At 40.0% G+C, this 103,792-nt stretch overlaps 4 protein-coding genes across 6 annotated transcripts; 3 read left to right on the forward strand and 1 right to left on the reverse strand.

Annotated features, from left to right (window-relative positions):
- The first annotated feature begins 3,934 nt into the window (after positions 1-3,934).
- tnfrsf11a (tumor necrosis factor receptor superfamily, member 11a, NFKB activator) lies at positions 3,935-18,242 on the forward strand. The gene is made up of 10 exons (XM_079575813.1): positions 3,935-4,216; positions 9,296-9,371; positions 9,920-10,045; positions 10,120-10,248; positions 10,325-10,415; positions 11,997-12,073; positions 12,261-12,368; positions 12,454-12,503; positions 13,849-14,674; positions 17,489-18,242. Exons 1-10 carry the CDS (start codon positions 4,142-4,144, stop codon positions 17,779-17,781), a joined length of 1,851 nt encoding a protein of 616 aa, XP_079431939.1. The 5' UTR covers positions 3,935-4,141; the 3' UTR covers positions 17,782-18,242.
- Positions 18,243-19,803: 1,561 nt separating this feature from the next.
- LOC306977911 (uncharacterized protein) lies at positions 19,804-32,863 on the forward strand. The gene is made up of 14 exons (XM_079576350.1): positions 19,804-19,878; positions 20,455-20,570; positions 20,645-20,800; positions 20,877-20,981; positions 21,602-21,811; positions 22,112-22,304; positions 24,506-24,597; positions 25,860-25,920; positions 26,551-26,672; positions 29,379-29,534; positions 29,612-29,716; positions 31,073-31,282; positions 31,441-31,633; positions 31,959-32,863. Exons 1-14 carry the CDS (start codon positions 19,847-19,849, stop codon positions 32,059-32,061), a joined length of 1,854 nt encoding a protein of 617 aa, XP_079432476.1. The 5' UTR covers positions 19,804-19,846; the 3' UTR covers positions 32,062-32,863.
- Positions 32,864-33,081: 218 nt separating this feature from the next.
- sec61g (SEC61 translocon subunit gamma) lies at positions 33,082-34,719 on the forward strand (the record flags this gene model as incomplete). Of its 2 annotated transcripts, none has more annotated exons than XM_079575842.1 (3): positions 33,082-33,197; positions 33,578-33,683; positions 33,794-33,900. In XM_079575842.1, exons 2-3 carry the CDS (start codon positions 33,590-33,592, stop codon positions 33,898-33,900), a joined length of 201 nt encoding a protein of 66 aa, XP_079431968.1. In that variant the 5' UTR covers positions 33,082-33,197; positions 33,578-33,589. The 2 variants fall into 2 exon arrangements, 1 of the variants encoding a protein (XP_079431968.1); XR_013793840.1 differs by lacking the exon at positions 33,082-33,197 and adding an exon at positions 34,625-34,719 and having other exon boundaries at positions 33,645-33,683; positions 33,794-33,896.
- A 215-nt stretch (positions 34,720-34,934) lies between these two features.
- Positions 34,935-102,745, reverse strand: tpk1 (thiamin pyrophosphokinase 1). 2 transcript variants are annotated; one of them, XM_079575833.1, is made up of 9 exons: positions 102,686-102,745; positions 100,652-100,719; positions 96,006-96,080; positions 86,048-86,117; positions 72,556-72,628; positions 68,705-68,800; positions 62,176-62,322; positions 56,813-56,921; positions 34,935-35,097 (listed from the first exon to the last, which is right to left on the reverse strand). In XM_079575833.1, exons 2-9 carry the CDS (start codon positions 100,692-100,694, stop codon positions 34,952-34,954), a joined length of 759 nt encoding a protein of 252 aa, XP_079431959.1. In that variant the 5' UTR covers positions 100,695-100,719; positions 102,686-102,745; the 3' UTR covers positions 34,935-34,951. The 2 variants fall into 2 exon arrangements, with proteins under 2 accessions (XP_079431959.1, XP_079431960.1); XM_079575834.1 differs by lacking the exon at positions 102,686-102,745 and adding an exon at positions 102,433-102,489.
- Between the last annotated feature and the right edge of the window lie 1,047 nt (positions 102,746-103,792).

The following is a 103,792-nucleotide window of genomic DNA, read 5'->3' on the forward strand; positions in this document are numbered from 1 at the left end:
GCAGATAATAAAAGTGAACACCCTTTTGACAATGACTAAAAATTTGCATAAGCGGCTAATCTATAACCACGGACTGCGATAACTTTGCGGGTGGGTAAATAATGATTGATATGTCCCATAGTGAGAAGTATGGTGTGACTGTTACAGAGGTGGGTAGACCAGTTTTACATTAATAATGCACCTCATTGACTGTTTGAGGATAGGGGCGACCTACATGGATGTATTATGAGGGTCTACCACTTGTATGCAGGTTATTAAAATGCTTCAGTGTGGCTACCTGCATGCATCCCAACTGAAAGCCTAAAGTCCTGTGTGTGGGAAGCAAAGGCAATTCAAACACCAGCAGCTCCTTATTCACAGCAGAGTGACCTGGGTGACTCAGAGATCACATCTGTTTCCAAAGCAAGGAGAAGCAACACAGATCCAGTCGCCCCAAAACCACCGGAACACGGTGGCTGCGCTATAACCTTTTTATTCCACTGTGTGTGAGTGACAGAGAGGCCATGTGCATGTTTTTACAGTGTTTAGGGGAAATAGTTTCTAACTGCTTAAAGGCTTCCTCCAAACACGGCACCAAAAGCATGTCTGCGGCTGGGCTTATAGGGAAATATGTGTTGGATTAAGGGTCGTGCAAAACAAAATTACGCCGTCAGTAAGGGGTCAAAGTAAAAAAAAAAACACTACAGCATATAGCCTATAATATGAAGTGATTATGAGTAATTTTGCAAGTGAATAACTTCTATTAGTGCTGCTGCAGGTTTCCTTTCCCTTTAACTCTTTTTTTTTTTTTTATCCATAATGTCTTTCCTGTCCTACCCAGGAATCAAACTGACAATCCAATAGTTTGTGGAAGAAGGTGAAGAAAAGGGACTCGAGCAGACGCTATGAAGTTTTCTACATTATAAAGGCCATTGGGACCATTTGGGCCTGACATATTTTGGGGTTAAAGGGATATTTCAGGATTTTTGACCAGGGGCCTAATTTCCTAGTTATCTAGAGTGTTGATTTCTTTTGTTTTTTTTAATTCATGCAGTTCTTATATTTGAAGAGTTTGGTGATGCTAGGCTAGGGGTAGGCTAGTGCTAGGATAGTGCTAGGCTAGCGCATGTCTATGGTAACTAGATCCAGTAACCTAGCAGAAGACACCGCTGCTGCGTAGCTTACAACCAGGAAGCTGATGCTGCTCAAATATAAGTTCTTTTAAATGCAAAATGGTCATATTTCAAAAAATATTCAGTCAACACAGACATTTATATTGATAGTCTGGTGTAATAAGTGATTTGCCTCAGGTGCACTGTGCTTGGGTCAGATTGTTTTTTAATGCAGGCTACTAGTTACCATAGACATGCGCTAGCCTAGCACTAGCCTAGCACCACTAAACTCATCAAATATAAGGACTGCATGAATTTAAAAAATATATATATATATATCTCCAGAAATCAACAACACTAACTAGAAAATGAGGCCCTATGTCAAAAATCCTGAAATATCCCTTTAAAGGGACTATACAGAGTTTAAAAATGGTAAAATGATGTTTTTCCTCCCCCTACATGTTCCAACAATGTCCCAATGTGTAGAATGAGCCCAAATCTGTTCACCACAACTGCCTCTAAAATCCTGCACCGTCACTCAAAACGATGTTACTTCGGGTCTGAATTGCTGTCATGCACAAGCTTAATATAGAAGGTGCAGTTACATGTATGACCTGAGGTGGCAGTAGTGAGTGCAAAATGGCTAACTTACATCTAGCCCCTTTAAAGTTAAAAACAGAACACATCACTAGGTTTAATCACTTGAATAAAACCATCTAGTTTCTTCTCCTTTTCATTAGTAGAGTGTTCATTCAAATATGGGTGTTTGTTTTGTTTTTTTCCTCATTTTCGAGCCATGAGCAGGCTGACTCTGGACTAGGCCTCCTGTATGAACTTTGACTTGTCACGCTTAGCAACGCAGCCCACTTACTAGTCACTACAAAGCACAAGTCAAACTTAGGTCAGCTCAAGTGTGGCTGTCGTAAAGCAGCGTGGTGTCTGAAGTCTGCAGCCCCATCGACATTTCGACTACATTGTAACTCTGTTGTTTGAAGTTTAGCCCCTTTAGCTACTTGTCTCTGTTTTAGGTGAGTTTGTTTGACCTCCATGAGCGCTTTTTTTTTTTAACGGCCCGATTGAGTCAAGCCACAGCTGCACTTAAAATCCTCCAAACTGGCGCTTAATTGCTACTGTGAAAATTTCGAGGCCCCAGCCGCAAAACAGCTTCCCTCAGCACGTTTTTATGGGAACAAGTGGAAAGATGACGGATAGAATTCAACGTTGCAGTTAATAAACATACAATCCAAGTTTTTCACTGACACAGCCTTAAAAAGCATTAGACCTCTATTAAACTGTGCTGTACAATAGGCCCTGAACTAAATAAATATCAGCCTATGGGGTCTGATCAGGACTTAAGGAAAGTTAAAGCCTAAATTTCATACAAACTAGGACTTCAACAGCCCCCTTTAAGCCCTAACAATCTTAAATATTGCCAATGTAACCACTGAGTACACATTCATTTGTTTACTTGTCATAAAAGTCCTTTTTTTTTTTTACTCTTCTACAATCTTGTTTACAAAGCTTGCTCCTAACCCTCCATTTTGCATGTTTTCCCAGCACCATTCTCGAGCTCTTGTTCAAAACGTTCCCCTACGTTTTCACCTGAGCCGTATATTTGCATAACTGTCATTTTGAAAAGAAAACTATTCTTCTTGCTTTTTTTTTTTTTCCTCGTAGCTTTCCCTCATATGGAGCTCCAGAGTGGGTGTGCCATGCAAATTCAGTGGCAAATCCGCCCCTCTTGGCAGTTTCTTATTGGGAACAACTATTTCCTGGAGGCATTTTGTGAAAGTTGTATTTGATTGAAAAAAAATAATATTGTAAATAATCATTGGCCAACACCAGGAAAGGAAATGTTGCCCATATAGTTCCATGATAAAACTGCCGAGCTAAAAATGCCTCTATCTCGGAAAATCATCAACAACTTTGCCTTTTATGAAGTCACAGAACTAGATAACCTCTGCCAAGGCACTGCTTCTGTCGACTAATGTTAAATATACACTAGCCATGTTTAAAAAGCATGCTTTAAATTTTTTCAACAAAAGAAGTTCAGAAAAAAGTTGGATGTGTGTTTTATTTTATTTTTATTAAAGGTCCTGTACCCCATTTTTTCCGCTTTCAAACCATGATAGATTGAAAGAGATTGTTTACCTGTTACCCCCCTGCCTGAACCGAACTTGTTTTTGTTGGGTTTTTGTTGATTTTTCATAGCTTTTTTTTGTCGTATTTTCACCACTTTTTTGTCACTTCCATATCATGTTTTTGCAACGTTTTTGTCACTTTTTTTTATCATGCTCTTGTCACTGTTTGTTGTATTTTCACCATGTTTTTGTCACTTTTTTGTCTTGTTTTCGTCACATTGTTTTGGGTCACTTTTTGTTGCTTTTCTTGCACGTTTTTTGATGCTTTTTTGTCACTTTTTGTCATGTTATTGTCTCTGTTTTTGGGTCACTTTTTTGCTGCATTTTCACCCTTGTTTTTCGGTGCTATTTTAATGCCTTTTTTGGGGTGGAAATATTGTGGGGGTAAGAGGTTAAGTATGACCCTAACTCTATGTCTTGCCCTCCTAAATCACTATGAACCTGCCATTTCTACATGATATTCTACAATCTACATTTCCTATTCAGAGGGAATAGCTGGCCTACTAAAAGTGGCCTTTACGTTGAACATTTCTAAATGAATGCACTATTTTAGTATTTTCACATGTGTCCAAATCCTACCTGGTGCTCCATATCAGATTACACATTGATTGAAAGTGAGTGGAGCATGCAGCCAAGGGGAGGGCTCAACTGTTCCGTGCCTTGACACAGTGGGAGGAGTCCGGCCCTTCCTCTTCGCTCCTCTGTCGGATTTTACAAGCTGCTACACGCTGCTCCTTCTCACACGCGTAGGTGAGAGCAGAGGGGACATGGTCGCTGTGCCGAGGTGGGACGTCCCGCGGCAGAGGAGCCTGTAACCAAGTGTCCACAATGAATTAGTCCTTTTGATCAATACGTGAGAGAAAGTCACAGGCTTATCTAGTGTAATATCGGTGCGTGTAAGTTGCAAAGATGAAGCTGAAGTTGTTCTCGAGTTGGATTTTCAGAGGATGGATACTGTGCCTCCTTCTTCTGCTGAATGTCAAGGTAAGGGAATGCTTTTGCAAATCAAACACATATTTCACATATTTGGCTTTTTGCTGTGCGATGGATATAGACAGATTTGTACATTGTGTTTCATGTCAGATGCTTTTCCTGATAAATTGCTCTCTATTTAACCAAAGACATGGCACTGGCCCAAACAGTACACTGGATTTTTATTATACAGGTCTCCAGATTAGGCCAATTTCAGTGCTTTAATGTGTGTTGTTTGGTCGGACCATGGAGTTTCTGCAGCTAAATCACATTGACTGGTCTATAATGCATGTCATTTGACTTGCCTGCAGTGAGGAAAATGAGTGAGGGGACTGTCATAACTCTTTTTCTTAACCATGGCTCTATTTGTTTGGGTTTAGTCTACCTTTCCAAGTCTTACCACACTAACATTGTATCCACTTCCAACGGGGGGTCCAGCGCTGACCAAATGTCTCATCCTGCACCTCAGGCACAGTCACCAAAAGCCACTGTGGAAACCAGAAATACAACACACAGCTGAAGTTACCGCTGTAGCATGTCCCGGCGCACATTAGTTATAGTTTGTATAATCTGTGGAGTTGATTTTATTTGAAAGGTAAAAGTGAATGGTCCGTGACGTGTTGTTGTCCGTAATGTTGTTTATTCCCAGGAGCTAACTCTGCCCAGGTGGAGACGTTTACAAGTTGTGGTTGTGGTGGTGGGACTGCTGGGCACCAGGCATCCATCACTCCCTGTTTGCTTTGCCTTGTTACTGTAAGGCACTTCAGTTATGGCTTAAGATTGCACAAGTGAAAACCTTTTATATATAAACAACTACTATAAACCAGGACAAGGGCAAGACTAAACTTGTCTTAACTAGGATTTACCCCAAAATAGTCAGGACTAAATCAGAACTGAACAACACAAGATCAAAACCAAATATAACTGAACTGGCCTAATAGACTTCACATGAACTGAATTTGTCAAACTTCTTTCAAAATAAACCACAACCAATGCAAGTCAGGTTTAAGCCAGGTCTACATCACAGGAGGAATAACCAAGATCTCACCCAAAGCCAAAGGCAGGACTAAACTTTATCCAAACTAAAATGCACTTTTGTTTGTGCAAGATGTGTGTTCTGTTGTAACAAAAGGATTTCATCTGCACTGGGTGGTTTTGAATCAAAGAATATCCTTGGACGGGATGCCTTCAGTTCAATATAATCAAGCCTGACAACTTTCTGAAAACTTCTGCAGGGAAAGAAGAAAGGGCTTGACAATAAGCTTTGGAACACACTTAATGTGCACATAGGGACTGAAACCACTGGCTTCTTCTGAAAGTGTACGCTTCATTGTGATTGGTTAAATACCCCAGAGAACGATAACACTAACCAATAGGTGGGAAAAGTGCCTCTTAGCGCCAATACACACATCACTAGATTTGGTCAGTAGACTGTGATCTGTCGTATGTTATCATCATTCAATTTTAATTTGTAAACAAGTGAATTAGTCCCAAGGGATTAAGTGTTTTATTTCCAGATGACGCTGCAAAGTTCGCTCTTTGCTCTCGCTCTTTTGCGGTGGTCTTGCCATTTCTGACTCACAACATCCCCGAAAGAATTCCCCTTCATATTTTCAAGCAACCACCACGCTCCAGTTCGCTCCAAACTTATTTCAAACTGTCTGCGCGACATTAGGCAACAGCAGATTACTTCAAGATGTCCAGAGCTGTAAAAGTCAGCGAGTTGTGAATGAATTAAGGACTGTTCAATTTACAAACTTGTCTGTCTCGAGTGCTTCCTGTGTTTGGTTTGGACCGCATCCCCAGTGCTTTATGTTGCTTGTATTCACAGCCATTCTGCCAATGCCGCCTTTATACATCGATTCATCTCCACGTTGTGCATATAAGCAAGCAATCTGAAAGAGGGTATGCTTTTCACTACAATCCAAAAGACCGGGCATGAATATTTTAACTTTTCATGAGATTAAATATCATTATGCATGTTTTATTTTCTATATGTCGGCTGCTCCATTTTATCATAGGGTTTTTCTCACCAGATGCCCTCTCTGTGTCTGGAATGAGCCACAGGAGTAAAGTAAATCATATCCAAGGACACAATGCTAGGGCAAGTGGTTCCCAACCTTTTTCCCTTGAAGCCCACCCTGCTTATAATGGAGGTGTCCAGTCAAAAACAATGACCCTCATCAATGCAAAAAGCAAAAAAAAACAACAACATATATTTCTAACAAGAATTCATTTCAGAGTTACAGCAATTGGAGTGTCTTTTATGCCTAAACCAACTTTCCAATCTTGTGTGCAGGATTTGTATTATTCAATTTGCACACCTGAAAGGGCATAGCAGTTTTGTGGTTTAATGCAAACGCTCAGACTCAGACTTCTTTGAAAGAATCTTTGGTGATCTCTGCTTTGTTATTAACTACTTCCTGTTCACAAATACAGTTGCTCCTATTCAACCACTAATGACATTAAAGAAAAAGTTGTGCAATAGTCTTTTTAAGGGACCTTATTACCCCCCGAAATCCCTGAAGGGTTCGAAGTCACAGTGCGCTGCTCTTCTTGACTCGGTGCCAGTGGCTGTGGCAGTTATGCAAATCAGGTTGTACCCTGACACAGAGGAATGTATTCAGCATCAGATTCCTCTTTGATAGGATCAGTCGAGCTGCACACAAACAAAAAAAGGATGCATAAAAGCATAAGCACAAATGAAAGAGCACAACTTCTATAACTGGATTAGGCCAGCGTCACACAAAGACATGATACACAATAAGGCATTTATGTGCAATCACGAAGGCAATGTGTATATGTGGCCAAATTAGATCAAAGGAAGTGTTTAAATAACCATAGATGCAATAAAAGTATTCTTAATTATGTTCATTTATGTAAACAGTCTGTTTTTGTGTAATTAAATAAGACTACAAACGTCATAGGATTTGTGGCTATGGGCAAAGCTCTAGCTATCGCCTACTGTGGTTGTGTCCTTGGGCATGACACTTTGCTCATCTTGCCTGTGCATGAGTGTGATATGTAACTGAATGAATGTGACAGAAATACAACAAAAACGGGACAAAAAGCAATGAAAAAGTGGCAAAAAACATGAAAAATGTGACTAAAAGTGACAAAAACGCCATTAAAGAGCAACAGAAAAGTGGCAAAAAAGTGACAAAGAAAGCAACAAATGAATAACAGTAAAGTGAACAGTAAAGTAAAGTCACGAAAAAGTGGCAAAAACTGGACGAAAAATGTGACAAACGTGATTAAAAGTGACAAAAACGCCACAAAAGAGCAACAGAAAAGTGGCAACAAAGTGACTAAAACATAAAAGAAAAAGATCAGTTTAAATGAGTTTTGCAGGTGTTACACCGGCCTATAGTCTGTAAGCCTTTAGATTTGGGTAAAGCTGAACTGGAGAAAAAGCACTTGGTTAAGGCGGGGGTTAAGAGGTTAAGCTCGACAGGTTTGGAAAGGGGAATGAACAATGCATGTAATTGTGAATTGACTATGAGCGTCTCCAAAAGCAACGTCTAAAACAAATGTTTATTGCAATGGCCATTTACAGGCATACACTGTAATCACGCTGCTTTATCACATTCATTCATAGAGGTAATTTCACCATGTCCAACAAGATGATGTCAAGTTAGCATTACAAGTTGAATTAGACATATTATAGTTATAGGTTGTTTATTCTTTCTCCCTGTCTCCCATAATAACACCCATATGAAGTGGATGCAGTCGGCTCCGAGGTTAGATGCTCTATCTTAGACATGGCTTAACCTATAATCATATAGGGTGGATCGCCTCTCTTCCTCTGCCTTATATATTTAGTGAAGAAAAATATACTGCCGTGCATAACTGGGACCGAGTGTTTAGATCTGGCGGTCAAGGACTACAATTCCCAGCATTCCTTTGGCTTCCTGCGAACTCCACTTGTCCACTTACACAGTCGACCGCCTCCGCCTGAGAGCCATTCGCACATGTCTGTTTAAAGATGTCATTGTTGTGTAGATTTGTCGTTTGGGTCCGAACAAACACATGCTTCTCATTATTTCTGTGGCCAGAGCTGTGAGAGCTGCATCATTATCCCTCAGCTTTTATTGTGAGAGCGGTTTGCTGTAAAACTAAATGAGGCTAATTAAAAGCCAGGGCTGCAGATGTGATGTTGTGAGAAAATAGTCCAAATATAGTGAGAGCAATCAGGATAAATGACTAGAGGAGTCATTTAAAATTAAAATTATGCATATTGCTTTTATTTAATACTATGAACAAACAATCCAATGACCCTCTTTTTTCTGCGCAAGCTACAACGCTGCCAACGCTTACACTTAACCCCTAACTCCCCGCCTAAACCATTTTCTCCAGTTCAGCTTTACCCAAAATCTAAAAGCCACTAGACTGGAGCCTATAGGCCAGTGTCACACCTCATTTTGAAAGCTAAGACCTACAAAACTTATCTAAACAGATATTTTTCCTCATTGTAGCCATCTTTTTCAAGTTTTTTTGGTCACATTTTTGTCACTTTTTCTACATATTTTCCACATTATTCTGTTACTTTTTTGACGCATTTTTATAATTTTTTCGTAGCATTTTTGTCAATTTTTTGTTGCACTTTTTCTTTCGCGATATCATTTGAGTCTTCTTCTAGATTCGGGTAAAGCCAAACTGGAGAAAATGTGCTAAGTTCAGGTGGGGGTTAAAAGGCCCCATGATGATTCATATTATCACATGACTAGCTTGGGTTTGATAAAAGAGGATAATTTGCAGTCCTATAAAAAAGGAAATTAAGACAATTCATGTGAAACTTGGAGAGAGAAGCATGAGAAAAAGGAGCAGGTCAGTATTTTCTTAATGTATATATAGCCTCTGTGGTTTTGGCTAAGTTTTATCACAACATTAGCGTTGGCTACCTCAGCACATGCGGCGAAGAGCTTTTCTACCAGTTCAGACACTACCTTTATCTAAAGTCACACAGCTCACCTTGTAGCACCTTTCGTTATTTGTTTGAAATTTTAACCATTATTTTCCATATTTAACAACTATTGAAGTTTCAACAGCTGTTAGCTGCAGTCTCATGGATATTTTTCTTTTTCTATGTAGATGGGCGACTCCAAACCAACATGTAAGAATGACCAGTATCTAACAGACTCCAGATGCTGCAGCAAGTGCAGACCAGGTAAAAGTTCAAAATGTACTACATGAATGTGACGCACATGCATTAACTCCCCCATAAAGACGACCCCCCTTGTATCCTTATGACGTGTTTTGACACCTCTGCTATATCACTGAAGACGTTATTTGACGACCATTAGAACAGGTTCCGTTTTTTCGCTAGTAACAGAGGGGACAGTAGGTGGGGGCCACCACAACCCATACTATATTGACCAATAGGATTCAAGGATTTATTTTCACCGATTTTTTTTTATGCAATTATGTTCTATGGGTTGTTCCTGGTAGGCGTCCAAAGGGGAAAGACTTAACATGTGGATTACACACAAACTAAAAATAGGATGATGATGATCCCAAAAGATAAAAGAGGAAGGAAGTCAGAAAGTGCAACATTATTGCTAAACATAGACTGTTGACATTTTTAGTCCTATAGTGACCAATACTACATTCCCTTATATGGAAATGCTGGTCTCTTTTTGCTACATTCACGTAATTATATACGTACACAATGACAAAAAGGAAACAAGTTGAACCATGTGTATCGTTTTCCACTAGGTACTCACCTGTTTGAGGAGTGCAATGACAAAGCAGACACCATCTGTGTCCCCTGCAACGCTGACGAATACCAGCCCGGGTGGACCACAAAGACGAGCTGTACACCACAGAAATACTGTGACCCAGGTCAGCACAGCGTCTACAGAAAAGATATCAAAACAGCAAAAATCCAATATTTACCAGTTGAATTTTACATCCAGGTAAAGGATTTGTGCCAAGGCCTCAAAACTTGGTGGCCGAAGAGCCGTGTCCCTGTCGTCCCAACTTTAAATGTTCTCCCATTAACTGTGAGTACTGTGAGAAGATCCCCACCTGCGGATACGGACTGGGTATGACCTCTACACCACGGACTTTTTTAAGTGTGTAAAACAAACCCATTTCAATATTATTGCTTTGCCTCACCAGAAATAATAGAGGGAAAGAACACCTGCCGTCCCTGTAAGAAAGGATTTTTCTCCAATGAAGACAGTGCGGATCAGTGCAAGCCCTGGACTAAGTAAGTTCACCCCTGCAGCACATCATAAATAAACCTCTCTTTTCAAAGGCATTCCAACTTGCTGATGGGGCAAATGAGTAGATCATAACACCTCGGGCCATTTTTGCATACTTGGGGCAAATCCAGCGAGCCTTTTGCGTCAGTGCCTGGGCTCTGTTGTGACTAGGGCTGGGTACCGTTAAACGGTACCTACTTGGTACCGACCGAAAAGCTCCGGTAGGGGGCGGTATCGAAAAACTATTTTTTTTCGGTGCTAATTTTCGGTACTTTTTCTCTCCAAACGTCAATAAATTATCCGCAGTGAGTCTAAAAAAGCCTGAACTCATGAGCAGCTTCAGCGCAAATGCAGAAGCAAAGCTGTAACTTACTCACACTTCAGTCATTATCAGAGATGGCAGAGCCGCGTCTGAGCCGGCCGGGACTAAACAGGGACTAAACCAGGACTTACAGTAAACTGGTTAAAAACCAGGACTAAACCAGGACTGAATCAGAATCTAGAGCTCTCAGACAAATAGAAAAGCAGTGACAACACGTTAGTGACAACACGCTATGACAACGAGAAACACATTGGCTTTACCTTTAGCGAAAGCCCCGCAGAAGTTACGCACTGTTGTTTACAACTCCATGCTGCACCAAATGGCTGCACCGGAGCATTTGGGATCAAAGATTGTTTTTTGGAAAAGGTGAGCGCTCACTCTGCATTAGCCATTTTTGGAACAGTTATGGTGCATTTTCAGTGACAGAGTGAGCGCTCCCACTATGTAACAGATCTTTGACGTGTGAGGAGCTTTCACTTTGTCGAACAGCGCAGTGTGTTTAGAAAAGTTTAGCTGAAAGAAAACGGTGCCTGATGTGGATCTGTCCCTGCACCGCAGAAGGTAATAACGTCCTTTCTCTCTTTTTATCACTGCTTTAGTGGGAATTCTGCTCAAAAAATGAAGTTACAGGTGACGCTGCTGCGGCCTGTTTTCTGATGTGACGTGTTTGTGCCGGTGTGCTGTTTGTTCTCCTGAATGATACTTTTTATATACATTATTTTAACTCAATTAAAATAACAAAGGTATCGAAAAAAGTACCGTTAAGGCACCGGTACCGAAAAGCAGGTATCGTTAAAGTAGTGGTATCGAAAAAAAACGAACGGTACCCAGCCCTAGTTGTGACTAACGTCCACACCACTTCCCCTGGAACGCCGGTCCGGCCTCAGACTCCGGATCTGTGGCTGCGATCAGTGACAGACAGCAACACTCTTCCCACATCTGGGCCTGTTTTCTGTTGTTGTGTTTACAGACGAGGAGGGAACAAAGGCGACATAAACACCTCAACTGTCACTAGTGTATTTCTCCACAAATTTTTTCTGTCAGTGCGTAATTAGAGGCGCCGTGACCTCCCATATCGGGACCAGGTTCAATTGACAGGAATATGCAGACTATGAGATAATATAAATGGATCGTTAAAAACCTCAATATTTATTTCAACAGATTTACGATTGAATAAATATGAGCTTAAGGCATTAATCCATACATGTTAGTCGTGAGTTGTGTCCCAAAACTGCTTACCTACAGTGCTGTTTCCATTTTGCAGTTGTAAAGCCCAAGGCAGGACGGAGATCCAAGCTGGCAGCGCTAAAGACGATGCAGTGTGCGGACCACCTGTCTCTGGTAAGGCTGTGGGGAAAAAACAAAGCCGTAAACAATAAATAAAACTCAAATGCACCAGACATTAATCATAAACGCGCCTGACATCTAAGACTTTCGCAGAGACCGTTAAAAAGCGTTTGAAATGCATTGCTTACATGTTTTGTTGTGGGGTTTTTTGGTTGTGAGTGAAAATGTAAATGTGCGACAGGTGCGGCTCCTTCCTGGGTCATCGTGTCCGTGCTGTGCGTCATCACTGTGCTCTGCCTCCTCATCCTCCTGCTCTTCTGCTACAAAGACAAGATCAAGCTACTTTCAGGTATGGGTCTGAAACAAGTTCATGCACTGTATTTTGCCCTTTTTCAACTGTTCAATAAAGTTTAGGTCTGCTTTCTTGTGTCCAGTAAACTTGCGTTCCTGTGTCCAGAATTTGAAGAGGACGAGGATACAACAAGTAAGAGATCCATTTTCCGAATGTTATCTCCAAATTTGTAAATAACAGTAAACTATGATCATTTATGGGAGCCAATGTGCGGTCTGCTTTAACCTTTTATCCCACACTTAACCGAGAACATTTTGTCCAGCTTATCCCAAATCTAAAAGCTTCTCGACAAGGGAATGGGACGATAATGAAATTTGGGGTCATAATTAGACAAAATAATTGCAATAAACTATATTATCGCGATTTTTGCCTATGGTTTAAAAAAAAATCACTGAAACTGCAGAAATGATGGGGATTGGGCAATTATTAAATATTCCTTTTCATTGTCTGCTGTAAATGTCATACAAGTGAGACATAAAGTACGTATTTAAAGGCACACTGTGTAACATTTTGGACTCTACTGTTGTCATCAATACAAAACATGCAGCTTATGAGGAGCTCAACACAGAAAATGCTATTTCTGCAGTGGGTAACAAAGAATGGATTTGGATGAGGAACTAACCTCATCCAAATCCTGGATGACATCTTAAATACTGCTGACTTTAGTCACATCTCCATGGAGACGTACCCACTCCTAGTAAAGTTACCGGCACTGGTTGTCTGATGGATTATCTTCTAGCACGATAATCACGTTAATTAAAAAATTTGATTAATTGCAGCATTTTTTATCGCAATTAATTATATTATTGTTTATCATCCCATCCCTATTCTCACCTGGAGCTCACAGCCTATTAGGTCAGTGTGATAATGCCTCATTTGAAAGCTAAGACCTACAAAACTCATCTTCAAGCTTGTTTTTGTTGTCACGTTTTAGTCATTTTTGTTTCACTTTTATCATATTTTCATTGCTTTTTTGTTGCATTTTTGTCAATTTTTTTGTTGTGTTTCTGTTGCTTTTTCTGGAGTTTTTTTCCATTGCTTTTTTGTCTTGGTTTTGCCACATTCTCGTCACCATTTTGTCATGTTTCCACAGCTTTTTAGTAGCGTTTTGGTTCATTTTTCGTTTTTCTGTGTGATGTCACTGTGATCAAGCCCCAAAGATGTGACCAAAACATGTCAAACGTGATAAAAAAACACACACAAAAAGGATGAGACCGTGATTACACAAACAAGGAAGAAGCTTAGATGAGTTTTGTAGGTCTTAGCTTTCAAATGAGGTGTTACACTGTGATCCTCAACTGGAGAAAAAGCACTCGGTTCAGGCGGGGGTTAAGAGGTTAACTGACCCTCCTTGCTAAAGATCTAGAGAAGGGTCCTCAGTGGCTGCACTAGACCAGACCAGTTGCACTTGTTAAAACATGGCATAATTTTGAGACTCAGTAAAACAAAACAAAGTGTTATTTCTCTGCTATTTCAGGAGACATTGGCCCCTCTCTACCACAGCGGAGGACTTCCAGGAGCTCCCAAGAGCACGCCATGCGAAACCACTAAGCTTGTCTGTCAAGTCCCCAACACCCCCACCGATGAGCCGCTGTGCCCTTACCCCACTGCCCTCCCTGTGAAAGACCCTCTGCCCCGCACAGTGGAAGGGATGGAGAAGGAGAAGGAAGCGTCTCAGGAGAAGACTCACTCTTTAGACCTGAGCGAGGGGTCTGGAGAGCCCGAGGAAGTGTCCGACGATGAAGGGGAGATGGTGAGCACGCCCACGGCCTTGTGCGGGTGTGTGCCCTCAGTGCAGGAGCCGCTGGAGGTGGGGGAGAACGAAGACTGTAGCCAGGCGGTGGACCCTGGATCTTTGGGCACGTGCTGCTGCGGAGGTTCAGACGGAGAGGAGAGGAAGAGAGACAGCGGCAAACAACTGAGGACAGATTTTGTGACTGGAGTTGTATCGCTAGTATCTCTACCGTCCTCCGGGGTTTGCCCGTCTAACACCGAACTCTGTCTGCCCTTGTCCAAAGCGGACACCAAACTTGTATCTGATACGGTTGATTTAAAACTGGAGGAGCCTTACAAACTGAAATGCTTAAACTCGCCTTCCATAGACAACAGTAGAACATCAGCAGGGAGCTCAGTCGGGCCCCTGATGACCTCCTCTTTTGCGGGGGACCTCTATCAAGACCAATCCAGTCTGGACCAGTCCGACGAGGAGAAGGGGACGAGTAAGCTCTCATCAGGGGACTGTGAGCTGGAGTGTCCACCGGAAAGTCTCCACAGTCAGCTGATAGAGCCAACTAATACCTCAGGTGGGTTTTGTACCTCATTGACCACAAAGCATTTTATGTCAAGGAACCATTAACCATCACCTTGATACGGCCATTTATTCATCCAACAGTGTACAGACTTTAGGAGGGTTTATTAGAACATAGGTGTTAATCTCTACGGTCATCCCACTTCTACTGCGACTGAGTTTGACGACGGACAGGATCAGAACAAGTTTAGAAAAGGGAGATGGATTAAATACGCGAGATTACTGTAAAATGTGCAACCGAACCAATGTTTTAACATGTGTAAAAGATTATAGAAGCTTTGTCTTGCCCAAGGCCTGATGGAAGAGGGAATTGAAACACCGGCCTTTGCTTAAAGAATGGGATCAACTGAGCTACATAATTTATTCACTTGTGATGATAATGTGCTTGTCCATATAGGGTATTTAACAAACAACTGACACACAACGGGACGATTTAATCCACACGGGGCAGATCCTCCATCACTCATTGCAGATGTATGGCGGTGGTGGGCGTGAGCAAAGGAAAATGCACAACAGCGTGGGAAAGACATTTAGACTCCACACAAAGAGATCAAACTCACAGCCTAGTATTTGAAAAATCAAGTGCGCCGACCACTGTGCACACACTTCCATAACAGAACGGAAGCAAACGAAAAAAAGGAAAAGTCCAATTACCGTGCAGCACTAACTGTTTATGAATCAGAAAGTTACACAATGCATTTAAATTTGTCATTTTATGTCAGTGTCAAATATTTACGTAGGCGCTGACCACTTCGGCAGCCGCATATGCATCATTTCAACTGCATCACAGTCGTATCCCCTTTCCACAAAGTAGGTGGTTCTTTTCGCCAAGAATAACACAAGGAAATTTCTTATGGTTTAGATGGAAAGTTTTACTGTTACACACATGAGCTTGAATTGTTCCCACTGTAGCCTTTATCCTCTGCCAAAGGGGGGGGTAAAAATACATGTCTGGGAAGCATTTATGTATTGCTGCTTGTACAATCAGAATTATCACTTGATACTGGGGCATGGCAATAAGTTCCTATTGCGTTTCCAAGAATAATGCCACTGACGGTCTGACCCGAAGTTACAGGAGACCACACAAGAGCACGAGATGTTTTCTTTTTTACTGTTATATTGTCTGAAGCCGTAGCAAGTCTTCATACGACCCTTTCCTTGTTTGTCAAAGTGTGTGAGTCTAGCTATTTACTTAAGGCTTCAGAGGGTTGTGCAAACTGACCACAACTTAAATTGAAGCAAGATGTGCCCTGCTTGAGTAATACGTTTTAAAGGCCTTGCCCTCCCAACACAAACACGCAAACTTGTGAGGATCTTTTTTAAACCTACTGATGACTGGTGGCTCTAATTACAAGTAGACTGAGAATGGGCAGCGTTTCCCATCACACTGTGTTTGGAAATAAAGGCTTCCCGCTAATCGGGCTACTGTCACCTGTGCACAGAGGAGGAAAATATAAAACGGCTTATTGCAAAACACCATCACTAAAGTGGAAGGGGTCAGCAACATCCCACTTTAAAACGACTAAATTAAACTGATTCAAATACAACCACTGTAAAATCAAGTCATAATTGTACCCATTAAGTGACTAAAATCGTTTAGTAAAGGTAAAATGGTCTCAGCAGATATGTTTAAAGTAAATGATTGGAGTATCTACTTACTCTCTATCCCCTTTTGTCTGAATATCTAAAAAAAATATCTATAAATAGAACGCGCAACTAAACAACCTCAGGGTGAAAACGGCTTAAGAATAACAAGAGGAGGGATTTGAATTGACTAAAAAAAACGCAAACCGAGTTTTATAAAGGGAATTGCAGAGGAGAAAGCTTCCACAGTTTTCAACAATGGTCAGTCTTGCTATTGTTACGCACTCAGAAAATCAACTTGGCATTAACAAAGAATAAACAGCAAGATTCCAAGAAGATCTGTTTTCAAAACTGTGGTGAACGCCATTTTGTTTGCTTCATGTAGCCCCCGGTCGACTGGTATTCCAGGAAAACACTCTCTTTGGACAGAGAACACAGACAGGCTCTGGAGTAAAAGTGTGAGTTTATTTGCCTTTATGACTTTATAGGTCTAGTCTTTGAGCGGCTGTTTACCTTCACAGCGCCTCCAAGCGCACGTGTATATGAGTGTGTTCAGGCCAGCAGACAGACGTGTGCTCTTAGTCACCGGGTCGGCTTGCTTTTTTCTCCGATTTTCAGACGGGAAGTGGGCAAATTAGGAGCCCGACAGGGTCAAGTAGGGATTTACTCATTCATATTCAATGCCAGCACTGGCCTTTCATTGGTAGTGGCAAAAGTTACCACTAATATTTTATACTGCTTTGTTTTTCAGGCATCAACATTTTTCCCCCATTATTCAGTCTATAAATCTTATGACCTTGGCTAAAGTTTTGTTTTTGAAGCGCTCACTTTTCTCACGCTTTATGTGCAAGTTACTAAAACAAAAAAGGGAAAATGGAATATCATATTGTGGTGTATTCTGGCCTTTCTGTGGTGATCCTGGTCATTCCGCCCACAGACAATGGTCATATGGGGGAAGACCTACTTCAGTGCCTACAACTCACTGGGTCAACTTTAATGTAGAAAAGTGGTTCTCAAACTATGATGCATATTACTGGTGACATTTGGGCTTCTCCCGGTAGTACTTGAGAACCACCAATCTATTGTGTGACATGAAATCTAATGATAGAAAGTGAAGAATTTCACTTAGCTGAAGTAATAGTATTATGCTGAGAGTAATTTGTTGACAACATAGTACTCAGTGAAAACGATACTGAATTGCTTGTTACCTCTGTATCTGCTGCAGGTCAAGTGTCTGGAAACCACAACACCACCTTCATCTCCAGCGGTCAGGTCATGAACTTCAGTGGAGATGTCATCGTGGTGTATGTCGGTCAAACGTCTCTCGGTAACGAGGAGATGGGACCAGAGGACGCATTCGGGAGCCCTGTACAGGAACAGGCCCAAGAGACAGCCATGTTTTTCCAAAGCAGCTCAACAGAGGACTCGATTACCCATAGCACTTTGCAGGAGCAGACTCTGCCAATCCAGGAAATGATGGATGAACGAGCGCCAGAAAAAAGGAAAGGGACAAAATAATGTTGGCCTTCCATTATCTCTCTAAAGTTCCTGTCAAACCATATCAATGTCACAATTGAATACTGGTGCATTATTATTGATTTTTTCTTGTTATGGAAAGCCCCCTTTCCAATGGGGATTTTAACTGGAGAAGCAAATGTGGGAAATTATTGCAGGTCTTAATACAAAGTGAAGTTTTTTGTACCTGGCTTTAGACCATGCAGCTATCAGGTTTTAAATCAGATCCACTGTGTGGAAATAAGGTGTGTCTTTCGCACTTGAAAAACTTTTTTTTTTTTTACTTTTAAACCAAAGAGGTGTGGTAGAGGGAAAGTGTGTTTGTTGTGTTTCAGGGTCAATAACAGTTAAAGAAATGTTCATGGTTTGATACTATGCATTCTCTGTTTTTAGATCAGTTTTCTCATTGTACTAAAAGTACAGTTTGTGTGTCCAAAATGCTATGCATTTAATAAGCCATTTACTACTGGTTCTGTTTGTTAAAATTATGTTTTATGTGTTAAACTTTTATAAAGAAAATGTTTAAAATGTGGATTTTTAAATAATTTTATCTGAGACAATTTAATGTATAATGATAGCTGTATATACTGATCTTCCACAGACATATTATGTTTTTGTGGGACAATAATGATATAACAAGTGCATTGTACAGTACAGGTGTTTTGATAATTTTCTTAAATTGAGAGGATACTTTAAATACATCCAGCCGCAAATCTTGTACATATCATTCTTTCTGCAGTAAATGACTGAAAAAAGTTTGATTGAAATGTATTGTTTTGTGTCTATTTCTTTTCTGATGGCTGCCAGTCTGTTTCCTGTCAACTTTCCTATTTTGAGACTGACAAATGATAATGACAGAGTCATTTATTGCCGCACGAGGATCTATAATTTAGTGAAGCCGTGCTAATTGCACATGTGGCAGGCTGCTCTGTCTTTGGCCCTGTACTGACAGACAGCAGGCCTTTCATCACTCTGTGGATGGAGCGCAGCTGTGAGGGCAGGCTAATCTAGCACTGAGCTCACAGCGTCACAGAGCCACCACATGAGAGGCCTGGCACTGCCTCAGCCTGCTGTGGGTCTGCTGTGTTTAGAACTGCCTGTGTGTGTCTCCGCTTATTTCATGGATGTTTGTGAAAACAGGAAGTTATGACTGGCTTTCACATGGTTTACATGAGACCTGCCCCACACAGAACAAGGCTGAGGAGATTTATAATTATGATAGCCTTTAGAAAATTGCTAAGTAATGTTGTACAGCAGAACACAGTTATAGTGCACCCTCTAGTGGCAACCTTGGATTTTACTTCTATGCAATAAAAGCTGAGCATTACAAGAAGAGGTGAAAAGATGATTTAACTTTGTTCACACAAATTGAAGTGTAATCAGTATAAAGACAGCTAAATAAACAGGGGACTTGGTGTTTCCTCTGGAAAGCACCAAAAAGTCACATTAGAGGAGATACCATTACACTCCCTCACCTGTGGTCACGGAGCTTGAGTTTCAGCCTCAGCACATCTGCAGGATCTTTACCTGTGGGAGGGATTTTCATACACATGAACATCCTTGTATGGATGGTACACTATTACAAAGAGTATATTGTAGGACTCAAAAGGTCTTATTAGACAATATCACCATTCAGTAAAGACACAAGCTAACAAGTGTGGTAAATGGATGATTCTAATTTTAGTCCCTTCATCCTGGAGGAACGTTGTATAAACTTCACCTTTTTAGTCCAATCCTTGTGTCCTAAAAAGTTCTCAGTCACATGTCTGTCTGACAGCAGTATGCACGTATGCATACAAATTCAAATGTCTTTACTTCTCAGGATGAGTAAAAAGCTTCCTTTTAGATATTACAAGGAACACTGTCAACAAACTGCAGAAATTAATTTGTCACATTCACATGGTTCAAACAGAGACGAGTTTGTACCAAATGTTTCCTGCTAATTGCAGTGGGTTTCTTACAGTTTTAGGTCAATATAGTCTCTGTCCTCCTCAGTGCTTTTTCCCCAGAAGGAGCTCTCACCATCAGTCTTGAGACAGAAGCGCAGAAGCAAGGATACCACAGCTTTATGTCACCAACAAGAGAGATGGAAGCTGTCAGGTAAGTGCAGTTGTAACTTCTACCCTCTTTGCATGCCTATAATAAGACCTTACCTTAACACCACTCCTTTCATACTGAATCCTCCAATTTGACAAAACATGGCTGTGTACAAAATCAAATACACTGGTCTACAACAAATTTGGTTTTGTAAACTGACTATTTCAATGTGCTTAATCCAAAAATCACATTGGTTTAGCTCAAACATCTAAATTTTGCAGATGAGTAAAATCTGTCTTAACATCTTGTCTTATAAAGTTTTCTGTCCTGGTGCCTGTCTGTCCACAATTAGGCGGAGACTGGGGTTGGTTTTCACATAATTTGCATTTGTGCATAATGCATATATAATGAAAACTACAAACAAAAAATGTAGAGGAAAAAGTTTTTTTTTTATGAACTTGCCACAAAAGCCTGACCTGATACAGCAAAAAGGATGTCATTTTCAGATTAGTAATTAGTAATAATCACACAAAAAAAAAGTTGTAACCCAGTGTAATTCTTCATGTATTATTCGGACGTAACATTGTATTATGCATCAACAAACCATTATAATTTGTCACGTCTTGGCCACTTTTCTAGGGCTTTGTTTGGCCCTAAATGGTCTTCAGATGTGCGTCTCGATGGAAAAACAGCCATAGTGACCGGAGCCAACACGGGCATAGGCAAAGAGACAGCCACAGACCTCGCCGGCAGAGGCAAGCCAAAATAGATATAGTAGACTAAAGTCAAAGCATTACCACAGCAATATTAAAGTAATCGATGTGTGTAGGAGCCAAGGTGATTATGGCGTGCAGAGACATGGCCAAAGGAGAACAAGCCGCCCGTGACATTCTGAGAGCTGTGAAAGGAGCCAAGGTAGTCGCCAGGCAACTCGATCTGGCTGACACCAAATCCATTTGCCAGTTTGCCGAAAATATCTATGACAGTAGGTGGATGACGCACACTCCCATCATAGACTAACAACAATCGCAGGTACGGTGACATGCACCTTTTCTCCTCAGCTGAAAAAACTCTCCACTACCTGGTCAACAACGCAGGAGTTGCTATTTGCCCATATTCGACGACAGCGGATGGATATGAGATGCAATTTGGAGTCAATCACCTCGGTAAAAATGAACAAAGCGGAAACTGTATTTGCATTGTAATCCTATGGTAGGATATCCAAAGATTATGCATATTCACTCTGCTTTTCAATTATTCTCTTTATTTTAAAACACTTTAAATTTCAGTGGTCAAATTTAACTTTATTTACATCATTCCGCTCTGTACCAAAAAATGTTACATGAAATTGGGGCTGAATTACTTTGCCACACGTATACATTAATTTACATTAATTAATAAGATGTAAAGTACCAGAAGTAGTAAGAATCCTGGGGGAAAAAATAATAATATTGGACAGGGAACCCAAAGTGGGGCCCGCGGGTGATCTCAAGGGCTTAATTTGGTTGACAAGATGGTACTTACTATATGCTTGTAAGGAGAATTTACTTTAATTAATGTGTGCACTGAATCGAAAAGTTTCAGTGAAAATATGTCCATCTAAACTGTACAATAATTTCCCTTATTTAATCATAGATCTGTTCACATTAAACCCTTTTCTACATGCAAAACATGATCGCATTTAGCCCTTTGGTTTTCCAAGGAAGAAAAGTTGGGGCACACCTGATATAGTTGAGGGGTCTCTGGTCTGGTTCCATGTTAAACTTGTGTACTTTTTTCTATTCAGGTCATTTCTTCCTGACATTCCTCTTACTGGATTTGCTGAAGCACTCAGCCCCGTCCCGGGTCATCAATGTGTCCTCTGCAGCTCACGCCATGGGCAAGATCCAGTTTGATGACCTGGGTGGTGAAAAAGACTATCATCCTGTCAGAGCCTATGCACAGAGCAAACTGGCCAACGTGCTTTTCAGCAGGGAGTTGGCCAAGAGGATGGAGGGTGAGAAAAGAGTCGTGACATTCTCTGCTTGCCTTCTTCCTCTGTCTGTAGAGCTCTGTGTGTGCGACTGTGCATGCATAGAAAAATGGATTTGAATGCGTTGCCAATGTGAGAGTCTCATGGCCTAACCACAAACGCCGTGAGCAGAATATCAGTTTATACAAGCTGTTAAAACAAATGGTTGGCTGTGTATCGCTTTCGAACTTTATACATTGCTTGAGTGCGATTGGTGTAGTACTTAATCGTTGAGAAAGATTCCAATTCATATGTGAGTAATGATCAAATATGTACTTCCCATAGCGTTTGGCGTGACAGTTTACTCAGTGGACCCGGGGGCGGTCAATACTGAAATCATAAGACACATACGGCGCCCCTTTGTGGACGTAATCAAGACATTCAGTTTCCTGATCAAAACTCCAGCAGATGGCGCCCTCACTATTATCTACTGTGTTGTGAACCCTGAGAGTCAGATGGTCAACGGTGGATATTACAAGTAAGTGTATTCAACAAAACCTATACCTAACAGATCACACTATATGACACTAATCAGCATACTGAAGGAAAAAGTCAGTAGTGAACTTTATCGATTTAGAATATCACACCTACACACTTACAATTAGGCTACCATTAAAGGTGCATTATGGAACTTTTTATGTGAAAAAAAAATTCCTCTTAAATTTGACCTTTTAATGACTCTGTAGTGAGTGGTTGCCATGGCGCCTTTACTTTCCATTACAGTGGCCTCTATGATGCTCCAGGATCCATTGTTTTTGGAGTTTCTGGCAGGTTTTCACTGTTGACCAACCGTCTCACTTGTAAACCTACAAAACAATTGATCCTGGAGTGTTGAAGAGACCACTGATTGAAAGTTAAGGAGCCGTGCTGACCACCCATCGAGCCGCTGGGTCACAAAAAGGTCAATTAGGCACTAATGAAAAAGTTCCATAATGCACCTTTAAAAGGAATAGGCCACCGTTTTTACATACTGAGATATGTTCTTACCTTAGCTTTGACGAGTTCTTTAGGACCTGTCTGGTCTTCCCCCGTGCCTTCTATCACGTAAACACAGTGCAGACGGCGTTAGCATTTAGCCTCTCCCTCTCACGTTTTCCCTATTTAAATATGGTTACGTGAAGTGTTACACTACAAAGTATAATTACACAAAATTAAACAATGTGGATTTTCTAAGCGGATAAAAGGGGGAACTATATTGTAAGGCGTAATAATACCAGGAGTAGTTCGAAATCCGCGCAGTAATCTTCACTTTACTGCGCAGTAATCTTCACTTTACAGTGCGGATGCCAAACTACTCCTGGTATTATTACGCCTTACATTGTAGTTCCCCCTTTTATCCGCTTAGAAAATCCACATTGTTTAATTTTGTGTAATTATACTTTGTAGTGTAACACTTCACGTAACCATATTTAAAGAGGGAAAACGTGGAAGAGCTTGGTAGCTTCTATCTTGACCTGTTTTGGAGCTATAGTGGAGAGGGGGAGAGGCTAAATGCTAACGCCGTCTGCACTGTGTTTACGTGATTGAAGGCACGGGGGAAGATCAGACAGGTCCTAAAGAACTCGTCAAAGCTAAGGTAAGAACATATCTCAGTATGTAAAAACGGTGGCCTATTCCTTTAAGGCCATTAGGCTGAAGCTGTGAGTGTAATGCACTATGAGTAAGAACTAAATTATATAAACTGTAAAATACCATAATGACAAATACGATTAATCAGAGCTTACTTTGTAAATCAGTGGTTACGGGAAGGCTTTGATGTGGATTAGTAATACGCCAAAACAGTTACCGTAGCACTCCCCTCTAACACTATTCATACACTATGGCACTTGTATGGCAGATCCATCATGGCAACAGCATAACAACCAAGCAAAATGAGTGGCAAGTCTTTGATATTCCACTCAATTTGGAATGACCAAGGTTCAATTCAGAATGAAAAGAACATGTGAGTCTATGGACAAACTTTTTACCAAGTGCCACATTGGGTTTTTGAACTCGCCATGTGGGCCTGGGAAGAATACTTCTCAAATAGACCTCCATTGCATAAACGCATACAAAATAGCCGGAGGTTACAGTACATCACCTTTGTTTTGTGCCAGGGAAGACAGTGGTGTTGTAAGGAAGCACATTTGTGCATTGGTTATTGTCTGCCGGCCGGATGGAGGGGCTACATGAGTCACAATAGCTTGCCCGCCTCCACCCTGTATTTAATCATGAAGTGCTGCCACAATGCAACTGTACCAAGTACCTACTCTTACTGCAATCACTGACGCTAGTGATAAATAAAGAGAAGTGTAAAGGTGCTTTGAGGACAAGATTTGACTAAACATGATCCACAATTAAGAGGGCTGCCAAGAAATACATAGAACTTGGTGTTTCAGAAAGTGTCTCTGTGTCCCCCCTAAAAATGACAACATTTTTCACATTTCAAAATTGTTCCAGTCTCACAGATTTTTGTGTGTGAAGAGGGAGGCAGAGACGTCTGGTGCTAGTGGTGTAAAGGAGGGGGCTGAGTGGTGCAGTTTGTGTGTGAAATACTGTTATTTGAGAAAACATTTTAATAGTAAGTGTAGGAGTAAGCTGCACGGATGGAAGTCAAATGTATAAAGTTTGGAGCACTACTCACGGTTTTTATCTTATTTTTTTTCACCCCCTCATAATAATTCTCTGGTCCTCCTCCAGGGACTGTGCCAGTGCGGAGAGCTGCAGGGCCGGTCAGGACGACTCTACTGCGCTGAAGCTGTGGGCTGTGAGCTGCCACCTGCTGGGCATTCGCTGGAGATAAACTACTCCTTATGCATGCACTGAAACAAAATACAAAGCATGACTGTAATAGTAATAATAAAATAACTGAATTTACATATGTGGTGATCGAATGGAAGCTGTGTCTGTTTTGACGTGAACAAGGAGAGCAAGGACGTTTATTTTGTCGGGAGGCAAAGGAAAGTGAACAGCTATTTTGGATGAGAAGATTAACCTTGTTGATTTAAAACCGCATGCAAATATGTATCTAACCAATATTCATATTTATTTGTAGGCTATTTAAAGCAGTACTAAGTAACTCGTTCCCCTAGAGGCCATAAGCGCCACTGCAGGTGTCGTAGCATGTTGCGTTTTTTTTTATTCATGAATTGTCCGTGAGAGTAAATACTACGCTGACAGAAAAGACAAAGGGAGAGAGGGATATTGTACATCCAATTACACAATGAAGATACATTTTTTTCACTCAAACTTAGCTGTAAGTTAAAGCGGCGCTAGCCCACAGTTAGCTTTGCCTGTTAGCCTGTTACCTTCTTCTTCGTGATTCTATTGTGTATTTATGTGTGTACACTAATGTGTGTTGCACCTCCGACCCGGAGGCAGGAAAGTTGCAATTGTGGTTTTCTGGCCAGAGACACCAGGGGAGATGAAAGACCCCCCAATCATCCCATCAACACTTGTATTACCCTCAGAGGAAAGTAAAAACAACAGATTTATTAAGGTAAACAAGTTACTTAGTACTGCTTTAGTTCAATTCCAAAGTGCTAATTCCAAACAACAAATCGTATAAGGAAGTTATCAATGTCTGTCAATAAAACATCTTTAAGCACCCGTTTGGGCTGTTGTGGTGTTGTTGTTGTTGTTTTTTAACCGTTGATTTTGCGTGTGTCCTCCTATAGCCTACCTCACGTCTCTGGAGAAGGGGAGCAGGTGGAGGGTGCGCTACAAAAATGTATATACAAAAAAGCAACGACTATGCAGTATATACAAAAAATTGAAAACGAAAAATCTAGGTTTCCTTTCATTGGAGTCAATAATGTACTATGTATGTGACGGTCTGGCGCCACATTGTTGAGCGCAGAGACAAATAAGCGTGGCCAATTTTGTCCCTCTCCCGGAAACATGTGGAGCAATTACGCGCAAAGTCGACTCTGATTGGTCCGTGCGTAAAACTGCGATGACAAGGAGGCGGGGGGAATATGATAGCCCCGAAAAACCCCATAATGAACTGTTGTGAAGGGACTGGAAAAAGGCTAGTGTCTATTCCCGTCTCAAGTGGACCACTGTTCCCCCAAGAGGTGGCTTTTTCTTTCTCCTGGCGCAACAATGCACTGCAGGTAAGGGATAGACTTCTACACACACAGAAAGAAAACAATGGATAGGCGCCAGACATTGTATTTACTTGGAATGCTGGAATTTTAAGGAGCTTTGGTTTGCCCGAGTAGGAAAACTGCCTCTGCACTACTATCTTTCAAGGAAAATTTCACATTTAGACTTCTTTTTCTCCTGTATTTGGATGTAAATTTGATTAAAATAGGCTGTTATAGAGTGATTTGCATTCAAAGCTTGTTCAAAATCAGATTGTATGAAATACTTTTATATCATTGTAATGTGTCATGGTATTTTCTGTTTTTTGTTGTTGTTGTTTTTTTTACTGTAGAGAAGGGTTGCACAATTACCACAAATAATATTTTTAATGGTCACAATTGGCAAATCATGAAGTTATTTAGGAAATTCAATCTCCTCTGAAAACATAAAAATATGTACCTGTAAAAGCTGGTAGCTGTGGTTCAGATTAAAACATGTTGATGTTGATGTTGACAACATATGATTGTTGTGTTTGATCATATTTCTATCTCAAAGTTATTTAAATCTTTACTTTTAAACATGAATCAGTTATTGTTCTTTTTTATATATAAATAGCTGGATATTTTATATACTATGATGTAAATTCCCTTGTGTGTTAGTTACAGAGGCATGTGCTGCAATCGCTGGTCCTCCGAAGAGAGGCTGGAGGGAAAGACTGTGATCATCACAGGTGCCAACACTGGGATCGGCAAAGAAACTGCCAGAGACTTGGCGAGGAGAGGTGCGGCTCGTCACTCTACAGAGAGTCTATTTCTAGCTCGCAGTTACAGATATTGACTTTTGCACCCTGGTTTCCTTTTTCTATGTTCACCCACACAGGCAAATCCCCACTCTTTAGTTAGAGACTAGTCTCATTTGAATGCTTGGGTGGCTCGAAAGCTACACAGCATGACCTGACCTCTGCTTTCGGACCTCCGACGTAGCAGACTCCAGGCTTGTGTCAGTAATCCCTTATTTCAAAAGCCCAGCATGTTTCAGTATTTGCCACTTATAACTTGCATTCACATACAGTCACTGCAAGTCAGATGGGTGCAACTTACTCCATTTATCCAAGCAGCAAACAGGTATGTGATTGTATTTGCCTTGATAAAGTGGGTGCATTCATAACTAATATAAACATTTTTTTAAGGTTTAGGCTGTAATGTTTAAAAATGATTTGCCTAATTTCTTTGACTAAACCATGTGGGACTTTAGCAAATAATCAATGACCAAGAGAGTTGTACAACTAATGATTTAGTCTCACAATTGCACTTGAACGTTTTGACCTGTCTCTGTAAATTCCTTTGCCCATTCGTAAAACTGTAGACAGGAAGCTGGCTGAATAAAATGACCACACTCATTAGATGCCAGTTATGGTCGTGGTAGACAGACGGAGCATCAGGGAAGATAGACAGAGAAGCCATTGTGCAGTATGCTCCCCTCCCCAGCCACAGGAGCAACAAAGGCAGTCCCAGCACAGTGCACATGGACACATACACACACATACATACACACATACACACACACACACACACACACACACACACATACACACACACACACACGCACACACAAGCCAGCGTGTGTAACATAAAAACTGTTGCAATTCAGTGTGTGCATTGGTGTGAAAAGCACAGCACGGCACCCCAAAAGCCTCCTACGCAAAATCTGACTTTCGATGTGAGCAAGTATTAAGGTGCTTATGCTGCGCCATATTCTTCCCAAATCTAATAAGCAAATATGAATCCTGGACACAGTGAACGATTGTCACTAGAAGGGAAATAATACCAGTGCTGTCTCTGTATTGGCACATATTGCATCACATTTTGGTAATGGGCTCTCGCAATAACATTATGACAGGCTAATTAGGTTTGCGAGGATTCATCACGCAACTCCATCGCTCAGGGTGAGGAAGCTTACCCAGGGAAATCAAATGCAATCGACGCAATCATTTGTCTTGTAAAAAAACATGACTTTGTTTATTTTGTCGGGGCCAATCAACGTCAAAAAAGCAAACTTACGGGGCACGCCTTACAGCATAGAGTGAACAGGCATTGGAAACTATAGAAATGGCACTTTACATGTTGTATATCGTTATGTGCATTGGTATTAGGGTTATTATTATTCAAGTTATTGCATAATTATCCTCATCACAAAAGCCTAGTAACGTATAAAAGTGCAAAGGCTCAAATTGCCATTTTAAGAGTTGTATAGTTGTTGTTTATCTCCACATGTAAAGAGGCAAATCACAGAAAGACACAGCGATGAGATTACAGACCCTTCATTCCAGCTGATAAATGGCTCAGCGCTTTCATAATTGCAGGGTGCAGCAGCTATTTTGTTGTTAGGGACTTTGGGGCATTGTGTAGAGAAAGTTGGTGTCCTCCACAACCCGCTCTAACCGGGCTCATTAGGATATAATTTGCGTGGGATTTCAGGGGTTCTCATGTTCAGGGGGCGCTTGACTGATTGCGTAACCGCATTTGTCCGTGCGCTGGAAAAAGAGGATTTTTGTATATTATTTTTATTAAGTTGATTAAAGACTAGGTGTGGGTAAAATAGACAAGAAGGGAAAAATTATGCTGAATGATGCATTTGGGGACTTGAAGAGCGATAGATTTAAAGCCATCCAAAATGTGTGTATAAACAACTATCAAATGGGCTGCTCACGAATAGAATGGCTTTACAAAAAACGACATAACTATAAATCTTTTTCTATCCTTCATCTGGTAGACATTATATCACCCCATATATCGATTGTCTAATGTGGCTGTTGTAAAAAACCTTCAATAAATTAGTCAGAAATATGGATAGTCCCAGATGCCCTTTCTTTGTTAGCCAGCCTCATACTGTGACTGACTAATGTGGGTGAAAAGCTTTGCCCCGGGTACACATTGACAATATGTATCAGGTCTGATGGGAATTGATCCATTAACCCCATTGTGTGTGAAAAACCCACTCAGCTTTGTATGCTGTCATCACTTCATTACTATGTGGGTCGCTATGGTAAATGGTCTCAACTTATATAGCGCTTAACCACCCACATTAGGCACGCAAAGCGCTTTCCAGCAGACAACCAGTCACCCTATCCCCCCTTAAATACAGTTAAAGGGTGTTACAAGCCATTTCCGACTCAGTATTGGTGGATACTTGAAGATCGCCGAATCAAAAGGGGTTATAATTGTTATTAATCAAATTTGTTGACCGGACTGGGCTCATTGAGTGGAGGACGTTTCGTGTCTGAAGAAAGACATTTCTGAAAATAAAGGCGTAACATCATGCATGGTACTGGTTAAGCTAATTCCATTGGAAGTTCCCGAAGTCAAAGGGAACAATATGAAAGCCTGAATGAATGAATAATAATAATTGAAAACTAAAAAGATTTAATGTGGACACACAGTTTATGGAAAATTCATGATCTCTTACTTCTCTGATATGTTTCTTCCAGGCGCTCGCATCGTGATGGCGTGCAGAGACCTGGAAAGGGCAGAGGAGGCCAAGCAGGACATTTTTGAAGACACGGGGAATGAGAATATGGTCATTAGAAAACTGGACCTCTCTGACACCAAGTCCATCAGAGCATTTGCTGAACTTATTAACAAAGGTGTTAAGAGTAGAAGAAGAAGTAAATGTTGATTGATTGATTCTTTGATTGATTGAATAATAATGTGTGTCTCTTAGAGGAAAAACAAGTCAATATTCTCATAAATAACGCTGGCATCATGATGTGTCCCTACTCCAAGACTGCAGATGGCTTCGAAATGCAACTCGGAGTCAATCATTTGGGTAAGTTTTGTGCATTTTTGTCTTTGCGTGCTATATAGAAATGGAAACACTGTGAAGTATATGGGATTCATTTCTTTAGTTGTTATTTATCATACATGACATCAGTTGTTTGTTGCCCAAACATTAACGCATGCGAGGTGTTGGTTGAAACAGAAAGTTTCCAAAAACATGAGCCAGTGCCATTCCCTTCAAGCTGTCAGAGAATTTCCAGGAGATTGTGTCGACTGCAGAGGTATTTTTGTCTGAGTGCAATACAATGCGAGAACAGCTTGTGCTTCACCATCCACACAGGCTGAATATTTAAATTCATCATTGTCATTTATATCTTTGTGTGGGCTTCAAATACAAGACCAAACCAAAATGCTGTGATGTTCATGCAGTTATACAGTAATATGACTTTTTTCATCCTGTGTTTTTGCTAAGAACATAACAGGAACTTAAGAACAATAGAGAGATGTCTATAACCTTAAAGTTTCCTGTCTGCTCTGACCCCTGGCCCTTTTTATGTACATCCTGCCATACAGCAAAGGATGTCCCTCAGTTTGTAGCAGAATGTTAATATGATTACACTTTTCTTTAACAATAATTTGGAATTTTTCAAACATGACACACACACAAAAAAGCCAGCTTTTTTTTTTTAAGTGTGTTTCTTTTAAAGAAAAGAAAAAGAACCAAGGCTCTTTTCACCAGAGAGGGGTATCCAAAAACTTTACTCCAGTAAGAGAGATGTCACTTTAAAATAAGAAGTAAAAAGCAGTGACCCAAATAATGAGTCAAGTAAAAGTAAAAATTACTTTGAGACTTCTTGAGTTCTGTGAGTATTAACCGTAATAATAATAATAATAATAATAATAATAATAATAATAATAATACCGGTACTGCAGAAAGGAAGTACTTGAGTAAATGTGACTGGGTACTACCTGCCTCTGCTCATCACTCTAAATGTTCTTTTTACATTCTTTTCGAAAAGCCTTTATTTTAAATTGTTAGGTGTTAATCATTCTTTTACTCACGCATAGCAGCAAACATTATCAAAGAAGAAAGTCTTGTAGTTTTGTTGTAGTTCATATGGAAATTATTATGAATGCCAATACACCTTAGAAATCCTTAGTTTATAAGAGACATTAGTCAAACCATTTGACATGAAATGTTAAGGAAAGAATGTTTGGTCTAGTGCCTCACAGGCAGAATCTGAAGCTCAGTGGGACTTTCGGGTTAAATCAAAGTGATTCAAATATAGGCAGCTGCTTTATGAGGTGATGAGTCCTACATTAGTCCTACAGCATAAAATGTGTATCCTGACAGATACAATAATTCAAACATTTTGTGCTAAATAATCATAATGTCTTTCCTCAGGCCACTTCCTGCTAACATATCTACTTCTGGACCTTATCAAGCGCTCTGCTCCATCTCGGATTGTTGTTGTGGCCTCTGTCGCTCACACTTGGACTGGACTTCGACTTGATGACATTAACAGTGAGAGGAGTTACGACACCATGAAAGCCTATGGACAGAGCAAGTTGGCTAATGTCCTCTTTGCACGATCACTAGCCAAACGATTACATGGTAGGTAAGACGGTAGCTCATGCAAGATTCAAAACATGTGCATCATAATTACTGGGTAAATCATATGCAAAATATGCAACTATAATCAATGGGGTCAAGATGGTGGGATGTGCCATATGTGGGGCGGTTCTAATATTATTCCTTGTTTTGTTTTTTAGGCACAGGGGTGAGTGTTTTCTCTCTGCATCCAGGGGTGGTGCAATCTGACCTATGGAGGCACCAACACCAGTGCATTCAAGTGGCAGTCAAGATCTTCAGGATATTTACAAAGACAACTGTGGAAGGAGCTCAGACGACTCTCTACTGTGCTGTGGAGCCTGGGCTGGAGAGTCAGAGTGGAGGTTATTTCAGGTAAGAATTTTTAACAATTGCCATTTCACAAATCAGTCCACAGTCGACATTTTAAACACACCCAGGAGAGAATACGGAAATGGAAATAAACTGCATTTCAGAGCATACCTAGAGATCTAAACAGCACATGTTTGGCAAGCCCTAAACATAATAAGACACCAATGAGACCAAATAATTAGTTGATTATATAAGCCGTCAAAACACCTAAATAATTACAGCCTTACTCATAAAATGTTGGCTTCGATTCGATTGCGATCTGCAGCCCTTTGATATCCTCTTGTTTAGTCTATTCAAATACATCTCAGTGCTCTGTTTCTGTGTTCAGTGACTGTGCTGCAGCGAGAAGCTCCAGAGCAGCCTCCGACGATGAGTCTGCCCAGAAACTGTGGGACATCAGCTGCAACCTGCTGGGCATCACGTGGGAGTGAACTGAGAGGAACAGGGGCACAATGTGTCCACAATTTCAAGCAGCACTTATCAGCACTTTGCAAAACTTTTGTGATGCATTTTAAGCCAGTTCATGACTATTTAGATGCACCAATAAAATCGCAGACATGTGCTGCTTATACTTATCTTATATTGAGTGAGAATACTTTGCTTTATTTTTAAATCTTTTTTTAAATGCAAAATATGCTTTTCTTCTGTCACATTATGTAGTGATAAAGGTAATGTGGATACTGTTGATTTTGTTTCACAATTATTTGCTGATTATGATAACTGATGATTTTGATTTGATTTTTTGTTTCAATTGTCAACTAAAATTATTACACAATGTTGTTCAAAGGAATATGTATGTGTATATATATGTATATAATATAAGTAAACTCATTTTTTTTTATATTATTCTGCCTTTTGCTGTTATATCAAGTCCAAAAAGTTAAATTCAGTAGCAAGTGGTTGCTGAGCATCACGCAGTAAAGTGAACATTAAAAGAATGTGTTATTTAGAAACTATGTTTTAATCTAAATCACAAGGGTGGGTAAGGAGCTAAAGAATGTGGTACACTGAGTGGGTACACACTAAGTCACAGGGTCACATGTGTCTACCATGATTCAACATCCTCAACACTGACGTGGCAAATTATCATGTTATGTACGCATATATCAATATAGTTTTTCCCAAGTTTATATATTTTAGCTAAATGGTTTGGGGCTTTTTATCTTATCTTTTTAATTATTATTAGTATTATTATAATTTTGGTTGATTGATTTAATTGTGGAAAACAGAAATTCAAAGCTGTATGAATATTTCTAAATAAAGGATAATAAATCAATTTGATGAGTTGACCCGTCCTAAATTCAAGCCCTAGTTACTGATAAATATTGCACGTATTTTATTGATCATCATTACGCACAATGTAAATGAGTCGACGTAAAAGCCTGTCAGACCTCCCGCTCAGTAGGGGGCAGCAAAGTGCGACGCCTCTATTTTACTAAACAGGAGGATGAGTCCCGCGCATGCGCAGGGTAAGGCTACGTCAGCTCTTCTTCACAGGGCAGTGCTCGGAGCTACGTGGCTTTCAGTTCGTCTCTGACATATCTATCAACTACAGCCTCCAAAACAAGTAAGACTGACTTTCTTTTGTTTATGTTGGATATTTAATGCTAGCTTGTGCATTTGAGCTAGTAAAGCATCTTAAATGTTATTCAAGTGGTTGATTTTTGTCGAACGCTCAAATTTTCTTGTTATGTTAAGTCGGCAACAACAAATCTTTCCTTCTAACACGTCAAAAGTCTGATCACAGTCTTATCCCTATATTGTGTTTTCTCACAATGACTAACTACTTCGGTTGTGAATATGTTAAGAAATAGTTGGATGAACTGATTTTTTGTTATAATTTAGCGTTGATGCTAAAGTCGACGTCAGCACTGGATTAGCCATACAATTAGCTTAGTGATGATATGTGTCAATAAACATTCATTTATCTTTCTCTTCGCATCGCAGACACAAATCAACATGGATCAAGTAATGCAGTTTGTTGAGCCCAGCCGGCAGTTCGTCAAAGACTCAATAAGGCTCGTAAAACGATGCACAAAACCAGACAGAAAAGGTAAGTTCATGCTATCCTTACTGTTACTGTCCGTTCAAAGTCGATGTATAAATCAACCAGGAGTTTTTTTGAAAACATCAAAGAAATCAACTTTTTTTTGTCTTTTTCAGAATTTCAGAAGATTGCAATGGCCACAGCCATAGGATTTGCCATCATGGGTTTCATCGGATTCTTTGTCAAACTTATCCACATTCCCATCAACAACATCATTGTGTAAGTAGCTCAACTGCACTGGCATTAACTAGTGAAGTGGTACACACATTTATATCATATACTTGGAAAATATGGCATGGTGATTCTCAGGGTTTCCCATTGGGTTACGTAGACTGTTATCATGAAGTGTTCTGTACTCTTTCTGAATTTACACAAAGGAAAGAAATTGGGTAAAATGTAATAGTAGCCTAAAGTCTAGAACAGTGGTGTTATGAATTGGAATAATCACAAATACTTTTTTGCTTCTATGATCATAAACTAAATTTATTCAAAAAAGTCTAGGTATTAAGTGCCATTTTTGCAAATTGATTTTGGATGAAGAATTGTAGGTAAAAACTGCAGACAAAGTTCAGATATAAATCTATGGGAAACCTGTAGTTTAGGGGTACAGAACTAACGGGGGACAAAAGGTCGATCCACTGGTGTGTGTGACAGATGAAAGTCTCACTGGTGAAAAAATATAAATGCAACTTATTATTGTAAGGTAAAATGTTAATTTATTATTGAAGCTCATTTTGGTACAAAGTTGATTTAGAAAATGTATCAAAATAAAACAGATTTGTAAACAGTGTAACAACACAACACAAGCACTTTTGTAGAATAGAAAATATGAGGCACTATTACAACTGTTTTACACAGTACAGACAAACTGTCAGTAATAAGTTAAGAATGTGTAAATAAATGCAATTGTAAGAACTTAATTAACAGATTCTTGTTTTCTCTTGTAGTGGTGGTTAAATCCAGAAACTCAAAGCTTCAAGACCATGAAATGACAAGGACGATGATGGAAATTAGTGTTGGCTGCTGTGGGTGGGAGGAGGCAAATTTTTTTTTTTTATATTTTGAACAACATTTTTATTCTGTTGTGTAAATAAAAATCATGAAATATAAACATTTCTGTGTTTTGTTCTGCAAAAGTCATTTTTTTGGCACAAGTTGCATCTCTGCATTAGACAGAAAAGCTACAGTTTGAGTATTGCAGTTGACTTGATTGTATAAAAAGTTTAAAGAAACTTGGATTGGCAAAAGTATAAATTGCAGCATGTGACATCGAATCAGTCTCCATTTTTGCGGATGCCCATGCTCCACAGCAGGGGCTGGTTCGTATTGATGGTCACCGGTTTTCTTGAGGTTCCAGGCGCCACTGGTTCATAGGTGTTGGATGTGCTCACTAACTTCCCAAACTGCAAGACCTGATTATCTACAGAGGAGACAAAAAACATTTTAATACTGAGCAGTACGCCAAACTGACAATAACAAGTATGCTTCAAAGCAGTGTTTTCTATGTAGATGTGAAGTCTAAAGTTTGAAGATGTTTTGTGTATTTGTTGGAAGTAAACTTGGACAAGGTGCTTCTAGTGATTAAACCTGGGAATTTGACCAAGTGAGGTTGTTTGAGGGTACATGGGGTTCACAGCCATAACCATTCGCATTGAGAGGCCATTATACAAAGGCCACTGAGCACACTCCACATTTGAGGTTAGTGAGGTGCTGAAAATGCCCTTATAAAAGATAAAATGTTTCTCTTTTAAAGGCACAGCCGGCTCTGACAGATAAGGTGACCACTGAGGAGGAGCAAAGCAGTTTTTTTATGTACCATCTTTCAGAAAGCTTTGGCGAGATTCAGATTTTGCAAATCACAATTGATGCGGATTAGATACAGAAAGCTTCTCATTTGACATTACGTAGGAGATGCCAGTGTGATGCCAAATCAATTATAAGAGTGCCCTCGTGTGGCACAAGGCGGAACTACACTGTATTTGACCATGAACTCTGAAAATAGGCAAATGCAGATGTGCTGGGTCTCCCAGGGCAAACAGGTCCTGGGTGACGGGTCAGACAAAGAGCGGTTCAGAAGCCCCTTATGAGAGACCAACAGGCCCGGTTAATCGTGAGGTCGTCCTCCCGTGGACCCACCACCTGCCTGCTATGGAGGAGCCATAAGGGGCTGGTGCAGTGTGATCATGACCCAGCAACGGAAAAGTGGAAGAAAACGGATGGGTGGATTACATTTACAGTTCAAATGTATACCTTTACCTCTTAACCCCCGCCATAACTGTGCACATTTTGTCCAGTTTTACCCAAATCTAAAACCAAAAAAAGCATCAAAATAATGTCAAAAACGAGAATGAAAATACAACAAAAACCTGAAAAAGAAGAGATGCAAACACGACAAAAACGCTTAAAAAATGTGACAAAATCACAGCGACGACGTGACAAAGTTACAATCACTGTTGTAGGTCTTAGCTTTCAAATGAGGCGTTAAACTGTTGCTTTTCAGTCCAGGAGCTTTTAGATTTGGGTAAAGAAATCGAGCTTAGTTAAGGCGGGGGTAAGAGGTTAATGTTTCTTTTAATTTTTCAAGATACTATTTTCTAATAGAACTCTTGTGATAGCAAAGAATACATTGGAAAAACCGTAACCACCATTATTCACTGTTATTATATAACAAAAAGATTAGTGTAGACTCAGGGAGAGCTTGGCATGTTTATTTGGATTGTTTCTCTTGTCAAAAGATGGGGGCGAGTTTCCCCATGGTGCCACTAACTCAATTACTGGTGTCAAATACAGCATACAGCAACGGGGTAAATTGAAGTGTCTAATGGCCCTCCCTCGGGATTCGTTTTTAAAGGAACTGACCATATTTAAAGTACATAAGCAGGTCCGTTGTGTGCAGTCATTTGTGTCAAAATTATCTGTGGTCCAGAGAGGGTTGTATTTGAACATTACCTGCCTCTGCCGGCTAATACGACGATGAGTAAGCTATAGGGAGGATCACTGTTATTGTTTATTTCTGCCTAATGTTTTGGTGACTGGTGGGCAAACAGCTGCTTTTTCCAAGCTTGAAGAGCTGTTTATTTAAATCACAGATCTTTTACAGCACCGATCTTTTCACAGATGCAATGCTCTGTCTGTGAACGATGTTTTGACCCACCATAGAACTATTATTATCTATTTAATACATTTGCGTTGCCCACCAGTGCCTCGGACGAGACGACATGGCGATCCCCCTCATATCTGATACAAGTCATCAATTCCCTTGTACTTTATTAAACATATCAGTAAAAAATACTCCTGAATCCTGCATAAAACTAGGCACCAAGGCAACCGTGACCAATATTTGCAAAGGATACATTAACACTTCTCAAACAGTGTGATTCTTTCCGACACTTCGTAAATTTTGCCTGGCATTTTAATCTGTGAGATAAAAAGTCAATAAAACGCATGTATGATTGTATAATTTAGACCAATTTGTTCTTGCTGCATCACATTTAGTAGCAATAAAGATGCTAATTACACACAAAAATTGGTTTGGAAACTCTGCACCCTCATGTTTCACAGAATATTTCACACTATTACATCAATCCAACAACACTCAATGAAAATAATAGTTGCGCGCGGCTTTAATACGAGAAAGTAGAATGAGATTTGCATATTCACATTTTATGAATATGCAATAACTGTATGGATTTGGTATTCAAAAGGTGAAGACAAAGGAACAAAGGCGAGTGAGAACAAACCTTATCATTTCTCCACAGGCAACAGCGAGAACATGAAACAAGGACAAAAAAAAGTCTGTATTTCTTCAAAGACGGCCAAACAAGCATAGTATTAGAGCAGCTTGACACGGTCTGCAGAGAAAATAGGCCTCATGTGAAGTGTACTTAATAACAGGGGTGAGGCAATATCCACTATGTTGTTCGGCTATGGAGATGGGGACTGGCTGTTTTAAATTGCTGGCTTACAGATCCTGCTTTCAGTCAGTTGAGCTCATGTTGCTCACATAGCACCAACACATGGCAGTGATTCATCCCCAGGTAAAAAGAAGCAATTTATATGACTTCATGTCAGTCTTTAAGGAGAATATAGTGGGTGAGCTACTTTCAAGCTTTGACTTTCTCCATGTTTGAGGTAGTTTGGGGTGAACGGTGGGAGTGGTTGGTGGTGGTCTGGGTGTCCAATGATTGGTGCCTTTACATTTCTGTCAGTCTACCGCAAGGGCAGCTGTAGCCACATACTGTATGTACGGTAGCCCTACTTATGTAGCCAAAAAATAATTCAAAAATCCTCCTTTGTGACGCGCTTTGGGTGACTTGAGTCAGGGAAAAAGTGCTACATAAATTAAATTACAATCCTCTCTCTACTTTCTAAATTGATTAAAGGAACAGGCCACTGTTTGTCCATATTGAGATGTGTTCTTACCTGAGCTTAGACGAGTTGATGTGTAACTGTCTGGTCCCCGTTTGGAGCTATAGGAATATACTCGGGGAGGCCAAATGCTAACAACATCTTTGGTCGTTGTGCGTGACTGAGCGCACGCACAAAGACCAGACAGGTACGCATCAACTCGTCTAAGCTCAGGTAAGAACATATCTCAGTATGGAAAAAAACGGTGGCCTGTTCTTTTAAATCTGAAACTTTCAACATAAAGCATATATCTGGTTAATCGAAGTCAAACAAAGTTCAACAAGAAAGTACCTATAGAGTCTATTGGTACTTTCAGTAAAAGTCATTAGTGTTGATGTGCAGTTAGAAGACACAAGAGCCATATCTTTTTTTGGTATGGCTGCAGAAACAGGTCTACATTCTCAGAGTGCTGTGTCTATTAGCAAAACTATACGGTATGTATACTATACATATGCCATACGTATAAAGGTTGTGTTAAGAAGTTGTTATTTGGGCAATGATAGAAGTTCAAAGTTGCACAGACTCTTGAAGTGTGTGGTTAGATGGGATAGAAAGACTGACCTTTTCACGCGTCAGAGCTATAAAATATTACTTCAAGTTTGATGATGTTAAAGGGCAGTTTAAAACCGATATGGATGTGATAAAGATGAAATATGCAGCTTTTCATTTCGAGGAAATGTCAGCTTGTATTTGCAGCACAAACCTTGCCAGTAAACTAAAGGCTATGGAGAGAATTCTAATTCATGATTGTAATTTGAAGATCTAACCATTAGTATAAAAAAAAGAAAAGAAAAAAAAGAAAGAAAGAAAACCAAAATGAACAGGTGGAATTGTAATGATAAAAAGTCTCCACTAGGGGAACCACAGCACCATGATATAAGCATGCCTGAGGATGCTCAACACTGAAGACACTCCATTTACTAACGCACATTACCCCAGCCTGCCCCCCTCCTCTCTCTCACACACACACACGCACACACGCACACACACACACACACACACACGCACACACACACACACGCACGCACACACATTAGGACACACAACGTGGGTTCAAACTCTTTACCAGGCACAAAGGGCTTCAGATGGCTTCATTAGTAATCCCCTCCTCAAAGCTGATACCGATCAATAACGACCCCCCAGCGCTGAGGGGGACCGAAATGCGTGTCGCACCCTCCAGTGATAACAATGGAGATGTTTGCTGCCTGTAATTGCATTTTCAGAGCCACAGCCCAGAGGTTCCCGTCAGCTTTAAGTAGAGCGTATTTACACAACAAATTACCCAAGAGATATGGCAGCGGTGGAGGAGAGAAGAGAGGAGACTAGTGGACAGGTAGAGAGGGGAATTATGGGTATCCAGGGTCATTTTCAAAAGGGAAGAGGGGCACTGCTGCGCTGCTATATTTGCTTCTCAATGGGTTTTTGTAAACACTTTCTCCAAGGGCATGTTGTGGCATTCAAGGAGCGCTCTTAAGCATAAACCGCAATGGTGCAAATGTGAAGTATTTCCAAATGGAGAGGCAGCACCTGTTTGGAGCTTTTGTATTATATATTGTCATACACAAGTGTTTAATGGTCGTTTTACCATTTTGAGACACAGGCCAAAGATGCGATCTTAATAGAAAAAGATCAGTTTTAACATTCATTGTGATGTATACAAGTTTTCAAAAACATGCCAAGAGAACTTACAACTTTTGAGAGTTTTGAGAATTAGCATTAAATCATTAGCATTCACCTTAAGACAGTTTCATTAGTGCCCATTTCAAATAAATGAACAAATCCTATACCCTTTTGAGACAGGACCGTAATATTTTTCCTCATTGCCTTCCTACTAAACCTGCCTATAAACTTTACCCCCTTCAGTTCATATTGTTTGTTATATAATTCATTGCATACTAACTACAGTTAAGCTACAGGTGGTCATAAGTCTCTTTTTGAGCCAGTTCCCAGCTCCTGAAATGTAGATGTTTTGCACCTGATCTTAACCTACGCCAACTGCACACAAAGTAAAGTCCAAAAGAAAGAGTAGTATCTAAGCAGCCATGTAAAATCTGAACTTATTAATAAATGAATTTCAATGGGAAGATACTCTATTCCAGTCTAGACTGCAAACTACTCCATTGCGCTTATATGTGTAAGAGACGGCCTAAATCTTACAAGTTCCACAATGTACGGCAGGTCCAGTAAATATTCACACCCCTCTCTATACTCCTACGTTATTATGATATTATGTTGAAAACGGAAATAACTATACAGAAATAACAGGTTTGAGAATCTGTACCTTCCTGTATCATGGATAATGAACAGAATTCACCACAGACCTAAACTTTACTGACTGTTCAAAAACATCACCTACAATGGAAAGAATCAGCAGTTGTTGTATTGGGTCTGAATACTTATCCTTTTCCCCCTAAACATTTACTTTTCTATTTTTATTGTACTGTTGTGTTCTCTAACAATAGAAAATATCTTTACTTGATTATAGTATCATACTTACTTTGCGTGATATAATTATTAAAAAGGTCTGAAACTTTCTGAACCCACTGTATAATAGCAGTGTTATGTTTCGAAAGCATCACTTCTGAATCATATTACACAATAGCCTTGGTTGTTGTGGGCACTTGAGCGAGTTACAAGGAAGTGCATGGTACAAGTGCTTCTATTTACCTGTAATAAATAAAACTGGAGTGGCTCTAAAGTGCTGTAGATGCGGACTCTGAATATTATTCCCAAGTGACTGCACTACAGCGGTGTCCTTCCTCGTCCCCCCCTGACATTCTCCCTATATTTAAGGCTATTTATTGGCCGTGACATCAGCCAAGGCGCGCTGTAGCCACGTTAGCACCATCTGCTGTGCAATGATAGCTGCCTCCATTAAACGTTTATGACGCTGTAAGGTTTGGCAAAGAGCGAAGACAAACATGGAGCAAACTTAAGTTGACCTTCAGAGTAACAACTTGTGACAGTAGAGTTAGATTCATTCTGAAAGCACAAGACAGCATTAATGACGTTCTTGCAAAAAAGGTGAAGGGAAAAAGTGAGACAGTACTGCACAATTATGATTGTAGTGCACATTTAAACATATTTAGAAGCATTAACATTTGACAGAGGACGGATTTATGTCTTGCTAAACTAATGCATTTAAGAACTTAGGGGTAGAGGTCTAAACTTTTAGCAGGCTTTTTGCCCCCATGGATATCTAGCTTGCTATATTGTCAGCTAGACTTTCTCAAATTTATAAAAAGACTAGAGGCATGGTAACGCAGTGGTTAGCGCGCTCACAAATTTGGTCCCTCGAGCAGTAGAGAATTGATTGTCCTTGTGCGGAAATTCACCCACAGTGAGTAAAAACATACAAAAAGACAACATTCTCCGCAAAAAAAATCAAACATTGACAACATGTAAAGAACAGGCTTGAGCTCAAATCACGGCCACCCATCAACCTCAAAGGTCTAAATTATGTAGAAATCACTGCGGTCACACTGCTCCTGACAAGTTTCCCCAAGGCACTGAAAGATGGGTCAAATGCAGAAGACAAATTAAGTACTCTTGTCTTATCTGCCTGAAATCAGATGAAAGTGATGGGTGGATTAACCAATCAGTGACACACATGGTTCATCATTATCAAAACAAACATTTAATTCTCCTTCCTTCTCTTTCCTTCTCCTTTTTCCTCTTCTCCTTCTTCTCCTCCCTTCTTCTCCTCTTCCTTCCTCTCCTCCTTCTCCTTCTTCTTCTCCTTCTCCTCCTTTCTTCTTCCATCTCCTTCCTTCTCCTCCTCCTTCTTCTCCTTCTTACACTGCGTTCCAAATTATTATACAAATGACATATTTCTAAGATTTTCTAAATTGTCAACTCAAATGAGAGTCAGCATAATTTTCAAGTCTTTACCTGGTAGAGGATCATTTAAATGTGGTGGAAAAAAATTCCTAGTGATAAGTATTTTTTTCAAAAATAAATATAGTAAAAACCTCAAAATCCACTGTTCCAAATTATTATGCAACTCATCGTTTCAATACATTTTAAAGCTTGTAATGAACTGAAAATGGTCATTTGTTGAATTTGTAGCATTAGGAGATCATATTTACTGAAATCAAAAGCTATTTCAATCAAAAAAGTATTAACAGGTCAAGTTATATTTGACCATAGATGCCCTTGTGTGACAGCAGCTTCAAAATTCTTAAATCCATTAAACTTGTGAGTTTTTGTAGAGTTTCTGCTTGGATTTCTTTGCAGGATGTCAGAATAGTCTCCCTGAGCTGCCGTTTGGATGAAAACTGCCTCCCACCCTCATAGAAGTTTTTTTTGTTGAGGCTCCAAAGGTTCTCAATAGGGTTGAGGTCAGGGGAGGATGGGGTCCACATCATGAGTTTCTCTCCTTTTATGCCCATAGCAGCCAGTGATGCAGAGGTATTCTTTACAGCAGGACATGGTGCGTTGTCATGCATGAAGAGGATCTTGTTATACATATTGTTTACATATTTTTCAAAGGTCATTTTCACACCTTCAGGGATCCAAAAGGGCCTAAAGGGGCCGACCAGCTCTCTCCCTTATGATTTTGGTCCAAAACATGACTCCGCCACCTCCTTGTTGACGTCGCAGCCTTGTTGGGACATTGTGGCCATTCACCAACCATTGACTCCATTGATCTGACCATCCAGGGCTACACGGCAGTCATCAGTGAACAAGACTGTTTGAAAATGAGTCCTCATGTATTTCTGAGCCCGTTGCAGCCGTTTCTGTTCATGAACATTCAATGAACAGTTTAGGGGAGGCCCGGATAGAAGGTTTATGCACAACTGCAGCCTCTGGAGGGTCCTACACCTTGATGTTCGGGAGACTCCAGAGGCACCAGCAGCTTCAAATACCTGTATGCTGCTTTGTAGCATCTGTTCTCTTAATCTGATGTGTTTGTCTGGCAGAAACCGTCCATATTGTGCCTTTATCTGCACAAACCGGAGTGTGTCTGAATCATCCACAAATCTCTTATCAGTATGAGGATTACGCTTAATCTTTCATGAAATATCAAAGGTTTTCATACCTAGACCAAGGCATTCAACTATTTCATGCTTTTCATCAGCAGAAAGCCCCTTTTTCTTTACCATATTGCTTGAAAATGATGATCTGCATAATAAAGTGGAAGACCCTTTTTCAGTAGTTTTTCCCTTAACTGGGCTTAACCTGAAAACTAATCATCCTATTAATCTCTGACATTAATCTCTGAGATTAATGTCAGTGATTCATAGAGCCCCAATACACGATACCATCCATGAGTTTCATAATTATTCTTTTTTTTTTTACCTTTTTGACACAAAAATCCAATTTGCATAATAATTTGGAACGCAGTGTAGACTGAGTCCAGACCTATTCACCACAACTGCTGCTAAAATCCTGCACTGTCACCCAGAAAGCACTATCTTCACAGTCATGCACGAGCTTCAAATAGAGACTGCAGTAACGCGTAAGACCTGAAGTGGCAGTAGCGAGTAAAACAAATGACAACTCCATCTAGTCCCTTTAAAGAAACGTGAATACAATCAAACAGAGAACTGAAAGGTTGAACATGCTGGTATTGCGTATCGTGATATTTTCAGCAGCAATATGTCGCTCTTTGAAGCTTGTCATTGTGACAGCCCCAGGCGTTTATATAAAAAGACCTGTTGAGATGGCCTCACTGTGGATCATTCCTAATCCATATTTAAGCCAGAACAAGTGAAAACCCGATACCCTCCTATTGGGCTCTGGGGTAGTAGTAGCAGGGTTCACACCAGGCTGCTCTTCATCCCCTCTCTGCCCTCAGCGTCCACAGACCCATAAATAAAACCATAAAACAGCAGCTTTTCCCTCCTGCCGCCACACTGCACCACCACAGAATACATTCACTTTTTATTGCCCCGGCTATAGGGCCTTGGTAAGTGAGAGGAGAGCGTGAGAGGCGGGGTTGGAGGGAGCAAGGACATATAAGAAAGGTTGGCATTATGTAGAAGAGGTGGGATGACGGGAAAAACGAGAAGTAGGAACTGCCCCTGTATCAATAAGACAAATTATGCAGGAGTGGGGGCAGGAATACTTGAAGGAAAGAGGAAAAAAATGTGAAAGGTTACGTGTGATTTGCATCAGAAAAACTCAAGGACTGTGCGGTTCGGTAGAGATGTCTTCCTCTGGTAGGGACAGCTCGCTGACCCAACATTGTCTGACACATAAATCTGTTAGAATGCTAGATAAAATGCATATAGCTGTGCCCTCCATTTGAAAAACATCCAAGTATTGCTTCCTGAATACTGAAATCCGCAAAAGATTGCTGCAGGCTTAAGCGGCGCCGCACTTAAAAGGCACTTCTGACAACATATTAAGAGATTTATTGCTTGTGAATTCATATCAAAATGTTTTTCCCCCCGCTATTTCGACATCTACAAAATAAGATCCAAAAACTGAACCTCTCTCTGGTTAATCAGGCTCCAATCCAGGCGCCTCACTTAAAACTTCAATAGAGACCGTCCTTGCTGATTTTTGTCAATAGCATTTTCTCTTGTCGGAAAAAATATGGCAGACAAAGTATTGCGTTTTACATTTTTACAAACAGTAGCTTTATACAAATTGATTCCGATTTTTAAAAATATTCCAGTGCCACTATATAACTGGCATGAAGTCTATTTATTTAGACAGTAACTGACTGTAGTTGAGAAAAGTTGAACTTGAACACTGCAGTGTTTCTCAAACAGTGGTACAGGTATCACTTGTGCAGTTTAGTTTTTATTTCTTACAATCAAACATATTGATGCAATAGTCCTGCATATTACTTCATGTAGCACAAAGTGCTTTACAGATTTAAAAAACATTCTCTCACACCCACCTCCTCCCACAAATACAAACGCATTGTCGCATTCACATTCGTCCCAGAGACACACCACACAAGCATACCGCACACACTCAAGGTAAAACAATGGACGCAATACAGTTTGGTCTTGGTGGTACTTTGAGTGCCCGATATTTCGTGACTTGGTACGGGCCGGAAAAATCACGATTATTAAAATGATTATTTGTTGTTTTCGTTGGAAAAAAAAATCTTTATTTTAGTTATCTATTTACTGATATAGAAATTTAAAAAAGCTAAATACTTGGACAAATAAAAAATTACAAATCAATGATTTATGGCACACCTGTCCCCTGCTGACCAGCCCTCACACCTGCCCGATGAAACAGAGCCGCGTGGCCCGATGACGTCATCAAACAGTTTTAATGTTTTGATATCAGACAGGAAGTATTTTCCAACAGCATGTGAAATGTGAAGGGAACAAAATAATCTAGCGGCATTACAATGTTGCGAATTTGCTTTGAGCTGCGTTAGTGTAATTTGCTAGAGCGAAGAGTTATTGACTCTTCTGCTGTAACCAGCGACTGGGCAAAGGTTATCGAGGCTTCTAAGCTTCTATTCTCCTTTCACCACAGGTGAGCACTTATCAGTGGTGTGGTTATCACAAGAGCTACTTATTAATATTGTTACATTTTTTTACTGCTGACAAATACAAAAGTTCATCAGGCAGTGCTGGTAGTTCAATGGATTAGATGCGCTCCTTTAAACAAGGGACTTTCTGCACTTCAGATGGACTAGCAGGAGGCATCCTTAAGAATCTTTCTTCTCGATTATGCAATTTTTGTAATCGTTTAGTGTAATAATAGAAATCGTAATTGAATTCTGATAAATTGCACAGCTCCTATGATACAGAATATTACACTGTTTGAAAAGGATGTTGAGTAATGACTAAATAATTACATCCTTTGTGATTTACCAATAGCAACAATTCAAATTGCGAATGAGATCCGATTGTGATTAAATTGCAGCAGATTGTTGGATTTATTTGTTCATTTGGTGATTATTATTATACAAACAGCTATAGCAGTGGTTGGTTGGGATTGCAGGCTCAGAGTAACAAAAGTAGATGTAGAAAGAAGCAGAAAAATATGTGCATGTAATTCGTATCCATAATGAGTATGGAGTATATCCAAATAACAAATACTGAACATAGGTATAGACTTCATCATAGTTATTCTCCAGCTCTAAAAGACTGAATACAAACTTGTGCTCATGTCGTCAGTTCCAGCGCTGCCCACAGACACATCTACATTTTTCCAAACCAACTGAGTTTATGTTTCTCCCCTTTCAGACAGACACTTTCATATTCGGGATGTAGCATAAAAAGCATGTATTGCAGCTCTTATTAGCAGCGGCTCATTTGCATGTGCCGTGTTTGTGGAAGGCTTACGCTTCATAAACACCATGCTCTCATTATCAGCGAGGGCAAGCTTCGTAATCTTGCCCAAAGTTTACTTTTAATTAAGATTTCTCAATTGCTCAGGCTCTCTCAGAGACTGCGCCGCCGTAACCCATCTGCGCTCACGTGTTTGTCTGCACCTGTGCGTGTCAGAAATGTGAAATGTGTGAGTGCTTTCTCTGCTTTGATTGGCTGCTGTATTTAGAGGTGTGTTTACCGGGTGATTTTTCATGAATATTTACAAGGCCCTTCTGTTAGGACCATGGTTCTTAGGGTTTGTTTGTATACCAAATATGTGCATCCTATTTACAGTGCTTCAGAAAGTATTCATACCGTTCCCTTTACTCCTTTGTTATCAAGTCCAAGTCTGATATTGAAAATGTTCAGTTTATTTGTACTCGGGCTTATAGAGGTCAGGCCTTTCTGCACCATTGGCAATGAATAGAATTTACCGAGGACCGAAGCATTTTTGAAGGTTCAAAAACAGCACATGTGTGGTTGAGAGCATCGGAATGAGTCTGCAGAGGATATTGTTGTGTATGGTCTGAATGCTAACAGCATGTCACTATGAAGTTTCAGTCAAATTATTTTTTCTTTTTCTACAATAGTAGAAAATAATAACTTTAGAATCAGATTTCAACAAAATGTAAGCTATTGCTGTTCAATTGTCAGCAGATCTTTTGCTGCCAGTATTTCAAATTCTGGGGAGAACTTTTTTTTTTTATCATCAAAGTGGACCCCCTGCCGTGTCTCTATTAAATATTTCTTTAGTGACTTCTTGTAGAGTTAATATTGTGAAAGCACTTCCAGGATACAGATAATGCTCAATGCACAGCACAAAATCTTTCTTCCAATGATATATGACTGACCGTATTCAATCAAAATGTAACTTGAGTCAACTCAACGAGCCTTCAAACCAACAGCGGCAACAACACAATCGTCACAACACAGGTAATCCTGGGATTTCTACCCGTATGTCAAATGCCAGATTATGAAATTGTATCCATGGATTTTGCATGATCTCCCACAAGTGTCACATGCCGTCTTTATGTCAGTCGTAGAAAGTGCTAGTTAGCGAGGCCATAATAAGCCCCGTGACAACTACTAATTCGATCAGGCTTTGTGTCAGCTGAAGTAGAAACTGAAGAAACAAAGTCGAGTGCAAAAACTAGTAACAATGCAGCGATACCCATACAAAACACAAACCAAAAATACATTCATTTTAAAGGGGGTGACACGCTATTCAAATCTGTTGTTTATTATAATCCACGGTAAGCAGCGAAAACCATGATGCAGCAACTTTTTAATGCGCACAATCACACTGGCATGCACCAAAAGCCATAACTCCTGCCGTGTTGCTGCAGCATGAAAGCTTTTTTTAATATTAAGCTGTCAGGTAAAAGGGGTCTGAGTCACAGAGAAATGACTAAGGAGATTTTCCATGCACATCTAATCCAAACACTACGTCTGCTGCGCGGCACTTTAGGTCCTCTCACACACAGATGGAGAAGTGAGGACACAGTGACCTTATAACCACGGCGAATGGCATTTTGGGGAGTAAAGTTTGAGGTGAAAATGAAAAATGGGGATTTGTCGGGCGCTCAACCTGCTGTTTTACAACACAAAGGTGATAATAGACGGTCATGAAGAGTAAAGAGAAGATTGAAATGTTCATTCACGCTGCCACCACTAGGCTGTAATCGAAGCAATAGGCTGTTCTTCATCTGACATTACTACTTTCAGGGCAGATAATGGTCAGGGACAGGTAAGAAGTGAAAGATTTAGTTAGAAGACGGCCTCTCAGGAGCAGTTGGTGGCCCGTATATTAAGACACATTTACCAACGAAATGGGATGGTAACATGTCCTTTACATTTGACCTATTCTTCAGTGCCATTGGGGAAACTACAGAGCAGCACCCAGAGAACTAGATCTAGAGCAAAGTTTGTCCATAGCTAACAAGGAGCTTTTAGCCAACCGTTAAAGCTTTAAAGGGATATTTCAGCATTTTTTACATTGGATAACTAGGAAATGAGGCCCTGAGTGATGTTGATTTCTCGAGGTATATATCTTTTAATTCATACAGTCCTTATTTGAAGAGTTTAGTGGTGCAAGGCTAGTGCTAGGCTAGCGCATGTCTATGGTAACTAGTAGCCTGCATTAAAAACCTCTTCAAAATCATCGGGTAGGCCTCCAAACGTTGCCATATCTCATTTGTAGAAAGCTCCTTAGTGAATTCCACGTGTAGTAATACCGGCCGCAGGTAAACAAACTATTGTAGATCCGGTAACCTAGCAGATCACTCCGCCGCTGCGTAGCTTACAACCAGGAGGCTGATGCTGCTCAAATAGAATTTCTTGTAAATGCAAAATGGTTAAACACAGACATTTATATCAGTAGTCTGGTGTTATAAGTGATTCGCCTCAGGTGCACAGTGCTTGGGTCAGACAGTTTTTAATGCAGGCTACTAGTAGACATGCGCTAGCCTAGCACTAGCCTAGCACCACTAAAGAAATCAACAACACTCTGGATAACTAGGAAATGAGGCTTATGTCAAAAATCCTGAAATATCCCTTTAAGTTGTCGGGGGAATCCAGGACATCCACCCAGACACAGTATAGAAAGGTCACATGGGGTCCAAGATTTAAATGTAAACATGTATGTTTTAGGTCTGTATGTGCTCACACAGTTAGAGAAAAAAGTTTATAAGAATCGTATAACAATATGAAGCAGAACTGCAGTCGCTTTCAAACCACACAGACTTATTCATAAAGTGCGTTCAAAAACTGTTGGGCTTCTCCCATAAATGAAAGCATCCTCAAATCCTTTTGAAGACTGCCAGGGATGGCTTTATCACAAATTTAGTTGTCCAGCTACTATGAAAAAAAAGTCTTTTTTTCACTCCACAATGTCCTTCACCATGAAAGCAAAGAAATGTGGAATTAAATTAAAAGTTATTGCAAGTAGCACGTTTTCAAACAGGTTGAGGCTGCAAAGATGTTTATTCATATCCATTTAAAGAGGTGTAGGGTCTTAAAACAACACACTGACCTGATGTATTCACCATCTGTGCAAAGAAAAGGTACAATATAGGTGGCGCTGCGTTCAATTGAACAAAACAAAACAAAATGTATTAATTTAATTACATAAATCAAAGGGGGTGTTATGCAAAATCAACATTTTAGAGCTTTTACCATGTTACAAAGTTGCTTTCTCATCAAAAACATGCCGGGAGCTGTGCTTCAAGCTGCTAGCACATCTTTTAGTAATCTTTGGATATTCACTATTCTTTGCACTGTGGCAACAGCTCTCAAAAGGTTTCTCCTGACGTCCTACGTATCCAGGAAAGGCTTTCCTCACCTCTCTATCTCTAGCTAAGCTTAATCCTCTCATTGCAAAGTGAAAACACTCGCCATCGCTTCACTACTTTTTATGCATTTTATGGTAAACATATTACTTATCATAATTACTTACTGTATCGCAATACGTATCGGATCGGCCCCTGAGTATCGTGATAAGTATCGGATCGTGACACAAGTGGACCGTCCAAGCCCTAATTTATACAGTATCCCCTTATGTAATAAAAAAATAAAATGGGGTTTCTTTAGTTTCAATTCCTGGCGCTTGTGGTGAGGAATTGTTATTGTCAAGAACACTGTTTCAAATGGAGATAAGCTATTAAGTAAGTAAGAGCTATATATGTCACAAAATTGTGTTCAGGTGTTGGTCCTGAGCCGCTGTGACTGAGCCGTGCCACCACTGTGGGCCAACCTGACCAGCATGTTATTGGAGGTAGGGGTAACCCGTAGCACCCGGAAGAAACCTAGCTGGCTGCCTTCAGTGCTCCTCTGAAACGGTGCAGCGCCTCTTGGGTTTGTCCCCTGTTTTCAGAGCATGGTGTCCTGCACTGGTCAGCTCCTTCACATATAAAATATAATATTCAGGAAATATGAAACTGAGATCTTAGACTGGATTGGCGTCTTGGTTTAAGACATTTATAACCAAACATGCAAAAATGATAAAAATCTATGCAATGAATCCGCACATAAACATAGACACATAAGCCTTGATATGATTGCAGTGCAGCTGTAAGCCTTTCCATAGGTTTCAGAGGGCTATTGTTTCTTTTTGTGATTGGAGAGATTCAATAACATGCCTTTATCCCAGATTATTTTAGACTGGTTATTTGCCGTGGGCGGTCCAATGCCACTTATTTTGCGCAAGGGCAACGGGACACACAGCAGCAGTAGCCCTGAAATAAGAGAGTGAGAACAGAGAGAATAGAGGTGAGGACTGCTTTAGTCAAATAAATTGGCAGCGTTTTTTACAATGTTACTTCAGGCAACACCAATCAACAATCAGAGTCCAGCCAACTGCGTCCGCTGGGTCTGTGCGCCAGGGCACGGCCAATCAGCGGTGCAAAGAACGCGGCCCGGCTTTGCATAATGGAGCATATCAGCAGCACAGTTTGCTCTTGGGGATATATGGGAGAAAACGGCCACAGAAAAAATGCAAGAATCTGTGATTTACTGCCGCATTTTGCAATCAATTTTGGATTACCCTTCCACTTAAATCATCTCGACAAACTAAGTGGGATTTCAATATGAAGTGCCAAGTAGAACTTTGCGTGTAAACCTTAATTTTTGCATTGTTGTACTTAAAATTTATCACAAAATCTGCACTGGTTTAGTAGAAGAAGAAGTAAAAGTAGTCCTATTGGAAAGTAAAGGAAATATTTTGTCGATATTGTTTTGGTTTGGTTTTGTTTTGTTGTGAAAAGACAAAATAGTCATGCATTTTTAAATAGTTTGCCATTACTGATAATACTCCAGTGAAAACAGTATCTCGCTCAAAATGCTGTCCCTTTATCGGTGGCTTGGTCTAATGATGTTTAAGCACAGTGCCAAGGGGGCAATACAGACATGTAGCTTTTTCAAGGGAAATGATTTTGTGGGGGAATATCACCCAAAGGAACGATTAAAATGCAAGGCACAGTGAAGCAGTATAGAGTTTTTATAACAAGCACGGACAAAATGTTCTCGTACACTGTCCAGAAGGAAGTGCATCATGACGGAAACTCAAGATGAAATTTAAAACACTGTTTGAAGTGTTTTTATTATCTGTATCTGATGATAATGTTGAAGATTTTTCTTATTTATGGGATTTTGGCGTGAAGGCTTATTAGATGTATGTGAAATGGAGAGAAAAAAAGGGAACATAAATCTTTATTTTTTATTTTTCCATCAATACTTAGTTGTTTTAAGTCGTCCTACTTGAGTATTTTTTAGAAGCAACTTAGACACTGGGATTTCTGCCTATAAAGACACATGCTCACTGCTACATTGTACTTATTCCACTGCAGCGTGTTCATTATTTAGTAGAACAGAGCTCTGGTTCAGTGTCATTACCGCACTGCAGTCCTTTATTAGACGCACAACTCCTCAAATACTCCCTTGAGCCACTGGCATCTCCATCTTCTCTGGAACATTGTGAATGTACTCACACACCAACAGTACAGGACAACCACGTTTGACCTGCTGCTCTGATTTTTTTGGGGGGGGGAATAATGTCTGATTAAAAGTTGTAAAGCTGCTGTTTCCTTGGCGACAGCACAGTGGCCAGTTTGACAGGTAGTGACCACAAACTCCTGAACTAAATGATACAGGCCTTGAGATTCCAACAATTAAGTGAGCAAATGGAAGACGGTGATGGCAAATGAAATCATTTCTGTATGGCTTTAATTGCTAAGAGATGGCCAATAAAGCCGCAAAAAAAATATTAAAAATGTATATTAAGTGATTATAATAACAAACCAGACATAATGAAGCCTAAAAGATTTGCTGAAACATTTATGCAACATTATCTTATTACCGTACAAATCACTTCCACTGAGTTCAAATTCTCTGGCGTAAGCTACAACAACATTCATTTATAAAAGAGTTATTAAAATGCACTAGTTTGTTCTGGGGTCCTTAGCTCATCCACTGTTCATATTACACAGTAAACAACATGAATCACTTACCGCAGGAGTTTAAACATGATCTAAGCGAGCAGTGTCCCCTCAGGCTGACTCAAGACAGCAGTGGCTAAAATAATATATTATTCATCACAAAGTCTTCTGAACACAAGAGAAAGGGGGTATATTTCTTTAGATGTTTAAAGAGTTTGAGTGTCTTGCTGAAAATGGCACAGACATGATTTGGAATTGAGGAAAAAAAAAAGGAAGCACGTTCTCCGCAGCTGCAGGCTAATGGTATAAGGGCACGAGAGGTTAGCAAACAGGCGGCTGCATCTTAAGACTGTGGTTATGAAACTCAAACTTAAAAAAAAAAAAAGTTTATTGGCCATGTATCAATGTAGTAACAGTGCCGTTGCTATGGTACTGAAAAAGATGAAGGTACTACTAATAGCAAAAAGTAATCATTTCAGCACCCAGTAGTTTTGTGGATACTAGGTTTGATGTGCGATGGGTGGACAGCATTCAAGAAAGTTAGTTGGTTATTCCAGCCCAAGTAAATAACAAAAACTAAGTTTTTGTTATTTATTTACTTTCTTCCGCTCAAAGAAACAGTCTTTCATCAAATGTATGAACATTATTATTCTTTTTATTGTTCTATAGATTAGTTATTCTCAAACTATGTACATCAAGTACAACCAGAACATAACAGCGACTATGACAAACTATACCAGCTCAAAAATGAATTAAACTGGAACGCAACCAGGTCTAAATTAAGATTTAAGCAAGTTCTGAAACAGAACACAATAAACAATCATTGACACAACATTTGTTTGCATACAGACAAACTACCAGTGCCTTCTGGCTTATTTATTGAAAAGAAAACATCTGTGTATCATTTAGCTTTGAGAGAAATAGATGGATATTTCGTCTCATATAATTCCTAACAAGAGAAGTCAGAACCGGTCCATCTGATTGCTCCACGAGTGGCGGATGTTAAATTAGATTTTATCAGACGTGCGAGCACAGTGTCCAATGAATTATTTACCACGTCTGAAGTTCTACTAACAACATCATCAAAGCAGCTTGTTTTTGGGACAGTTTGTTGTTTTTGGTTATTTATTTTAACTGTGCTAGTTTTCCGTTTCCTTAATAAAGCTGCTTTTTAGCTTTGAAACATAAAACGCAGTCGGTCTAGATGACAAACTTGGCAGCTTCAAACAGCCGCCTGCAGGCTAATTTGAAGAAGTTTTCAAGTGAAAGCAGCAGTGGAACTTCAAAATAAAGAAAACACTTGGTTACTGCAACTGCTACTTCTACCACTAACCTGAAATCACTAACCTAATACTTAGCCTGCCAAGGTAATTTATTTTCCAAAAGCAGAAGAGTAAAAGTCATAAGTTCTCATCATAAAAGTAGAGATCCTCAAAAACTGCTTTGTGTTGTCGTGTTATGTAAATTCACTTTGTTCCTGACTACCTCTGTTCATTGAATATAAAACACTGACTGACCATCAGCGAACAAAACTCTAACGAACTGGAATTGTCCCAAGTGCTGCAACACCAAGACTAAGAGACAGACTGTAAACAGAGGGCATTGACTCTGTCCCCACAGCTGCCCGCTTGTTCGTGGTTCAACCCAAAAACTTGATATGCCAAAATTGTTAGTCCCTCATTCTGGTCCCTGTTCTCAAGCCCACAGGGAAATCATTGCCTCGAGCCTCCTACATATGCATGCGATTAATTATGTGTCTTGTTATCACGGCCTAATCTGCATAGGACTTTCATAAAAAAATCCCTCTTATTGCAATTCAGGAGAGCCGGCTCACAGGTGCGCTGAGTAAATATACAACAGGCTGGAGCTCATCAAAACAGGAGCTACACAAGAGAGTTTGGCGCACGCACACGCCTGCTCTGAGACACGCATATAGATATGTTCAAACAAGGGCAGAACAAGTGTGCTCACTCGAGTGTATAGGAGACACGAAGAGTGGACACCCACCAAGAGGCAGTAACATTATGCACCCTGGCTGACAGAAGGTCCAGGCTTCCCCTCATACGGGTGCCACTGCGGACCAAGCCAACTCATTAAGTACACAGCTGGTCATCAGGCTGGGAGCAGGGCAGCGCTGCGGGGGGCGAAGATAGGAATACACACATTGTTCAAGTTTCAAAGAAGAAAGTGTGATGTTAATACGCAGAAAGTCTGGTGAGAAGTGGGTGATTCTGTCGTCAATCAGGAACATTTACTTTTTGAAGAAATTGTACTTGATGACAATTTGACCAAACCTTCTCTGTGATAGAAAACCCCTCACTGAGAGATTACACACATTTCTACTTGAGTAATATTTTTTACTCTTACTTGAGCAAAAAATGTGTGACAAAGTCTCTCAGTAATCCAGGTATCGTAGTTTTGATTTTCATTTATCGCTGACTGGACTGGTTGATAGAGTATGTTTCAGAGAAGATTCAGTTTCAAGCAGAAGTTCCCAGGATCACACCCAACACTTGCTCTTTGATTCCTTTAAGTAAAGTTATTTTAGTGGCCATAATGGTACGAAAAGTTTTCTCTTCCCAAATGCATCAACTGCAGTGTTGGCGGTAGCGTATTACAAAAGTAACAAGTTACAAATTTAGATTACTTTTTCAGTAACTAAGGAATGTAACATATTACTTACACAAAATACCGGAATGTATTAGTCATTATAATTGAAGTAAGTCAAGTTACAAGTGCATTTAAATGTATGAACGAAAAAAGGCAAACTCCCCCCAAATAACGGACACACACCGGTGTATAAGATCTGCAGTTGTGTGTAGCGTCGTCAACACAAAACAAAACAGAGAATGGGGGAAAGAGAAGGCAATGAAGGAAGGTAAGAAAAGGAAGAAACTCCAAAGTAACTCAAAGTAACTCAGAAGTAACTCAAAGTAGTGTAACTCAGCTACATTTCTGAAACAGTAATATGTAATACAAACATATACATTTTTTATAGATGTAACTACTAATACAGAATGCATTACAGTTTTAAAGTAACTTGCCCAACACGGATCACTGAGCTGTCACTGTAATCCCTGTCACCGATGTTTCCTCTTCCACTTATATTGTTTGTGAGTGGGACAACCAGACAAGAATGGCGCCGGTGGTTTTGGACACACGGTTTGCTCGGACACAGACATTTAACGACCATAAATTAGTCCTTGTCAAACTCGTTAAAACCCTTACTCTTTTTACTTCTTCTTTCTCATCAACTTTGAGGATCAATAGTTCAATTGCTGCCGAATAAATCCCAAACCCCGACAGGTTCCATGATGAACAGACCTGTTTACAAGCAAGATGTAATGTTGTGCCTCCAAAATATACCTTTATGAGACCAAAAAAGGGCCAGCAGGGGAATTGCAAAGTGAAAACATCCACCAGGCAGGAAGGGAGCCGTTTTCAAGTCTTGTTCTTAAATTTTCTCTGTGATAGAAGTTGAGAAGTCTCCAAACCTTTGCTAAACATCAAAGACATGTTTTTGCTCAAATGAAATGTTTATCCAAAGCCCTAAGGGATGCATCTGCATATCAGTAAATAACCCAAGACATATCAAGATGAACTGGACGGCTTGATTTAACAGGATTTTGCATCAGTATGTGACTGGATGGATGGATCTACAGTATAAGAAATAGTCAATCTGAGTTTTTGGCATGAAGCTAGGAATAATCAGAAATAAAACTACAAATGCATAATCTCCCTATCGTGAATCTAATATTATAGGGTGCCAGTGGCTTAGTTAATCTCCGCTTGTTTAGCTCTATAAGGAGAGAGAATGGCTCATAAGCACAAGTTTGTGAAAGCAATTCTGACCCTCATCTTCTTTGTTTTTCGACTGGGCACCCTGTGGGGTAAACATGAATCCTGATTTGTTAAATTTTTCCATTGTTTTCCCCCAAATTGGCTATTTTTTCCCCAGCCAGTTACTTCATTAAAGTGCAGTATGATAAAGCATTTTTTCCTTGTCACTTACCATTTTAATATTTGACAATAAAAAGACTGATTGTTTGCTATTATGGGGCCCCATGCCCCACCTGGTGCAACAGGTGCCTACATCCAGTGGCAAGAGGCCGTTGCTTAGGAAAAAAAGAGGTCAACTGAGGCGTGAGAAAGATAATTTACAGATGATCCAAACACCAGCACGTGTCCACCTCATGTCCTTTTGCTCTAGATTACATAGCCATTTGCAGTGTCTGTCCAGCCCATGTACAACCTACATACTGAAGCTGAAGGTTTCACAGAGCACCCCCTTGTCAGCGCCAAAGTCAAGTCTACAGCCTATGTTTAGAAACACAAAACAGAGCCCATGGTTTTCAGAAATAATGCTTTGTTTGTTTGTTTGTCTTTGATTTTGTTGCTGTGACGTGTCCCCCAGGGCCACCGTACGCCTGTGAACCGCACGTACCCTCACAATGTCATAGTTTCACATAGTGTATACTGTATGTATGTGTGAGCTGTTTGGACTCACCCAGGTTCCATTTGAGTCCCGTGGTGTTCGTTTGACAGGCCCCTCCGACAGGGATCAGGCTGCACCACTCGCCCTCCAGCCCAGTGTCCACCTCCAGTCTGTGGCTGCCCTAATGACACCAAAAACACAAACAAATGTGTGTGGGCAAATGCACCAAACCGCAAAAACAGACCTTACAATTGTTTCTTAAATTCAATGGAACTGCGGTGATATTATGTTTGAGTGAAATATCGTATTTATAACGGTATCACAATGTTAAGGACAGTTAGACCATTGCTTTTTGTTTCTCATACACTCTATTCATCCCCTGTACTGTTTATGCTATGGTGTTTTTATATTCGCAGCGCTGTCCACAAACTCAGCTTGTCCACCAAGAGACCAATACTCATTACATTAAATTATTGCTGTTGTCAAGCTGCCACCTCTATTCCCTGTGCAGCGGAGTTAAAGAGCACACCTCGCCATTTTGAATCATCCTCTATTTTTACACAATGCAAAAAGTCAAAGTACTTCTGTAGTGACATCCCGTTAAGAGAAGGAGCAGTGGCTGAGAGCGGTTCCCGCAGTATCAGCATCCGGCGTAAATAATGTATTTTAAGAGCGTATAAAGTAACTATTGATGCAGGAGAGTGTGTGTGTGTGTGTGTGTGGGGGGGGCAATTTTTTCGAGTGTCAAAAAGTCTCTTCCGCTGCGCCTGACGTACAAAGCAGATGTTGTGAAGAGCTCTACAGAGAAAATAAACATGAACACGTTTTCAAAATGTCGTGGCATCTCTTTGAAAAAGTGAGACTAGGGAGAAAAAAAACAGGTGCATCATGCAATAAAGGTACAAGGCAGAGTCAGACTCCACAGGCTGAATAAAAGATCCCTGCGCTCAATGCAGCCAGTTAATAAAGACCAGTACCGGCACATACAAAGGTCAAAACTGCTTCTAGGACTGGCTGAAATGACAAGAAATCAGCACAATGAGAGATGAGCAAGATGAGAAAAGTGTCTTGCTCAAGGACACGACTCATTCAAATCTTGGATGTATGTATCTGTTGAAAGGATCATTCTGAAGAAACACTTTCAGTCAAGTTTAGCTTTTTGAATGCTTATAGCAACTTCCAAAAACACTATGTCACTCTCTCTGTGGAAAGAATAAAAAGAAAATAGGTCATTTTATTAGAACAATTGTAGATTACATATTATTTGGCACACAGACAGGCTGGCTCCGCTGGGGGTCTTTAAAGCGTGACATCTTTTGAGCTGTGTGTCTTCGCCGGGCAGAGCTGCAGGGAGCGAATGTGGGGAAGAGGCAGAGGCCTTTGGAGTTTGTGGTGTTCAGGAAACATCCTGAGGTTGTTTTCTATACATAAACCAGGCGCGCCGAGTGAGGGAGCGTGCCACGGAGACAGAGCAAAGACAAACAGGGAAACAAAAGGAGGAGCGGGCCAAAGAAAACAATTAGGCAGAAGCTGAGCGGAGAGGAAACATGTCATACTTGAGAGAAGATTATCTTTTTTTTAATATACTTGAAATTTTAATAAATGTCAAATCAATGTCAGATTTTTCTTCTACAGTTTCAAAGACAATATTGATTTCCCATATAAGTACATTTTCAAAAATGGAATAATTGTCTATTTCAATACACATTTAAAGTGGAGCTAGTAGGGCAAAAACCTTCCCTTCAAAAGGCTGCTAGATCTAATCATCAGCCGCAAAGTGTGGAAGAATTTTAATAGACTTTCTAAACAGACCTAATGAGAGAACTATAGCTAGTCTCATTACATGCAAAGTGACACATTTCAAGCCTTTGCTTGTTATAATTTGGATGATTATGGCTTACAGTCCATTTTCAAAATATTCAAATTTTATAAGATTTTTAATTTGGGGTTTTTGCAACTTGTGAGCCATAATAATCAAAATGATAAAAAAATAAAGGATACATATCTCACTTTGCATGTAATGAGTATCATTCACAGTTTAAGTTGAATAACAGAAGTAAATGCACTTTTTTATGATATTCTAATTATATGACGATCACCTATATAAAAACATCAGACTCAAGTCTTCTGCCGGAGTCTGAGTGCCGAATAAGTAATAATCATCTCAATTTGTTTCTCATTGAGTCTCTCTAGCATGAAATAGCATTTTAGGAAACTCAATTCAGTACCTTTCTTTGGGTTTAAATATCGTCCTGTCCAGGAGATACTCCATCTAAGTCCCATAGTTATGCTGAATCATCAGAGCATAAGTAGCACTCTGTTGTATTTATTTGGTAAAAGTGGCCCATCAGGGGGAAAGGTTTGGGACCCCCGCAGCATCATCTCTTAGATCTGCCCCCAATATATCTTTAAGTAAATTGAAATAGTATGCACAAACCTGGCAATGAACTCTAAAGTTCTCCCTTCATGAAACTACTTGTTATGCAAATTCCACTCCAATTCCTTTCTGTGGCATCTCATTCACTCTTCACCTTAAATCACTTTGCGCCCCTGACATGTTTCAAACGGATATCAGGTAAACAAGCTCATAAAGCCTGCACATTTGCACCGTGATATATAGCGGTGGATTGGGCTGACGCAGCTCTGTGCATTGTCTGCCCCGCCGCAGAGGAGACGTGCACAGGTGTCTAGAGAGGCCGACACTAGCATTGTGAATCAGCAACGCAGAAGGCAATCATAAACAAAAAGATTAAGTCGGCTTGCGCTGTCTCTTGGTTTTTTATTTCGCTTCAAATTGAGTAAATTTAGCCTCACCTTGGGATGCCGACTGATTAAAACATCTCCTTGTTACGTAGGGATTGGAAGTAAACAACCCTACAGCAGCTAAGTCCCCGCCCATAACTTAATAAGAGATATGAGAATTATGCACCGCTTCAAGCCAGGTATAGACTCACAGTATTCCCAGATAGCATGGTAACACTTTGACACTTCATCTGGGACGCGCTGGTGCTAAAAACAAACAGTCACAACCCTGATTAAGTCGGGGACATGTCTCCTGTGTGACTGCAAAAGCTCATTTTCTAAAATAAGCAGGTTTAATGAAGCCGCTACAGGGATGTGATATAGTGTAATTGAATGTCACTTTTACTAAATGTTTCAGACACATCTTCATTTGGAAATATACAGGGCCAGCTTTGGGCACAGGGCAGGCACCTTAGGCACTACCTAAGGCTGTGGGGAGGACGCCGAATTGTGAAATCTTTTTTGTGAAAGCTCACACTTGCCTAGGGCACCAAAGCGAATAGAGCCATCCTGGAAATACAGTATAAAAAATTATAGCCTCCGAATGTCACTTGTACCACTTAGTTAGTTTAGTTTTAGTTGATAGATAGATAGGTAAGTAAGTAAGTAAGTAAGTAAGTAAGTAAGTAAGTAAGTAAGTAAGTAAGTAAGTAACTAAGTAAGTAACTAAGTAACTAACTAAGTACATACATAATATATATAAAAACATATAAAACAAAAACAATAAAAAGGCTTTAGGCTTTATTCATTTTAGTCTCATGGATGATTTAATTTAGGCTTCTGTGATTACTTTTTTTTTTTTTTTAGACATAGACATTGTCAGACATTAAACCCAGTTAACAGGTAGTTTAGTCCAATTTAGGTCTATTTTATACCATTTTAAGAGCCGGTTTAGTTCTGATTTGGTCCTAACTTGATCTTGATCTAGTCTGGGGGTACTCGAGCGATCAAAGATTTTATAAGGTGACACTTTGAGAGCCACTGTATTAGAACTATTTATATGTTTTTGTTGTATTAATTTGAATTACAATTTTGAAATACAGCTCCAGTATTTGTTGTTCATTACATAACATGTGCACATTGGTTTGACTGTATACAGAAAAGGTTGTCAACAGCTCAACTATTGAAAAATAGATGAAAAAAAAAAGCCAGCTTTTGCATTCTCCGTTCGTTATTATCTTTATTTTCCTGATGTTTATTGACTTACATTACTGTATCTAAAAATATAGCATTCCTCTGAATCAGTCTAGCACAGAGTATGTACCCGTCGCATCTTCCGATACGATCTTGAGGCTGCGCACGTAACAGAGCCGTAATTGCGCAGAATAGCCGAGGTGAGGGGATTTGGCAAAAGTTGTAAACACTTCAATTACACATGTAACTGGGACAAATAGCAGTGGGCCTCTGGAAGGACGCGCTCACCTTCATGTACTGGCGTGTGCCTACATCAGACACTCGTGAATTGGAGGCGCGCTGACAAACGAGCTTAATTTACCTGCACTCAAGTAAGATTAATTGGAGGTGTCGAGGTATGAAGCAGTAAATGATAAACACGCCGTCGGAATAATGACAAGACGTACAATAGATAGAGAGGCAAAGCGGTGCGAGTAGGGCTACATAGTTTGGGGCAATGAAATGGAAATTTAGGGATTAAAAAAAAAAAAAAAAGAATCGACTAGTCTGTGGTGCTGTATAATAGGGGTTTCCAAGCTGTTTTCAGGCTGCAACACTCACATGAACCAGTCACATAGCCCAGGGCCTCCACTGTAAAATAAATACTGCAATTTCAGACTACTTTGCCTATCTTCAATATTTTTTTTTCATCAGGGCATAATCTTGTATTCACGACACGCTTGTACATGGCCGGTCAAAACAGGGATGTACATATGAATTTATAAAGTCACGAAGCCACCTATTGCAGTTCAAGTTCAGGTTCAGTTTTTGGGGGGAGAACGTTGGACTGTTTATTTCTTCTTCTATGCCTGGGGGTAAAAATAATGGTTTACTCCAGAGCACCGTTTAGACACAATTGAGCCCTGCTTTATCATTCCATGTGCATTCTTGATCCTATTTTAGTTAGTTTACTCCCTGTTTTGTCCTGAGGTTCACGCTTGAGGAGAGGACTGAGAAAGAGAATAACTGCCGTCTTCTGAGTAATTGCTGCCTTTTTGATTGGGCCTGTATGAGTTATAGTATGTGATAATGATACCGCAGTTTAATCCAATCTCAGTTCTTGTATAAACTGTCACAGTAAGCGATTTGTCCCATAAACCTTCCACATAAACAACACAGGAAACGCTAAAGGAAGCAGATAGGGCGAGGGGTGCTGCTCTCTGCACTTGTAAGCGCAATCAAGTGAGGAATTAGGAAGTGGCCATTGCTGAGGCTTGCCAAAATTGGAAGCATCAAAAGGGATGCCAGCCCCTCTAAAACGCAAGGAGAAAAACAGAAACATGTGTGTGTGGTGTGAAAACAGCTACATCGCAGAAATACCACTGTAGCTTGGGGTATATACAGCAAATACATCAGTCCACTCCACTGTATCCTGGCTTTAAACATAAATCTAATCATAATTGCAATAGCTGTCCCACAATCCTTCAGCCCCAGACGGTGGAGGAGGTAACAGTACTCACTGGTCTGAGGAGGAGAGCCAGGCTGGTTTCTTGAATGATGAAGACGGGGAGAGCAGTCATGTTGAGGGCGTGGTGCAAAGTCTCTATAGAAGCCATGGTCTGGTCAAATCTTCCAGCTAAGCCGCCCAGAGTCACAATCGCATCGACCTATTTAAATAGATCACGTTATTAGGACACATTCATTGGATCGATAGGACAACCTCAATCTCCCAATGAATATATGCCATCCTTCTGTGTGACAAAAGCAGTAGATTAATATACAGTCAATCTTGGACCATTCCGCTTTACAGTTCAGCGAGATCCCTGGGTTCACTTACTTTTTCGTCCCTGCCTGTCCTGTGAATGTTTACATGTTATGGCCATTAAAAATATAATAACATGTAATTGTTTGGGTGGTATTAGTTTAAACGGACACTGTTTATTCATTCTTAAGATTGTGATGATGATCAGACCACATTTTAGGACGTATTTAGGCAGAAATGTGAGAAATTCCAAAGCGTTCCCATACATTTTCCTCCCACTGTATTCTTTTCGACTATCACTGTTTGGAGTCACCATAGCTAATTAGCTAAGCATGCATCAAATTGCATATTGGCTTTAGTGTTAGAAAATTATTATTCTTCTGGCAATTTTGGAGCTCACTGCCTTGTGACAATAAAAACCACACTAGCACACTTTAAAAGATATTGCATTTATATGATTTATCGCTGAGAAGATGCAACTTTCAAATATTTGCTCAGGTGTACTAACAAAATATTAATCTTTGACAGATAAAAGTTTTTAAAGCTAAGCATGTAACTGTTTGCTTTGGCAGAACAGTGGATACATAATAAAAGAAGATCAGAGAAAAGGAAACTGCAAAGAGGAAAATATTTGAAAAATGACTTATTCATCAACAAACTGAGCTAAGTGGATTACTTAAACTAATACCATTTCATGCGACTTCAGAGCCACCGTCAAAGCTGTTCTGCACTTTGAGGCGGCGGCAGTTTGGTTAAGCACATAGCATTCACAGCTCTCAGCACTTCTGTCCCGACACAGAGTGAGCTAACAGCGGAGGAGCAGCCCTGACAACATTAAAACCCTGTAGAGTCTGGAGGGCAGAGGGCCAGTCAAAGCGACCACATCACAGAGGCTTCAAAATGCCATCAATCACTCTCACCACGCTCGCGCTACACAAATGTAGACAGCATACGCATTAGCAAAAACAACATGGACTCGCTCAGGGACAGCCGAAATGTGCCTTGGCATTGTTTCGATGAGTGAGTGAACTTACAAGGGTTTAATGGGACAACAACAAAACAGTTGGACAATGTTGGAATGGTTACTAACTGTTGCAAGAGTTTGTAAACTGATGTTGACACAAAAGATTACAAAGGCAATGGCATTAAGAATTTAAATGAAAGTAGCAGAGCATTATGTCTACCTGCCCCGTTCACAGAGTTAGTTAATATAATGCTCGACATAACTGTAATCTGTGCAGATAAGACTTTTTGGGTTCAGGGGATTGAGCTACCCCTTGAATCATTGTTGCTCCCACTTTGGTTCGGATTCTTACAATCACAGATCTAGACTGGCCATTTTGTCTGATTAGTCATATTTAAAATGAAAGTAATGTAAAAAAAAATATATAAAAAAAAAGTTTAAAAGTCAAATGCAGAGATAATTTTGAACTCCTATAAACAAAGGTAAGTTAATCTGTCTTTGTTATATTTCCATTGATATATGTACATGAATATTAACCCTAAAACTCTTGTCTCTAATATGTGCAGTATTTCGGGTTCGGGTCATAGATACTTTGCTCCATAAAATACAAATGAGGGTTCCTGAAATATTGCATGTCCAACAATGAATAGACAACAAAAGGACATTGAAACAAAGATCAAGAAGATGATGACGATTGTTAGCTTAAGATCATATGGCACAACTTTGAAACACTGTGAGAGAAGATAATTGAAAAGATTACGCTTGATATTATCTTATTACATGCTGAGATCTAGACACGCAAGGCGAGTTTTCGAAATGATTCCTAAGAGAGATCATCCATACGCAAAACACAAAAGACTGTCAAATGTATCGCACGCAACAATGAACTTAAATGCTTCTTTTATGACTTGATTTTCAACAAGAATGTTTTTCTAATCTTTTTTTTTTTTTAAGGTAAATGTCAAAAGACGGTTGTGGCTGACAGTCCGATCACGCCCCACATGCAAACCCCGTCAACCTGGAGAAGATTTGTCCCACTTTGTCCTTGAATATCAAACTAATGCACAGGGGTGACACTCATCAAATGCGCGGCTTTCACAACATTTTCCATCCATAAATCTAAATGCAGGTGTCACATTGGTGTTTACTGCAATTTTAAGTGGATGAAAAACTCTTTAAAGTCACCTAGACCTTTTTTGTTTTCCTGGCACCCATCCGTCAGTTGTCGAAATGCGCTGGGTGCAACTAAATGTTAACTAATCAATCAACCCGTGGGCTGCGTTTGTTTTTGTCAACTTGAGCGCATCGTTTTGACATACAGACCATTAAAAACAACATAATGAATGATCTTGACTGGATGCTATAGCAGTCCTACTTACATGACAAATAACGTATCAGTCTGATACCATCACACAAATGTCAGTTGCTCCATTAGCGTAAATCATTCAGATCTGATATATATTACTACAATTTCATTTACTTGTCACAATCAATAGACGCCGCATGTTCATTTGATTAGCATTAAAAAGTAAGCATTGGATTTTTTAAAGAAGTAAACTTCACCGCTGTTTACAAATTATAATTGCATCTTTGGCCTTCCAGCAGCCACTTTTCTTCTGCATATGGATAAGATTATAAGATTCTGTACTTTCAACATATGCATTCTTATCCTCATATCATTTGCTATAGGTTACAGCCCAAAGCCTGAGCCTTGGTTCCGTGTACTCTATGATCCGTAATCCTTGTCCTATCTTCCCTCCACATTTTACGTCGAGGAGGAATTTGCACTACACAAAATCTATAGCCCAGCACTGATTTTGAGTTTGCCGGGGATAATAGCCTTGTCAAAATCTCGTCTGTACTGTAAGGATGCTCTGACAGAGGCAAAGCTAGTACAAGGAGAAATGATGAGAAAAGGGAAGATCAAATACAAAGGAAAAGATTGGAGATAGTGTGTCAGATTCGAAGTCACAACAAGTTCCCTCAGAAAATCTATAAAGAGGAACAAACATGTAGTGAGTGACTGGAGCAAGGTAAATCTGATCCCATCTTCAAAGACACACTGTCCCCCGAATATATTTATCGTCTCGCTGCATCTTCTTCAGATTTCAAACCCATAACAACAATGCATTGGTAGCATATAGGGAATAGATTGGGATTGTGTTATCAGATAATACTGAGGTCGCCAACCTTTCGATCACATGTGAGCTACTTTTACAAACTGAAAACGGCGAGAGCTGCTCATGCTTTTAGGATACGTGCGCAAGTATATGTAGTATACAATGCCCCACGGTATGTCCTAGACAGTTAGTACAGTAGATGATATTTAAACACAAAGTAAGAATACATGAATAATTACTTCTCCAGACCAAATTTGGTAACTGAATCGCCACGAAATAGTAAAGTGGGTGGTAACCTTGGTTAATTTCAGTTAATCACAAAGCGTTTGCTGTCTGTAAAAAGATATGTCCAGCTGTCTCGATTTAATTTTTGGCAGCTGACCTAAGCCGTGTCTTTTTGATTTTTGTCACTAGGTGTCAGTAATGAACCCTAATGAGCCTAGCGATGCAATGTGGGAATGCAACCATGCCGGTCCGGAAAAACGGGATCACTTAGAGCACCTTTAATTTTCACAGTGTTAAATTCTGAACTCTATTGAGTTCCTCTGTGGCCATAGCTGCCTGAGGACAAATTGCCAGAAAATTGGCTAGTAATATGTTTATGTACTTATTTATATTCTACCTTTTTCCACAGTTTATTACATTGTGTATGAGCCCCAAAACATTGCCTGTGGGCACTGTTATGATCTGCGCTAATGAAGTCAGTCTGGTTTAGGAAAAGAAGGAGATCAGCTACCTGAACATTCTGAATGAAACCCGGTTATTCCATCAATGGATTTCTTCTTCCGTGATGGCACGAGGCATAATTCCAAGATGAAAATGTCAGGATGCATCGGGCTCACATTGTGAAAGAGTGGTTCAGGTAGATCATTTTCACACATGGATTGGCCACAACAGAGTGCAGATCTTAACCCCACTGAGAATCTTTGGGATGTGCTGGAGAAGGCAACACAAGATATTAAATAAATAAATATTTTGACATTGCACATCCTCATGTCAAAACTAAAGAAAGAAGTGTATATATAGCGTAGGATATTTTTTGTATGTGTGGCGACGTTCTGTTTTTTTCTTGTCAGGCAAGTGTAATGAATCATTTAAATGGCATCTCCAACTACCATTACATCAACACAAAGACACAAATTGGGGAGATATATCTTGCTACAATACATATAAACCTAAAAGTGCATATTTGTACACTCAATGAGCTGAACAAATTACAAGGCTGAATTCAGTAATTTTAACAAGCTGGCTCAACTGAGTTTCATACTGATTCATGATTGGCCAGGGGAGCACTGCTGGCTCTGAGATCACGACACAAAAGCCCATGTCCTATTATTGAGCCTGATGAACAGATAACAAAGAGCGAGCGGGATGAAAACTGTGTTCTGCTACAGTGAAAGGACACACAAGCTAACTAGGGCACGGCACAGACAAACACACAGCAGGTGCATCTAACACACAGTTATGGAGAAACACGGGAAAGCAAGGCGTAGATTAAAACAAGAAGCGCACAAGCATAAGACACATATTTCCATAAACGTACACAAACACGCAACCAGACGCCCACTCTAATCCTCCCAAGCCATTCTTTGGGATTTTAAACCAACAAACAGAGATAAATTCCCCAAATCAAGAGCTAAGCTGTGTGAAGGAAAACATTCAAGGACTAATATGATGAATGTTAAACAGCCTGAGAAGCACAAAGAGAAGAAAATCTGCAAATCACCCTGTTATTATTGCGACTGCACTTTCCTTTCACTTAAAAAAAAAAAAATACAACAGATAAAGGAAACAAAAGTCAAAGCATATGCGGGGTCAAAATGTAGAAAAATGCAGCAAATATCACACTTGTGCTACTTTAAGATTAACAGTCATAGTCGTATCTCTAACATGCAGGTAGGCTACTCGTATATAAGTAAATAATAGTGAGGTTGGGATAAAAGGGGGGATGAAGTGTGAATAGCCTCTGAAAAAAGTGATATCATGCAAGTACGAAAGTAAAACCCCCGATATATTGCTGAAAAAGCTTAAGATATATCAGATTTTTTGTTGTTGCTATTATGATTAGATTTGCAATTTATCTTTTCACATCAAGATTCAGTTCACCGTGGACATATTGAACAAGTCCAGGAGCAATAACATTCAGAAGACTGAAATAAGAACTGCTATAATGAAACACATGCATTTTAGAACAAGTTTGGAAGCAGTTTAATGACTCTAAACTACACAGTTATAGGGTTGAATTTGTATTCATGGTGGCAGGATATTTAGCTATTTGTAGAGGATTATAATATCCAAATAACAATTGCGGGTTTCCATTTGCATCCATAATCGTACAGATTGATGAAAAAGACGATAATGCAAAAGTAAAAACTGGCGACATACAAAATTAAGAGTGTTTCCCTGAGAATCTTCTTCATGGTCTTTCATCAGCTTTGAGATGCGATTCAAGTGATTGGGCTACTCAGCGCTGATTGGAGCAACACTCAGCGTGCTGCTCAGAAATTCAAATAATGGGGAGAATAAAAAGAGGATAGAAAGATTGACATATATACGCTGTTGAACTGAAAAAAAATTCTTAGTGGTAATTGAGAAGTTATGAGAAAGTTGGGTAACTCCTCGTGTAGATTCGGTAAACCCCAAGCTCACATTTTGTCAGAAAGAATGGCGGATAGAGTCAGTCTGCGAAGCTCATTGCTGTGTGTGTCTGGCGGGGCATGATGATCCTGAGTCCTTTTCAGGCTATTTAAAGAAAAATGAGACAATGTCATAACAGAACTGAGATGATGAACCTGTAAAGGGTGGGGAAATAACAAGTTAGAGGTTGCATTTGCATGTGGGCGTTAAGAGGGTATTGTTACATTTCTAAAGGGGATGTGTGAGCGAGAATGAAGGTTGTTGTTCGTTTTTTTATTTTTATTTTTTCATTTCCAGAAGGGTTTTTTTTTTTTTTTTTTTTCCTGCATGCTTTCGCCCACACAAGCCTCCACCTGAGATCTGCATAGCCCAACACTATTGACCTTTGCCAGGCTCAGCTTAAGTGTCTGACAACCCAATTCCTTGCTTAAGGGCATTAAGCGCTCATAAGCTGAGAGAAAAAATAGGCTTTAATATGTATTCCTCCAGCGCTCCATGAAGTGCATACAATACAAATGCCAGGCTTGAGTTATGCGGAGAAAACGGTGGATCTGGTGCATATTTACCTGTAACTGCTGCTGCCGGATCTCCTCCAGCATGAGCGCCAAACATTTAGTGAAGTCTGTGAAATCCTGGTCGGCTGTTTCAATAAGCCTGCATCCCTGTACACAAAAAGACAATTTTGAGGGGTACCCGCTTCATATCAGCAAATACCGACCACAGTATATTCACAAACTATCATTATGGCCAAATGTTATAGCCAAGGAATAAAAAAATAAATAAAACAGTAACACTTTATAATACCGGTAACTACACCTTATTTAGCCTTAATAATAGTAGTTCTTAATAATAGTTCATTCATCATGAACAATGAATTAATTAAGTGTGACTAACACTTAATACCTACTACAGGGGTAAGTGTTAACAAGTTATATGCTTCAGCTTACTCCTTTTGAGCTATTCTGTGTGCCTTGCTTAAAGGGGCTAGATGCAAGTTGGTCATTTTCTACTCACTACTGCCACCTTCTGACGCGTAACTGCAGCTTCCTTCTATATTAAACTCATGCATGACAGTGCAGGATTTTAGATGCAGTCTGAGCTCATACACATTAGGACATGGCTGGAACATGTAGGGGAAAATACATAATTTTAACATTTTTAAGCTCTATATAGTCCCTTTAAAAGCCACACAGTGTAGAATTTTACTCAAAAAATAAAATTGAAATACAAGTATGTATTTTATGACAGATATTTACATAGTTGAAAAATACCTCATAAATGTACAAACAAACAGCTGGTCATTAGGAGCATGTTTTTTTTATGGATGGCAACAGTATAGTCCAAAATGTGTGCCTTTAATAATTATATACGGCGCAAATGATGCCTGTTTCTTTCTTTTTTACACAAATAGCTCAAATAAACAGAAAACATGAAATGAATGACTTAACAATGAATAAGTGAGGTATGTGAAGAACTATTCATTACGAGTTAGGCTTTAACTGTAGCTGTAGTAGTTAAGTAGTTATTAAGTGTGCCTAAATAAGGTGTAGTTATTATAAAGTGTAAAATATATATATATAATAAAATAACAACTCATTTTCATCAACTGATTTTAAGCGCAGGAACGTTGTTCTGGAGGTTTGCATTTGGTTCACACCCACAGATAAACTGGATTAACAACTGCAGCTTGCTCTTCCTCAATGACAACCTCCACCAAGACTACCACTGCAGTATTGACTATACTATTATCTTTATGTTACTACCCCTGATGTCTGCCTTTTATTGTATTCAGCTTTATTTATTTGATTTACTTTGTTGTTTCTTTTTATTGTATTAATATAGGAGTTTTAGTAACTTTATTGTTGCTGTTTGGTCCTATTGGATTTTACTTTATTGACTAATTACAGAAATATCGATTTTACTTTTTATGTGCAACACTTTGAAAACTCTTGTTCATAAAATGTGCAGAAGAAATAATGTGGATTGGGTTGGTCTGATGAAAGATGGTGGCAGAAGAAAGCAGAGAAAAGAGATGCACAGAAGTATGAATGTGTTTGTGTCTGTGAGCTGTGTTGCTGAATAATGTAAAAGTTCCGGTCCGTGGCCCTAAACTACAGAATCCAGGTAAACAAGCATGCCCCGGATTTTCTCCTCTCTTTGTCACTTTTTTTTCCCATTGACACACACATCCTCTTGTAACACACATGCACACAAACGTACAAACTCACGCACAATAGCAGTACAGCCCGTCCACGCCTGTCTGCTATTCTGTTTTTGATCCCATCCATCCGCCATCTTCATCTCTCTCCTCCTCCCTGACGGATGCCTCCTCTGTTCTCGCCATTTATGCGGGAATTATGCGCTGTTTCCGACAAATCTCAGAAGGAACGCCTCAGACTTGCCATTGTTCTGCTTCCTAAGTCATTACCATAACACTGTGTTCTTATAAAAAATACACCTCTTTGATATCTGAGGAATGAGGAGAATGCACAGGAGAAAGAGGATTTACAGCTTAAGGCATCATCTGTTTGTGGCGCGTACTTGTTGTTATCCAGTACAATTAGCTATTAAAATAAGTCTTAGCTTGCATTTCAACAATGCACCTTATTATGTAATAGATGATGTGATGTTACTAATTATGACTAAAAAGAAATGTTGGAAAGTAAGTATATATCTACTTTCTGTAGCAAACCTGGCAGAGGGCTGCTTTGCCTTCGATATGACTGTAATTATGCGACTTAGATGGAGTTCACGCTGATACAGATTAGGTTCAGAACAAACAAAAATTGTATCCATGTAATAAAAACAAATCCTTTTATACTAAAGCACTGAAAAATGCAGACTTTCTCATTATGTTCTAATTATGAATGTTATGGCGTTATTTTATATGAGGATTATTACAATTTGATAGTTTAACCAAAACCATTACCTTTTAAACATTTGCGAAACTTTTTAGGCTATTATACTATTATTATTTCATGTATTGGTCGATCAGAATAAGCTACTGAGCAAGTGGGATGTATAATAGAATAATGACATTATAAATGTGAGTATTCAAAGTAATATAATACTTCAGTTAAGACTAAGTATTGACGATCCTAATTTTAAGCATTTTCAAGCTTGTACAGTAATTGATTGTAATTGGACCGAAGGCAGTGGCTGACTGTGTGACTTTGAGTACAGTGATTCGAGGGTGTAACGAGTGGCCACACTTTGATCATTCCATCAGGAGCGTGTTCTTATCCCGGCAGGAGGAACTTATGAAGACTCTCAAATAGCAAAGCCATTTAACCTGAGTCACTTTGGATGGTCACTTATCCACTTAGGCAGCTTGATATCAGCTCTGTCACCCTACAACTTCTCTCATGTGACGACATGGGGTGCTTTTTCTCTATTTGAAAAACTATTTGAGCAGAAGAAGATGAAGATGATATTGCACATAAAAGGAATAGGCCATCGTTTTTACATATTGAGATATGTTCTTACCTGAGCTTAGACAAGTTGATGTGTGACTGTTTGGTCTTTGTGCATGCGCTCAGTCACGCAAATGTTGTTAGCATTTAGCCACTCCCAGCAAAGGTATAGCTCCAAACTGGGGTGAATGAGAAGCTACCAAGCTGTTCCACATTTTCCCTATTTGAATACAGTTACGTGAGCCTTTAGATGATCAAAGTCTAGTTACACAAAATTAAACATGTCGATTTTCTAAGCGGATAAAAACTGGTACTATATTGTGAGGCGTAATAACACCTTGAGTACTTTGATGATATTACAGCACGGATGTCGAAGTACTCAAGGTGTTATTACGCCTCACAATATAGTGCACCTTTTCTTCCGCTTAGACAATCGACATGTTTAATTTTGTGTAACATGTAAAGGCTCACGTAACTGTATTTAAATAGGGAAAAGGGGGAACAGCTTGGTAGCCTCTAACTCAGCTATACCTTGGAGCTATACCTTTGCTGGGAGCGGCTAAATGCTAACAACATTTGCGTGACTTTACATACGTGCGTGACATCTCAGTATGTAAAAACAGTGGCCTATTCCTTTAATAAATATGTTGAAATATTGTGATTTATCACTCACAAAACATTGCAACAATATTGTAATATTTAAGGCATTTACTGAATATTGCGATTTCTACTCATTACTTTAAAACTTCATATAACACACGCAGACAATATTGTTGACTAGTTGCTGAAAAACACAGTTATTTCAACATAACTGTGTTACTACATGTGTCCACTAGGATATACACAGCTAGTTGGCTACAATGGTTTTAGGCTCAACATCAGGATATTTTGCTAAATTAACCCACTTGGGTTTCAGAAAGTTTTTTGCATCTTTCCCACTGTAGGCGAGTCTGTGCTTGCTCCAAATAACAAAGCATATTTCTGTGAGAGTGTGTTGAGCTTACCTTGTCTGCATAGAAAGCTTTCACTTCAGCCGTAATGGAATCAAAATCCCCGCTGATATAGTCGGGCAGGAAGCTGTAGGCAAGGACACAAGGAGAGTGGATGAGTGACACAGGCAGAGGGTTTAGACTGCTGGACTGACATGGAGACACACAGTGGACGGCTGAGATAGAAAGGAGTAGGGGCTAGGGGATATCAGGAGCTCGGGGACATCATGCAGGCTCGTGTCACTTTCTGATCTGCACAGAGGCAGCAGAGGAGTGATCTTGCCAAGGGGGAAAGCGCGGGGACTTGGTCAGGGATGCGGTGGTGATTCTCCATGGTACAGACTGTCCTGTCACTTTTCCAACAAAATACAGCAAACACATTCTCATAGGAATACATGGAGCCAGACAATATCAGACAGTGTTACAATAGAGGCCGATCTGTACTGGGTCTTTGGATTCAGAAGTAAATGTATTTCCATCAAGAAATTCTAATTTGTGATGCCGATAGTGCCTAGTTCGAGTCCAAGATACAACAGTTTGCAGAACATTTCTTACTATTGTTCAAGTTGTGCTGTTTTTACGAAAGAAAACTTTTCACTTATCCAACCAGCAAGCAAAACAAAAATACCACCGAGAGAAAGCCCAATCGTTGGCCTTGCTTCAGTCTGTAAAGGGCAGCTTCTCCTGGTGTGCATCTCTCCCTTTGTCTCCCCCTTCATTTGTGTGTGTGTCTGTTCCCTCCTATCGAGGCGTGGCATCTGGACCAGGAAATATGACCATTAGTCCAGTGCTCAGGTCTTTGCGCTGGCTTCCTGTTGCTCAGAGAATACAATAGATTTCAAAATAGCTTTGCTTGTCTATAGGTCTATTCAGGTCTAACACCAAAATAAATCTTTGGTATCTAAGCGCCATATGAGCCATCTCGTGCTCTAAGAACCTCAAGGAGTCGGCTCATGTCAGTTCCCCCGAGTCAGAAGGAAACACGGTGAGGCTGCGGTTTCAGTGTTATGCTGATAGAGTCTGGAACAGGCTTTCACAGAATGTAAGACGGGCCAAAATGCAGGCAATATCTAAATTCAGGCAGGAAACATTTCTTTTTAGTATGGCCTGTGGTAACTAGAAGGAACTGATGGTATTTTCTATTTTTGTATAAAAGACATCAACAACTATATGTTTTATGGATTTTTTTTTCATTATTATTATCTTTTCATAATATACTCAAAGTGTGCTATGGTCACTATACATTTGCCTAATAAAATATGGTACCACAAAACTAACAGTATACAATTTACATCCAATATTGACCATTCCCATTAGTACAGTAAATAATCTGCTTGAGAAATTAGTATTTGTTTGGCTACAAGGTCACACCACAGTGCAACGCTCTGGTTTAGGTACACAATCACAGATTAGAGGTGTAATGAGGAGATTTATTTATTCTGCTTTGTGTTCGGGGTGGCTGCACTTACAAGGATTCAAGTGGGGTGAAAAGAACTGCTTTTTGTAATAGCATTGTACCGCGTTATTGTTGACAAAGATTGTGTTTCTAAAGGCTGTGATGTGCATAACAAACATAACAATGCAGTCACTGTAGTCATTCTTGACAGTAGGTAGTTTCCTTGCAGATACATCTGGCCTTGAGTTTGAGTTTCCATCCATAGGCCAACAATAGCAATAGAATAGTATCCATTCAAAATCATATCTTTTGAACTACAGCTTTGTGAGATATTGTGCTCAAAGACTCTGAGGTTCTTTTTCAAATTAATAAAAATAAACTACTACATTCACACAGTTTTATATTCAATATTCGTAAGTTATAGTAATATAGACCGGCAATATAATTGTAAAAGCAATTGAGAAGATTATAACTGCAGATTAAAACTGGTTAACGGATATACTATGCATTAATAATATCTTGGAACAATGAACTTTACTGTTATCGAGTGGTCTGTACTTGAAGTGAATTTCAATTAACAGGACACACATCACCCAGAACAACCTTAATCTTGCATTAGCATCCGCAGGTAGCCTCCTGATCTCATTCATGGACACTGGACCACACCGGGACACAGGGCTGGTGCTATCTCAAAGCATTAACAGCTCTGACATTACGATTTCATGCTCGGGTGGGTTTTGTGTGATTGTTTGTGCGGTTTGTGGGGATGTGTGTGAGGGAAAGAGAAAAGTGTGTGTGCAAATTTGTATGTTTTCCAAGCAAGAAGTGATGTTCCGCTCGGTTGAAGAAAGAGATACAGGAGGATTATTCCCTGGTTTCCCCAGCCCGCCTTACAAATCAGCATTTACACCAGCGAAATACAAAGGACTGACTGAACATCAGCGGAGGCTAAACAAACATATTCCTGTACACAAAACAGGCTTGGAGACAATGAACAGAAAATGAAAAAGTTATTTGAGATCCAAAATGGATCAGTGTATAGCATCATCAGCATATAGCACCATGTTAGACGTTTATGGAAAAATAGAGAAATATCGAGAAAGAACTCAATTAAAGGAACAGGCCACTGTTTTTCCATACTGAGATATGTTCTTACCTGAGCTTAGACGAGTTGATGCGTACCTGTCTGGTCTTTGTGTGTGCGCTCAGTCACGCAAAATTACCAAAGATGTTGTTAGCACTTGGCCTCTCCCAGCATATTCCTATGGCCCAAAACGGGGTCAAGTTGGAAGCGACCACGCTCTTCCACGGGCACTCACAAAGACCAGACAGGTACATATATCTAAGCTCAGGTAAGAATATATCTCAGCATGAAAAAACGGTGGCCTGTTCCTTTAATATGATTTTCAGAATGTACTGTAATATAAATAGATATTTTCCTTCCTTCATACACTTTTGCGCTGTTGTAATTCGTAAACTACAGTTATATTTTGCTGCATAGCTCCCATGAGTAAAAGGATCAAATACAAAAAATGTGAAGAAAAAATTAATCCAAATATTTGACCAAAAAAAAAGAAACAAAAAACAACAAACAAGTCCAAGATGAAACCAGAACCTATAAACCATGCCCATCTCAAACACTGCACGCACCATCTGCAAGACACAAATGGTCTCCTCTTCTTTCATTCCGAAATCCCCTTCATGTGGCAGACGGGACGAGACTTGACGCTGGCGTGATTTGAGCTTAGACACCCTCGTGCCCACTGTGACCTGTGTGCACGACTCAATCGCCGCCTCGTAATTGACCGGGCGAGTTTGGCAATTCGCTGCTTGTATCTTCTCTTCGCCGGGTCTAAGCGCTGTTTGCATGAGTGTTTTGTGTACAGCGCGCCGGTGTGTGTGTACGTGCAAGCCCTGACAGTCCTCACTTGCGCATTAATATTAACTGACACTTTAATTTGGATGGGAAATAGAGCATTTTACCAGCAGTTTGCCTGAGTGCCCGGGTTGTGGCGGGGAATGGCGGTTCGACCTCTTTGCCGGTGTTTGTGTGCGTTCCCGTAATAGCTTGTGCAGTGCATCCGCTCCGCTCTCCACGCCAATCTGCACCTCTCCATCCCATGCTGGCTTCAATCACTCTCCTCCAATCTACTTTCATTTAGATTACACAGTGCTTACTTTTCAGCGCAATTAGCACTCAGGATCCAACTTGTCTTCAATGAATTTCCCCCACATTCACATAAGACCATCGATGTAGCAGTTTAATGAAGACTAAATAATGCATTGTTTATGTTATGTGTTCACAGCTATGAATGTTTCATCTTGTGCATCAATGCTACAAGAACATTCTTCTCGTCTACGGGTTTTTCATCTGCAGAGGAACAGCACTGATTGCAGTTTTAAATCATCCAAACTTCCCAAAAGCCACAGAAGGTCTGGAATCAAGTTTTTGTGCAGAATCACAAAGCATTTTTGGACAAAATTAAACAATGTTGTGATATATGTTCACTCAGGCAGAACAATATAAGACCACTGCTTCTGCACTGTCATTGGTGCTAGGGCTGCTTGATTATTGAAAAAATAATAATCATGATTATTTTAGTCATAATTTAAATTACGATTATTATTTTATTTATATATTTATTCATTAAAAAAAACTGCTGAATATTTTTGTCATAAAAGAACAAATGATTTCAAGTTTGCCTCAATTGCCTCAGGTCTCTGTTTCACATCTGCCCCCTGCTGGCCAGCCCTCACACCTGCGCAAGTAAGTTGTTTTTATGTCAGGCAAAAGCATGAGCCATGGCACGTGAAATGCGAAGGGAAAATATATGTTCAATTATGCTAATTTTGTAATCGAAAAATTGTAATCGAATTTCGATTAATTGCACAGCCCTAATTCGTCCACAACCTTTTCAGTCCCGCCTCATTCTTACCGAGATGCACAATGTTTTAACTAGGGATGTCCCGATCAGGTTTTTTTGCCCCCGATCCGAGTCCGAGTCATTTGATTTTGAGAATTGCCCGATAACGAGTCCCGATCCGATACCTAATACATAATTTTTAAAATTAAGAAAAAAAACTATATTATTCCACTTGTTTTCATGGTTTTGGATATAGAGAGTAACTCTACTTTGTCCATTTTTTCTCAAGTAAGCAAGACTAGTCTTTACAGTGTAATATAGTTTTACACAGAGAGGCTGATCAAAAATCCCATTTGTTACTAAATGTGTTTGTTGATTAGCAATGAAAACGAATCTTGAGCAATACATTTTTTATGCACTGCAATGTAAAAAAATGTCTGGCAGCACAGAAAAAAAAACACTGCAGTAATGTGGCCAAACAGTTAAATAACAATATATTTGGCCAAAAGCTAAATGTGCCATGTTAACCTGACTACAGTCTCTTTAATAAGTAGATATAGGGTGGCCACATTTCCCAGCCTGAAAACCGGGACGGGGTCGAGGTCCGCGCGCGCAGTGCACCGTCCACCGAGCTGTGCACGCACGCCGTTCACCGTGACTTGAGCGCGTGTCATCTACTGTGGGTGTGTACAGAGTGCGTGTGTTTTACTGAAGGCTAAGACAACCTGGAGTGACAACAAGTGCTTCAATTCACCTCCTGAACGTAGCGCGGGGAAAAGCGAAGAGAGGAGGCGGTGGTTAAGAGAGGAGGCGGTGGTTAAGAGAGGAGGCGGTGGTTAAGAGAGGAGGCGGTGGTTAAGAGAGGAGGCAGTGGTTAAGAGAGGAGGCGGTGGTTAAGAGAGGAGGCAGTGGTTAAGAGAGGAGGCGGTGGTTAAGAGAGGAGGCGGTGGTTAAGAGAGGAGGCGGTGGTTAAGAGAGGAGGCGGTGGTTAAGAGAGGAGGCAGTGGTTAAGAGAGGAGGCAGTGGTTAAGAGAGGAGGCGGTGGTTAAGAGAGGAGGCGGTGGTTAAGAGAGGAGGCGGTGGTTAAGAGAGGAGGCGGTGGTTAAGAGAGGAGGCAGTGGTTATCAGGTTATAGAGACGAAGTTTCCCCTCGTCTTTCAGCGTTTGAGCACGTATGAGCGCAGCGGGCCGCGCTCACGTCTCTGTCCACGGACTTTTAAACATCTCACATGTAGCGGGGTAATAGCGATAAAAACAGCTGTTTGCTACTTCTTTACCGCTCTCTCCCCGCCCTGTCTTCCCGTCCGTTCTCACTCCTCTCACCTCGCTTAGCCTATACAGTAAACTCTGCACGGGTTATCGGAGATGTTGTTATTGTTCTCCTGCGCTGGCACTTGTGTGGATTTGGGGATTTCTCAGACGAAGGGGGGACACGGACTGAGCGATGGTGTGAGTGGTTTGACGCAGCAGGTGGAGTGAGTGACAGAGGCGCTGGGCCAGGGGGAGAGGACAGGAAGTGGTTCGCGGTGGCTCGAAATCTGATCAAAAGTAACGAGAATGGACACGCATAAATATCCGAGTCCTGATCGGGAGGTGTTGTCCGATTCCGATCGAGTCTGTAACCACGTGATCGGGCCCGATTTCCGATCACGTGATCGGATCGGGACATCCCTAGTTTTAACCTCTTAACCCCAGGCTTAACCCAGCACGTTTTCTCCAGTTTGGCGTTATCCAAATAAAAAAAGCTTCTTGAAAAAAGCGTCAAAAAAGAAACAAACCTGTGCTGGAAAAGCAATACTAACACAATAAAAAAAAGCAACAAAAACACAACTAAAAAGTGATGAAACAGCAACAAAAAAACACACAGAAGAAGCGAGAACAAAGAAACAACAAAAATGTGCTGGAAAAGCAACAAAAACACAGTAAAAGGCGACAAAAACACAACAAAATAGTGACAAAAGAGTGATGAAAAAGTGACAAAAACACGACAAAAAAACATATGAAAGCGCAAACAAAGAAGGGACAAAAAAAAGAGACAAAAATACAGCGACAAAAATTTTACAATCAGTTTGGAAAGCTCCAGTCATGAAGCTGTTAGATTTGGGTAAAGCCAACCTGGAGAAATTACCTAAGAGGTTTAAACCAAAGGATTCAAAAAACAACTACATCAGACTTTTTTTTTTTGTTTAGTTTATAAATTTATAAATTTGGGAAATAATTAACAACTGTCTCCTCTCAGCAAAGAGAAAGAATAGTTTATGCTATGTTTATATTTTCTCATGTGCATTTTCTCATAATACAGGTTAATGTGCATCAAAACAAAAATGGCAACTTATGCGAGCACAAAGGCATGAATAATAAACAGAAATCACACACAAGGCTAAGGAACTGCACAGACTTGTGCAGAATCAACAGGCAAAGGACTAAACACTGTTAATCCGAGAATAAGAGAAGATACAAATCTTGCCCCACGTGCATGTAACACACTAACTTCAATAATAAAATGCTCTCCATTAAACCCCTTCAAATCTGAGTTGTCGCACTGTGGAGATAATTATCATCAATCTGCCCAACTGTGGTCATTATGATTCCTTTCCTCTGCATGCAAGATGACAAACTAGTTTGTAGAGGCCTAACCTTGACGTTGTTTGGCTATTTTCTGTTTAATTGCAGATATGATAAAAGCAGTGCCGTGCAGGTAGCCAAGCACTACGGGCTAACAAAGCGATTATTGTCCCGCTGGCGCACAAATGCTAATGAGCTAGCCCTGGGTGTGATGCTCTGCGCATGCTGATGGGCTAATGTGTTTTTAACATGCTCACGGACACCTGTGTCAGCCACTACAATAAAGTCATGTGTGGAGGGCTGATTCCCAGAAGTAATCACTTAGTTGGCTGCAGGTAGACGGACTAATATCAACACTGGCTCTGCACTCTAAGGCTTGTATTAAAATTTGCACGACGGGTGAGCGGGACCAGAGAGGAGAGAAATATTGCTGTAATTTTAATCAGTCGTAATTGCAGTGTATCTAATAAGTAAAAAGTAATGGCGGTACTAAAACTCTGTATGTAATAGTCAACTCCGTAAAAGATAAAAACTTATTAACAGACTCATCATCTTAACTCTTTCAAGAGAGTCGTAAAAACAGCAGTACCTTCATCTTTGTCATGGGCAATCCACACTCAAATTAAGATTTTGTTTTGCTTTTGGAAGTCTCGGTGTTATGTGACTTTTGCATTTCAGAATTTCTGTGAATGGAAATGACATTTTAAAATCCATTTGAAGGTTTGTGTCTTTTTTTGTTGAATTTAGCTAATATTCACAGCATACATTTATGTACAATGACGGCACTTTAAAATAATTAAAATGCACTGCACACTCCGATTTTAACAAATTATGGGTCTGATAAAAAGATTTATTTTAATATGTATATTTTTTAGACACAACAAAAGTGGGAAAAAAGAGGAGACAAATTAATCTAAGCGCTCATGCAGGAACCTTTTTGATGTATGCAGTGTGCAAAGGGAAAAGCTATTTAGGAAGAGCTTTGAGTGCAATTAGGAGGAGAGAAAAAGCCATAAGTCAGCACTAATGAGAAACTTTAAGAGCAAGTCCGACCGACGCCTGATGCATACAGTATGTACACTGCCCATTTTAATTAGCCCAGTAAAAGCTCTTCATTTGCCCCGCGGTGAACCCACTTTTAGGTCAGCATTTGGACTGGCAGTAATTACATTGTTGAGAAATAACTGAGCCATTGTAGGCACAGCTGATGAGATTAAAGAAAAAAAACACCAACAATCAAGAAGTTAACCGTCACATATTGGTTGCTAAAAGGTTCGTATTCAAAGACAGTCGCCTTCATGTAACTTCACAAATGGTAATTGGGTAATTACAGTGTGTTCAGCAACATTACGTGCTTAAACAAAGATCTGCTGACGACTGAAATATCAGGTTATTCCATTAATGTTTTTATTTTTATTTTTTATTTGAGTTTTTATTTCCCTGATGGCAGCATATTCCAAGATGACAATAGTAGAATCCACTAGGCTCAAATTATGAAAGAGTGCATGACCATTGTCACATTGACCACCATTGAGTCTTGGTGAAAATGTAATGCGACTAATGCCAGGCTACATTATATTGTATGCTGGCATGTGGCGCCATTGTACCTCACCACTTCCTGTAACCGAAAACATGCACAGACTTAACACTTTGAAGCTAATTTTATTAAGCCAGCCTCGACACAATTACTTCCTCCCACCTCCAGCCGTTATCCCGCACTTTTCATCTCCCTCTTGACTTTTTATCCTCTCTGTGGATTTGATTAGATGCACAAATTAGAGAAAATGCAATATTCATTTAGCAGCGACGCAGATACTCAGCCAGAAATGCAGAGAAGCCATGGGTCCGGCTTCCACAAATGAGATCAGCGGTCTCTAGGGAGCTATATAGAGGCTAGTTTACTGTGAAGAGGAAATAGGCTATGAACTGGAGATGCACCAATCCAGCTTTTATGCTTCCGATACCGATATTGGAAGTTTGAGTATCTGCCGATATCCGATATTAACCATGGGACACTTTTCCCCATTCAATAAAGTCTGATCTTTTCTTGCAAATGAGATTCATATCAAATATCAATTATATCTACGGTTCATAATAAACTAATGTAAAACAAGAATCACAGGACTTTTCTACACTACTTCTGCGCAGTAATATCTTCAGAATTCTTTAGGAGTGAAGATATTACTGCACGGACGTTGGCTCCTCTTACTTTTTATCCGCTTAGAAAATCCACATGTTTAATATTGTGCAACTATACTTGGATCGTGTAACTACTCACGCAACCGTATTTAAAGAGGGAAAACGTGGAAGAGCTTGGTTGCTTGTAACTTCACGCCTGTTTGGGTCCATAGGAATATGCTGAAAGAGATTGAGAGGCTGAATGCAAACAACATCTTTGGTCTTTTTGCGTGACTGACTCAGTAGGTGGCCTGTTCCTTTAACAGCATTTCATAAACTAAAATACAAACACTTAGCCAGCAGTGGCCAATTTTGTTTTATTACTTTGGGTGATCCAATTATAGTTTCGGTCTCAGCCTTGATTAGTTTTCGTTAGCATTAGCATACTGTTTGCGGCAATCAAAAATGCATTTGCAGAGGTTAAAACTAACTCAGCAATGGAATCCTCCAGGTTCTGGGCTTCAAAAAATTTAGTTTACTAGATTTAGTTGGAGAAAATTTTGTCTTTAAAACAGTAAGAGCCAAAACAGGTATTGGTCCAGTGTCGGATATTTGGAATCGATACCCGACATTTTCTTTTTTTTTATGTTTTTTTTTTTCAGTATCAGCTCCGATATCTGTATCCAATACCTGTATCCGATCAGTGCATCCCTACTTAAAACTATATTTCTCTGTATATATTGGTACGGGACAGTTATGTGAGAAATATAAGTGCCCCTTTTCACAATGTAGCTGTATGTTGTTTATAATGGTGGCCAAGTAATACACGTTTAGTGCAATGTGGTTTACAATAAAATAATAATAAAAATTATTTATTGTATAGGTGTTCTTCTCAATGTAGTTACATAAATGCTCCCATTCAAAGTAATGAGTGTTTGCTGTAACTCTTGCACAGTAAATGGTCATTTGAGTCATCCCATGAAGAAAGGCTTGGTATCACGCTCCCTCCACAGACTCTAATGACAGCCATTAATGCTGTTTTGACAGAAAATTACATGGTACTTTTCTTTTAACTGTGGAAGGCAGTCCGCCCACTCGGCTCATGCAGCAGAGCGGGGACTCAGGAGGCTGACCGGAAACTTTATTATCCTCATTATTTTCCAATCGCAGGACTCAAGAGGCACTCACAATGCACTGTAATGGCCTTTGACGTCATCCTTTTCATGACGCAATTTACTGATATTTACATCATTAAGACCTTGTTGTAAAATGTAAAAAAAAATAAAACAAATTATAATCAAAGGTTACAGAAAAGGATGATGACATAACTTAAACTCTGTAACCTGAAAATATATTTATGTAACAGCCTTGGAAGAATAAAGAATAAACTGAACCAACCAGAGTTTGAAACCACGCACTTATATTTTATATTCTCTTCTAATTTTGTCTTATTTATATTCTTTGCCCCTTTTGTGCATTATTCTGTTCTTCCTTGCTGTGTGTTCTTGAGACCTGATGTAATATGAGAAATAAAATCCTATTAATAAAATCTTACCTTATCTACATGGCCATATACCTGCAAAAACTGACTACAAATGACTACACTTTCCCCTAGAGGTACTTTTACAGCCTTAATATCATGCCAACATTGGACTTTTAAGTTTGATACATGCACAGGAGTGGGTCCTTAAAGTGTTTTTGTGACCCCTGCATCTGCCGCATTGTCAGCTGCTTTCAAAGTGACACTAACAGACAAGTCCCTATACTTTCAGCCGCCTGCCTTCTCGTTACTCTGTGCCCGTGCCCCCAAGGCGTGCTTTCAGTGGCGCAGAGGACAAAAAAGACGAACAAGAAATAAACAAAAGTGCTACATTCTTCGGGGCGGAGACATGTAAATCAATCACAAGCCAGTTAAGATGCATCTAACCAAACATTAACAAACCTAATGGGGTAAAGCGCGAACCAGGAGCGGAGGGAGAAAGGAGCATGAGGGCCCATCAATCATTGACAAAATTATATAAGATCAGAGCAGCCTGTGTAACAATGAACCTCAAATTGGACAATTTCAATGGTTGCATATAGCAAACACTGCAATATAGTTACATCCTAGGCATCCATTTTCTTTTATTATGTTTAACACTGCAGAACTTCAAAAACACGTTCAGAAATGCCGTTCTTATTTTAGTCAAGTCTCTAGGACTTTATTAATATTGTGAAGGAAATCAACATTTTCAATAAGAAGCGCAAACATAGAATAAAGCCATAGAATCGATGAAAAACAGCGTAGTAGTAATGAACTGATTTTAACAAAGAAAATGTATAAAACATCAAATAAAATTCCACTGGTGCCTCTAACTTTACTCTGTGACAATTACAGTTTGACTTTGGTCGCACAGAAGCCTTTATGAAAGATTTAGCCAGTTTCATTTAAAAAAAAAGTTACAACAAATCCTTCTTTCACTTTTAACGGTGACATTTTTAAGGATTAATCGCTTTGCTACACAATCCTCGCATCTCAAAATCACCGCTCCATGATTGACAGCTCGTTTTGCTGCAGCTATCTAAAAGAGATGTGAGTTTCTTTTGAAAAGCAGAAGAATGATCATTATTATCCTGTAGACGGGCAGTTCTAAGCATGGTTCGGGTCCTTGCTGAGCCACTTAAGACTTAAGGCTTTGATGTCACAAGAAAATATTCCTTTTTCAAACTTCTAAATTTCACATCTGTCTGGCTTGGCATTTTTGTCATCATCTAGACAAATACAGGCATTCGCAGACTGACATAAGATGATTGCGCTATGGGGCCAATTCTTCCCATCTGTTCTTTTCCATTAAAAGTTAAAAAATGTTAAAGGCCTGTGCTGATGGAACTGCCACAAGAATACGCTCAAATTTTCCTTTACTGAAGCAAATTTTAAAGTTTAGGGTCTGTTAATTTTCATGTGATACTGCACATAAATATAGCGTACCTTATAACTTATAAGGAATATGGCAGAATTTATAGCACATATAATAAAACCAGCCATAAAATGAATCGAAAGGTCACCTTCTAAGAAATTATGATCTGCGCAAAAGGCACCTCGAGCGATTACTCATCCTCCTCCTCACTGCCTTCTGACAATATACAAGTATAGAGGTATACAGGTAAACATCTGCAGCTGTCCGAAACAAACAGATAAGTTATCAGTTTTATAATACAGCTATTAGGCGTGACGACATAATCGCTCTGCAGGTAAAGTGAATAACACTGATCATCTTTATCATAGCCTGGTTAGTGGCTGTTACTCAACAACAGCCAACAATGCACGAACCGCGCTCTACATCCTGATACTTCACGTTCATGAACATGTTTACAACTTTCAGAATACAAAGCCAAGTTTACCGTCTCAGCAACATCAACAAATCCCAGCACATCAGCAATTTAACATGATGTATTATAATAAGATGCAGACAGCAAGCAGAGGCTTTTTTTTTCTTTTTGCAAATTGCTTCTTTTATTGTATAGCTACTCCTAGGGCTGTCACAATCACTACTATATCGACCTATCATTCAATAAAAAACAGATAAACGACATATTTTTGGGCTCGATATTTATTGTTCATTTATTAGCATTTCCCATCCAACTTTATCTTTGTAAAACGTTGATTTCTAACTGAAGCAAATTGAGCTACATTATATTTCATGTTTATTGCAGCTTGTGTGGTATTTCAGGATATGATTATGCATTTTTATAACAAAGGTTTACTGTCATTTTTATGCCTGAGTGTTGTCAGTATCTAGTATCGTTAAGAGTCAATATTATCGTTTATCGCGACACTTTCCTGCCTCAATATATCGAACTTCAAATTTGTTATCGTGACAGGCCTAGCTGCTCCATGGCAGCATTTATACTGCAGTACAGAGAAAGGGGTTACACACCTCAGCTTTAATGAGTAAGTTTTTATCTTAGAACAGAGGTGTCTAAACTTTGTTCATGGAGGGCCTCACGTGGAAGCGTACAAGGGTGAAGGGCCACAGATCAGTGGTCAGTGCAGTGAAACCAATCGACTAGGTGTATTTAGCAGAGGTTTAAACCGTGCCCCACAGCTTTATTTATTGATGTTTAAAACCAGCTCTGTCTCAGTAAAATGTTAAATGTTGAGGTAAGAATTGTGTAATGAAATAAATCTCCCAAAACTCCAGTTCTTGTGGTGTATTCCCATTTTGACATTAAAATGTTTCAAGGAAGGTTAAATCTGTTTGGGAATTCTTTACATATTGCGCCCATCCGTAAATGTTCTGAATTGAATTTTTTTTCTTTTTAAATTTTTGGTCTATAGCAAGTGTGACAGTGCACTGATAGAACTGTAAGTGTCCTTCATATAAACCATGTGACTAACTTACAGTATAGTAAGTCACTTCTCTTCTCTTTGTCGATTTTTCCGGCATTTCCAATTTTAAAATAACAACAATAAAAACAATACATTACAATAGGCAGGAGCTCCTTATGTAACATGCCTGATTGAGGAACATACAAAAACAGATATTTTCTGTCATCTCCAGCAACAATTACTGCGTGTACGCACCTGTCCCGGCATCCAGCGGTGATGTTATGAAGGTGGTTGGCAGCTCCATCGGCGCAGGCCTTTAACAGAGCTAAATGGAGAAACATCAACACGTTATGAGGCATGCTGTGACTTTTTGCTTTGGTGAGAACTTGCATTTGAATGGAGCGTTTTCAGGGTCTGAAAACTTCAATGCCTCGCTGTTGACATAAAACACCTTTCTTCTTGCTTTAAAGGGAAACAACCTATAGATGCCATATCCCATCCTGAACAGACTCTAAATGTTTATGCCATATCCAATCCATTAAGAAATTCTTGCATAACAACTAATGCTTTTGCAACCTGCATTTTGTTAGAGCCGCACAATCGAACTCCAGGGCCGGATTTATTTTCTACTTTTACGGTTGCATCACGTTAAAGGCTAAATAAAAGAGCACTTTCCCTAGGACAAGAACAACAAAGCAATTAGTTGACGTGCATCAAACTGTTTTTCAAGTGTTCTTCCAAATTAGATGCTAACTATTTGCTAATATATGCACTTTCGCGGCCTCTATTCTATTCAAATTGAGACAGCAGCTTATTTTAAGAGCTCTTTCCTGTGTGTATCTGTAGTGGAGCAAAGGGAGACAACTTCAAAGGATAAGCGGCCTGGTTTTCGTTTAAAAAAAAAAAAAAGTAACCAAGGTCTTTAGAAAGTAGACAAGGAATGCTTTAACACATCTCAAACCGAGTTTCCATGACCCTCACCACTGCCGACGATGACATACCGCGCAATGGAAGTGGAAGAAATTCGCTTCACGTCTGGAATACGGAAACAAACAAACCGATGTCTTGTTGTCCTTTATTAGAGGAAATATGTGAAAATATCTAAGTTACTGCAGACACACATGAGGTTTCTCTTGTTTGTTACATTAGCAGCAACCGAACAGAGAAGATTTGACATTGCTTCCGTCAAGAAAATTAATATAATTTACCTCTCACTGCAACTGTCCGACCTCTGTTTACTTCCATCAGACACGCAGTCACTTTGAAAATTTATTATCAATAAACATTTGTCAAGGAAATGGGGCAATGGGTATCTGCAGAGGAAGTAAACTGAAATTACCTCTAGGCTTCAAAATGAGAGCAAGGTGAGATCAGGTAAAGTGCGGCAGGCAGACAATAATGCAATTAGCATGATTTCAGTAATTCAAATTATTTACTTTTTTGAAACATGCAATTTGGCACACCTGATTATTCGAGTAACATGAGATAAATGTTCGCTCCAATAAAACTGAGGGTGCATCTTTCCGAGTGTACCCATCGGTGAGCACTTAAAATGTCATAACGCGGTGGAGCGATGTAAATAAAACACTTACACCATGCGCTCTTTTATTCTGGAGCCGAACCACCTGCTGTCGGTGTTGCCCGTCTGGAGATGATTAGAATGTAAATGACTCATTATCTCCTGCCTCAACGCAAGGGCTGGAAAACTTTCTTTCCGATGGTAACTTCTCCACACAGGCAGAAACCTCTCTTTACGTCTCGCACTGACAGATTGAGGAGCTATATGTGGTTATCGGTGTTTGAAACAAATGCAAAAACACAAAGAGATTTGCCTGTCAATCATTTCTACCGTGTTTGCAAAGACGACCAATAAAAGTGACTCAAGAATGCAACTATCGTCTATAGGACTTAGGACATGAATTGCTTGTGGCTCCCAAAACAATGTGTTTACATGTACAAACACGAGGTCTAAAATATTTTTGAATAATTGTCATTTACTGTTATTACTGGATGCTTTATTTCTGGATTGATAATAAATTTGTTCTCATGGTGCCTTCTTTCGGGTCTATTTTTACCATTTGACTGCATGGAAACGATTGATTGAAATTACAATTCTGATGGTGTGGCAGACTGCAATCATTTAGCTAATACTGTACACTACCAATCAAAATAAAAACATTGCCACCTAGATTTATCTACCTTATTTTCCAGACTATAAGTTGCACTTTTCATAGTTTCATAGTGTGTCTTATACTCCGAAGCGACTAATATGTGATCTTTTTTCTTCTTTTTTTATTCAAATATATAATTTCACATGCCACTAGAGGGCACTGCAGGATTATTGAGCAGCAGAAAGAAAGCTTGGAGTGAGCGCAATGAAGAAAACCAAAAACAGCTAATCACGGTCTAAAAGCTAGATGGCCGCAGCTAGAGGAGTTCGCAAGTAAGAGCTTGAACAACGTGATGCCGGGAGAGGCTTTTCAACGATGCAGTTACGCCTCCATGCCCAGGTAGTTGCCAAGGCGATTGTCCCAAAGTGACACCGAGGATGAAGATTTCAATGGATTTAGTGATTTGGAGTGAGATCGAGAGTTTGGTATGTTCTTTATGCTATAGTTATCTGAGCTGTTTATGTGACGTAAACATACCAGGCACATATTTAGTTCGTAGCTAACCATCAGTGTGTTGCGTTAGCCTATTCAGCCGGTTGTTTTTTTTCTTCATTTGGCATTTTTTGGCTAGTGCGTCTTCTACACATCCTGAATGACCAGGTTATTAGATCAGTGGATTTCTTCTTCCCTGATGGCAGGGTGACAATGCCACAATGGCTCAAGCATGAGACATCATATTCACACATGGATTGGCCATAACAGAGTCCAGATCTTAACCCACTGAGAATCTCTTGGATGTGTTGGAGAAGGCTTTGTGCAGTTGTTACTAGACTTGATAACGTATAAATTCAGCAATTTGTCAGCACAATTTGAGGGAAAATGACTAATATCAAAATGAGACAAAGACAGCATGTGACCCTTAGCTTCTACTACCATTTTCTGACCGGTTCAAACCATTTAACAAAAGCTGTTGAATACGTCCATCTACACTCCCACCACAACTCCAGCCCGGCAGCCCAGATAAACCTTCCTATAGCTCTTGAAAAAGACAGACATAAATATATAGAGGGGTGTCTTACAGGCTGTGACAGTGTGATGTGACGGGAGGCGAGCAGGGGACATCAGAGGAGATGACCTTGTAAATAAAACCGCCATCATAATCCCTCCCCGCGGGCGCCTACTACCCACTTGTCCTGTCTCTCACTCCACTATGACAGACACATCGACCATAGAAAGCCAGAGCGAAGCCTGTCATTGCACGTCAGATTTTTAATAATCTTCACTGCATGTATGTTCAAATACCAAACACTGATTGGTTGTTTTTGGAAGGGTGCATTAATACCAGCCATGCCAGTCCACTTCAGAAGAAGAGGTCATACAGTCATATGAAGCGATAGAAATGATTATTATCCTTATCAGAATGACCTCGTGGCTTCCCCTTCCATTTATTACGGCACCTCTGGGTCTCCATAAGTCAACGCCTGTCCACAAGGTCCATCTCTTTATGCTGCCGCCCTGAGTCTTTTCTGACACTGGTTTATTAACTCGTTGGGCTTGATTTTATTTTTATTATTGTGCGGCCGTCGAACTTATAGGAGCCAGGCAATCTATATACAGTACAATTAATTAACATAACTGTCTGTAATATTGAAAGTGCTATAGCGCTATATATGAACAAACTTATTTTCTAAGCTAAAGCAAACAACTGAGAGCATACAGTAAGTGTCATGACACTGTCAGTAAAGTACGTTTTACCTGACTGGCTTGGCTGCATTATGTTATATGTTGTGACATGTAATGCAATTAATTATGCTACTTTTAACTGCTGCTTTTTTTCTTTTCTTTTTTTCAGTAAAAGGTCACAGAAATGGCTAAATAAAGCCTTGATGTGACTAAATAAACCACTAATAAACACATGGAGTGAAAGGCAAAATAAAATGAACCAATGTAAGGTGCTAACTATTAAAGATGTGGCGTAAGTCCCTGTCCTGAGTTCAATTCCAAGGGCTGGGCCGGTCGGCATAGGTTTTCTCCTACCATTGTACTACAAGGTTCCCTCTCTGTAACCAGAACTCTCCTGTGAAAGGAATTCTCAATGGGACTTTACGGGTTGAAGCGTGAAGTGTCTGGAAAAGCGCTACCTATACAAGACTAATGCAAAATCCTAAGAGAATTTAGGATGAGAATAGACGGTTGTTTTGGCATGCAAATATGGTATATCTTGCATCAAAGAAATGAAGAATTTCTAATCCACACAGCAGGTCCTTATGAAATTGCCATAACAGTGCATCTGCCTATTATGCAGCACTATTTGTCATGCACTCCTACGTGTTATACAACAAATCCTCCATCCACACAGCTCTTGATTGCGAGACAGACACTTGACGAGCTAATGGCCGATGTTCACCAACTTAAATTTGAGCAGCTGCTATAGATCAACATGATGAGTCTGGGCACTTGAGGGGAACAGTGGATTGTTCAGAGACATTGTTGATTGCTTTATCGAACTGCCTGCTTGTGTTGCATGTAAGTAAGTAAAAGGCTGATTGACTGCGGCGGTGATTGGCCGTGTCGTGGGCTGACGATTTGAGCAAGTGGGTACCAGCTTGCACAGCACACCCGCAGCACCTGTGGATGCCTTTGATCACTGCTTCCTGCCTCTGCTTTCCCGCCGCTCTGCCTGTCCCAGAGGTGATCGCGGGGGACCCATGGGTAGCAGCGGTACACTCAGGCTGGGGTGGAAGTCTGGGAGGGTGGAGCCCTGGCTTATGTCTCCAGGTGGGACAACCATCTGGAGACAGGGTATGCTGCTCACTTCCACCCTTGTGCCTTGGTGCCGACATCTGCTAATCCCATAAACAAGATTAAAAATAGATTGGCAGAAGCCAGGGGATACGCGGAGGTGAACAGCCAAATTATTTACTTTAAGTGGACATATCATGTGGCGACAAACCTGCTTTTAGGCACCTCCGCATCGATGTTTGACGCTTCATCACTTAAATCAATCGTACGTGCTGAAAAAAAAATAGACTCAAGCCACAAGTTTTTCCTAACGGCAAGAAACAAATCGACGACATTGATAAACGAGTGCATTACATGTTCATGTACTCGAAGTGCTTCATCTGTAGATGAAGATGTTATAGCATGGTTAAAAGCTAAAAAAAAGTACATTTTACCAGATTTGTCCCCTGTAAGTAGAAGTAAAAAGACTGACTGATTTAAGTTTGTTTTTTATGCAAGTAAGTAATCAGTCAGATAAAACAAACAGGAGTGAATGTAGGTGTAAAATTTTAACAGAACTTTATTCATACAATGTTTTTAACCTCTTTTTACCCCAACATAAACAGAGTGCATTTTCTCCAGTTCAGCCAGCCTTACCCAAATCTAAACGTTCTTGACTGGAGAGCTGTATAGGCTGTATAGTGTAATCTCATTTGAAAAAACGGATCTAACGGATCTTTTTCCTTGCATTGTTGCCGTGTTGTTGTCACTTTTTAAACTTTTTTTTTTTCATCTCATTTTTTGCGTTTTTGTCCCTTTTATTGTCCCTTTTTTCATTGATTTTTCACCACTTTTTTGTTGTTTTTTTGTCACACTTTTGCCACTTTTTTATGTTTTCTGTTGCACTTTCATCCTCGTTTTTTGTCGCTATTTTGACGCTATTTTAAAGAAGCTTTTAGATTTGGGTAATGACAAACTGGAGAAAATGTGCTTGATTCTGATATGGGTAAAGAAGTTAAACTACTTGATAAGGCAACAAAGCAGGCCACAACAAACACAACTTTCCACTTCCCTAAAAGAGACAAGGATTTACGGTCATAACCTGTTACTTTTTATAACTTACAAAAATAACTCTCAAGTAAATGCGAAAAGATGAAATGTTCAGTCTTAGTTACTGAAGAAAATTCTTGTTTACATCATCAAAAATTCCCCATTCATCTACTCTCATCATCTTGTCAAAAACTTTCTACCTGTCCCGTGTGTATTACAGCCCCGAGCGAAACCAACCATCAAAGCTTCTGCGTTTCTGACACTGATACCACACTATTTCCTATGGCACATCAAGCTCCTAAATTCTCTCTGAAACCTATTTTTTCCCCTTATGTTCCCTTATCTAAAAGTCAACACATCTGCCACTATCAGGCCACAACCAACCGTCACACTACATTTCATACGTCCGTTTATCGCAGGATGCAGTGGGGCCGCTTGGCCGGTGCAACTTGATCCCATGCTGGCAACGCACTTTTGGTATTCTTTGCCCCCCTTTTACAGAAAAATAAAAAAGGATAAAGATTTCAGTTCATTAATAAAACATGTATCCCCCATGCGCTGCTACATTGTACGTACACGGCTTACATGAAAATAGGGATATTACATTCTACGCGGCAATTTATACACAGTCCACAGAGGGCCAGCAAATCTATTACAGGTATTACAGGCAGTGATTTCCTTTAATGAAATTATTTTAAGTCCTTCTTGGTGCTGTGGTACAAAAGGATTTATTTATCTCAGGTCAGCAGACAGTTTTTGGTGTATTTTCAGATCGGATAATTGCTTTGTGTGAACTCAAACTCTTTCTAAAAGGTCTGTTAAGGAAATCTCTGTCCGCGCATGTGACTGAGCGGAAGAGAAGGCTGCAGGGCCTCGCGGTATTGACTGTGATGATAAGAATATCAAAGGGTTGCTTCATTAAAATTCAATCTGATCTGATTTTAATTAGACTTTACCTTTAAAGTTTTATTTTTAGCAGCATTTTGTCCTATTTCGCAACAATTTCAGGTCCTTCCACCGAAAAATATAGCACTGAGTTCTGCATTACATTTGGTAATATGTGTCACGGGCATGGCATAAAAGTTAATAGGAAAAGCGGATATAAAAACGTATGGGCAATGACGTCTTACAAAAGCAGACACTCATGAGAATGTTTAAAAATGAGGAATAAAAGAGCACAGAGAGCTCTGTCATGGCAGTGATCCTCACATTGGCCAAGATAGTTACAGTCATACCTCACAATGTGCTGAAATAAAATCTACACAAACAAATCCCACTTTTCGCATTTTTTAATCAATTACATCTCAAATTTGACGGGACCAAAACTAACATACAGCACAAACTGTAACTATTTGGCTGTTGGAGCTGTGCAAATACCTTGTTTCTTTTTAATTGCGAAGGCATATTGTTTGAGACTTAGAGACAGCTTTGCATTTAGATCATAAGAGAAGGAAGCAGAATATTTTGTTGCTTTGAGAGGACGATATATTTCTGTCGCTTTTGCAATGTGATATAAAAGCAATCATTCTAACTGCAACTATTCTTAGATCTTGAATTCTCATGGGCTTTCATAATGGTAAAACAAAAGAAGTCTAAAACAGGTGCATAGTTAATGAGGAGTTCGAAGACAGCACTGCCTAAAAATTATTGGACACCCACATCAGTTATGCGGAGGTCCAGAGTCCACTGGTTTGTTTATATCGACCTCATCACTCCCCTGCTGCGCCGAGTGGACTCTTCCTACAACTGCAAGTTATTTACCAGCCAATTATCTTCAGTGAACGAAAGGACACTTCAATGAAGCTCCAGCGAAGTGACTGCACCTGCTACCTGCCTCTAAGTGTGCTTTCAGTACCACAAAATGTCACCGTTAAAAGCAATTTGCCTTTTAAATATACGGTAAGTGGCCTGGCCCTGGACAACTGAATTATAGGCTTTACACAGCTGAATGACGTATAGAAAAATAATATCAACGCACTCAAATGGACCGAAAGGGACTTTTTTTCTATTAGAAAAGCAGCACTATTGTTCACCCACACTGGCCACATTATTAGGGCCACATGGAAAACTACCAATCCAAAGGTTAAATCACATGGGTCAAACACAAGGCGCGGCCGCAAGATGAGTTAATCAGGCCCTCAACTTGTAGCTCAAAAATGCATGAGCATGTCAGAAAAGTAGGTTTCTAGTCTGTGCAGAGTTCTGCATTTTTTAAGAAATAACCAGAATGCTCACTCCAGCCAGGGGGGAAAGAGTTCCACACATGTCCAGCACAGGGAACGGACATCTATTATAGAAAACGCTAACTCAATGGCCGCCGCCTGGGCGCCGCCATGTTTATTTCCCATACCGACTTTGAAGCTAAGCAGGAAAGTGCCTGGTTAGAACTGGGATGGGAGACCGTTCCTCGAATGCTAAGCAGGGAAGGGCCTGGTTAGGACTGGGATGGGAGACCGTTTGGGAACACCAGGAAGCCTGGCGACAGTACTGCGTGTGTGCGTGGTTGGTGTTATTACATCCGCGGCCGGCCCCCACGTGACGAGTCCCACCGGCCTCGTGCATTGGCCACGGGTCCTTATGGACCGCGGTGCTGCTGTCCGAGGACAACCCGCTGTCACAAAAACGCGAGTGCACGAGATCTGACTGCCGTGCGTGTGCGCGCGTACAAACAGGGCGATGTGTGTGGGCGCGCATGTGTGTGTGTTCGTGCGTGTGTGTATGTATGTGTGCGCGTGCGCATCCCAACAGGGCGCTGTGTGCGCGTGTGTGCGTTCGTCTGTATGTGTGCGCGTGTGTGTGTGTGTTCGTGCGTGTGTGTATGTATGTGTGCGTGTGTGTGCGTGTGTGTATGCGTGTGCGTGTGCGCCCCACACCTGCTCAAACACGAGCCTCTAATCACACGCGCTGCTCCGACTGATTTATCCTCCGTGTGCGTAAAAGCGACAATGACACTACAACTTAACGAGCGCATGGCCTGCACTGCTTAGTTTTTTTTCTTTTTATCTTTTTTTAACTTTGCTGCTGGACCATTGGCTTTCTATTTTGCTTTCACGTATTGAGCCCAGAGGTACATTTTATTCTAAAGCAGCTTGGAAAGCATTGCCAATTTTATTGTAAGGTTATAAATACTGTCTAACAACGATCATTAGGCTATTTCAGTTCAAAACCTACTCACCTTTTTTTTGGATCGTGCACTACCGTGATGCACCAAACCACGGGTCCTGCACCGTGAACCAAACCGTTAGAACTGAACCCCTAATATCTCTCCATAATTATTCCACTGTCTCTTGAATCCTGTTCCCCGAGTTTAGCGAAAATATTGTCGTTGTAGTTTATACGAAAGGAGCACGGGTGCATCAAACACTCCAATTGCAGTTTGTTTGACATTTTTTTTTGCATTCATTCTTTTACTCATTTGTAGTGGCCATAGTTTTTGGAATGGGTTGGGAACCACTGGTCTACAGCTGAACTGTGTGACGGGTTGGACATTTCTTTGTAATCACTCATAATCCCAGAATATCAAATGTGGAGACTAGCGAGGCCCGGCCGAAGGCCGGGTCTCAGCTAGTACTAAGAGATCAGGATATAAACAACACATTATAACCACGTAATAAATGGTCAGTCTGTAAGTGTAAGCCATTATTATTATTTATTAGGCGACAGTCCTGTCGCGCTTTGGACCAAATCAGCACTATCTCAAAATCGCAGCTCATCATTATAATTCATTTTTGGAAAAATGTTTTTTTTCTATCTAGTATTTTCCTGTCTTCATTTTATGTGGCCCGTGGCCCAACGTGGGAGCTGACTTTTGGCCCACAACCCAAAATGAGCTTGACACCCCGGTTAAATGTTGAGGTAAAAAGAACAAAGTGAGTTTAGACTGATTTCCATCAGAGTAACAGCTTTGTTTGAATATTTTAATAAGGAAGACCTGCTGGAAACTAAAAAAAAACATGAGGTGAGGAAAATTTGTAGAATTGTCTGGCCTAATATCATATTTATTATTTCAAAATAAATACCAATGTTAGTACATTTCTTTGTGTTAAATTACGGCATGGATTTACCTGTGTAAAACAAGCCAGAAAAACCCCATAACAGCATAAATGTGTACATGAAATACACAACATTTCCTGTTGGGGACACAAATGGCCCGTTTTAACACAAATTACCATTTTACAATCTTTAATGTAGCTGTAATGCCAGTTTTCGTTTCTTTTCACACCACATATTAAGTGCTATTGTTTAATATATACATATTATTAACTAACGGTGAAGAGCCAGACAACAATGTATATAATAAATATGTTTTGAATGGTGAGAAAAATGTGTACCTTTCTTCCACAGGATCTCCAGGTAGCCCTTATCAATGGGCTGGTTGAGAATGATCAGACAAATCCTCTGCTTTCCTACAAAAACAAGAGAGTAAAAAAAAAAAAACATTATTTAGCTCCATGATATCTAAAGCACACCGAGTACCAAAGGAAATGGAACGCTTTATCCCCAAAAGCCATCTTTGAAGCCCACTGCCTGCCCACGTGAATGATTTACTGTTTATTATAGCCACAAAAGATGCTATCAGATTACTTATGTCAGGCTGACCATAAAAGATAAGATATATATAATTCAGATCCTAAACTAGCTCCGGCTGTGTTTTGTAGTGGGAGATGTAGAGAGTCCTTTTGGTTCACACAGCTCATCCGGGGCTAATTTGAATACCTTGACCTTGGCCGTGGGTATTACGACAAAAGCAAGTAGCCTGCTCCAAACATGGAAAATAACCTGTCATCCTATAGCCCAAATGATTGCACGCCTTTTGTTTTTGCTGTCAGCGGCACCTCCATGCTTCACTGTCAAGCCCGTGTCCCAGGGTGCATCATTTCACAAATCTATTCTTTCAACCCCCCCCACACACACACACACCCCCACCTCACACCCCCATCCATCTTTCTCTGAGCTTTTCTCTTTTTGCTCGGCTGCTAATGCAAATCCCCTGACTCATACTTTAGAATTGTCATTTTTCTATCTGCGGGAGTTGGGGGGAAAAACATAATGGGAAACGCGACATTCGAGAAGTAAAAAACACAGCGGCAACAAAAGCCTTAATGGACCAGAGACTAAAGCCAGGGATGCTTTCCTTTTGCCTGCACACAGCAATTTGATTTCACGCTGATTTATTGCTCCTATCGCTACACTTATGAATGATTGATAATGCATTTTGTAAAGATGTTGGCAAGCCAAAATAGCATATGCTACTGTAAAAAAAACACACCTTATAATTCCTTTCCAATGTGCTTCTCTAAACTGCACTTATGCAAATCTCTAATCAGCGTGGTACATTTAAAACAGGCTTGTAGCGGTTCTGACACATTAGAAATATGGTGGGAGGCCAAAAAAGCAACAGCATGCAATTCTCCCAGTAATATGCGCGGCATCTTGGTCGCGAGAGGGAAGGGGAGTTTAGTGCGGCTTGGCTCGGGAAGTGCATAAAAACATTGCCCTGCGTGGCGTTGCTGGTGACTTTGTTGCTTCAGCGAGCTTGATGTTGTTAAAAAGTTCGCATCACGGGAAGGTCACTTCTAATGTGAAAGTCAACCCCAGCTGCGTGTGGTAAAAGCAAAGCAAGGGGAGAAAGGGGGAAGAAGGAGGCGACGCAAAGGAAAAGGGAACCAGCGAACGGGCGGAGGAGGGGCAGATTTGTCAGCCTTGTCTCTTAATTGGCCGGAGGTGTACACAGAACAAAAGACAGAGCCAACCAGCCGTGACTTTTCGCCAAAGCGCTGCTCACCTGCCTCCCTCCCCCTCCCCCTCCCCTCCATACACACACACACACACACACACGCATTAGCTACTTCTGGAACAGGACGGCCTTATCCTGCGCCCTGTTCAAAGAAATGTCACCTTGGGGACTCTGTTTAAAGTGCCAGACAGCATAAATACCACAAACACTTTTAGATCGAGTCATGGAGTCAAGGCTTCGGCAAAAGTTCAGTTCAGTGGGAATTTGAGCAGAAAATGTGGGTCTTTATAGGACACTAAAGGCGCCGTTTCCAATTTCCAAAAAACATTTTTATTTTTAGCTTAGATTAACTCATTTTTCCATGTAATTGTATGTTGTGTTTGCAACAAGTTTGGGTAAAAAGAGACCGTTGTGTGCAGTGTAACTGTTGTTTGGTGATTGCAAAGTAGGACTGATGTTAAAAAACAATTGCAACTTCAGGACCTCAATCAGGATATTCTGAGGGTGTTTAGTTAGCTTAGTTATTTTAGTTTATACTTAACTAGCTCCCGTTTCTGGCATGAAAGTCGAAAAACACAGTTACAGGGCCTTAAAGAAGAACTAAGTAACTTGTTTACCGTAATAAATCCTTTTCATAGTCCCTCTGGGAATAATACAAGTGTTAATGGGATGATTGGGGGGTCTTTCATCTCCCCCTGGCCAGAAAACTACAATTGCAACTTCCCTGCCTCCGGGTCGGAGGTGCAGGAAATCACGAAGAAGAAGCTAACAGGCTCACTCCAGCCAAGTTTGAGTGAAAAAGATTATATCCATTGTGTCATTGAGTAGTGGCACAATGTACAATATCCCTCTCTCCCTTTTGTCCCTTTTGTCTTTTCGGTCAGCGTCATTTACTCTCACGGACAATTAATGAGTAAAAAAAAACGCAACATGCTACGACACCTGCAGTGGTTCTTATGGCCTCTGGGGGCATGAGTTACTTAGTTCTGCTTTAAAGTCTAATTATATTCTGTAGAGGAAAGTCACTTCACTAAAGTCACTTCACTGAGGCACACAAGTTCAGACCGGTTTTAAGGGGCAACTTTTTTCAATGTTTGGTGCGAGAAACCTTTCAATTTTCAATGTCCTGCAAGTTATATTTAGTCTGGGGACCACCAATTTATTTTCTTGTAGGCGAGGTGTGGTTAACGATTGTCCATAGCCGTTCATTGGGCCCCACAAATGTCTATCATACCATGGTCCCCTGGCTGCTGTGCAGTTCGAAATGATTCAAGCACACACAGCGGCATGGGTATTCCCAGGTTAATGTCCTGCTGCTCAGCTGTACACTTTAAAATTGTCCCCTGACAGAGATAGAGATGGATCAGCATTATGAAGACAGCCGAGCTGAATATCTCAAATTTCACAAGTAAGATACCTGTGCATATCAGAATTTGGTGGTCATAATGATTTGCATCAGACAACTCTTTTATTCTAGATAGAAAGATAATTAGACAAGTTGTGCGTGTGCATGGATGTTGAAGAGCACACAGTGCTTAACCCTTTAAATAAACTTTATTTCCTTTTTTGTAGCAAGCAGACCGAAGAGTGTGTCTTGCTTACAAAACATACAGGAGAACACATTTGTTTCAGTGCTTGCCGAGTGCTGTCGACAGCCTCCAATCACAGATCCTGTCTCACAACTGATGCTGGCCTTTGTACCATATTGATTTGTGCATCGTACGGGCTCGCGAAATCACCTCTGTGTATGTGTTAACATGTTCACAAATGTCAAGCATATAGAAAGAGTACTATTACAGTTGTTTCCCTTCCATTTGTTGAAGCAAGTTTTATTGGAAATGTGGCTATGTTAAAATTTTGCAGTGAGAGAAAAATGAAGTGATAATGTATCCACATTCTAATTAAAACCAACAAAAAAAAAAGGCAAGGAAAACAATTTTCACTTCGTGTTTCAGCTCATTGTGATAAAAAGTAAATTACAGTTCTCTAATTAAATCCTGGATGATTCTTGTTGTAATATGTCCACAAAATGAGAAACTTTAAAGACAAACATTTCATGTCAAAAGTCGTTATTTTCTAAAATAAGTTGTAGGCGGACAATTGTTGCAGTTCTTTGTTCAAGACAACTTCACTCATAAAGGGCGACTTTTCTCCCATAAATAACAGAAAACATTTACCTTTTGAACAACCATAATGAGATCATTATAATATGCAGTTTGAAATAAATTACTTGCAAAAGAGTCTAGTCTTGTACAACTTGTAGCAGAGTCCTACACTACAGGCCAAACTGTTCTGATTTGTTTGACCTTTACAGCAACAGGCAAAAGAATCGGTCTTTAGGTCAACATCGCACTAGGGAGCACACCTGAGCTGTGACCTATAAAAACTGGCTGAAGAACTGCAACAGCTTCCCTGTTAGCTGCAGAAATTCATGTGGAATCCGATTACACTTGTTTTTCAGTGTGTTGGGATTTTTTTTTGGCAGTGGTTTAATGCTGTATCATGCAATCAACTTAAAAAGAACACTGTAGTTTTGAGCAATACTTTGACTTCTATTTCAATTTTGTGAATGAACATTTTAGCCTACTTTGCCTGTTTTGAGTTGATGCATGGGGCTGGGGGGCATGGAGACTATACCCGGGGAATCAAATCTGGGACCTGCTTGCTCTGAGTGTAACAAATTTCAGATTCTGATTTGTGCTGCATATAATTGTCTCCTTTTTAAATGTTTTTAGTCCTGTTATGTAATTTAGTTAGTTAAACAAGTTATGCAATACAGTTGAGTCTATTTAGATTAGCTTGCACATGGATGCCATCCACACCCACGTCTGTATCTGGTGGGCGCGACACTGACCAAAAACTGTCCAGTTGTCTTATATTAACCTTACAACATTATGTAAGAGCCCAAGACACCATAGTGAATGAAGAGTAGTTCTAAAAGTGCCAGTGATTTGTTTTGGAGTTTTATTTCCCCAAAGACAATTTATGTGTGTCAGAGTGAGTGGGAGACACTCTGAGAAACGAAAGGGTAGACAAGTGTGACAGCGATGTGAGCACGAATATGTTTCGATAGAAGTGAATGCACATCGTCTATGTTTGTTTCCCAGTTTTCAGGGAGTCTCGCGGGGATGTACTGTAGCTGCTTTTTTAACCGCTGAATTTTCAGACATGTTTTGTTTGTGTGTATTTCTGAGTGTCTGTTTGCACAATGGGAATGATTGTCTGTTTGACAGACAGTACCTGAGGGGAGCAAGCAGTCCAAAGGAGTCAACCCTTCATCCATGGCCCAGATCTACAGACAATTTCACCTGGAAAAGGAGACACGCTGTTTATTCCAATGCCTTTGTTTACACTGTGAAAACAAAGACAGACAAAGAGAGAGCTACTATATAATCATTCATCAAATTGTCCCTGAGGATTACAATCACAATTACAATCAGAAAACCATTTATAGAAGGAGTTCACTGTGAATAAAAAGTAATGTTGCACCACTGGATTTGATAAAGAAGTGCCACACACACACATATCTAGTAAAGGTGTTATAATTCAACTAGAGTCATCGAAGCCAGACAGATGGTTTTATGCATGCTTTAAAATGCTAAAATTGGTAGAATAGAATTAGGGCCATAGTATCAATATAACAAAGCATACTAATACAATACTTTTATAGTATAGCTCTACAAATTATTTGCTTTAGCCTAGATATCAATGGGCTAATTGGAGGCATTTGTATCTTGCATTCGTATACGTTAAACCTACGTTTTTGTGTGTTAAAGCATTTTCAATCTAAATACTTTGATAAATGTCATATGGTATTCGGTTATTGGCTTACATCATTTTTTCACAGTGCTTAGTGTGTCGCAGGATGGAACGTATCGGCCTCCAACTATTATGTATTGAAGTGTATTGTGACAAAAGCGCATCGTCCCAGCCCCAGTGAGTCGCTACGTTCTTATAAAAAAGTACGAATTACATTTTTTTTTCCTTTGGTTTGAATCGAGTAAAATAAGAATTGCAGTTGTTAGGCATAATCTCAGTGATCAATTAACCAAGTGAAGTTGATTACATTATGAAAGCAATAAATTCATTCATTACAATTACTTGATGACAACGTTATATATAGGCTATTGTAGTTAAGGAAAGGAGATAAATGTGGAATTTTGTTTGTGACGAATATTTCTTTATGTGATGTGCAAGACTGGCAAAAAAAAAAGAAAAGGCAAACTGTTTCTGTTGAAAATTGAAAATGTCAAGCAAGTCTATTCATTCATTTCATTCATTCATTCAAGTAGCATCTTAATTATTGTTAAACAAACAGACCACCGTTTTTCCATACTGAGCTATGTTCTTACCTGAGCTTAGACGAGTTGATGTGTACCTGTCTGGTCTTTGTGTGCGCCCTCAGTCACGCACAACGACCAAAGATGATGTTAGCATTTGGCCTCTCCCAATGTACTCCTATAGCTCCAAACGGGGGTGAAGTTGGAAGCCACCACACTCTTTCATGGGCACGCACACAGACCAGACAGGTACGCATCAACTCGTCTAAGCCCAGGTAAGAACATATCTCAGTATGGAAAAACGGTGTCCTGTTCCTTTAAGTCCTGGCTGACTCATAAACATAAATTTGAAGTGCAAGGATTTTTTTTTTTTTACAAAAACAAGTTGGCAAATGAACTAAAAATACAATACGATATATATATATATATTTTAACTTGAAAGAAAAATTATAATGTGTAAACGCATTTACTAGACTTATGAATAATTTAACATAAGTGAAATTACATTAAATGTTCTTGCATTGTAACTCTGCAAGAGCTCACAAGCCTTTATAATCGTTTCTTTCGTAAGTTAGCAATCGTACGCTTTTACTTACCAGTAAAAGCTGCAGAATACACTGTCAGTCTTGCGCATCTTACTCGAGTGGTCAGTGAAGTAGGTGGTCTAACATTTCAAACCCACATTCCCACGATATCAGTGTGGTTAAACATACACCCGGGATCCCTAGTAGCAACACTAACCACACTCAAACTAGGGACATATTTATAAAGAAGTTTGAACTTTGTCACCTCCTCTTTAGCCACAGTGAGACCTGACACACATGATCGTAGTTTCCACCGGCTTTAGCCTAACACGATGCTAAAACGCTTCTATTCTGACAGAAACATGCGCAGAAACGGGACCTTAGAGCACTCGTAACAATCCGACCGTCAACTGCAAAGCTGTCATGATCTCATCGCAGAAATAAATGTTCAAAACTGATTAAAAACTTACAGAATCACACGACTTCCGCCATCGCCGTAAACATCACAGTAAACAAGAGCAACGGAGAAGTCACCGCAGACTGAGGGGGAGCGGCCGGATCCTGTGGGGACCCCTAGAGGACACATGAGGAACAGCGCCCACTCCATTTCTATGCTCTCTCAGCTTTTAGATAGATTATTGAGTCGAAAAACTTCATTGTGCGAATTAGTGAGCAGGATTTTGTACAAAATAAGTACTGACTTGTTGAACACTGTTTTATTTAAAGAGACAGACGCCCTAAGATGAGAATTGTGTGCAAATTAACATAATCGACTTTATTTACATGGCACATTTAAACAACAAAATACAGCTGTCTAAAGTGCTGCACAAAAAATCTAACTAAAAACTAAAACATTTCTATGATAAGTGCATAAAACAATGAATATTAATAAAACAAATTAAAAGCAATAATAAACACGAGGACCACACAACTGCACGTGGTATAAAAGCCAGAGAATGAATTGGGTCTTAAAGGCTGTTCGGATGCGTAGGGCAGAGCGGTCTACTGCTTAGGGCCAAGCATAGATAAGGTTTTAAGTCTCGTTTTAGCCAGCACAAGCTGGAGCTGACCCTCAGAGGTCAATAATGAGGGGCCAGCCCATGAAAACAAACAGTAAAGTCTTAAAATCAATGGGGTAATATTGCCCTCTGTTAACCTTTTAACCCCCACCTTAACAGAGCACATTTCCTCCAGTTCAGCTTTACCCAAATCTAAAAGCATCTCGACTGGAGCTTACAGCCTATACGCCAGTGTAACACCTTATTTGAAAGCTAAGAGCTACAAAACGTATCTACGATTTTTCCTCCCGTTGTCACCCACATTTTTGCGTTTTTTTGGTGCTCTTGTGCATGTTTTTGTTGCTTTTTCCATAACTTTGTGTCTCCTATTTTGCTTTGTTGCATTTTTGTCCCTCTTCTGATGCTTTTAAGCTGCATTTTTATCCTCATTTAGCCTAAGTCTTTTTTTTGCGCTGCTTTTTCAAGAAGCTTTCAGTCTTGGGTAAAACTTGAAACTCACAATTATGGTTGAAACATTTAAAAGCCTACTTGTAACACAGGCTCCAAGAATGCTTCAAA

This window comes from Gobius niger, assembly GCF_951799975.1.
Source record: "Gobius niger genome assembly, chromosome: 18".
Classification (NCBI taxonomy): domain Eukaryota; kingdom Metazoa; phylum Chordata; class Actinopteri; order Gobiiformes; family Gobiidae; genus Gobius; species Gobius niger.

Excerpts from the sequence above, each read along its gene's own strand:
- tnfrsf11a (XM_079575813.1), top strand. The coding sequence starts at position 4,142 with ATGAAGCTGAAGTTGTTCTCGAGTTGGATTTTCAGAGGATGGATACTG. Across the intron at positions 12,369-12,453 it reads CAAGATCAAGCTACTTTCAG|TAAACTTGCGTTCCTGTGTC; the intron begins GTATGGGTCTGA and ends TCTTGTGTCCAG. Across the intron at positions 12,504-13,848 it reads AGAGGACGAGGATACAACAA|GAGACATTGGCCCCTCTCTA; the intron begins GTAAGAGATCCA and ends CTGCTATTTCAG.
- tpk1 (XM_079575833.1), bottom strand. The coding sequence starts at position 100,694 with ATGGATGAAGGGTTGACTCCTTTGGACTGCTTGCTCCCCTCAG. Across the intron at positions 96,081-100,651 it reads GGACTGCTTGCTCCCCTCAG|GAAAGCAGAGGATTTGTCTG; the intron begins GTACTGTCTGTC and ends TTGTTTTTGTAG. Across the intron at positions 62,323-68,704 it reads TCCGGCAGCAGCAGTTACAG|GTCGATGCGATTGTGACTCT; the intron begins GTAAATATGCAC and ends CTATTTAAATAG.
- LOC306977911 (XM_079576350.1), top strand. The coding sequence starts at position 19,847 with ATGTCACCAACAAGAGAGATGGAAGCTGTCAG. Across the intron at positions 20,571-20,644 it reads CACAGACCTCGCCGGCAGAG|GAGCCAAGGTGATTATGGCG; the intron begins GCAAGCCAAAAT and ends CGATGTGTGTAG. Across the intron at positions 31,634-31,958 it reads CAGAGTGGAGGTTATTTCAG|TGACTGTGCTGCAGCGAGAA; the intron begins GTAAGAATTTTT and ends TTCTGTGTTCAG.